The following is a 114,561-nucleotide window of genomic DNA, read 5'->3' as shown; positions in this document are numbered from 1 at the left end:
GCACAAAAATTCCTGCCCCCCCAAACTGAAATGGTCCCGTACGCCTATGTATATATATATATATATATATATATATACATATACATATATATATATATATATATATATATATATATATGCATTCATGTATATATTGTATAATTTTGTGTATTTATGACTGTTTGGCACAATGAAATTGAAACTAAAGAAAATTAATACTTTTAGAGTTATTTTTCTAGCAGACGTTTTGGTATAGGTGAAAGGACTTGTTGGCTCCTGCTAATCGTGTTAATCGTGCTATAAGGTTCAAGGCACTTTTTTGCAACACGCATTGAGGTTTCGATGACTTTATTGCACTAGACTTCTGCTTGTTAACCAGAAATAGCTGTTACAATGGATATGGCCGAACCACCATTTTGATAAAATTTACACCATGGCATGATAAACACACTACTGTACGTGGCAATAGACACCGTCACCAAAAAAGAAAATTTCCGTTTGTGTTCCTATTTGGAGTGCATTATTAAAGTGTTATTTATATAGAAAGACGGCAAATGATCCACCAACGGTTATCTTTAGTAATTTTCAAATTAATTTTCTCTCTAGGTGTTAGTTTTATATCGATTCATTTGCCTAACATGTTCTTTTGTGTGTTAAAATGACATGGAAATTGAGAGGAATAACATTTGCCTCCAGATAACGAAAGATAATATTTTGATATATTTTTTTGATATCAATGATAAGTGTTCCAATGTATCACAACAGGTTGACCAACGCTATTGTAAACCTATTTGCGTGGATCCATACAGGTAGTGGGGTGTACATCCCTTTAATTCTCCTACCAAAACTTCAAAAGTAGTAATTAGCACAAGATTGCCCTAAGATCGATTTATAAACCAATTTAAAGTATACATATGCCTCAGTATGCACCCATTGACACGACGGTCCAAATTAGTATTTCTTTTTTCTGAAGAGAACCCGCCTCATCCCCTACATTTCAACGACCCAGAGCTACACCCCCCCCCCTCCGTTGGAAAACAAGAGCCCAAGGCACTGTGGTTCCTTGCTTGGGGTATATGACAATACACATAATATTATCAAGCAAGATTGGGCTCAAATAGTCCAAGTAATTGTGGTCCTACATGTTCCCATAAAGTAACCAACACTATAGCCAACACTTTTGTGATCACAAAATGTGATCGGATTTTTGATCAAAAGGCACTTTTGAGATCTAAATATGGCGTCGAAAATGTAAGAAATATAAGGTCACCTACAAGTGGGTCAACAGATATGATAACATTGGTGACCTCAGATGACATGACCTTTAAGTTTGAAAATGTTCCACCACCCCATTCACAACTTGTCCCAAATTATCAACCGTGTCACACCTTGGCATTGGGATTTAATTGCATTAAATGTCTAAAAATTAACTTTGAACTTGTATACATAACTTCACACACAAAGGTCACCCGTAGGTCAACCAATTGACATTTTTGATCGGTGAGACCTAAATAGAGCATCAAAACTGTAAAAATTCAAACATTTTTTCTTTGCCCATTTTCTCCCCCCAAAATACTAGTTTTTTAACATTAGCTGACCTTTGGTGAACTTGGATCACATGACCGCTAAGTTTGAAAATATTTCCCTATACCATTCGCAACTTGTCCAAAAAAATCAACCTTGTCACACCTTGGCACTGGGAGTTATTGCATTAAATGTCTGAAAATTAACTTTGACCTCCTATAACTTCACACACAAAGCTCATCCAGGGGTCAACCTATTGACATTTATGATCAGAAGGTACCTTTAACATCTGAAAATAGCATCAAAACTGTAAAAATCCCCAAAACACGAAAAGGTCACCAGAGGTCAAATTGAGGTCAAGGGTCACCCAGATGTGGGTGGACAATTGGATTACATAGAAGCAACTCCCAACCCTAACTGACAAGTCGTTCTCAAGTTATCGCAAAAATACTAGTTTTTTATCATTAATTGACCTTTGGTGACCTTGGATCACATGACCGTTAAGTTTGAAAATATTCCCCTATACCATTTGCAACTACTCCAAAAATATCAACCGTGTCACACCTTGGAACTGGGAGTTATTGCATTAAATGTCTAAAAATTAACTTTGACCTCGTATAACTTCGCACACAAAGGTCACACGGGGGTCAACCCATTGACATTTATGATCAGAAGGTACCTTTAACATCTGAAAATAGCATCGAAACTGTAAAAATCCACAAAACACAAAAAGGTCACCAGAGGTCACCAGAGGTCAAATTGAGGTCAAGGGTCACCCAGATGCGGGTCGACAATTGGATTACATTGAAGCAACTCCCAACCCTAACGGACAATTTGTTCTCAAGTTATCGCAAAAATACTAGTTTTTTATCATTAATTGACCTTTGTTGACCTTCGATCACATTACCGTTATGTTTGGAAACGATGCCTTACCCCATTCACAACTACTCCCAAAATATCAACCATGTCGGACCCTGTCAATGGGAGTTATTGCTGTTTTTAATATATTGGTTTTTGGCATCTAACTGACCTTTGGTGACCTTTGCGGGCACCAAAAACAATAGGGATCTTCCTCTTACTATGGGCTATCCACCCAACAAGTTTCATCATGATACATCATTTCCTTATTGAGATATCGTGTACACAAGCCAAGCGTCACATACACACACGCATACATGTAAATGCCCTCAATCGGGGACCATATGTTGATACTATGCAAGTGTGGACGTCTTCATATCAAGTTATTGTTTACAGGTTACAAGCGTACTTCCTTGATTGTTAATAAAACATTATGTAAATACCTGATTTGTTTATTTTTGTCATCATTTACGATCAATTATCATTATGTGATTTTCCACATGCAACTGTGGACATAATGAAAATATATTATCCAATCGTGGACACACAATAATGTGTGTACTTTCCACATACCAACTGTGGATGCGAAGGTAATTCTATCCAATTGTGGACACATTAGCGTAGAGTTTTCCCAACTCTAACTGGGGACATGTGTGCATAGCATCTGTATATGCCAGGTACTTGCAACACATGACAGCTCAAACCACCACCCTATAATTTCCGAACACAAACATTAGGAATAGTCATTATTTATTATCAAATACCAATATGTGATATTCCACAATTCAACTGTGGACATCATGGGAATACCGGACTATCCAATCGTGGACAGGGTATAGTGTGAATTAGCACATTGCAACTGTGGACACAACGGGAAGGCAATCCAATGCTGGAAACACCGTAGTAGTTTTCCCAATTCTAACCAGGGACATGTTTGCATATCCTCCATATGCAAGATATTTTTAACACGTGACAGCTCAAACCACCACCCTACTGTTAAAGGCATATTTTCTGTACATGTAAATAGCACAAGTGCCACGTTAACATCATAATTAGTCATCACTGGCGATCAACGTGATTTTCCATATCTCAACTGTTGAAATATTGACACTGAATACCGTACTATCCAACCGAGGACACGGTAGCTTATAGTACGATGTTTTCCCATATCAACTGTGGATATGAATGAATACTATCCAACTGCGGACATGCTGTGTCTTTAGTGTGGAGTTTCCATATATTAACTGTGGATTTGAATGAATACTATCCAATTGTGGACACAGCGTTTATAATGCGGAAGTTCCCAATGTCAACTATGAACTTAATGAATACCATCCAATTGTGGATGTGCACACTTAAGCAGAGGGTTTTCCAAAATCTAAGCGGGGACGTGTTTGCACAACCTCTGGATATTACAGCTATTTGTAACATATGGCTGCCTAAAGCATCCTACAAACATGGAAGTATTACATTGCTGAAAGGTTTTATTTCTGTACATATATGTAACAGATAACCATTTGTTTGTCTAAACTATATTGAGCTGTAAACTTTTGTGTAGTTTAGAAAGACATATAAAACAGCTAACCAGTGAAGCCTCAGAAATTAATCTGACATTCTCATGACACAATCAGTGGCGGGGTCCAAGTCTACAAAATGTTAAAGCTCAGTAGGAAATAAAACATCTCTCCAGAATTAGGTTTGAGCTCCAATGTTGACCTTTACCGATGCAAAGAATCATGAAATGTACAGCATAGACAAAAAACAATGTACAAATAGACAATAAACAATGTACAAATTGTTGTTCCAGTTCACATGTATTGTCATGTAATGCAGCTCCTTTAGAGTATTTACCATATCTATAGAGACTTGACACATGGTAACGTCACATCTCACTTGTTCTTTGCATGTATGCACTGTGAACAATGCAGAGGCTTCTTAAAGAGTAAACTACAATGAATCATACATGAAAACACTATATTTGGGCCAATACAGCAGATCTACAAGTTGCAGAAAGTGACTTGTGGCGCTACATGCCTTCATCATTGTCGTATGACCTGTTGCTATTCTATGTGAATAATTCATTATAGACCACAACAAGTATAGGCCTACCAACAGCAATAAAGTAGTAAGAGACATTATATGATATGCCAACTATGCAAGCAAACACATGAACAAGCTCAGGTACAATGTCCCTTTAATATCTCACAAAAGTGAATCCTTGCTCAGGTTGGCAATCCATCAGCACAAGTCCTACTTGTATTTAATATTGAAGTAATGAGATAAACTACCACTTGTTGTCATGTTAAAGAGCAGGGTATGGTAACCACATACTAGGGCTAAAAGCCACTTAATGAAACAAAATTAAAGTTTTTAAACAGAAAAGTTTAAACTTTGATAACTACAAATCATCCACATGCTTTCACTGATTGGTAGTTCATTCAAACACTCTTCACTGGTAAAACTTAAAAAGGAACTCACTTGGTGAACTTTATAACATTAAACTTCACTTTAAAGGAACAAATCTGCAATCCTGTCAACTTCAATTAGAGTAACGCACCCACCCCTCTCACTTTTCCACACCCCCCTCTAGAAAGTGACTGGTAAAATAAGTAAATAAAACAACTTGCTAAACTTTAAAACACTTTATCTTCAACTTTTGAAACATGTTATCTTTAACTTTAAAACACTAAAACTTTAAAACTATATAAACAACTATATAATCTTTAATTACAGTTAAGCACCCACCTCTCTTACTTCTCCACCACCCCCCCCCCTCCTCACACACTCCTTGCTTCACCCACCATATTGAAGGGATGATGCTATCACTTACAGATGAAACCATATCGTATGCTTATTTCACAAACTATTTGTTCTTGTATTGATAACAATTTCACTGTAAAATTAAAAGGATATCTAGAAAGGTGACTGGTAAAATGTGTAAATAAAACAACTTGCTAAACTTTAAAACACTTTATCTTCAACTTTAAAACATGTTATCTTTAACTTTAAAACACTTTAACTTTAAAACTATATAAACAACTATATAATCTTTAATTACAGTTAAGCACCGACCTCTCTTACTTCTCCACCACCCCCTCCCCCCTCACACCCTCCTTGGTTCACCCATCATACTGAAGGGTTGAAGCTATCACTTACATATGAAACCATATTGTATGATTATTTCACAAACTATTTGTTTTTGTATTGATAACAATGTGACTGTAAAATTAAAAGGATATCTAGAAAGGTGACTGGTAAAATGTGTAAATAAAACAGCTTGCTAAACTTTAAAACACTTTATCTTTAACGTAAAACATGTTTTCTAAACACTTTAACTTTAAAACTATACTAAACAACAACATTTACTTTAATTAGAGTTAAGTACCCACCTCTCTTACTTCTCCACCATCCCCCCCTCCTTCACACCCTTCTTGGTTCACTTACCATATTGAAGGGATGATGCTACCATCTACAAATGAAACCATATCATAGGATTATTTCACAAACTATTTGTTCTTGTATTGATAACAATGTCACTGTAAAATTAAAAGGATATCTAGAAAGGTGACTGGTAAAATGTGTAAATAAAACAACTTGCTAAACTTTAAACACTTTATCTTTAACGTAAAACATGTTATCTAAACACTTTTACTTTAAAACTATATAAACAACAACATTTACTTTAATTAGAGTTAAGCACCCACCTCTCTCACTTCTCCACCACCCCCCCCCCCCTTCACACCTTTCTTGGTTCACCCACCATATTGAAGGGATGATGCTACCATCTACAGATGAAACCATATCATATGATTATTTCACAAACTATTTGTTTTTTTGTTGATAACAATTTCACTGTAAAATTAAAAGGATATCTAGAAAGGTGACTGGTAAAATGTGTAGATAACACACCTTGCTAAACTTTAAACACTTTATCTTTAACGTAAAACATGTTATCTTAACACTTTAACTTTAAAACTATATAAACAACATCTACTTTAATTAGAGTTAAGCACCCACCTCTCTTACTTCTCCACCATCCCCCCCCTCCTTCACACCCTTCTTGGTTCACCCACCATATTGAAGGGAAGGGATGATGCTACCATCTACAGATGAAACCATATCATAGGATTATTTCACAAACTATTTGTTCTTGTATTGATTACAATGTCACTGTAAATTTAAAAGGATATCTAGGGCAAGTTGACTGTTAAAATGTTACTGGTAAAATACTCCACCCATCATTTTACTTATACATAACTACCAATACTATAATTGGTAAACTAATCATAGTGTATTACAAAATCACCATTGTCACCAACGCAACTGATAAACCTTTAATGCATAAAACAACGTAAAAGGTACTCATCAATATAGACCTCAATGAATGCATCAAAGACTTGACTATTTGCATGTTAAGTTTTGGAAGGTCTTTCACAATCTTTTTCTCTGGGATTGAGCAGGAACAAGAAGGCTTTATTTGAAAGAAAGTATAAGTGTAGTATATAGTAACAGTAATGCAAAGACCATGATCAAAGGTACTATAGTGTCACAAAACTCAATGGATCGCTTTTTCTATTTTGGTTTCGAATGAAGTCTTTGATGTTCCTCCACGTCCTAGATTGTAGTGTTGGCTCAGCATGTATAGCTGTCATGATCTTGTCTTTTCCAGGAAGATTGTTCTTTAAAAAGCAGCTCTTGAATATTCTTGCTACAACTTGCTTTTCTTCTGTGGTCCATGGCTTCTTCGTTGTGTTTTGTTTTGTCTTCTTTACACCTGATCAATTTAATAACATGTATATATAATAAGATTTATAAAAGATTGTGTGAAAGTTTTTTCATGATCTTGTTGCAAATTGAAGTTCTCACACATTACAAAAGACAACTTGTAATAACCTTTAAAATTCACAATTGATAGCATTTGCATACCTTCACTTGCTTTGACCTTGGAGTCTGTGTAATCGGATGCAGTGGATGACACCGCAATAGTACTGTAATCATCTTCAACGTCTTCATCACGTGGGACCTCTGGAAAGTGGATAATTGTTACCAATTAGCACATCATCATTAGTACTGTTTGGCAAAAAGTTTAGTTCAAATTATTTACAGTTACTTGCAATGCATGTGAGATCACTTCATAAAAGAAATTTAATGAAGTTCTTACTACCATGGCTGTTCGTTAGACAAAGGTGCAGCTTAAAGCTGAAGTGTTTCAATATCATGTTTAAAGGTCATCATTGAAATGACTGAACGCCGAGTTCTCATGTTCCAAGGCTAGACATTACAGTCACAAACTAACAGATACCTGATAAGCATTAATGCAGGTAGATAAATATGTGTTCAGGTCAATTACACCTCTCTAATGTACTGATGAATAATGTAATGAAGGGTGTAATGATGGATTCTTGTAACATACAGGACAAATCATCGCTCTTCCCATTACTACTTCGAGTACACAATTTAATATAATAAAACAGTCTGCTGCTTTTTCCAACTAAAAACAAGAAAGTATTATCACCTTCATCAGGCTGTATTTGGATTTCATCCAAGCTCTTTCCAACTACATTTTGGAGGTTGCCATTTTCTATGTTGAACAAGACTTTAGACACTTTTGCCACTTGCAACGTCTGATCAGGTAATCTGTAGTATTCTCTGTGTGTCCTAATGTCGTGTCCCATGAAACGAGCAATGATGTCAAGTTCATTGTCTTTTAAGTTCATTATTTGGCAAACTGTCGCAATGTGCTTGCGAAGGCTTGTCGATGTTACATACTCAGGATGGATCGCCCCACAATTCCTGGCATGTGTTCTAATCACATCAGGTCCTCTGATATGACCTTCACTGTGCAATGTTGCAAAAATGTACGGATTTGTCTCCAAAACACCAGCCTCTCTTCTTCTCTGGTAGAGTAGATCCAATGCTTCCTTCAACTCGTTTGTCATTAACACTGGAACAGTTCTAGTTTTCTTTCCGATTATCTCTACTCGCCACAGTACTTTGCATAGCTCCTGTTCCAATTTTGATAATCCTTCCACCGCAACTCCATTACCACCCTTTGTGCATTTGGTTAGGTCTGATGTCGTCATTTTTGCAACTTCACCTGATCGCTTTCGGTTGAACACTATCAAGGAGGCGAGGGTCACTTCAGCTAGGTCTTTCCAGGTATGTTTTGCGTCATTTGGTTTACTTGTTGACTCATTCTTCAGTACATTCACTCCACATGCAACTTTGTCTTTGAGGTACTTGGTTAGTTTGACAATATCACTTGTGACTGGGAGGTACTTTGGTTCATTTCTCTTGTTCTCATTTAGAGTTCTCAAAGCATGCGTTGAAACAAGCTCTTCCCACTTCATGTTATACAGCTCAATAAAGGCTTTGCTTCGCTTTTCAAGGTCAAAATCACCTTTCATTAGAGCATCACCTTTTAAGATTTCTGCAGACTTCTTCAGGCTGTGACCAATTTTTAGTGCTAGACTTGGTGTCTCATAAAGGTGGCTATCAGCATCAAAGCCTGATGTCTGGCGTGTGGCGTTTACAACAGCTACAAACTTCTTTGGATCGATCAAGTCGGTTAATGATGCATTACTTTCACCAGTCAATTGTCTGTATTCAACTACCATGCGGCCAACTTCTCTTAATTTCGTTCTAATATATGTATACTGGTCTTTATCATGACCAAGTTTCAAGGCAAGCTTTTCTGCCAGCTGTCTGGTTAACGTGTCTGCTTTAATGAAACGTGCAACGCCTTCCTCATCACATCTAAGACTCGAAAAGATTTCTGAAGTTATCTTGGTTAGGCCAAATTCAGGCAACATCATTTTCCCTTCTTTAATGTAATTCCTCCTCTTTGCTGGTTTTGCATTTTGTGCGCCTACATGCTTTCTAAATGGACAACGGTGTTTCCACAGATCACTTTTGGCATAATAGCCAAAGCAATCACTGCATGGTAAGTAATCATCTGGGTCTGCCGTGAAATTTGGCCGGTAAACTGGAATCAAAACTCCTTGGTTTTCTTTCCTTACTTTTGCATTGTGTACAAAGTTTCCATAATTTCTCATTTTTGTAAGTCTTTTAGCCTTCAGCTCTGGATCTTTAGTTGCCAGCCATTGAATAACTTCTGGCTCATCCTTATGTTCCTTAAATTCAGAGAGATGTCGAGGCAATTTTGCTTGGCTTGTTTGGCAAAATGGGCAATATGCACTCTTATCATATTTCCTTTTTCTACCATTATTTGTTTGCAACACCTGAATCCCACATGATCTGCTTGATGATGCTGAGTTACAACTGGTTTTTTCCTGAGAGCATTGGTTGATAATGTCTGATGAGCTGGATACACAATCAGTTTCTTCTTCACAGTTCTGTTTTGTATTGTGAGATGAACATTTTCTGCTTGAAGAGCTAGATACACAACCACTCCTCTGTGTGAATCGAGGTAAGGGTATGACATAACTTTCTCCATCCTCAGAATAATCAGATTCAGGCACATAGTCATCACTATGAGAAGACTCAGATTCTGACTCACTGGTTGAGGCATCACTTTCAGAGACTTCATTGTCCATGACTAAGGAACATGTTTCAGGCCCTTTAGCAGGTATGTCCTGAGTCATGAGTTGAGAATCAATGGTTGAGGCATTGCATTCCAAGGAGTCCTCAGTGTCCATGATCAGGGAACGTATTTCAGATCCTATGTCTGACATATACTTTTCCAAAGAAAGTGGACTCTTTTCATTGAGTAATTGAGATGCATCTTTTAAAACGTTTTCAGTTTCCAAGTTCAGGACCAAAGAGCTTACTTCAGTATGCTTCATTGGAGTCTCTTTCATCAAAATCTGTGGTGCAAACTTCATATCATCAGCAGTCATGGGTTGTGAATCAGATGTTAAAGCAGAGCTGTCTGAGGGGTCTTCAGGGTCCATGAGTAATGAACATATTTCAGGTCCTTCAACTGTTATGTCCTTGTCTGGAGATGATGATCCCTTTTTATTTCGTTCCGAAACAGTCATGGGTTGTGGGTCAGAGTTTAAGGCATTGCTGTTTGAGGGGTCCTCAGTGTGCATTACCGATGAACTTATTTTAGTTCCTATAGTTGATATGTCCTTTTCCTGAGATGATGATCTCTCTTCGTTTTGTTCATTAGCATTCATGGGTTGTGAGTCACTAGTTGAGACATCGCCATATGAGGGTTCTTTAGTGTCCATCACCAACGAAAATGTTTCAAGTCCTTCAGCTGATATCTTTGTGGGAGATGATGATTCCTTCTCATTTTGTTCACTCTCAGTCATTGGTGTGGGGTCACTGGTTAATGCATTGCTCTCTGGTGAGTCTTCTGTGTCTATGACTGACGAAATTAACTCAGAGTGTTGATCTGAAACTCTCTTTTCCAGCGATGACAAAATATCCTTTTTGAGAGATGCTGATATCCCCGTTGCCACAGATGATGTTGATCCATTTTCATTATGTGCCTGTAATATTCAGCAAAGTTAGAATACATCCTTAAGTCTGAGTAATGTGAGTTCGTTCGGTGATGATCATAGTTTCAACAGAGTTTCACCTGACTGAATTATTGTCTGAGTTGATAAATCAGTCAGAACTACTTAATGCTGATGAATAAAGTCAATAACTTAAGAAACAAAACTCAAGTAGGTTGTTTCTTTACTGTCTGTCTACATTACCTGAGCACATTTTATATTATATTGACACATTCAGCATACATACACAGCAAATATTATAGATTATTCTCAAAGTGATGCAACTAAATGAGATGTCTTTGAATATCCTAGAAATTCAATTAAAAGTGAAAGACGAGTTGCAACGTTGATTGGTTCCATATATTTGCTCCACTACTTTGCTGTATGAATGTGCTAAACACAAAGCCAGATAGCATATATACTATGGCAAACTACAAAGTTATAACTTTGGTGAGAACTATGTACAAAGTTACCTATCTTACAGTTGAGCTGAGAATAGCTTCTTCATAATAATTAACATTTTAATGAATACAATAAACAAAGCAAACTGACATGAAAGTAAACTTCATATGTTACTTCAAGCAACAACAAGAATATTAAAGAATAGCAAACGTTTTGAAACATTCACTTTCATGAAGTAGAAGACTACTTATACTGGGTTGCATTTTATTCATAGAAAAGCAAAGGAATTTCTCACAAAGGTATTCTAGATTTAAAGTTGCAATGTGAAGTGTTGAACACTTGTTTCATTCTCATGATTCCCAGTAACAGAAGTCTTCCTTATGGTATAACCTCAATTTTTACCTTAGCTTGCTGCTTCCAGGGTAGATTAGACACACCGTAATCGTATAGCAGCTCCTCACCTTCTGCTATGTCAGTGAGGGCAAAAAGGCATATTACTGGTGTGCCTTCAAAATCAAGAATAGATGGCTTCACGTTTACTTCATTTTTCTCTCCGTGGTTTACCAACCGTCCCAATATAGGCCCTGTCTCTCTTTCTTCTGTTGCATCAATACTATTTAAGAAAATAAGGTCCATATTATGAAATATCATCAAGTCTACTCTTGATTAATCCTGTCACTTTAAGGATTAATAGTTTGATTAGAAGATGAGTGATTGTTGACATGTCACTTACTACAGACACAAATGTAAAACGTTAATGAAAACTCAACAATTTCAGGATTACAATTTACTTCAGAGATTGGAGTTTGGGTTTCATTGCTTTGACTACTGTATAAATATGGAACAGCTAATATGTCTTCAGGCTTATGCATGTGAATTATTTACCCATATTTGAACTGTTTAAACCACAAATTACATATGTTTAGTGCTATTATTTCTGTATTTGACCATGTTGACTCGACTGTAGTACTAGAAGTATGCAGCAAACAATTTTGCATGCAAACAGTGTTTCAAATATATAGCACGCTGTTCAAGATGAATTGGCGAACTCCTTTACATTTGCACTCAGGCAGACAATTTAACAATTTGTTAAAGAGTAGAATAGTACATGTTCTCACAAAAGAATCATTTGGTATTCAACTCACCAGAACTCCTTTCCTTTACATGAAATGAAAAATCTAAAGCCTGATGACCCTTCTTCCTCTTCAAGCTTATCTCCTTCATTAACTGACAGAAGTGACCCAGCATACTGCAGTAGAAACTCTCCTTTGGTAAATTTGACCTTCGCAAACACTCCTCTGCCTAGAACAGAGAAGAAAATCCAAGTTATTTTTACAAAGTTCACTGCTCATTCTATCAAGATCACTAGCTGCACCTTCCCAACATTCAACAAAATGAACCCAAATTGGGAAAGAGTTTCAAAACCACACAATTTCAAAACGCAGCTGTAAATTTTAATAGCCACTCATTCTGTGCCTCAGTCGAAAGGGTGTGCAATAATATGCCTTCACACCACATCCATACTACTTGAACATCCAAGAAGAACATCTTTTCCTTAATTCTCCAATGATCCTTTCCCCTCCTCGCCCCATTCTTCACTTAGGTTCATTGTCACTCTCCTGTTGTTTTCACTCACTATTTATGCCATTGCTAAATAGTCCTATGTTAAATGTGAATATGTCACTACACAAACTTGTGGGTACTTCTGTCAAGGTATTCTTACTTTATTACAGCACAAGAAGTATAAAACTGAATTTGATACCTTTTTGTGGTATTTCTTTTACATAAAATCCATCTCTATCAGTTTTTCGTTTAACCATGGAAATGGCAACATCTTCTGGTTTCTCTCTTCTTTTCCTCCTCATTTTGTGTGTCAACCTGAAAAAAATAATTCATTTAATTGCAGCATTTTCAAATTTACTTTTCACAGAAGTCATAATGTATTTTAGATTAGATTGAGGTACAGTAGTTTAAAGGTAATCCATATTTCTTCTTTTCCTGTAGAAAATGGTAGCTCATTCAAACACTCACTGCAGAACATGATGATAAAATGATGATAGAAGTGGGGAAAGTTAACAATATACTTGGATATTACTGTTACTTAATAAAAAAAAAAACTAGAGAAATCAAACTTTCGGAGGTAGTTTCAGCATCATCCCTAAATAAATTTCCTTCCTACTTATACAAACACAAGTGTACACAAGTGATGGGATACTATTTTCTTACCAGGTTTGATGGCAACTTCAATGTATATTATCATCAAGTAGACTATGATGATTATCAGACTGATGAGTAAGGCGGCTAAACTGATGTACAATGTCCATTCACCAGCACATTTCATTCCTTGCATTGCAGAGAAAAAGAAGAAGAAATGGAAAACTCAAACAAAATCTAGTCAAACTGTACTACTATTAGGTCCAATTCATGTTAATACTAATATTATCTGAATAGAAACATCATTGCTAAATTAAGCTTGCCATGCAGTATTGTTCTATGCAAATACACATCCATTGAATTTTAGTCATTACAAATTTACCATTTGTCTATAAAGGGAACAAGCAATCTGAAGGGTAAAATCATTTTACATGACAACCCCAGCACTTTCCATTTTGGCTGTATATTAAGTGTCAATACTCAATGTGTGATAGTGTTCTCACTGTATAGGACTTTAATATGCTAACTACAGGTGCTTGTTACTATCCATCTGACCAAAGACCTACTGCTGGGTACAAATCTGTATTTCAGAAAATTAAAGGTATTTTTTACTCATTGCAAAGTGACATGTATAATGCTTAAAGGTGAATGAATAGGTTCTTGAATTGAATGTTTTAATACAGGTAACTACGTAGTTTGCTTTACTATGACAATGTCAGTTATCTCGCTTATTATAATACTTTTTGTGATTACTTTATTCATCTGACATGGTGGTGAAATGACCTAGAGCTGTCTAAAATATAACTGACAATACATCTTTATTCCTATGAATACATGAACACTGTTATATGAACACTGTCAGTACAGTAGAAATGTATTCTTGAACCAGCGGTTGAGAGTGGTATTAACCAGCAAAATCAGTGAACTGTGTTAGTTTGAACATACACATACCAAAGGCACACATCACACAGAAAGTTCATGCAGCAGATGGGAAAACATTCCTAGTTTAGACCTATGTACTGTAGTGTAGCCATGAAATTATTACATAATGAAAAGGTGAATATAGCTTAAACATTTAAAATACAATAGTTAAGTGTTCCAATTTCCAATGAAACATCAACACTGTCAAGATTGACTATCTAATAGGGGACATATATCTACAATAATGTACCATAGCAACACAACACACAGAGAGGTGAAACAGCAAAAGGGAAAACTGTGCTAGTTTAGACTTACTGCACTGTATCCCATGTAATTATTTGCTAATGAAACAGATTAATTGACTTACCATTTAACATAAAATAGTTAAGCATTCCTGTAAACATTCCACAAAGTGAAAGATTGACTATCTAATAGGGGACATATATCTATAATAATGTACCATAGCAACACAACACACAGAGAGGTGAAACAGCAAAAGGGAAAACTGTGCTAGTTTAGACTTACTGTACTGTATCCCAGGTAATTATTTGCTAATGAAACAGATTAATTGACTTACCATTAAACATAAAATAGTTAAGCATTCCTGTAAACATTCCACAAAGTGAAAGATTGACTATCTAATAGGGGACATATATCTACAATAATGTACCATAGCAACACAACACACAGAGAGGTGAAACAGCAAAAGGGAAAACTGTGCTAGTTTAGACCTACTGCACTGTATCCCATGTAATTATTTGATATTGAAACAGATTAATTGACTAACCATTTAACATAAAATAGTTAAGCATTCCTGTAAACATTCCACAAAGTGAAAGATTGACTATCTAATAGGGGACATATATCTACAATAATGTACCATAGCAACACAACACACAGAGAGGTGAAACAGCAAAAGGGAAAACTGTGCTAGTTTAGACCTACTGCACTGTATCCCATGTAATTATTTGATATTGAAACAGATTAATTGACTAACCATTTAACATAAAATAGTTAAGCATTCCTGTAAACATTCCACAAAGTGAAAGATTGACTATCTAATAGGGGACATATATCTACAATAATGTACCATAGCAACACAACACACAGAGAGGTGAAACAGCAAAAGGGAAAACTGTGCTAGTTTAGACCTACTGCACTGTATCCCAGGTAATTATTTGCTAATGAAACAGATTAATTGACTAACCATTTAACATAAAATAGTTAAGCATTCCTGTAAACATTCCACAAAGTGAAAGATTGACTATCTAATAGGGGACATATATCTACAATAATGTACCATAGCAACACAACACACAGAGAGGTGAAACAGCAAAAGGGAAAACTGTGCTAGTTTAGACTTACTGTACTGTATCCCAGGTAATTATTTGATATTGAAACAGATTAATTGACTAACCATTTAACATAAAATAGTTAAGCATTCCTGTAAACATTCCACAAAGTGAAAGATTGACTATCTAATAGGGGACATATATCTACAATAATGTACCATAGCAACACAACACACAGAGAGGTGAAACAGCAAAAGGGAAAACTGTGCTAGTTTAGACCTACTGTACTGTATCCCATGTAATTATTTGATATTGAAACAGATTAATTGACTAACCATTTAACATAAAATAGTTAAGCATTCCTGTAAACATTCCACAAAGTGAAAGATTGACTATCTAATAGGGGACATATATCTATAATAATGTACCATAGCAACACAACACACAGAGAGGTGAAACAGCAAAGGGAAAACTGTGCTAGTTTAGACCTACTGCACTGTATCCCAGGTAATTATTTGCTAATGAAACAGATTAATTGACTTACCATTTAACATAAAATAGTTAAGCATTCCTGTAAACATTCCACAAAGTGAAAGATTGACTATCTAATAGGGGACATATATCTACAATAATGTACCATAGCAACACAACACACAGAGAGGTGAAACAGCAAAAGGGAAAACTGTGCTAGTTTAGACCTACTGCACTGTATCCCAGGTAATTATTTGATATTGAAACAGATTAATTGACTAACCATTTAACATAAAATAGTTAAGTATTCCTGTAAACATTCCACAAAGTGAAAGATTGACTATCTAATAGGGGACATATATCTATAATAATGTACCATAGCAACACAACACACAGAGAGGTGAAACAGCAAAAGGGAAAACTGTGCTAGTTTAGACTTACTGTACTGTATCCCAGGTAATTATTTGCTAATGAAACAGATTAATTGACTTACCATTTAACATAAAATAGTTAAGCATTCCTGTAAACATTCCACAAAGTGAAAGATTGACTATCTAATAGGGGACATATATCTACAATAATGTACCATAGCAACACAACACACAGAGAGGTGAAACAGCAAAAGGGAAAACTGTGCTAGTTTAGACCTACTGTACTGTATCCCATGTAATTATTTGATATTGAAACAGATTAATTGACTAACCATTTAACATAAAATAGTTAAGCATTCCTGTAAACATTCCACAAAGTGAAAGATTGACTATCTAATAGGGGACATATATCTATAATAATGTACCATAGCAACACAACACACAGAGAGGTGAAACAGCAAAAGGGAAAACTGTGCTAGTTTAGACTTACTGTACTGTATCCCAGGTAATTATTTGATATTGAAACAGATTAATTGACTAACCATTTAACATAAAATAGTTAAGCATTCCTGTAAACATTCCACAAAGTGAAAGATTGACTATCTAATAGGGGACATATATCTATAATAATGTACCATAGCAACACAACACACAGAGAGATGAAACAGCAAAAGGGAAAACTGTGCTAGTTTAGACTTACTGTACTGTATCCCAGGTAATTATTTGCTAATGAAACAGATTAATTGACTTACCATTTAACATAAAATAGTTAAGCATTCCTGTAAACATTCCACAAAGTGAAAGATTGACTATCTAATAGGGGACATATATCTACAATAATGTACCATAGCAACACAACACACAGAGAGGTGAAACAGCAAAAGGGAAAACTGTGCTAGTTTAGACCTACTGTACTGTATCCCATGTAATTATTTGATATTGAAACAGATTAATTGACTAACCATTTAACATAAAATAGTTAAGCATTCCTGTAAACATTCCACAAAGTGAAAGATTGACTATCTAATAGGGGACATATATCTATAATAATGTACCATAGCAACACAACACACAGAGAGGTGAAGCAGCAAAAGGGAAAACTGTGCTAGTTTAGACCTACTGTACTATTCCATGTTTTTATTTGCTAATGAAACAGATTAATTGACTTACCATTTAACATAAAATAGTTAAGCATTCCTGTAAACATTCCACAAAGTGAAAGATTGACTATCTAATAGGGGACATATATTTACAATAATGTACCATAGCAACACAACACACAGAGAGGTGAAACAGCAAAAGGGAAAACTGTGCTAGTTTAGACCTACTGTACTGTATCCCATGTTATTATTTGCTAATGAAACAGATGAATATTACTTACCATTTAGCGTAAATAAGTTACACATTCCTATGAAACGTCAACACAGTAAAAGATTGACTATCTGATAGGGGACATATATCTACAATACAGCATCACAGGCACTGAACACACAGGAAGCAGTTCTAGTTTACATCTACTGTAGAAATGCAATTATTTGATAATTTAACAGATGAATATGAATTGCCATTTAGTGTAAAATATCATCACAGGCACACACAGAAGTGAACCAGCAGTTGGGAAAACTGTGCTAGCCTTTTAAACCTACTGTATTAATGCCATGCAATTATTTAATAATGAGACAGTTGAATATAACTTAAACATTTAACATAAAATAGTTGGTCATTCCTATGAATATCAACATAGTAAAGATTGACTATCTAATAGGGGACATATCTTCCATACAGTATCGTAGGAAAACAGCAAACAGAGGTGAACCATCAGGAGGGAAAATTGTGCTTGTTTAGACCTACTGTACTATAGCCCATGTAATTATTTAATGAGACAGGTGAAAATGACTTAACAATTACCATAAACTAGGACATATATCTCCAATACATTACTATAGCAACACAGTACACAGAGAGGTGAACCAACAGAAAGGAAAATTGTGCAAGTTTAGACTTATACAAGTTACTGTACTGTATCCTTTGTAATTATGTGATAGAGAGCAGATAAATACAACTTAATTACCATTTGGCATTGAATAGTTAAGCATTCCTCTACACATTCCACCAATTAAAAGATTGATTATCTAATAGGGGAGATACACATCCATTAATGTACCATAGGAACACAGAACATAGAGAGGTGAACCCACAGAAGGGTTCAGTGCTAGGCTAGTTTAGACCTACTGTACTGTAGCCATGTAATTATTTGATAAAGAAACGAGTGAAACAAACTACACTATGAATTCAACTTGCTGAAAAATACTAGGCCTACACCTAGCTTCTTCAGTCTTATCTTTTCTAATCGCATTTAGAAAGTCCTACTTGATATATTTGAAATTCGAGGCCTAAAGCCTCGGCCAAGAATAGTCAATCAATGATAGCCTCAATTAGACTAGAGTTAGACTATGCCTAACAGTGATACTGATAGAGGCCGGCCACGGAAGTAGTAATAGTACTAATAGTAATACTATTACTAGGCCTAGCCTTCAATGAAACTTAAAATACTAAGTTCTTACAATTAGAGTTAGGTAGCACTGTTATTTTCGGCTGACAGTGCTGCACATCGGAATCATATCAAACCGAGACACTCAGAAAAAAAAAACATTCTGTTCATTACTCACCGAATAACTGATGAGGCAAGCGTCTATAGACTCGTAACTTGTGTAGTGCAGTGCACGGAACGGGTACGTAACTTGTAACATACAATCTTTGCTTGTAACAAAAACGCGCGCAAACACGCAGCTTGCTTGGACCAACATACTGTGGAAGTGTATGAGGGCGCTGTTGATACACAATGTACTATTGACAGACATAACATACACACTGGATACACTGCAACATACGCTGTACGGTTCAATCGTGGACCAGCATTACAGGCACGAAATAATTAAATAGCGCCACTATTAGGTCCAAAATATACTGTTCCCATTGTAATAACAATCGGGGACCGTCCGCGTTTCCCGAGGCGTCCGCGATTGACGGGTGTGTATTCACATTTTCGTCCGCGGTTGAGGGTAATTGCTAACGCACACACACACCCACGCACACACACGCCAAGTTGAACGCATAGGTTCCTTGCTTTGCAAAAAGCAAGGAACCAAAAATCCTGGATCAACGTCCTGGTAAATATCTACAAGATAATTTTACTTTTTACATATAAACAACATATCAGTAAAGTATTGCCGTTCTGCGAACTTTCAACCTTACAGTCGCTTTGATTCTGGATGTTTTTTAGAAACTTCATATAGAAAAAAAAATAAATAAATAAATAAAAAAATAACGCCATCAGCTAGCTACAAAACCGATGAGTTAACTTTATGCTGCAATCAGTCGTAAAAAAAAGCAAGCCACGCCTTCCCGACCACAATCGTCAATAATGTGACATCAACGATACTGGTTTTACATGATCGGATAAAACCAAGAACTGGGAATCATTCAAGACATTCATTAATCGCGAATTGAAGATCCGACAACTACTACCCAAGATGTATCGCACTGTTTTTCTGCTCGTTGTCACTTGCATGTTGTTTGTGCATTCCAGCAGCTGTACTTTGACGGCATGTCCATCAAAATGGACTGGCTTCAATGGAAAGTGTTACAGGTAATCATGTTTATTTATTTCTGATCTATTCGTGTTTCTCTGCAAACTTGATTATATTGGTATGTTACTGCAATCTGGCAACACGTCGTACTACCAAACTGGGATATATTTGTAACTATAGCATATTATAAGGCCTGCATGTGAGATGTAATCTATTTATGATGCGTTGCCGTGTTGAGAAGCTGAAGTGAGAGTAGCCAGTCTGCTAAGAAAAAATGCCACCAATAATATTCTGTTGATTATGATCCAAATCTGCTAAGAAATTGCACATTCAATTCCTTTCTGACTCCTGAAAATTGGCTTTATATAACGAGAAGGCCTATTGTTAGATAATCTGTCACAATGATGCCAATGATTATGTCATCTTAATTAACTAACCAGTAACCACGATACTGCTCATGTGTGGGGAAGCTACTCACTGAATGCATTAATTATAGGCTATGACGAAGGTAAAACATTTCAAGATAGGCGATTGATATTTACTATACAGTATTTTGATAACTTTCATGGTCAAACTCACTGCAAATCTCATTATCTGAAGGTTTTCAAACCTTTGTGTCTGCAACATTTTCTGCTCTCGCACATGTCTTTGCGTTAGGCTGTGGTCAACTTGTTCATGTTTAACTTGAGATGAAAACAACATGGTTGATTTTATGGTACCCTCTGATATACGGTTGATGAACTTCAGCTACGTCAATAAATTAAAAATTCCTCATTAAAGGGGTTATATAGGGTGTCTCTTCAATTTAACCGTAATTTTCCGATTCTTCCCCCTCCCCCCTCCCTTAAAGTCCAAAACTGAAATGTACCTGCTACTCTTCAGTACTTTTCAAATCACTCGGCGATCCAAATGGAACATTATAATCACAAACATATCTACATTCCAATTCGTTACAGATTGTTTGCTGCTGCACCCAAACAATTTGATGCCGCGGAGACAGCCTGTCAAGGAGCGAAACTCGTTGACTGCCGAGGTAATATTCTTGCCAGTGGTCATCTGGCATCTGTTCAGAGCCAAGAAGAACAAAACTTTCTCTTAGAAATGGTTAGGTCAACTTTACATGTGAGTATTGACAACATTCTATACGGAGAAGCAATAATAACTGATTTTGAACTGTAACTGAAAACAAGCGCGTGATATATTCAACCCGCGTCTATAAGCGGTAATGGTTCTTACGGCGGTCATAACTGAACGGTCTTTCGGCACAGTGGTGTGACCAAAGAGGTGGAGGAGGGGTGCCATGGCTGACACCTCCACGTCAGTTGGGTGGGGGGGGGGGCTTTCTTTTACAATTCAAGTTTATTTGTAACCACAAGCTTGCGTCTATACCGAATTATAGACCTAACTTATAGTCTAAATATACCTCAAAAAGCACCATTTGACGTATACCCAGTGGCGGCGGAACCGGGGTGGGGGGCTTGGGGGGGGGGGCTCAGCCCCCAATGAAAAAGTTGAGGGGGCAAATGCATGATAAGCCCCCCCAATATTTACCATGCTCCAAAACGTGCATCTGCCCATTTTTCAATGCATACTTGTCGATCTGTCCGATGCACACGTATACTATATAGGTGTAATAATTTTAGTAATTGCTGGGGGACCCTCGGCCCGTCCCCTGGCTATAGACCACATTGTCACCCCAACCGCGTCTTCACACCCAGTGAAAAGTGGAAGCAGTGAGTGTGAATACCGGTAAGCGTAACACAACTTCGTCTTAGGCCAATGACTTGCCTCATTTCAGCCAGTTCTCCAACATCCCCTTACTTAGTGGCGGAGCGTCCATATATACAGTCAGGGGCGGATGCCCCCCCCCCCCTGACGGACTCAAATGGACTGCTGGCGCCCTTTTCAGCTTTTCACTACTTTTTACTTATTCGCGATTATTGACTATTTTATTGCGCTCTCATATACCTATTGACATTTGTCATATTCTGTTGGTGTAATTTTCCGACAAAATGGCGACGACACCTATTTATTCTCCGTTTATCTGCAAATTAGCAAGGCCCGGAAAGGGTCATTTCCTGCAATCTAGGGAGTATCTTTACTCAAAAATTTTCTGTACGCTCCGCGCCAACCTGTGGTGGCGCTCTGCTTAGATAGTGTCGAAAGCGCCCCTACAGACCATTCTTGCCCCCCCCCCCGATCAAAACCCCTAGCTCCGCCACTGCCCTTACTACACTCAAAAACGTCTTTGCGAGTACACTACGAGTAATAGCTACTCTCTTAAAACACCATCGAATATACAAATTACAATGTTTTTACAGACTTTTACGTGCAATCTGAGAAATTGCAGGCTTGAGACCCATATTTTAGGGCTAGGTATTCGCAGCATAAAACACTCGGGAAGTGCCGTTTCTGGCCATCTGGGGGTTTGAAAAACCCAAAATTTTCTTGTACGCTCCGGGCCAACCGATGGTGGCGCTCCGCTTAGATAGTCTCCACACATTAGCCCCCCCCCCCCCAATAATTTTTCCGTTCCGCCGCGCCTGCGTATACCCTTTTATGGTTGCGGACAAAACCCAGATTCCCTTCAATGGGAGCCCAATTTACCTACTCCAGGGTCTCACTCCCTCTTGTCCTTCCATTCAGGCCCTTACTTCTACCTAAATCAGTCGGAGAAAGAAATTAAAATCTGCCACCACACTTCTGAACATGCATGCGCATGTCACTGGTTCGGGGTTAACACAGTCACTCAAAACATTGACGATGTTGCACAACAATGTTAGTTTGACATGTGTTATTTCAAAACAAAATTTCGTAAAAATGTTTGAAATCTCTCTATTTGTTTATAAGGGATGTGATTAGTACTAATATGAAAACGAACTGGACGAACAAATGTCGAGAATTGAACATATTCTTGAAATGCTCGCACGGTTTCCTTATACCATGCCCCCCTCCCCCTTTGGATTTTTTTTTTTGCATTTTCAGGTGGCCTCAGGTGCAATTTGGTGCAATATAGCACACTTCAACCCACCCACTACAATCTGTAAAAGAATTTGCATTTTCACCTGGCCTTAGATGCAATTTGCTGCTCCAATTGAGATTTTTTTCTCATTTGGAAATGAAAAAAGGGTTTTCTGACTTGCGAAGCGGGGGTGGGGGCGGAATGATACTTCCGCCCCTCCATATTTTTCACTGGGGGGGCATAATAATATTTTGTAGGACATCTCTCCCAATTTCCCGTCCCCTTGAATGCGTCATAATCAGTTGTGCATTTAACTCTATCGTAATACCGAGAAGAGAAAAAAATAGGAAACTATTAAAGAATATATATGCCATAATGACTGAATTCATATAAATAACAACGCACAAAATATCTACAACTGACAAATATAGACTTATGTAGGATAGTCAGTTACTGAGAATAATCCGACTATAATTTTGGGAGAACAAAAGTTTTGCCAAAAAATGTAATAATGTGACAATTGTTACCTTGACGATATATGGCTCCAGGCAAATCACTGTTGCCCGGTTCACAAAGAACAGAACAAAAACGGATCCGTGTATTTTCTTCCTATGTATAAAATCACAATATATATGCATATCAGCACTGTATATGAACATCAGCACAGTATATGTACATCAGCACTATATATATATATATATATATATATATATATATATGTATGTATATATATACAGAAGCTTGTTCACAACCCTACTGGGGGCAGTCATATCCCAGTACATGAGCATAGGCATGATCACAACCCCACTGGGGGCCGTCATATCACATTATATGTACATAGGTAATTTCACAACCTGCACTGAGGGTCATCATATCATTTTCACAAGTACAGAACCAATGGGGGACCGCATGGCCCCAATTAGTGATGAAGAGAATGCTTGTATATATTTATATTCATATTTATGCCAAACATAATCGCAACCGGTAATTCTGGACTTGAGGAAGAGGAAAGGGGAAGTGGGAGGGGGAGGGGGAGGGGGAGGGCAGAAAGCAAATAGTTTACCGTATTATTCATACAATATACGTGATTATGGTGTTATAACCTACGCAGCTAGAAGTTTCATACATATATACTGTGAAAGAAAGTGAAGGTAAGGGGGATAAAGAAAGAAAAGAAATCATCATTCTGTAGATGAATATTCATTACTAATACATTGAATAATTTATTCAAGGCCTTTCACGTTTTTTTTATTGTCATTTGGATGTTTCATACTCGGAACACACGGCAATAGCTAAATCATATGCTCTTTATGTCAGAGGAAAACAAACAAAGAAACGCAAACAAACAAGAAACATACACACACACACATGCAAATAATCTTTCTTCACTTGTTACCTAGATATCTTACAAAGTAATAAGCCAATGTATTAAAACGTATGTAATCTATTTTGAATTCCTGAATGTCCTGTTTTGAAGAAGAGGCAGGCATGACCTATTTTCTCCATCAAAAAGTATGATTTGTTTTGGTGGGGAGGGGGCGGGGGAATCACATATACTACCCTTCTCGCTGGTTTCCGTTGTAATTTCAACCTCATCTATTTCTTACCAATCCACCATCAACATGGAATAATACTTTCCCTGTTTCTCCATTTCGATAAGGTCTTTAGCGTGTCCTAAAAGGAAACTGAACAATTTGAAAAAATATGAATACAATGTATATTAATTAGATATTTTTTTTTAAATAAAATTCATTTTATCCGAATATGAATATTAACGGTCATTTGAGAACAACGTTCATCAAGAAACATCTCGAATTAGCATTTGGTATTTAATCCCTACAGTTTTATGTCCAAACACCACTTTAAGCCTCTCTGTTTGTATTGCAATCAGATACGGTTATATTTTTCAAATGTATATGACGTATCCGCTGGTTTAACTCTAACGAACACGCAAAACAAAACACATGAGAACGGGCTATATATATATATATATATATATATATATATATATATTTATGTATATATATACGTCTTTATTCTAAACGAGTAAATGCCGAACTGAATCTGAGTTAATACATATTATCGCTATGTAAAATTCTACTATGTGTTTGTGCATTGAGAAGTCCTATATGTAAAAACAAGATATATATAGTGAGGACATGAGAAGTCTCGCGCGTATATGACCAAGGATGGGGTGTTGGGTGTGGGGGGGGGGGGGTATACACAAGGGTGGGATCAAATGCTAGTACAAATCATTTACATAAGGCGCGGTAGAATAATTTAATGGGTTCTCGCCATCTTGTACGCCCCTTTGGTAATTTAAAACTGCAAAAAATACTAAGAATTAAATAAATAAAATTAAAATAAGAAAGAAAGAAACCCTTTAGACCTACAACATGATCTTCGACACTACGTCTATACCCAAGCATTATTTTTTTTTTGGTTGCAAATTTGGTTTCGTTTTTACATAATGTTATAAGTTCGTCATATCTAGCAAAACCAAGAAGAATCTAGACTAAAAAGAGCCCCCGCAACTTTTTTTTTAAAATCGTAACAATATTTATAACATAAATAAAGCCTACCTTTTGACTTTCGGGCTCGGTATGTGTCTGTATATCCATCTTAACAGCAGTACTTGACCAAACGTGTATACAAAAGGTGCAGCAAGCAGCAAAAGGAGAAGCATGATGGCCAGAAATAATAATTTCAGGAAAACCATGATTTATCTCTTTACGTAGTAACTGAAAAAAGGATATATATATATATATATATATATATATATATATATATATATATATATATATATATAAGCACCAAATCATATATATATATATATATATATATATATATATATATATATATATATATATATATATATATATATATATAGAAGCACCAAATCAAAAATATTACGACGGTTGGAAACATATAGGGATTAAGGGAGTTGATGATATGTGTAAAGTTAATAGAAAGAACCCTTAATTTACACAAAGTTGACTTATATATGTAAAAAAAAAAATACAAAACCTGTTATTAGAGAACAATTCCTACATTTGAACTCGACAATTTAGAAATTTAACAAATGTACATTTTTACTCTTCAATTGGCTACTCCGATGTTTATGTACAGATAAGTTTAGATATTGTTATCTTTACCACTTCATTAACAGATTTAAGATGCATGTTTCGATACTCTTGCCTGCTATTTTACCGAACGGATGCACTTAACACCAACAGCTTATTTTATGCTTAGGATATGTGAGAGACGAAGATATAACTTACCTTACTACCCTTTAGAAAACTATATTCCGTCGGGTTGATTGTCAATGTCAGCTGCAATACTTTGTAGTTGGGTTGCTTTTGCTATGCTTTCGTTTTAACGACACAATGTACATTAGTATAGGTACCTGGATGATTTGATATCTTGTGGATTGCTCCTCCTAAATGTACAGATCAGTTTAGATATTGTTATCTTAAACACTTCATTAACAGATTTAAGATGCATGCAACTTATTTTATGCTTAGGATTTGTGAGGGACGAAGATATAACTTACCTCACTACCTTTAGAAAACTATATTCCGTCGGGTTGATTGTCAATGTTGATTGTGGATTGCTCCTCCTAAATCATTCAGTTTTTAAGTGTCTCGTGACTCTGAACGCTTGCAAAACAAAATGATCAGCTATATTCATATGAATAATTCATACGTCATGCCGTTTTTGGTTCCCTGGAACCAATGTAGTCGCTCATCTGTTGACCCCGTTTTGACCCCTACGTGACCCAGACAGAGGTTCGTGAATCGTTGTTGTTCGAAGTACAACTCTGTCACAGGCTTGGACCGAGTAAACATTGTTGTGCGATTGATCAAAGGATTGTCAAGTAGTTGCTTAAGCCGAACTCATCCTTCCCACGACAAGTCGGCGCATGTTTTGCCTGTGTGGAAAAAATTAATGTATAACGTTCGTGGTAGAGTAACTTAGGTCTAGGTTAGTTCCTGAATTGAAGAGTAGAACGACAATAGCATTAAAGTTGTAATCTGTAATGGAGTCAAGTACGGAAGCTAGTTCTTCTTTCATAATTGACATATGGATGCACTATGCTTGGTAAATGTGCTCTATTGCTTTTAGTAGAGGTAATTTGAGATTAGCAGACGTGAAATCCAAGAAAACTGTGAAACATTTGAACACATCATCTGTATTCTGTGTGAAAGTCACATGTGAATTGGGTTCAGCTGAGGTCCATATAGGCCTATGTGAAAAGTATTTAACCAAGATATCTCAAGAAGGGAAGCTTGAATACACCTCAGATTAGGTTTGCAGGTGAACCAAAATTAGTGCCAGAAGACTATCGTTTTTGTTGAAGGTCAAAAAGTCAGTTAGAGTCAACAATGATCAAATAGTGACAACCTCGTAAATATATCTCAAGATGGTGAACTTGGACAGATCTAATGTTTAGTATATATGCACATGTATAACATTGAGTACAAGAAGCATATTACTGGAGGTTGGTGGTCAACATCTATCACTTTGATTACATTCATGTCACCTTTAGTTGCTGTACTTCCTTCATCAAATATGTTCAAACCATCAATGTACAGCTTGTCTGACTCATTACAACATAGTGACTGTATAGTATCATCACAACCAGTATGAATATTTGCATTCTGCTACAAAGAGGAACTTGTTGTTCATGTTCTTTGCACACCCTGCAACCCAGTTAATGGCCTGGAACCATTCAGTGGTGGCGCTTTGATTGAAACTCATTTTGAAACAATCATGTTTATTGGTTCGAAATTTCTATGTGAGATTTTATGACTAGTATTAAAAATATGAAGGGGTTCTTGTCATAGATAATAGTTTGAAGGGTTTTCTTGCGATGAAGGATTTGATGAAGTGTTTGCTCTTATGACGGTTAACTTGAAATATGTCCTATGGAACTACTAACAACCATGTCTCTTATGACACGAGTAAAACGCATTGTGAAAAACACAGTGTTTAGTTCAAATTTCGATGTGAGATTTTATGACAAGTGTTAACATATTAGGAGGTACTTGTCATGGATTAAAGTTTGAAGGCTTGCGAAGAAGGATTTGATAGAAAATATTGTGATAAACATAGTTAAGTACATATGCGTAATGTAAAGGTCGAAGATATGTGAGGCTTTACACAAGTTATCGATAGAGTACAATCTGTTTTCTTGGGTAAATTACATGTATGGACAAGATACGAAAAGTTAAAAGCAAAGAGGAGTTGGGGAGGGGGTGGGGGAGAATAAGAAACATAAGTATACATATTTGCTCAATGTTGGCAACATAAGTAGTACATAATTTAACATTGAGTTTATTTATTTTTTATTTTATAGAATTTTTATAGCGCGTTATTCAATATAAAATCGCTCTAAGGCGCTTTACAATAAAACATACAAATCAAAATAATAAACAATATTAAGTTATGCCTTGGAGCAAAGAAACCAGAAATAAAGAAAACGCAAACAAACATAGCTCTTGTTAAAGATGACTTTTGGAATCGTTTTGTTTATTTCAAGCATACCACACAGGAGCGTTCTAAACGCTGCCCTCTTTTGAATAGTAAATTATAAAGAAGTATTTAAAATGATAAAGAAGTTTTTAATATGATCTAGTTTTTTGAACTCATGGAATTACGAGTTCCTCTGAACGTAAAGGTGCCGTCAAAATATTAACATATTGCTGTAAAAATTGTAGCAATTTTCAAGAAAGTATTTTGAATTGTTCAGCTAATGTATTAACAATTTGCAACAAAATGACTAATTCCTTAAATCTAACATGTGAAGAATTAATTCAACACCTTGCTTGGAAGCAAACTGAAAGCGTATCACTTAATATATTTCACCAATTACACAGTTTGCAAAGAAATGATGAATTAAGCTTACATCAGAATGTCAATCATTTCAACATTTTGCAGGGCCAAATTGCATAGAAAGGTTTTATAATTTTGACGGCGCCTTAAACATTCCATATCTGACTTCTTCAATTTACTCTTTAGTTACATGTTGTTTCCTCTACCGCTAAAGTATTCAAAACCTGTTCTTTATTCCAAAAGTGCATAATCAAGATCAAGTTGTTATTTAACTAATGAGCGCAAGGTATAACAAAGGATGAAGTAAAAGAGATAGAAGAGAAAATGGTGGTAAAACTTGATCATACTTAGGAGTGTTAGATCAGTGGTTAACACCGGTGCCTTTCAATCATAAGGTCACGAGTTCGAGTCACTCCAAGATTAATGTATGTCGTCCAGTTACAGATTTGTTGACAATTGACAATTCATAATCATGGACGTTAAATATGAATCTAAGAGACTGACTACTGACTACATGAGAGTTCCTTCGCGAGTTCCTGCTTGCAGGAGGATCTAAAATACATACATACTGTCGATCTGAACTCTGAGATCAGAACTTACATATGAATTTGACTTTAGAATGATGGAACGACGCTCGGTTGAAAATAAATACAACCAAATTCTTTCCCTTTCAAAATAGGCTATACGTCTGCCACTTTAAGCTTAATTCGACAAATTTTATAATGAAATTGGCGGGAAAATGACGAATCATTTGAAAACAGACAGCTAAAACACAGTGAGGATTGAGTATAGACTGCATATGTTGAAACCTATGAAAAGCATTGAAGTGATTGCAAATGTTAACGCTGTTAAGTTGTAATACAAAATGTTCATTCGATGGAAGTTATGATCCTCTCGAGTGATAACAAGTGTTTTAAGAGCTGCGGACGTTTTCTCTTCGTACGTTAAGATATAAAGGAGTCTTATGCACCGGTTTCAGAGTACCAGCTATGTATGTCTTCAGTTGGACATTGGGAACCAAAGTGAACTTATATAGCTGCAGGAATTTGGCAAGAACCACCTTTGCCTCGAGCTGAGGAGGAAAAGAATATTACAAGTACAAATCATGCTATTAGCTGTCCTCAAAGGCGCGGGGGGGGGTGGGGTTGGGGTGGTCGGAGCAGTGGGTGGGAGGGTCTGGGGTAAAGCCCGGGCCATGGGTTAAATTGAGTGCCAGGGGAATATAGAGGGCTGGTAAAGTGTAGGATATATGAACATTGCAAAATCGGGGCCTTCAGGCATAATTGACCGAGGGGCTCTCGACGCCCCTGAATATGACTACCAACAATCTTGTGACGTATTTTTAGTAACTTAAATTGCGGAAATGAATTTTGGGGATAGTACCAAATTTACCATTTGGTTATAGAATTTCTCTTAAAGTTTGAAATATTCAAGTTCTCGTGAATATAACACATCAGTCGATATAAGAGAACAAATTAATTTTTTAACCTCAAATAATATGTCTGCAAGTTCGCATTGTACTGCATCCTAATGTCCGAATAATAAGATATTGTAAGAAATGTATTGTAGTAAAGGAGTTCGTTATAAAACATTTTCATTCACATAAAATAAAACGGAAAAGTTAAGTAAATAATAAAACGATGAAAGCTTCAAGATTAAATTGATGAAATCTGATGGGCCTCAGTTAACATGTTTATTGTTCCATGTTTATTCAATACACTTGGTACTGCAACTTTAATCTTTTAAATAGACCAAAAAGAAAAACGAAACGAAACAAAACTAAACGAAACAAACAACACACAAAGCAAAATTGGCACACTCCAATAATGTACACAAATATTTCCGTGTACAATTATTTTGAGAAACTATTTGCTATTTCAAAACTGTTTGGGATTTCCTAACTTTTCTTAATTCTTACCAATGCGAATTGTTGTCCAATGCATACCCTCGGTCCCAAGCTAAACGGAAAGTAGGCGTACATATGTCTATTATTTGAAGAAAAGGCAAAAGACCGCAGCATAAATATGGGCAAAAAGTAAATCGGATTATAAAGACAATATTTTGTGAAAGTTTATAATAAAGTGATATGCAAAAGATCCAAAATTAAGACGTTTATTCGACATTCTAAACTTGTGATTTTCATCAAATAGATGAAGTGATACTACAAAGTGAATTGTTATCAATTGCAAATACCATAAACGTAGTAATCTGTTCAACAAAACCGGAGTTTCAGTTGCTTAGCATGTTATCTCAGATGTAAGTGTCGCAGTATTGCACTTTTTAAATATTATTCTGGATTTTTCCAACTCATAGAGAAGGACATGTGCTATTTCTACCGTAAAGCATGCAATTTTCCTCTCAGGAAAGATAATTTAAAAGAAAAATGAATTGAAAAAAATGTATTTTTCGTCCGTCCGTCCGTCCGTCCGTCCGTCCGTCCGTCCGTCCGTCCGTCCGTCCGTCCGTCCGTCCGTCCGTCCGTCCGTGAATTCATTAAAATTGATTCATTGATTCACTCACTCGTGTCTTCCTTTATTCACTAATTCACTCACTTATTCATTCATTCATTCATACCTGCTATTTTTTTCTCTGAATCTTTCTGGATTGAATACTTCTGGCTCGTCCCAGAATCTCTCATCTCGTCCCAGTGCATAAGTGTTCAGCTGACAAATTAAAAACGTAGTCAGTTTTATATCCTAAAATCACCAACTTTCGGCACATGATTAAGTTAAACCAAGATTAATTGGATGCATTTGTTCATGCAATATTCAGTTAAAGCAACCTTTTTGCATTGGGATTGCCCAATTTTCGATATTAAAAATCCTTAATAATGATTTTGGTATTAACTGAGTTAGTCTGGGGGCTTTTGTCTTTATTTGTAGTTTCTATTATAACGGACTAGAACCTCTGTTTTTGACACTTTTTTATAAAGAAAAAGAATATGTTTTTTCCCCATTACATGCAACCCCTCTTTTCGTTATGCACGGTAATTCGGATATTCGCAAAGTTGAGAAACATTCACAAATCTCCGAACAATTTGTATTCGTCGGAATCACCTTATTTACGTCATAATGAAGTCATAGTTATCAAGATCCTCTTCCTAAGTAGAAAAGTTATACACAAAGAGTAACTAAATACAGAAGCAGGCAGCCTATACAGAGTATTGTAACATGTATACTCACTGATATGTTACTTCCTGCTGGGATTTTCAATCCATTTACAATTATGTCCTCTTCGTTAGTTCGCTGCACTCCCGTCACTGGTGGGGCAATTCTCAATACCTCCTTCAAGACCTACGCATATGAATACAACAAGTACACTTTCACTAAGCTGGTACAATATTAATATATAACGACGTCACAACATTTATATTTGCATTTAGTCTTACACGTACGATGCGGTTTCCTGTCAAAAGATTTGTTTTTGTAATATAATGCTTCCACGACGATATGAAACTTAAACCATAACTTGAAATCTATTCTTGTAATTCCATAGAGTCTAGTAAGAAATGCCATTTCTTGTGGAAAGACAAGGTGTTCACAATTGAATAGTCTATCCAATTAAGCGTTCACGAGTTAAAGATACCATTTACCACACCATTTATTTGTGAAGGAAGCATATAGGAAGCATAGCAGCTCATGTGTGGGCTCCAAGCTATAGAAGGGAATTATTGTGTTGTTCTTCAATGATAAATACGCTCTCATTCAGGTCTTCGAGTATTCATACTTTCCCTAAAAATTATGCAAACGATCATAGCCTAGACAAATTGGATGTTTTAAGAAATGTTTTGGCGATCGCCGTCCTAATGGCAATTTGATCACAGGGAGGAGGTGTTCCAACCATTATTGAAACATATAACAAGGTAAACGTATGTAATCATGATCACATCAAAAACCATATTTATCTCGTATGTATTCTTAAAATAACGATATGACTTCCAAGCAAGACTTTACTTCGAGATGAAACCATATCTCACTCAATTTTTTTTCTAATTTGCACTCATAGCGCAGTTACACATATATACATATACAAATACACACAAGCGCGCATACACACATTCTTCTGAGGACGTGGTGAGATTGCTTGGACACACATTAACTGCAATAACACTAATATTCATGTACAGCAAGTTGACCTTTATCATGTTCACGATTTGTAATGACCGATGAATATTTATAATATTTACTGCATGGGTCCAATACGTGATATCCCTAGATAACGTATGTTCGCCATATTTTACGTGTAAAGCACCCGATACTCATAGCTGATACTGCAACTACTATGTCCTGTAACACACGTTACCGTGTTACAAACACAAATTATTGGTACACGGTTGTAGAACATGAACAGTTATTGTTCCACCATTTAGCGGTCATAAATACGCGATTATTAAATGAAGTCGTATCTAGTCATTTTATGCTTTAAGAAGGCTTATGGATATGCCCAAACTTTGCCTTTCTTCGCTCTCGGCATGACGAATTTGGCGTGATTTGAAGAGTGGTGTAAACTGGAATCAAGCGGTACCGTACCTACTATACTTCATCTAGTAGGCATTCTCATCTTCATAGACTCCTTGTCCAGTCGCGCATGCAGTTCTTTGTCTTACATGGGAACAAGGTAACGGCTTTGTAGTTGTTACAGTGCCACCTGTAACACATGTTACCGTGCGAACACAAAGTAGTACCTACTGATGCACGATTGTGGGATATGAACATAGTTGTTGTACCAGCTATGAGTATCGTCTATGTAAAGTAATAAGACACTACTGCAGCAGTGAATCTCGGTTCACCTATCGAAGAAGAATCGATTTTATAGTTGTATTCAATTTTACAGCCAACCACGTATTTATCTTTTACTTACGGTATGAGTACGTACTAAGTTCAAATATGTGTGTAAATCACTCTTTATGGCTTCATTGTTTGGATATGGTATGATAAATATTTACTGCAATTTTTTATGTGTTTATCGTGTGGTTTTCGTTGACTTCGTACACATTATAAACTTTTGCAAAAGCTTATTGTGGGTGTTTGTTTTCCAGATCCATATACTGATGTCGAGAAAAATCAAGTCATACACTGGTATATTTTAGGTTTTCAAAATAACAACTTTAACCTTATCACACTATGTCCAACTATGTACTCCAGACAACGGTAGATTTACCAGATTCATGTACTTCAGTTGACAAGTATCTTCATACGAGATAAATGTTTTGCTCCCAATGACTTCATCTGTCTCCTCTTTAAGTCTTTGAAAAACAAAGAAAGAAACGGAATTATCTTTTCGATTTAACATATAAATCGAGTAATCTGAGCTAAATAAATGAGGCTTAGAACACACGGGATAACGCGGTTGGCATCAGATCATGGCCAAATGACGAGAACGCTGTGCGTCAGATGACGACGAAAAATGCATATTAATGCTCTTGTGGTCTAATAAGGTGTTTACGTTCTGTCTTCTAATCATGCATGGTATGCTACAAATGTATCTCTGGATGAGAATCTTACAATGTAGCATACGGCACTGTGTAAACTGTATATGTACAACCGCAGTGTGGGGTAATTATAGGCGGTACTATATACTATTTTATTTGGGACAAACACTACACATATGCAGATTTTAGGAAATTCCCAATGTCATCGGTCTTGACTTATGCGATAATAACAAAAGTTTTCTGGACGAGTATATATATATATATATATATATATATATATATATATATATAATCCGGGTTTATACTGCATAGTGTGGCCTTCACGCTTAGTTTCTTAAACATGCAGCGGTCTGTCATTTAGTTTGGTTCTTGGATCAAGCTAGACCGGTTTCTTATCCCGTGCTTTTATCAAGCTGGGGTAATATGAGAGGTTGATTGTTAAATTCATCATATAGTGCATAACAAAGTCTTACCGATTCTTTCGTTGGTGAGTAGTAAAGATTGTATAGTACCACCGTTTGGGCGCCGTATATTTTGTAACTATCCATACATTTTTGTTTCTCCCACTATAATGGTAAATATTTGTCATTAAATTTGACCAATAAGAACTGATGGAATGAATAAGAGACCATCAAAATTTTTGTTTTCAAGTTTAAGTCTTGAATCTTTGCAACATAAACAACAGATTCGACGGATTTCTAGTTCATTGTATTATCCCATGGGATACTAAGCCTACTTGAATTACGAAATAAGTCATACTTTTGATACACCTGAGGGTGTCTCCCAACGTATTCACAGGTGAATGACATTAGTTGAGCGGTTGTTTCCTGGCCTGTATAGAAATAAAATGATGTTGATAAATTAGTTTTGTTCTTCATACTTACTATAATTATACAGAACATTGAGATCGGCCAATTCCCTTACACTAGTGGTCTCCAGAGTAAGGACTGCTACATACGGCGACAGACAATTTAACTTTGCTGCTAGCAAGCTATGGAACGCATTGCCAAATAATATCCGTGATGCCTAAACATTAGCCACTTTTAAGAAATTACTTAAAACTCACTTTTTTCTTTTGAGGAATTTCACGTAAATCTATACTGTTTTTGAAATGTTTCCTTACTATATATTCATATATATTTTTATATTAATATTCAAGCTGCGTCACTTTTATTTTTCACATTCATATTTTAAGGGTTTTGTCATTTTGTTGTCATTGTAAAGCGCTCTTGAACATGCTTAAGCATGAAAAGAGCGCTATATAAATCTGGTAAATAATAATAATAGTAATAATAATAATAATAATAATAATGATGATAATAATAATAATAATAATAATAATAATAATAATAATAATAATCATCATAAATGAGAACAAAACAGCACAACTTTAAGAAGCACAAGGAGTGTATAATCAAACCTGCTACGAAGAATGTCGCAAACTCATCAATCATGTGACTGATGTTATATTCGGTAATACTGTCTTGGTCTTGGTAGGTGGACAAGATATGAGTCAAAATGTCATGGGGGTAGTCTCTTCCATCTTTCATAGCCTGGATTCTCCTCATAATGCATTTCCTTCCGAAATTCCGGACAACCGCGCATGAACATTTTATCTTATTCCTCCTGTCACGTGCTTCTTTTCTTGGGTCAATCTAAGAAAAAAATATAATGGCGTCTGATATACTTTTCTACAGCTAAAAATAAGGATCGAATGAACTTTTATTTAAGTGATTTCTTCGTTGGAACTTGGAAAGTATTTATCTTAGACTTCATAATGATAACACGTTTTTTTTTTAAACGTGTTCATTCGTAGTTGCTTACTTCTTTACATCCTCAGATGTTTTCATATATGCTAGAGTTATCCTTGCAACGTAACTTGAAAAAGAAAGATACTTACACGGCTGAAAAAAGACAACTTAAGTTGCATCCCGATGCCGTCAAACGTATCTTCGATAGCTGTATTGAGGAACATGGCGTCATCTGATATAACATTCAAATTGTATTCTCCAAAAGCGACCTGTTTCAAGTTCAGCGAAACATGGTTAAAACGAGAATTGCTTCTAATTTAGTAACTTTGAATGGTGTAAATATCATATACAAATTGAATGAACACTGTCACTGGTGACCTGACTGCATTCTTGATACCCATGCGTAAGGCTGTAATTATGATTTGAATTTATAGCTGTAAAATCTTTAATCGTCAGGTTCCTGATCCAAATTTGAATGTGATTAGACTTCTTATATGCTTTAGGTAATTTAAAATGTTTTCTTTGTTAGTTTAAGCTAAGAAATTCTCTCTAATAAAAGATTTTAACAAATAACGATACAAATGAGGAAGAGAAATAAGAAGATGTCAATAAATGTTTAATTAAGTTAAATGGTTGACAATTGGATCTTGTAACGGGAAACTATATGCTGAACATTGAATATAGTCATTTAAAGTGATTATGCGCAACTGACAATGGTGTCAATATTACGAACCTTGGCTATGATGTCTAACGACACTTTGTTGAATTGTTGTGCCATGAGGATTTCTGTCTTTCCGTCTGCTTTTTGTTTGAGATAGGTCATTAGTTCATCTACACTATCATTGTATTGACCCATCAGCTCTTTGAGATACCTGAATACATTGAGAAGAAAAGGGAAAGAAACATGTTGCTGACAAGAAAGTATATCTCAAAAATGTACCAAAAATGTACAGTTCTTTCTGAACGACGTACATATTGAAGCCAATTGATATTTTGTTTATTGTAGCTAAATAACTGTCGTTTTCAGCGTAATTTGTGAGCGACCATTTTTTTGATGGTTTCAAACATCGTAGGCCTTTACCGCTCATGACTTTTCTTGAGAAAAAAATATCTGATATAGATAAGAACAACCTGGAGCTATGCTTGTTTCTCCTGGATGTGATTAAAACGAAGACGAATGGGTTTACATGAAATAGTAATATCTCACCCTCTTCTGAAAGCTGGATTCATCATCTTTCTTTGTTTCGCCCATTGGATATTGTTTAGTTGGGTCAAAATGCCACCACCAAGAAATCGCTGACCAAACAAGTATTTAGCAGTTTCGTAAAATTGTTTTGGTTTCTTGCTGTTAGATGTTATCATCACTTCCTATAGTAAAATAAAAGTTGACAAAAGGTTTGTTTTCGAACGTTACATAATAAAAAAAAAACTTTCACTAAAAATTTATCAATTATAATTATAATCAATTATAATCATAATTACAATCAGTTCAATGTATTGAAGTAGTAGGCCAATTTGCACTTACTTATGTCAGTAAATATATTTAGTTTACATGTAAGCAAAAGATAAAGATGTAACTTGAAAAGGAAAGTTACATTTCATCGGCGATATTATAGAGAAGGTGCGTAGACCGGAGTTGATTAATACTGTCATACTGTCAAACAGTCAGTTTACCCGTCACCATTGTACTGTGAACTCACAAGAAGCAACAACACTATAAAGTATTTATTAAAACAAATAATGGGATACAGGTTTCATTCTATAAAATGTCGTGAGCTTATTACTTGCCTTGACAAAAGCTGGCTCGAGACACAACACTATTTCTCTGTTTACTATGAAGACAACAAATACAGATCCGAGGAGCTTTTGCCTTAAATAAGAAGTAAATGAGATCAAAACAATTATTATTATTGGTAGTTAATTACAAAGAAACATGAAATAAAAGCAATATATATGTAGTACTCATGATTCTAAATCAAAGATCAACGATATTGAATTTAATAGTGTGATTGATTATTTCCATTGGTCAGATAATTAATCGAATAATTCCATCCATACCTGATCTTTCGCCACTATTCTTGCATGCCAGACATGTCCAGCCTTGTAACGTCTGTTTTATGAAATATTATAGTATTATATATGTTTTGATATTAACACAAGACTTATAACATACTACATATATGCATGTTATTTTGGTTGCGTGAAATCCTCTGACGTCAATTAGAATTGATTTGCACCGTAGTTAAAGGGATCATCTAGTGCTTACCATTCTACATAAAGCATCGATAAATGGCCTCCTCGTTTTCCCACTTCTCTCATGTCAACAGCATGCCCCAGGAACAAACTTGAAGAGTGAAATGAAATAGAATCATCAATTTCCTAATCTCTTATGTTCGATTCTTTCTATACAAGCTGTCTAACATCTTATGCTCGTATGTATGCGATGTAAATACTAACCAACTGTTGCAAACTATTACGTTTTCATTAAATTAAAACAAAAGCACATCTGCAGCCAAACTGTTTAATTATAGCACAATTTCCCGTATTTATTCTCAGCAATGATCAATATATCAATAACCGTTTTGGAAGATTTGAAATCAATAAAGATTTGAAATCAATAAAGTTAGTTATTAAAAGCAAAAGGCTTGCAGTGATGTTGAAGGATGACTGAACTCAAAATGGGAGTTCTGAACTGTCTGCAAAATGGAAACTGTCACTGCAAGTTATAGTTTTTATTATTTACTTGAGGTTATATCATTCACGTTATAAGAATGTTAAATGTCTGAATACTTTGAAGCAACTTTTTTCATTTTCATTCATTTTATTTAGTTCTTTAACAAAAGGTATATTTTCCCCTTACCAACAAGCCTGATCCAAAACTAATTCAAAAGACTAATGATTAACCCGTTGACATTTCTGTTCCTTCAGAGGACTCATTTAACGTTTTTTTTTATTATGATATACGCCACATTCAGTCATTTACGTACGATGCACACGATATATACATATTTATATATATATACATATATATATGTTTATATATATTTATATGTATGTATATATATATATAATCTCAAACAAAATATTTTGAATACGTTATCCATAACATTATCAAGCTTCTTTTTTTTTTTACCAAAATTATTATTTTTATGATATTCAACTTAACTAAGTCTGATTTGTTCATCTAGATTGTTTCTAAAATAGATGATCGAGTAACGTTCTATTGAATAGTTCGCTATAATTGATTTTCCGATCTTCTTAATCAAATGAATCATATTAAATCTGCATATTATGTTTGTTAAGTTTGAAAAAAAGTTATCATCCGCAAACAAGTTTGACAAAAGTTCTCCGTACACTCTAAACAATTCTTACATAGGATGTGTGAAATTCTACAAAACCGTTGTGTAACTAGTGCACTAATCAACCTTGTGTAGAAACTACACAACTGTTGTGTAAGTTTTCATTAACACATCAGTTGTGTAAAATTTACACACTATTGTGTATACTCCAGTACACAACAATTGTGTAAATTGTACACCATTTTGCAATTTTAGGACACCTTGTGTAAAAAAGTACACAACAGTTGTGTTAATACTACACACCCTGCTTACAATTGATTAGTGTAATGTACACAACTATGAGTACATATTACGCCGACTTTGGGCAGTTGTAACAAATTCTGTATCAATATAGTTCATAGCATAAGTATCAATTGAATATCCAGTATAGACAATAGACAGCCTCAATGTTTTGGTATGTATCAACCATGTCCATGAATCTCGGTATCACTTCTCCCATAAATAGTTGCCTACTAATTGTGTGAATGCTACAATGAGACCTATGTTAAATTGCTTAACTATAGATGTACAGTAGGACACTATTCACGATACCAAAAAAGGATATACGTTTTCTTGGAATATATATTTTTGTATTTGAGGAATCAAAGCAAATGCTCTCCATTACAATGAATATAACATAGCGCGTATGATAAATAGAAGAAAAATGGATGGAATTCAGCGACTCACGCCACATAACAAGAAATAAAACAGAAATATGTACTTTAATAATATAAAATATAAATCATGAGTTTTTGTCGAAATATGTTGGCTTAAACTTGGCGGCAAGGCAGAAATCAAATATCTCGATTGTGTTGAAGGCTCTGCATGGAAAACAGTTGGTACTATCATTACATAATTAGAATTAAAACAGTAATTAATTGTCCTTTAATAAAGTAGAACATCTTATGTATGTTCATTACATCATAAGAATTAAAATAATAAAATGTCCTTTAATTAACCAGAACAAAAAGAAGAAGGCAGTCCACGGAAATGAGTTAATATGAACATCACATTCTAAATAACTATTGCAACAATGAGGATGTAAACTATAGAAAAATACCTCAGCTCTATGATCACTTGTCAGAAATGATGGAATCTAGATCTAGATTTCCCCCTAAAATCCGTGAACTTTCCAGAATTATTGTATCACGAAAGTGTTTAAATCATTGCCAAATTTGAGAACACATAACTGGTAGGAAATACTCTGCATTAAAAATGCTCAATTACAGCCAATTAGACAATCCCACTTTAAAGAATTTGCCCATCACCTTTCTGTAACAAATATAAGGAATTCGCTTGTATGGCAGGCTTGTATGACTAGTACTAGGGATATTTGCACCTCCATTCCACCGAAGTCGATACACATCAAACGAAAGGTTGATTTCAGTCTGCTTCTGATAACAGTGTCTATAGTCTGCAATATGACCATAGCCTTAGGTTACCAAATCCAAAATCAAAATAATCTGTCTCTATGTCATAAAACGGTTTTTGACAAAGTACAAACTTCGAAAGAGTTCAGTGGCGGGCTCACTGTTAGAACCAACATTCTGGCTAGGCAAAAATGATTTTGTTTGTTCTATTTTATTTCCAACAAGATCACCAAACAGTTGTCACACATCTTGAACCATAGTTTACACTGAACTTTGAGACACACCTATTGAAAGATTGAAGTTCACAAATTAGCATAGAGCTCGTTCCTTTACAACATCATCACTATCTTCGTTGTTGTCCACGTCATTAATGCAAATGTCATCTTGCTCAAACCGCTGTATGTTCCTAACCATAGGCAAATCATCATCTTGCTCTTGGATCTGTTCTCCATTACAAATATTAGGTTCGTGTGCTGCTTAACGGTGTGCCTTTTGAAGCTGTAACTGTTCCGGGAGCTTTGATGACATCCATTTGGTTTACAAACTGCAATAGATCTGAAACACTTCCTGTTTATAAGAAATCATATATTTATTTGTAGTGTTTACTTGTTTTGCGAACTGTCCTACAGTAACAGCAGCTTCCTCATCAAAATTTGGGAGATCAGTTAGAGCATTGTTTGCCTTGCCCTACTGCACTTCCACTTAACAGAAAATCATCACCATTTCTTTTTCTTCATTCTTCAGAGCCTCCAAGTTCCTCATAAACTTGATTCTTGGTCCAACTTTAGGGAACAGTTTCTTTGTTCTTCCTTCCTAGCAACAGAGAATTGCCTCTGTCAATCTTATGTTCTAAAATTAAAAGAAAAAGATGATTTGGATGCATCAACCAGTTTAGTGCTGTGCTTTTAGGCTAGATGTACAGCTGAACAATGCAACCTTGGTACATAGTTGGTTTGAATTTTTATTGAATTAGCATATTAACCAATGTGATCTGATCACTGCATTTGTGATTGCGTAGCCCATACTAAAAAATTTAGGCAAATTAATATTCATAAATGCCACATAGGCTTATTGTGCAAGGCTATCAAAATTAAGATAGCATTAACGATATGGATAGTCATGATGAATATTATGATCACTGGAGCAAAAAGGACCTGCTTCCTCGACAGGCACTCATAACATTATCTTTGTATATAAACATAGGAGTAGTAAATCACAGAGATAACTTTACAACTATACAAGTGTCTGTGCTCCCTCTAGCATCTAGCCTAGGCCTATAATTGATAATAATATTATTATAAGTTACGGTTGGCCTAAATATGTTACACTTACAGCTACTTTAGTACTTAGGCTATAACCGATATGTAAAATTGAATAATGGCAACGTTAATGTAATATCGACTTTACATCGAGTTTTAAGTCCTGCCTAGGCCTAACAAGCTTAGGCTACTACCTAAGCTGTATTTACAGGCTTATTTTAACACACAATTACTCGCGTGCCTGTAACTGTAACGTTAGCCCTAACATTATTCATGATTGTACCTGTACTTGGTCTAGGCTATACTAGTCTATAGTTTATATCAATATATGTACGACAACGTACGAGCCCCTGCGATTAGCACAAAGTTGCGTTGGCAAAACCAAATTAATTTCAATAAATATTTTCAACTAACTTTCAACTATTTCCTGCATATGAGAAAAGCCCCATTTCTTTTCTCTTGGACAAAATTCATCGTTGAGGTCAAAAGTAGTTAATATTAACAGCAGACGGTTACCAGTGTAAGTATTCGTGACGGTATAGCGGCGTCAGTGATAAAATTCCGCGCGTCAAGTTATTACCATACATGGTACGAAATCGTTAAAAAATATACAATTAAATGAAAAATCCAGGAAACATTAAACATGCAGTGCAAAGATACAACAAATGAAATGATAAACTAATATTAATTTTATAATCTGCTTGCAATACTGAATAAATTTTTACATTGGGATCAAAGCTTGAAAGCGGTTGTGTAACAGACGAACATATCCCGAATTACACAACCGTGAACTAGTTTCAATCACAGTAAAATGACATTCACACAGGGCTTGTGTAGGAATGTTTTAACAACTGTCTCAAATTAAGCGTGTAGTGACGCTAAAATCATAATTTACAGAAAAGTAGTGTTTTCTTAATAAATATAATATTATGTGAGCTTTATGAATCATGTTCTTCTCGTTTATTATGATCAATATGTAAACTTAATGGCAAAGGTTTGAAACGTTTATGAGCTTTTCTTTCTCAACTTGCGAAGATTTAGGGGGGGGGGAGAGAAATGGTAAGAGCATACTGTACCTCTTTGTTTTGGGACTAGGAAGATGCCTGTATCTCCATCTCAGATATAATATCTGGCTGAAAAGGTAGAGGAAGGATGCCACGAAGAGCAGAGTAATAAGAACGCAGGCGAGAAACAGGAACTTGAAAAACATGACGAGGAGTCTGAAAATGAATCGTTATGGTATATTGCTTATACGTTTTGTTGTTTAAGCAGTCTACATGAATGCATAGGCATACATTTTGAAGTGTACAATCTCGTTGTGGATCGATGTTTGGAAACATTAAAGGAAAACAAATTTAACCAGCTTTGTAAAAATAGATAAACTTGACAAACAATTAAAGGAAATATAAAATACTTATCCAGTTTAACCTCGAAAAGTTACAGCACGAGGAGGAAAACAAATGTGAGATAAAAGATTAACACCTAATAATTGTATATCACAAACTTATCTGGTAGAAATGGCTATGGTGAAAGCTCCTCATAGCCAACCAGCCCCCCCCCCCCAAAAAAACAACAACAACAAATGTTTATACCCTCTTTTGAAGATGTGTTTTCTTCTTTCTTCATATACTTCAACAAAAATAAAAGTTGCATAATAGAGCCACCATTTCTTCACTTGCTAATGTTTTTTTTCCCATATTTTTTGTACTTAATTTTCTTTCACAGAGATAGTAGTTTTGAAAAATGTTACCATCCCATCGCTGGTACTGATTTCAAGAAAAGAAATTTTCATGATGAAAATATAAGAACCAAGCATGTAAATCTAATTCTGAGCCAAACACTTTCACCTTCTGTTGACTTTAGTTGTTATTAACCGTAACATAAGAGACTACTTCAGCAGTGAAATTTGTTTCCAACGTAACTAACCTGCAGTAGAGAGATGGAAATGTGAAGCAACGAAAAGCCAATCATGTACTTAGGCTTTATAACGAATATGACTAATTCTATTCGCTTTGGGTTCGTCATATAAATAGCTACTGTATAGACTTTGCGTAATATTATGACTCAGTTAAAAAAAAATTATTACAGTTCAATGATAGTTCAGCTAATAAACCGCGGTGTAGATTACTTAACACTGAATCATGCCGTTATTTAGCCATGAACTTTACTTCAAGATAACAATATTGTAGCGCTTGTAAAAAAAAAAAAACTAGATAAGATTTATACTAGAGAGCAAACAGGGATAGCTTGAACAATATGCAAGTGAGGAGAATCAGCAACTATGTTCATGTCCCACAATCGTACATCATTACTACTTTGTTTTCGTGACACGGTAACAAATGTTACAGGTGGCACTGTAACAACTGCAAAGCTGTTAAGTTGTTCCCATGTAAGACAAAGAACTACGCGACTAGACGAGGAGTTCTCTGAAGATGGGAATGCTTACGAGATGAAGTAAAGCCATGTTCGGGTATATCCATAGGCATATACTTATAGCAAAAAATGACTAGATACGACATTTTAGAATCGCGTATCATAGAATTCGCACTAAATGGTTGATACAGCAACTACTGTTCATTTCCCACAACCATGCATCAGTAAATACTTCTTTGTGTTCTTGCAATTGTTTTAATTACTTTTTTTTATAGAACATGAACAGTAGTTCCGGTTCCAGCTATGACTATCGCGTGGAGCAAGAAACCCATTAAAGTAATCTGTTAATTCGTTACGTCAAACTTATGATCACTGTAACGGTCGTGGCAAACTTAAATTCAATATAATCAAAACCCAGCTCTAGCAACCTTTTACTTACAACACCTTGATTTATTTCCTTTAATGCAGCTAACAATTCGTTATTTGCCCCTACGAAATTAGTGCCCTGATCACAACGCAATTGTCTTACAGGGCCACGTATAGCTTGAAAGCGTCGTAGTGCATTCAAAAAATAGTCGATGGTTAATGAATTAGCTACTTCTAGGTGTACCGCCCCTGAGGCCATACACGTAAATTACACGCCATACCTCTTTAACTCCTTACGACCTTCCTTTACAAGCCAGGGACCAAAACAATCTACATCACAATATGTAAAGGGTGGACTAGACTCCACTCGATCAACCGGTAAGTCTGACATTTTCTGTTGACCCAAACTACCACGAAGCCGTCTACAAGTAACACATTTGTATATCACTTTACCAATTAAAAAACTACCACCAATGATCCAATAACCATTTGCCCTAATTTCGTTTGAAGTTAAAACTCTACCTCGGTGGGCAACTAACTCATGAAAATGTCTCACAAGGAGCTCTGCAACATGGCATAACTTAGGAATAATTACAGAATGCTTCACTTTAAATTCGAAGCTAGATTTAGATATACGACCACCAACCCGAATAACACCATTTTCATCCAAAAAAGGATCTAGAGCATAGAGTGGACTGCCTTTCTTTAAGCATTGTACTGGATCACTACTCAATGTCCGAAGGATTTGAAGCTCTTCCTGAAATGCAAAGGACTGAACTATTCGCAGTATTTCAATCTCGGCTTCAAACAAAGAATCTACATTAAGCTCCCTAACCGGAAGGAGGGCTTTACTAGCCTTAGCCTAAAGCATAGCCTTTAGCCAAAGGCATAATGCAATAGCTTTCCTTGCTTTAAAACAAATCGAAAGGGAGCTTAAACGATCTGCTTCCAGATGATTAGAGCATTTGACACTGGAAAATGCTACCTGGCAACATTTAACCTCTGGGTCATGGTCAAAGACCTCAAGGCTTGTAACGTGCTTAACCAGTGGGAGTTGACTTTCCCATAACATCTCTGGCCCTCTAAACCAGCTTGATGTCCTTAATTGACATCATTATTGATATACCCAAGGACTCCCTGACTATCAGACCAGAAATATTCATTGATAAAATTGTACTCCAACTCTTGTTTCAACAAGGCACTGATCTTTACCGACAATACAGCTGCAGTCAGCTCTAGGCGTGGTACTGTAACAGGCCTACGGGGAACAACCCTAGACTTTCCAAAAACGAATCTACAATGAACTTTACCTTCACGATTAATCATGCGCGGGTAAGAACAGTAACCATACCCAATGGTGCTAGCATCACAGAAATGATGCAGTTCGCTTTGTAACGGTGCCAAGTTCAACAGGCTTAAAACACTTATCAATTCTGATGGTTTCTAACTCAGATAAACCCATCCTCCACTTTTCCCACTTACTGTGTAGCTCATCTGGCAAGGTTCTATCCTAATGTAAATGATCATAACATAATTGCTGTAAGATTTGCTTTCCTGGAAGCACAACTGGAGTTATAAACCCAAACGGGTCATACACCGAAGCAATCGTAGAAAGGATACCACGCCGTGTCAAAGGGCTATCACTAAGTGTTATCTTAAATTGAAATCTATCTGATTCAATACACCATTGTACTCCAAGAACCCGATCCAAATGAGTTGCATTTGAGGAGAGATCTAAATGCCCAGAAGCAACCGCAAGATCTTCCTCAGGAATTGATCGCAACACAGAATTGGAATTACACTTAATTTTGGTGAAGTTAACGCCGCCCTTTATGTAGCATTTGTTTCGTTCGAGAAATGAGGTCTACAGCTCTATTAACTGTATCAACAGATTGGAGACCATCATCCACATAAAAGCTTCGATTCACAAAACCTGCTACATCACAGTGTGTGCATGGAAACAGAAAGTGTTTCCAAAGACTTGCCAACATTTCTGATGGAAAACTTCCACAAGGTCTTGGTGTCTCAGCAGCAATAGCATCATCTGTTCTCAATAACTGTTCACACCGTAATCTTTTTCCTGAGTTACATAATCACCAATTTCACACCACAGTAAATGATAATCATGTACACTCTCTCGTAAAGCTTGTATCATCATGCTACTCTAAAATCAAGCTGTTCCATTTAGGGAAGCAGATGACAGCCTCTGTTGCACGACCCAAAATGCGGAAGCGAATGTCAAAACTTATTTAATTTGTTCATCCATCAGTAAACTACAGAAACATAATTGACAGACCACATTTTCCAAGATAAATATCTCGGTGTTCAACATAAACTGAGATGTGCTGTAAAAATATCTCCGTTTTCTGTATCTTGACATATCTTGTTTCAACAATACGGTATGATGTAAACTTATCATGGTTACAGTCACAAACCTATCTTCAGGCCTGGAATTTCATCTTCGAGAGGGCAAGGCCGTTTTCAATTTGCAAAGGGCACTTTCATAGCAAAATGTCAAAATCAATGGGATTTTTTTAAGGGGCACCAAGGCCAAGACCAGGGCAACAGAGGCCGTGGCCTCCGTGAAATTCCAGGCCTGTATCTTGGTAACATGGAAACATGCAGATTTTATTAAGCTTCCGTAGTGAACTAGTGTTTCATGAGAACTGACAAATCTGCTTAAATTTAACTGTTATTCAAAGCAAATTGTTCAGACGTTGTTAAAATGACATAGATTGATCGTCAGAGTTCTCCGCAGCCACTTTCAGCAGGGTGGCCCTTTTAAATGTTGATTTTCAATCAGAATTTGTGGTGTAGAAATCTATATCACGTTCATATTGCACAAAATTCCACTAACATTCAAACACAGTACTAAAGCTGTACAGTGTGCCCTGTTAATGTTGGCCCGTGGAGAACACTGTCAATTAAGTATTAAATGTTATAGGGCCATCAAATGTATCTTTGCATATTTATTAAAATTAGTATTCTAAAAAGACTCCGCAAGTTTTTATTTCATTTTTAAACCAGTAGAAAATGTATTTTTCCGTTGCTGAAATTTCCCTGCTGTATATTACTACATGTATGTACTAGGGCATTACTTACATGTATGTCACTGTGGGAACCAACCTGTAAAAAGCTGAGGATCCTCAGCTTATATTCGAATATAAAGATTTTAACTGGAAATTGTTGAGAACTGCTAAATAAATTGCTGTTGCAGCAAAGATATAACAGACTGTGCATATGAACTATAAAGAGTTGTTTGTCTGCATTTACTTTAAAAAAATTAATACATGTACAAAAATAATGACCCGTAGATGATTGTGTTAATTCCATATCCCCAAATTGGACACTAAGGTTTTCTGAAAGGAATTCCACTTCTGGACACTGCCTTAAGACCCCAGCCTCATGCACAAACCCTATACGACAAGGTTTTCCTGAGAACACATGGAATTTTTCCCTCCTAATTTTTTTTATTTATCATGGAACTTCCATTTTTAGTTTCTAGATGGAAATAAACTAAATTTTTGTAACCCTGCGAGCTACCTAAAAATTTAATATTTGCCCTTCCCAATACTAGATACCGGTAGCCTACATATAGTTTGTGCATGGATGGTGTAGCCTCGTCCAGTTATGAAATTCTTTCCCCCAATTTGAAGTGAATTTAGAAGAAATACTTAACATTTTTCTTGAAATTAAAAGTCCCTAACCATTGAGGAAGGGATGCCTCTCAAGTTCCTAGTCCGACGTATCCCATAGACTTTGTATTGCATTCAACTTGCAGCGTCTGTCTCTGTACAGACGACCCATTCCATATCTTTTCCTGCACGGAAAATAGGCATATTTGACATTTTAGTCTGGCATAACAAATATTCCTCTAGAGTTCAAATGTTCAACTTCACTTCCTTGAAAAATAAGGATTGTTTCTGCGACATTCACTTTCCTTCCTTGGCCTCTCTTTGCATCACCTTCTCGGCCACCGACCGACATAGCAACGTATGCACTGTATGTGCGCGGTGATGTTTTGAATATCCCAACATGGCCGCTGAGTCACGTCCGGCCGCTTCACACACGGAGCCGCGCGGCCTATCTAGTTAGTGTAGATCAGTGGTAGTATCTAACAACAGTACACCGGTGTGAAGTTAGATACTTATTCCCCGTTCCTCGTTCGACATTCGCGAATGAGTAACTGAGTTATCTATTCAGTTACGTATTCGACAATGGTATCGACGTAACACCTCTGGCAAGACAAAAGCTTTCTAACAAGATGTTCAACATTTGGTCGTGGAAAGAGGTTTATCTATGGCCCATGGGTCATATGAACTCTAATGACTATGAAGAAGGGTACCATAATGCATCTTGCAAGGTCCAACTAGTTCTTGACCAACTAAAATGACCACTACTTCATCAGTTCTTAAATTAATGTAACGGGACCTGAAAAAATCACTTGAGGCCCTAATCAAGACTTTGGACCGGGCAAGACGCATTATGGTACCCTTCTACAATGTCCTTTGACTTCCTATGACCAATTGGTTAGGTGGTCCAAGGCGTGCTGGTCTTGGGGTGGTCCAAGGCGTGCTGGTCTTGACTGAGGCCTAAAGACTTTTGCAGGTCCATTTACATGCATTAACGTAGTGATGGTTTAGTGGTCAGTTTAATTGGTCAAGCACTCTTTGGACCGGGCAAGACGCATTGTGGTACCCTTCTACAACGTCCTTGGAATTCCTATGACCCATTGGTTGGGTGGTCCAAGGCGTGCTGGTCTTGGGGTGGTCCAAGGCGTGCTGGTCTTGACTGGGGCCTAAAGATTTTTGCAGGTCCATTTACATACATTAACGCAGTGATGATTTAGTGGTCATTTAAATTGGTCAAGCACTCTTTGGACCGGGCAAGACACATTATGGAACCCTTCTACATTGTCAGTAGCGTTCATATGACCCATTGGTTGGGTGGTCCAAGGCGTGCTGCATGGATGAGGTCCCAAAGCTTTTTCGTGGTCCCATTTCAGTCACTGAAGAAGTAATTATTTTGTGGTCATTTAAATTGGTCAAGCACTCTTTGGACCGGGCAAGACGCATTATGGTACCCTTCTACAACGTCCTTGGAATTCCTATGACCCATTGGTTAGGTGGTCCAAGGCGTGCTGGTCTTGACTGGGGCCTAAAGATTTTTGCAGGTCCATTTACATACATTAAGGTAGTGTTGATTTAGTGGTCAGTTTAATTGCTCAAGCACTCTTTGGAACGGGCAAAGCGCATTATGGAACCCTTCTACAATGTCATTAGCGTTCATATGACCTATTGGTTGGATGGTCCAAGGCGTGCTGCATGGATTAGGGCCCAAAGCTTTTTCGTGGTCCCGTTTCAGCCATAGAAGAAGTAATGATTTAGTGGTCATTTTAATTGCTCAAACACTCTTTGGACCGGACAAGACGCATCATGGTACCCTTCTACAATGTCCTTGGACTTCCTATGACCCATTGGTTGGGTGGTCCAAGGCGTGGTGGGGCCTGTTTCACAAAGCACTAAGTCGCGTCTTAGTGGTCTTAAGACGCATCTTAGTGAATAGGACTTAGTGCCGGTTTCACAAAGATCACTAAGTCGCGTACAAGACTTAGTCCACTCTTCACTAAGTAGCATAACGGGACTTAGTCTACGTCTCGTATGGACGAGACTTAGGAACTGATCTCAGTGTATTTCTAGTCATGTGATCGCATTGGCGCCAATTTTAACCTGCTAATGTATTTATTTGTTTTATCACAAAATTCAGGTAATGATAATAATAAAAACAAATACAAAGAGTTGTGAAAGGAAGTGTTCTAAAAAAAACCTTTATGGCTTAACGAGTAGTGCACTCCCTGCTTAACTTTGAAAATATACATAAAGATATGTCTCCACATTCAAAACCACCTGCCCCTTGCCACAATTTTCCAACCTTTCCCTACCCATAACTCCCAGCTATAAGCCCACCCTCCACTCAAAACCTCCCATCCCTACCCTCACCCAACACCTGCTGAAACTTATGCCTGAAAAAGAAATTTGGGATTACTATGGGTATCAAACAATTTGTTTGATTTTCTTTTTTAAATGCTAAAGTAAAAATGAAACAAAACTGTTAGCAAACTGCTTATCAACTGAAGAGCCTGTGTAATAGAATGTGTAAAAGTAAGTTGGTCTGATGCTTCGTTCCAGCAGGATCTTCTTCAGAGGCTCTCCGTCTACTTGACGTCAACCTATTAATAGTACATAAGTCTTGGCCAAAAATTGTGATTATAAAAGGCATTTTACTTGGTATTTACCTTTCCCATTCTCGCAACTGTAAAGTTCGTTCGTGCAATGAACTGTTAAAACTTTTCGCGGTCAAAGGTCACAGCCTCGTTCATGTCAACAAAAATAAAATGTTAGCATGTTAAGACGCGTCTTAGTGGAGAACAGTTTTGTGAAACCGAGATCCAAACAGTACTTTACTAAGACGCATCTTAGTGTAAGTCGAGTTCGCACAGCACTAAGTCCTGTGTGCGTAAGTCGAGTTTAGTGAAACAGGCCCCTGGTCTTGACTGGTGCCTAAAGATTTTTGCAGGTCCATTTACATGCATTAAGGTAGTGATGATTTAGTGGTCATTTTAATTGGTCAAGCACTCTTTGGACCGGGCAAGGCGCATTATGGAACCCTTCTACAATGTCATTAGCTTTCATATGACCCATTGGTTGGGTGGTCCAAGGCGTGCTGCATGGATTAGGGCCCAAAGCTTTTTCGTGGTCCTGTTACACTCATGAAAAAAGTAATGATTTAGTGGTCATTTAAATTGGTCAAGCACTCTTTGGACCTGGCAAGACGCATTATGGTACCCTTCTACAATGACTTAAGAGTTCATACGACCTATTGGTTGGGTGGTCCAAGGCGTGCTGGTTTTGATTAGGGCCCAAATGTTTTTATTTAAGTTCCTGTTACATTTATTTAAAAAATTGTTGATTTAGTGGTCATTTTAATTGGTCAAGCACGCTTTGGACCGGGCAAGCCGCATTATGGTATCCTTCTACAATGTGTTAAGAATTCCTATGACCCATTGGTTAGGTGGTCCAAGGCGTGCTAGTCTTGAGTAGGGCCTAGAGTGATTTTTTCAGGTCCCGTTACAATAATTTAGAAACTGATGAAGTGGTGGTCATTTTAGTTGGTCAAGAGCTATTCGGGCCGGAAAAGATGCATTATGGTACCCTTCTAAATATTCATTAGAGTATATGACCCATAGATAAACCTCTTACCACGACCAAATGTTGAACATCTTGTAAGAAAGCTTTCGTCATGCCAGAGGTGATACGTCGACCATTGTCGAATACGTAACTGAATAGGTAGCAGTTACTCATTCGCGAATGTCGAACGAGGAACGGGGAATAAGTATCTAACTTCACACCGGTCAACAGTACAGAAAATTGGTCGCGAGGGTAGCCATTTTCGTATATCCAACATGTAGCTGCCATGAGTCATAGCCAATCTGCTACAAACCAGACTTGGAGGCGGGGCTTAATCATCAAAAACGGACCTTTTTACTAAAAGTAGGGGCGGCAGCTCAGTGTTGTTTTAAGAAAGAAAAATCATTTGAATATCAAATAAAGCAAATAAAAGCAATAAAATATATGGCTTGTAAAATTCTTATTTATACCTACCTGTAAACAACAAATGAAAGTTTAAAATGTAAAAAATATGTAAAATACATAGGAACCTATCTTAGACCATACTACTGTTGAAAGACAATTCCATTCTCTATCAAATGACGTATATATGTTGGGGATGGGATTAAGTCTTTGACTGCCGCCGATCGAACGAAAAGAAAATGGCAACCCGGAAGTTATGACCAAAAATCATATCGCTGTATGCACGTACATACAAATTTACATTGTTCTTCACAGTAAGGGGCACACTTTCATTTATGGATTTGCCAATGATTTCGAGGCGGTTTGCAAAGATACTTTTATTTGACGTTGGGTAAATGTGTTCTTATGATTTTAAAACCAAAAATATTACATTTAATATAACATTGGTAAGTTCGACAAATAATGATATTTAAAAAAAAAAAATCTCCAGCGGGCGCTGGGCGGCAAATGGAGAAAAATACGCTAGTGCGTGCGACAATGCTAGAGATTATGCCTCTAAATGTTTGCTCCTTTTGACCTAACTGAAACTGAAAACCTTTCTCAGTCAAAATCCTTTGACGAGTATTAAACCCAGACGTCTGGTCTCCAGAAACCGTGCCCTCATTATCGGCAGAGTCCATCATAATACTGAATTGTTAAGGTTCAACTCAAAGTACCATATATAATGATGATAGGCCCGAACACACAGTCACTCATAACACAGTTATAAAATCAAGGCTACCAAACCGAACACTATTTTTACTAATGTACAACAATATCAACAAACAGTTCTACATAGACTAGACTGTCACGACACAAAACTAACAGTATGAAACAGATAGAAAGATATAAAACGGATATCAAATATATATATATATATATATTTCAATACTAAGCCTTTACATTGCAACCATTATACCTTATATTTCTGAAAAGTTCAGAGAGTAACGACACCGGTCTTGCGGTAATACGAACGAAGGGTTACAGATACAGGCCTGGAACCTCGCAGAGTTGGCTGCATATTGCTAGTCGATGGTCGACGATACGAAGATAGCAACCTACTTCAACAGTTCCGCAAAATACCAAATACCTGTTTTATGGTATAGCCAGAACGTCGTTCAAACCGGTATATTTAATTATATTGATGGTTGAATATGGAGGCCGTGACACATCTGCCGTTTCATGGCTGCAAATAATGTGGAGCTAATCGAAGCTGGTGGTAGAATGAAGTTCCCGAAGATTTCCACGCCGGTAAAATGTATACGAAGAAAGACTCCCAATTAACAGACGCACGGAAGTCCTATCTAGAGTTTTACTGTAACGGTCGCGGCAAGACGAAAAATTAGGACGGTTTCGTACAAAAGGTGTGAAGTCACCGCAATTTATTTACTCCGCAGTCGCACATAGACTCCATGACTCCATCACTTCGTAAAACAATCGAAATATAAAAATAGAAAACTTACAGTACTAAATACAACAATTTTATAGTTTGTTTTTGGCACAAAAAAAACTACACAAATTTCACTATTGCACAAACATGAACCAGCAAACACACACGAAGAAAGCATTTAACTTATAAAATATATAAACACCAAAATACGTCTTTAACGTTGCTGCTCTACTGAATGCGTTGAATAACTAAATCCAGAGAAACGATTTACGAAAGCCAGATTTTTGGGTATATCAATAGTTAAATTCAATACACTGACACATGACACCCCCCCCCCCCTTGTCATTCAACAATATGCAATGGCAATGCCGATGTAATTTCTTTACTGTTCGTAATCCTGGAATGATGCATGTAAATCGAATAATGTAAATTACAAATTGGCACTAACACAGTAACACATTAAATCCATTGTTACAGTATACAACACTCGGCAGTTTCGGTAGGGCCGATAAAATAATGTGTGGCTTTGAGTTACGTTTTCGGATCTATTCTCGCTGATGAATGAAACACTTACGCTTGGTTTTGCATAAAAAGTAATTTCTTGCACACGATTGCTTTCCTGAGAAACTTTTATTGTTACCAGAGGTGTCATTTTTGCTGATCTTGGATTTCCTTTTTGCTTGAATTTCGACGCGCCGCGCCAACTGATGGTGGTACACCGCCTAAATAGTGACGTATAAGCTTCAGTTGTACATCACCATATAAGTTCTTCTATCCGTCCTCCCTAAATTTACATGTTCATTAATTGTTAAGATGCAATTTAAAGCCTATATGGGTGTTAATTTGACCGATCTAAGGGTACCTTTCATCAAAAATTTCGACGCTCCTTGCCAACCGATGATGGCACTCCACTTAGATAGTGACGTATAACAAAAGTTGTACATCACCATCTGACCATATATTCTACTATCTATCCTCTTCAAATTTTTAAACGATAATTAACTCTCTAGATACAATTGCAGACATGAGATCCATATTTCAAGGATGGGTACATGCAGCTTAGAGCACTCGGGAAGTGCCGTTTCCGGCCATCTGGAGGGTTTGTAAAGCCAACAAATTTATTGTACGCTCCGCGCCAACTGATGGTGGCGCTCCGCTTATATAGACTTGCTGGCAGGGTTGCCCCCACTTTCACAACTCAAATCCCGCCCCTGATGAAGGTTATTGTTCACAGCAGTTAGGTGTCTATCTAGTTCTACATAGTATTAATTTAATGTTACAAAACAAAGGGGAATCGGTCTCCATAAAAATCTATCAAACCTATCCCCTAAAACACTGATCAATCCTACCGACTAACAATTCCCGAACGTTTTCTTATTAAATTGAAAAAAAAAAGGGAAATATAAAACCCGTCCGCAACAGGGGCGTATCCAGGATGAATGATCGCCATCCTGGGGGATGGGTCTAAGGGGAGGGGTGTACAATTTTTGCTTTCAAAGAAGGGCTGAAATGCAAAATGGTGTCATATGCATGGGCGGCGATCCGTACTTCCGAGTGGGGGGGGGGGGATATTACCTTGTTGACTATCTAAGCGTAGCGCCACCTTTTGGCGCGAAGCGTACAAGAAATTTTGGGATTAACAAACCCTCTAGATGGCCGGAAACGGCACTTCCCGAGGTTTCCAAGCGGCATATACCCAACTTTAAAATAGGGATGTCATGTCCGAAATATCTCATAATCAGGATCCAAAATACATTTTTTTTTTAATTTCGGGTGTTATTTTGGGAAAATTGCCCCTGTCAATCTTGTTTCAGGCGCAACGTTAGAATGTTCGAGAGCTCTGTTATATTATTCGATGAAGAAAATGGCCTCATGCAGGCTATTATAGGCCTATACACATGCAATACACAATTACACATAGTTACATTCCTAGGTACCGATTGCTAGGGCATCCAGGTGAAACGTGTATTAAGCATTACCCTGGTTACATGAGATTCTCAGCTGTTCGAGGGAACATGTACGTGTGTAGGCTACTATAGGGCCTATGAATACTATGAGGGTGCATATATGTACTATATCAATACCGTGGGCGCAATAATACATTTTGTTGTTATAGGGCCAATGAAGCCTACAGTCAACTATTTTTGCTTTATAAAGACGCTTTATTTGAAAAGATCGCACTGCGTTTATGGTAGGCGAGAAATGAAGCTAAAAAAGAGCCGTACATTAACGAAGATGCATAAATGTAGGCATGAAAATATTCTTATCCCTGGCATTTGGTGGGGGGGGGATATGGTGCATTACATCCCCTCCACCCATTTTCATGGGGGGGATATATCCCCCCTCCACCCAGGATCGCCGCCCATGGCCATATGTGATCCATTTTTCGACCTTAATAATGAGCAACATTTCCAGTAAATATGGACACATAATGCACAATTTAGTATGGCTGGCATGTCATTTAGTGTTTATAGTGATAATACAAACACAATTACCATCTATGTTTCTAAAACTATAATGCCGCCGAACTTCGCCAGAACCTTTTTTTGGCAAACAAAAAGTTAAGCATATGGGAGGGGGGGGGGGGGGTTGAGCGATCACCGACATCTCACATAAAGGTCGTCATCAATTTTTTTTTTTTTTTTTTGCTAAACTTTTTTTTTTTTTGGTGACGGCCAATAGGGGGGGGGCGCGCGCCTGTTGCGCCCCCCTGGATACGCCCCTGCGCAATATTGAAGTATTATAGTTAATCAATGTAACCATTGTATCAATGTAACCACGAATTCAACTTTCCTTAATATTCGGTTCGTATTCCGTAACGTTAACAATTCCCGAACGTTTCCTATCAAACCTATCAAACATAACCCTAAAACACTGATCCATCCTAAGGTTGCCTTAATATTCGGTTCAGCGTATCCAGTAACGTTAACAATTCCCGAACGTTTCCTTACTAAAGTTATACAAACTAAAGGACTTCAAGTTTCCTTAATATTCGGTTCGTATCCTGTAACGTTAGCAATTCCCGAACGTTTCCCTGTTGAAGTATGATATTTAAATAAGGTTGGGCGAAATGACCAGGCTGGTTGGGCGAAATGACCAGGCTGGTTAGGCGAAATGACCAGGCTGGTTGGGCGAAATGGTTGTTGGGCGAAGTGACCAGCTTCCATCTATTTATGGTTTTGATTTGTAGATAAGATTCTACTGTTAATTCTGTACTGGAACCAAACATACTTGAATTCCAAAGATAGTGAAAACGGAAGTTTATATATACGTTCCCAGTTAAGGTCTGCTATGGAAAGTTCGTTTGCCCAATGAACTTGAGACGTCTGTGTAAACTCGGTATTTTTAACATCTTATAATAGAAATCCGATCCCCTTAACACTTTTAAAGAAGATAGCATACATTTCAGGAATAAATGGCATATCAATTTTAATGCAACCCTGGTCATTGTAGTAAAGTTTAAGTGCCCTTAAAACTACTTGATACTGCAAATAGTTTGACTTAATCGTATCTAGGGAAACAAATTTATCATATTGTTATGAAATAGTGATACCATCTCTTTGATGTTACCGAAACACTCCATCGAGACACCTTACAGGCCTCTTATGTATTTATCTAGGTCATGGATTCAGTTTTCCCACGAGAAGTTTTTTAACTATCTTATTGAATCTTGGTACAGGGCCTTTTCCCAAAATAGATCCCATTATGTCTGTGGAACATTCGAGAAGGTTCTCTCACGTGGTATGGAAGTTTCCATAGAAAGGGGATGGACTTCCAAACTCCCAACCAATCAGGGCAGATCAGTGCCAGCGCACTTATCTTTATATCGTTAAGTTAATACAGGATGGTCAGGTTATTGGCTGCCTACTGATTATGCGCAGAGGGATTTTATAGAAGTAACGTATAAAAGGGCATGGGGCCGAAAGTTTATCACTTGGTCAGCAAATTTATCACTCCGTCAGCGCTCCGTGATCAGTTCGTCGCTTCGTCATTGCTTCGTCACCATTTCATCACTCCTTCTAATTGCTTAATTGACGGAGTCAAGTCAAGTCAAGTCAAATCATTGTAATTTAGTTTTATTTGTAAAGAGAATCGACAGAGAAGAAATTATACCGAATCATTAAATCAAATCCTATCTCGTCAAATTGTTTTTCTGTGAACTCATTGTTTTCTTCCGTTCGAGACATCTCCTGAAGAAGCATAAATACGGCATCAAGATATCCCAGTACCTTTCTATCGCGAGTCCCGATATAGTTTTACTATCGGAGGAGCCGGGCTCGTCACAATATTACAATATGAGAGAAAAATATTATCAATATCTAAGAAATCATCAATTATGTATATACCGATATTTCACCCAATAACTTAAATGAAATGGTTTTTTATCAACTTGTATAATGTCATTTTTCCATAAAAGTGATTGGAACTGGGATATTCAACAAGATAAGGTTTTAAGGAATCTGTTAGTCTGATGAGAGCTTTCAACATGTCCCTCTAGAAAAAAAATCTTACTATACTACAATTTTTTCCACTTTCATACAGAGAAGCTACTTTGCTATTTAAACAAATAATAAAAACACACATACATAGGAGACATAGACGATGTTTTTAAAAATCTCCTTAACCAAGTTAGTTTAAGTGAATGGATAAAGCTATGTAAGTCAATCATTTTTAGACCCCCAATCTTATAGGGTAAGAAAAGTTGCTTATGCTGTATCCGGTCACACCCATTCAATATAAAGGAGTAGAATGCTTTTCCATATTTTCAGGGTGACAACATGAAAGGGTGGATTGGGAATGGTGAGCAAAAGGTGAATAAAGTTCGGTAATGCAAAGGTTTTAATAGAAGTAATCTTTCCAAGGACTATAAGTCTCCGTTTAGACCAATATAGCCAACAATCTCATGAATTAACTCAATCACTCTAGAATAGTTTAAATCAACCATTTCATTCAAGTCAAGTGAATAAATCAAGAGAACTTTCCTCCGAGATCCCAGGTGAGAAACTAAAATTCATCATTTCCTACCTTCTCGGAACTATTTGACCCGATAGAAAATACGGACGTCTTATCATAATTGATCTTAACTCTTGATAAGAGGTTGAAAAGTTTTAAGGAGTTCAAAATATTGGCCATAGAAGAACATCTCCCATTTGTAATGAATGCAGTGTCATCTGCATACTGAATTAGCTTAAAGTGACAATTATTAATTGTTATTCCTTTGATATGAGAGTTATTACGAATATGAATAACAGCAATTCCTACACAAACAATGTATAGGTAGGGTAAAAGAGGGTCCCCTTGTCGGCAACCCCTACGAACAGTAAAGAAAGGTGAACGATGACCGATTAAAATTAAGCTTGAATAAGCATTGTTATACAAAAGTTTACACCATTTGATAACATTATTACCTCGCCCGATATGATTAAGTACTTTCCAGATGAAATTATGTTAAAATACAATCAAAGGCTTTTTCAAATCAACTAAAATCAAGTGACCAGGGATATGTTCTATATCCGTATACAGTAGAAAATCCTAAAATAATGGAATATGCTCCCCTATAAATCTCCCATATAAGAATCGTTTTTGATTTTCATGAATTATCGTACAAAAAACATTCTTCAACCTCTTTGCAATACAGTTTGAAAGTAATTTATCAAAAATACCTAGTAGATAAATTGGACGCCACTTTCCTGTGTTTTTCTTTCTTGAGGAGGAAGATTAAGAACCCCTGTCGAAAGGTTGAAAGAGTACCCTTTTCTTAATTCCTGAAATCTTAACATGTTTTCAAAATTTCTGCATTCTTATCTTGATTTCTTTCCATACAGAATGAGACGATTTCGACCTTCCTTTTATTTCTGTTTTTTAATTTCGAGTATTTTTGTTGAACGTTATTCGACTTTTCTTTCTGCAATCTTCCAGAATAGTATTGCCCAATTTTAACTCGTTCCTTAATAAAAATTACCACTATTTATATTATAATTCTGACTCTTTCGTCTCAAGGTTTTGGTTTCTTACCTCACAATTTCACCTTAATTATCACATAACATCCAGTTTATCCTGCAGAATTATGCTATGAATATGTCGACATATTCCTTGATATTGCTAGTCATTTTATCTTATAACTTTTTCTATATCGGAGTGATCGACGTTGTAAATTCTAAGCTTCGCCAGCCCAATCCTTGATCAATCCCAGAGCAAAGTGATCCGTGATATGTGTCCTCTACTCGAAGCTACCGCGAATCCAATCCCGCAAATTTCTCAAAAGTTTCATGAAAACAGTGTTAAATCCTCATTGTTTTGCTTGGTTAACAATTAGTTAGGAATTGTGCTGTAACTAACCAACTAACAAGAGAACTTTTGATGAGAAGTAATGACGCTACTTTAAAACAATACACTATAATAAAGAAAATACCAGTTTGACACTTAAGAACAACCTTGTATTTAATATTAGGAGAAGAGCGCCTCATCAGGTCATGTTTAGCCCGCAAAGAGTGGTTAGATCCCTTAAACACGACGAGGAATATCTTACCTTGACGAATTTTAATACAAATTACAGCGGTTGTTTGCTGTTCTTTGATTAATTTCAGACTATGGTATCGAAAGGGTGTCTACTATTTTGTCAATTTGCTAACTTTTCTACTTTAACAAGGCCTTTTATTTCAGTGATCATTCTTTCAACTCCGTCATCATGCCAAGTTACTGGTTGAAGAGATCTGAGAATTCTTTACGTCCTTTCAACTCTTCGTTATTACACCGCACTATTCTAATTAAAATGTGACAAAAATAGGTGCATATTTAGCATTCCAGTATTGCTAAAGTACTATTAAAAACATAAGATTAGCGGTGGTATGAGATGAAAATTGGGTGGGGATGTGGACACGTACAGCCAACAAATGTCAGTTGATTACATACCTTCATTGTCGAATGTTAATTGATTGTTAAAAATCAGTTAAATATATCTTCAGTAATTCGTGCAGGTAGACAGCAGGATATAATGATGTCGGTTGGATAATCTTTCCAAAGATATCAAACAAACAAACAAGTAATAAAGTAAAGCGACATAAACGTCGTACTATTTCGAATTGCAGAGAATACGTCTTTATCCAAAAATGATAAAAGATATTCAATGACGATTTAATTTAGTTTGTTGTAATCATTGAACTGCTCCCTTTATAAAATTTACTTTTGAGTTATACTTTGTTTCTTCTACTTTTTAAAACTGTAATTATTCAGAATGTACGCTCATAATAAATATATAAGAGCAATGATAAGATCTGCTGATTTTGTTTCTTAATCACAATGCCAGCCAAGTACCCTTTTCAGGCCTTGTACTGTAATGATATGATGCTACCTTACTAAAAACATCATCAATCTTAGTCTACTCCAACTGGCTCACAGTAGCAGTTATGTGATGTCATCTTGACAAATGCTATGAAAACGCTTCACTTGGGCTATTACAACCAGCTTGTTGATTTAGCCTTGAAAATGTGATACTTGTGGGATTTTTTGGTGTGAGAGGTGGTAGTTGGAGGGGAGGGGGCTGATGGTCAGGTCGAATGGATAAAAACTGATAATACTATACAGTTATACTGTTCATTTAACTGTCAGAAATACGTTAACTACGCGATCATGAAACTTTTCAGTGGTGACAGAAACATCCCAGTTGTCTCAATCTGTCTATATAGTTGCAACGTACTTATTCTGAACCAAAAAATAATAATAATTACTCATTTAATATAATTATGTCTTAAAAAGGAATCATTGAAAAGTACATTTCATACTTGATTTGCATTAATAGTTTCTTTTCTACAGGTCAGTTCTACAGGTCTTATTCGTGACACATGCGTTACTGTATTGTCTTCTCCTGTTCCTATAGGTTTTTCTTTAATGTTGCTTTACGTAACTCTTTTCTTTGTTATTCTTTTCTTCTATACTATGTATACTATATAAGTTATGTTTGTGGTATTTTATAAACATAAGTCTGATTTTCTTTGAGCTGATCTAAGCAAAAACTACATAATAACATCATCCAGCTGAAACTGAAGGTTCTCAGAAGCAACACAAAACTGAACGTATGAAAATAATAACACATTTTACCGCAATAAAAACATGCATTAGAAATGATCCATGCATACGTGTGTGGCTTCTGATATCATTAATCGGTACCGTAGATCTGGTGTATAATAATGTGAAGTTATAAATTATCTTGAAAACTGGAATAACTGTAGAAACATTAGTTGTATTAAACATAACCTTGCGGAATGGACAATACAATATCAACACTATAGTTTTAGCTAAAGTAAAACTGCCAGACTATTGACAATAATTAGTTTCTTTCTTACAGTAGTGGAGGTATATAGATTAACAGACATATTGCTTATATTTATATTTGAAAAGAAAAAGAACTTCACGACAAAAAACAGGAAAAAAAACAAAAAAACAATTACACCTGGAGCATATACGAACAGAAAGTAAATTCAGTTGATCATTTTATGACAAAATGCTGAGTTTTAATTATTCTTTACTTTGCACTTCTATTTATAGATTTTTTATAAATATAATGAACAGTCAAGATTTTGCTCTTTAAAATAATTTTACCAATACGTCACTTCTCTTTGCTTTGAAAAAGAAATACTCCAGACAAAAAAGGGGTACTCGTTAAAAAAAAATAATTACCCGTCTTAGTGAGTTCACAAGTTTAAGCCCTGTTACATTAGACAATCAAGAAAAACAAAAAAGTTTCACGTATTCGGTTTCATAAGTTTAATTTTCCCCGCGACATAAGAAGGACATTGAAAGTAGAGATATTGAAAGTGTAAAACCAAAATTTAACTATTACTTACTTACTTGGTATCGATGTAACTATTATTATATGATACTGTGATACTCACGACTTGAAAACCTTTACAATTAAATCCCACTATGACTAAACTATAAGTGGGGTCTTATTTAACTTACATTCACACAAATACATAGCTTGTACCTGTTCAGAAAAGTTTTAATAGTAAATGTCCAAACAGTTTGTTTTTATCGCAGCAGTAACAATTTTGAATCGACAGCTTTAGTATTAACTGTATGGATTCCCACATTATGTTCTTATTTCGACAGAATTGTTCAACTTTTAGAAGGAAGGGATTCATCTTCATGATTTTAAAAAGATATTTCTCGATTATATTTATCATTAAGAATTTTACTATAATGCGAATATTCAAAATTTAACCATTGCATGAAATATATTTGGTATCGATGTCTACGACAAAACTATAAGGGGGTCATTTTTAAATAACTTTCACAAAACAATGCAGTTTGTATATGTTTTAAAGAAGCTAAAGTGTCCAAACAGTTCGTACTTATCACAGCAGTGATCATTTGAGTCGACAGCTTTAGTGTCAACTATAAATATTCCCATTTTATGTTTTTATTTCGACAGAATTGTTCAACTTTGAGAAGGAGGGAAGTCATCTTGATGATTTTAAGAAGATATTTCTTTTTTATATTTACTATTAAGGATTTAACTATCAGACTCCCAAAAATTGTAATCACAAGAACAAGAATAATTATAATAATAATAAAGGGAGAGAGAAAGTGATCTATGCAGAATCATTTCATGGATTTGAATTTCAAAGCAATAACTGCACAATACATTTCCGTAAGTCATAACAATCGTAGCGTTGAATTCCTCATTTGTTTACGACCATATACAGTTGAATGGCAGTACAACATGGTTCTATGTTGTCGCTTAAACACTTAAATTGAACGAGGACGAAGCTTCATGTCAGCCAAAGGAATTTGGTCATTATCACCAGGCAGATAGCGCCAGTAAATACTGGGTTCTCCACTGTAACCGTAGTACTGACCGTTTAAATTAGAATAAGTACAGACTTTATACCACCACGCTCCTCTTCCTTCTGATGAATAACTCGCACAGTTGCCGGAATAAGCTTCATTGTCATTATCGTACGTGGAAAACCTCATTGTGTTGTGGTAAGCGAGAGAATCACCTGAATGTATTCATTCTGAAAGAGAATCAATCAATCAAGTTATATTTTTCCATTTCTGCCTGTTCTTTGAAAAATTATTAAGTAAAACAATGATTACAAACGAAATAATGTCCTTAACAGTTATTCACATCAATCCTCAGCTCACAGTCTAACTGAAAGATAGTTTCCTGAGAGCAAACACTTGTCCTTTTATAGGAAAACTGTTTTAATTTGAGTAGGTAGCTTTGTATATTTAATGGAATAGGCTTCTTATAAATGCAAATTGGACTTTAACAGCTTGAAAGTTTCAATATTTCAAGAACACATCGCTTTTCTTGAACAACAGAAAACTATCGTCTGCCTATACCACCCTGAATTATATTTTTTACATTGGAAACTACGACGCTACAGCAACTTTATCTCGATTTACGTCAAGCATTATGCCATGGTGCATGATTATTGTATCCCTGTATATACTGAACCGTCATGAAATGCGAAGTTATCAAATATACATCACACATTGAATACGTGTGTTAATATTTTACCTGCTGTACCCAAGTACGCTCCAAGTACTAAAAGGTACTCGGAGTATGAGTCGCCAATTCTGAATTTGCTGTACTTGGCGTAGTAATGGTTCCCTAAAGTGTTGTTCATATCGACCCTCAGCTCGTAGTCTCCCTGGGAAGTAAGGTAGTGAATGTTGTCATTCCCAAGCCAGAACTCTGTATTTAGGTTCCCAAACCCAGTTTGATAGTAGGACCACGGACGATAGAAGTTAATGGTACCGTCTATTCGTCTCTGGAAGACCTGTTATATAACAAGGGAACATATATGATTAACCATCAGTTGTTATTGGTAACACACATTCCTTCTATCTCTTATAGCTCATCTGTATTTTTACAGTCAGGCTTAACTTCTCATCAAACGAAGCCAATAAAGTGTTGCTTCCAGTAGGAACATTAATATCTAAAATAAAGTACACCGTCCTTCTCTCTCTCTTTGAGAAAATATTTGCAGATATAAATAAAGATATTTATTTTCATGTTGCTGATAGGTAATTAAGTGATAATTCCAAAATATGTAATAGAATAAATTAACTACGTGTGGCTTGAACGAGATGATATTATGAGTGTTATTCAATGTGTGAATTATTCACTTTAGATATTCATTTAAACTTTGCCAAGTGACCTGAACTTTACGTCAGTTACCATCGTATATACATATTTTAATATTCCTGTTATATTCATTTAGTAACTTCAATGTTTCTGATTTTTATTACTTTTAAACAGAAAAGGATTTGTTAAGGAGTTAAACTTTCCAATGATCTGACTCCATCCACATTCAAAGTCTGCTGACGGCCGAACTTTCAAGGGAAAAACTCATCTGTGCCGTTTCCCAGTACAAGATAGTAAAACTCGACTTCCTTGTAAAGGATTTGGACAGATAAAGAAGCTAACAATCAGAAAAACGTTTTAAATGCTTCTAAATAGTTGAGATTTGCCACCCAACAAAATGTTGGCAACTGAGGTGTTTTTGTTTGGATTTGCCTCAAGTAAATCATTCCAAATCACATCATTATAGCAGATTTATAACACTATAACAAGTAATTTATGTATGTACGTTGTACTCCACAGGTTTTACACGCACCAACCATGCGTCATCAATGAAACTAATAACTGTTACACTTTGGATGACTTAAAAGGACACAAACCAAGTCATCATCTTCACTTGAGACACCCCCCCCCACCCCCAACATCTAAGAAAACTGTTGTTCCGTTTGCGAGATATCCTATAGTTTAACAGTCGTGTCCGGTAGCTGTCATTTTGTAGATATGTGATGTCACGTTGCTACGACTATCTAAAACCTTACTACTTGCCTTTTGTTTCTCATTTCATATTTTCAAAGCAGAATGACAGCAGTGTTGAAACCACTGAAACCAATGACATCATTACGTTTTGCTTCAATGCTGTAGATTCAGCACTTGCAAAACTCGTCTGCTATTGATACAGATAAGCAGGAAGAACCAATGCACATCTAGCTCTATGACTTCAGATTTAGACTCGTTCAAGCATTCAGCCGTTTATATGAAGAGAAATTAATTACAATTTTAATTATATTTGCGTTTCATTTAAGTGCAACAAGGACTTGCTATATCACACACAGCGTTTTCAGGAGTCGGTCATTGGCAATAGTTTCCGAATGATATGTTTGTTTTAACATATATGATTTTTCTGCCCCAGTTAACAACATAATTCAAATTCCTGTTGAAAAATATAAGTCCTCACTGAAAGAAGAGCTAAGTGTAGTTAGGTCACTACGCCAGAACTACATTTATTTCCGACTGAACTGTTACAAAAGTTTAGTGTTGAAATATGTACAAATAATGAAAATTAATAACAACGTTACAACAAGGAGTGCAATATAATTTTATCTTACCGTCAATCCTCCCTCGTCAGTTTCCATATCACAGTAGACCTTGATTAAATTACCACCGTCTGGTTGAATGTAGTACTGACCACTTGGTGGAGACTGTCCGGAACAAGATTGCAGAATATCATAGCAGTCACGTGGGTACTCAGGAGAATGGGAAATCCCCTTGGGACACGAAAGACCTTTTTGAGAAAGATCCAATTGAAGTCTTGTTTCTTCGTTGATAAAAATTTATGTAGGTGTTAAGACGATTTATATGTTCTAAAATCGTTGTGTTGTGTTACATACGCATTTCATTTATACAAATATTAAGAAAAATATGCTGCTCAGGACGGAAGAAATGAATAAAAGTATATTGTTACTGTTATAAAAATACGATTCATCGGTATTGGCACAGAGATTCTTTACATCCACTTCCGTACCCTGTTTATGCTTAGGACACACGAATTATGCAATAGACAAAAATTTTGATGGTATAGACACGAATATTTCTAGTTATATTTTGTACTTTTAGACTAATTTTTTGTATGTATGCAAACTTAAAGCAGATCTTATAGATTAAAAGAGAAAGAAAACATGTGACAAAAGCATTTATTGAAGCTCTAACTATTCAGTTGGTTATACTGAAGGTCTGAGTTGGAATAGGCTTACAGTGAGACTGTGCTATATTGTCCTATGCACGGATATATAAATTATGTAATGAAGTTTGAAATCCGTGTCATATACATAAACAATTCATTATTTACCTGACTGCCGCTTTTGTCTCCCAGCCGGATCTGCTAAAAACCGTTCCTCGCGTTCGAACTAAAAAACAAAACAAACAACAGTCAGATTAGACCTTTTACATACCATTAATGATTTTCGGTGTGTATGTTAAAAAATGATTTACTACAATATTTACGATAAGAACTTAATTCATAAGATGCTTTTCAGCGACCAGTTCACACATCAAACCAAAAACACAATCATATCTTTACGAATTAGCAACGTTTAGACATCTATCTCATTAAAATGTAATGATAACATACTATCAGTGCTAGCTAAGCCATATGTTTTATAAATGTAAAGTTTACGTTTCTAATTCAGTGGCGTTTTCATATTTGTAAACTTTCAATGACCATGCAGATCACCTTCCTTACTTCCAATATTGGGCTTACGTACAACCATAAACATATATATTTCTGTTTATTTCTGTCGAGTCTTATATCAACGTCGCGTCGTGCGATTGTGCGATTGTGCGATTTCGCATTATTGTGTTTATGTAGATAGAATTTACACATTATGCCTTAAATTTTTTAAAGATATTTGTACAGACAATTATCCTTCAAAAATCATGCAAATTTCTTTTGTATGGAACATGGTTAAGTTTAAGTGTAATATCTGCACTAAAGAAATGGGGTCCAAGGGTTCATAGGTCCATTGTACTTTGTAACTCTTGAGACTTCTGTGAAGTCTAAACCAAAGACTTATTTCTACACCTTACTTAATAGGAACCCTATAGATTCTTTACTGGAAAAACAACATGTATTCCCCCGTAATCAATAATTTCATCTATATTTCTTATGAATGCTGTACAGTATAGTTGCAGGTATTTATATACTCTGTTTTGAAAACTAGTGATTTTCATAAACGAGGGAATCTACGATCTTGTATCTTAACGTTTGTAGAAGACTTATCGTAATAAACCATGATACAGGAATGAAAATCACTTTGAATTTGTATCTGTCTTTATATGTGAAAGTAACAGAAGTGTTACTTGTTGACAATCCCTCTTTGATTCTTTGTACTTCAATATAATTCTGAGACTATTTATCCTCATTTAGCATCATGCAGAAATTTCTACATTATAAAGTAAAGATGAAGGTGCTTAACGTTTCATCTCAGATGTCTTTGTTGATGGCATAAGTGCTTTATTCAAAAATAATATATGTACTATCTTTTATATGCAATAATAAAATTCACGATGTATGATAAGATTTTACAAATTCCGACGTATCCTCGATTTTCATCATAATTGGTATGTTATTCTCCAAATATTATTCTCATCATCTTAAATCTTCTGTATTCTATTTAAATGATGATTCCGGTGAAATCATCCAAAAGTGACTGATTACTCATCGACGAATTTTGGTAGAAACCTTCAATATAGAAAAGACGTGATAAGATAATGATATTCTAAACATACAACTTGCATTGTCATTGAGCTACTGCTGTTAAGAGATGTTATAAGTGGTATTTAGATATATATTTCAATATGATATTCACAATAACATTATTGCAAACTAGTAACTTCAACTAAAGGTGAACGACATCAGCACTTTGTTAAAAAAATTCTTAACCTCCACAAATGAAGTGAATGCAATACATGTTTCAGATACGAAAGTCAAAAGCTGTGTTTTACATGAAAAACATATTAAAAAATATAAGAGACTATTTTAAAGTTTTCTTACAGTATTTTCACTTTCAGTCAAAGGTTCAGAGCTGATGCAGAACGAAATACATCCAACCAGGATCAATAGAATAGCAGCATTCATGATGGAAGCGAACATGCAAATTTGTCTTCAGAACTTATTGTGGTGATCTAGCAACTTCGTTGACTTGACATGAATTGAATTGAGAAAAAGATAGTTGCAATGTTTTATGCTATTTAGAATCCATTTTTTTTTCATCCTCGTGTTTCTTGAAAGCTCATCAGAGGTAACGAAACTTTGTAAACAGTCATTAATTACGTAGCAATACCCCTGAAGATTGTCACTGCAAGTGGTGGTATTTGTTAATGATTTGTAAGCCATAACCAGTTTGATTAGTCGTGCTTATACTTGTTATACAAACACGTGCATTGCGAGTGAAAGATTAACGAACGTTATACGCAGAATTTCAAAGAGTTAGTTTATTCTTGTATAAATGATTTTACTCTGCGATCCCACCGCATCCAATATTGAATAAGCCCTTCGCTTGAATACTGAACAGGATGGAAGAGAATTCATTGAAAGTTGATTTGGTATAGGCTACGTTGTGCTAGATGTTATTATTAGCTGCATTCACCGAAAATATTGACATTATAAGCCAAATGGGGCGGGAAGGCAAGGGAGTTGTGAATTGAATACTAAGTGAACTGTGAAGAAAAAACAACCTTCACAAAATGGTAAAATTTCTCTAGCGTAAAACTTGCAAAACTAGATGGTTGGTTAAGTTTTTCCGATGATTGACAAGGTGAGACTTGTTGCTTTTTGTTTTGCTTTGCATGCAGTGTCAACAATAAGGCGCACTCGCATGAACCGTCATCAACCATTGCGCATTTGTTACTGAATCTGTTACTGATATTACGTTCTCTGTAACCGAAGTTTGCTCAAAGTTGATTGTACCGTACAACATGTTTATAATACCGTGCATAAACACTATAGGCACATGTCATACAGAACACAAGTGGGTTGAATTAGTGTCATATTAGCCAATTTTTCTTAACTGAATCCCCATTTGTATCACAGTTGATACTAGTCATCGATCCTAACGTTAAATATATTGACAATGGGTTTATCTTAGACTAGACTAGAGATGGGGTTGAGATTAGACTGAATAAAAAAGACGTTCTGTCCAGTTCTGAAATATGTGTGGTTAGTTACCAGGATGTCTCATACCAGCTCTTATAATTGTTCTACGGTATTCGAAAAGAACTGGTGGAATGGCATTAGTAGACAATAGCTTGAGCTATTTAAACCTACCCAAACCATTTATAGAAATATTCCTAGTACGTTGGTTTAATTACTATCAACAATGAACACACTGTTAGGATGAACTGTTTACCAAACTTTGTTGACAAAGGGATGTACAAACCCTTTGATACACAATATGCCTCACTAGTAGTTCAATGCGCTATGCCATAAAGTCACTGGCGAAACACACCTAATGCTCGTGCTGAAGTTTGAAGAACATCATAGACGGCACACAAAAGTAGAAACGGTTCGGTTTAGTTATCTGTATTCAATCTTTCTTCAACTTTTATACCCTGTGGTCTCTCTGTACGTCCTTCCTCTTGCCCTCTTCCAGTACAAGAAACCACCCTCTATTTCTTCTTATACTTAGGTTTCCCGACAAATGCTTCGGTTTGCCCACTTGTCAACTTGTTTTGTGACTTTCCCAGCCATGGGGAGGGTTTATAATTGTGGAGACAATGTAAACTTCGAGACGTAGCTATTGGGCTGGTTACTCCTTACTGGAAGTATGTTTTTTAACATGACCCCTTTGGCCTTCCATTCGTTAGTCTTGTCGCTACAAAATGCAGACAGTAATGAAACGTGATACCTTGTTATCATTTATCTAGACCTGAGATGTCCATCGCTGCTTTGTACACTGTGTTGTGGGTATTGAACGTAGCTGTATGTATTGACTGTACACTAGTGTCTAATTACCGACGGTAGCAAGCTGTGTGTGTATTTTCTGGGATCGATGGTGGTGTCTAACACTTCTGTTACACCTCATTCGAAACTAGGTCAGATTACCGGCATGAGACCTCTCTTTGTACGCGAGTCTTCACATCCTTTAACGTTATCTGCATGCATAGATTGTTCACATGGGGATGTTCACAAGTGCAGCATAAACAGTACAGTAACGACTTTAAGTCATAAGAGAGGGGACGATTAAAAGGATATTATGTTTTTGTTATTCATGCAACTGTAATCCAGCACTCGTTCATTTTCTTTATATGATATATCATCATCGTTTAATCCGCCATTTGTTGTAAGGTTCAGTACATTCCAAATTTATTCGTCGATAATTATATGTTAAAGAGGTCTAGTGTATAGTCATAGTTGCTTTGTATTAATAGTTTTCGTTTCATGGATCCTCCTGCCTTAATGTTGGTAATTTGACTCTTTTCGTTTGATAAATGGCACATAGTTTTCTATATTATGTAACTTATATCAGTTATGTTTATAAAATTTAATATATTGAAGTCTGTTTTGAGCTGATCTAAAGCAATTAAAGCAAAAACAGCTGAAACTGAAGGTTCTCAGAAAAACTAAACGATCTCCGCATAAATAACATGCATTACAAATGATCCATGGATACATATATGACGTATGATATCATTAATCGGTAGGTAACCAATATTTTTTTTTACACTATCTCAAGGTATATAGATTAACAGAAGTATTGCCAATATTTCTATTTGAAAAGAAACTTCACGACCCCAAAACAGTATCGTGGAACTGTTGTGCTTCCTGCATGTTCTGTAAGCTCACCCCTATAGCATCAACAGACAGAGAGAAAATTAAAATATTATCATGATAAAACATAGTGAGGATTTGTTTTACTCGTTAATTAATTTACAGTTGCTTTTATTCTTATTTACTTTTTTTGTATTAATATTGGATTATTTAAGGTTTAATTTATGTTCTTAACATAATTTACTGATTGGTTATTATCTATGCTTTGAAAAACGAATCCTCAAGACAAAATATTATTAATCGTTAAAAATTAAACATTCGTTATACACAGGTCTTAGTGAGTTAACAAACAGACGATAAAGAAATACAAAAATGGTTCGCGTATTCGGTTTCATCAGTATATTTCCCCGTGACATTCGAAATAGATATATTGAGAATTTACTATCAAAATTTAACCATTGCTCCGAATATATTTGGTATCGGTGTCTACAACAAAACTAAAAGAGGGGTCATATTTAAGTTACTTTCACAAAACAATGCAGGGTGTATATGTTTTTGAGAAGCTAAAGTGTCCAAACAGTTCGTACTCATCACAGCAGTGATCATTTTGAGTCGACAGCTTTAGTGTTAACTATAAATATTCCCATTTTATGTTCTTATTTCGATGATTTGATGATTTTAAGATGATATTTGTTTAATATATTTACCATGAAGGATTTAACTATCAGACCCCAAAAATTGTAATCACAAGAACAACAACACTTACATTAATCATAATAAAGGGAGATAGAAAGTGATCTATGCAGATACATTTCATGGATTTGATTTTCAAAGCAATAACTGCTCAATACATTTGTCATAACAATCGTAAAGTTGATTTCCTCATTTTCTACGACCATATACAGTTGAATGGCAGTGCATTATGATTCTACGTTCTGGCTTAAAGCCTTAAATTGAACGAGGACGAAGCTTCATCTCGGCAAAAGGAATTTGGTCAGCATCACCAGGCAGATTGCGCCAGTAAATACTGGGATTTCCACTATAACCGTAGTACTGACCGTTTAGATTAGAATGGTGACAATATCCATACCACCACGCTCCTCTGCCGTATGATGAATGACTCGCACAGTTGCCGGAATAAGCGTCATTGTCATTATCGTACGTAGAAAACCGCCTGGTGTTATGGTAACCTAGGGAATCACCTGTATGTATTCATTCGGAAAGAAAATCAAATTAATTGTTTTTTCGATCAATTAATATACTTCCATTTTGCCTGTTGGTTAAAAAATATTTAGTTCTCAAGTAAAGCAATGATTCCAACAACAAAAAAACATGTCCTTAGGAGTTGTTCAAATGAATCCTCAGCTCATAGTCTACCTGAAAAATAGTTCCGTGGAAGCAAACACTTGTTCTTTAATCGGAAAACGCTTTAAATAGAGTAGGTTGCTTTGTATATTTATGGGAATAAGCTTGTTATAATTGCGCATTAGACTATCACAGCTCGAAAATTTCACTATTTTAACGAACACAACGTTTTCCTTGACTTTGAACAACAGGACTCTATCGTCTCCCTATACCACACTGACTTATATTTCTAATATGGAGACAATATGTCGTATCTAACGGAATAGCGACGTGATAGATTTACATTCAGAAGTTAAGTATCTAGTGGAAAGGTCCTTGAACAGTTATTTGTTTGCAATTGTATCGACGCAACAAGCGCAGTAACCTACGTCGATTGATCAATCGAATGTGTGCTTATCGAGCGTGTATGTTTCTAGGCGCCTTTTTCTGTACCTGTGTAAATGTATAATCAAATAATTTAATTTATGCAATTTCATTATCACCATAATTCTGATCAATAAATTTCATCCTAAAATGTGTATAGTTAGTCTCAGTACTTAGACAATGAACGATCGGTTGTAAAACGCGATAGCGAGGATGTGAAACTACCTGACTTAGATCATCCCAACTCCATCACGATTTAGTCCATGCACGGTGCATGTTTATTTTGTCCCTGTGTATACTGAACCGTCATATGCAATGTGAAGTAATCAAATATACAGACACACCTTAAATACGTATGTTTATATTGTACCTGCTGTACCCGAGTACGCTCCAAGTACTAAAAGGTACTCGGAGAATGAGTCGCCAATTCTGAATTTGTTGTATTTGGCGTAGTAATGGTTCCCTAAGGTGTTGTTCATATCAACCCTCAGCTCGTAGTCTCCCTGGGAAGTAAGGTAGTGAATGTTGTCATTGCCAAGCCAGAACTCTGTATTTAGGTTCCCAAACCCAGTTTGATAGTAGGACCACGGACGATAGAAGTTAATGGTACCGTCTATTCGTCTCTGAAAGACCTGTATCATAACAAGGGAACAAATATGATCAATATAACCATGAGTTGTTATTGGTAACACACATTCCTTCTATCTCTTATATCTAATATAAATCTGTATTTTTACAGTCAGGCTTAACATCTTATCAAACGAAGTATATGAAGTGTTGCTTCCAGTAGGAACATTAATATCTGACCTACGTACACAGCCCTTCTCTCTTTGAGAAAATATATGCAGATATAAATAAAGCTATTTATTTTCATGTTGCTGATAGGTAATACAGTGATAGTTCCAAAATATGTAATAGAATAAATTAACTACGTGTGGCTTGAACGAGATGAAATTATGAGTGTTATTCAATGTGTGAATTATTCACTTTAAACCCCTGAATTTTACGTCAGTTACCATCGTAAATACATATTTGGATATTCCTGTTATACTCATTTAGTTACTTAAATGTTTCCGATTTTTATGAGCTTTAAACAGTAAAGGATTTGTTAAGGATTTAAACTTTCCAATGATCTGACCCTATCCACATTCAAAGACTGCTGACGGCCGAACTTCGTGTTTCAAGGGAAAAACTCATCTGTGCCGTTTCCCAGTACAAAATAGTGAAACTCGACTTCCCTTGTAAAGGATTTGGACAGATAAAGGAGCTAACATTCAGAAAAACGTTTTCAATGCTTCTAAATTGTTGAGATTTGCCACCGAACAAAATGTTGGCAACTGAGGTGTTTTTGTTTGGATTTGCCTCAAGTAAATCGTTCCACATCATTATAGCGGATTAGTAACACTATAACAAGTATGTTATGTGTATTCGTTGTACTCCACAGGTTTTACATGCACCAACCATGCGTCATCAATGAAACTGATAACTGTTACACTTTGGATGACTTAAAGGGACACAAACCAAGTCATCATCTTAATTTGAGACACCCCCCCCCCCCAACGAAAATTGTTTTTACGTTTGCGAGATATCCTATAGTTTAACAGTCGTGTCTGGTAGTTGCCATTTTGCCACGTTGTCACGATGTCACGTTGCTACTACTATCTAAAACCTTCTACTTGCTTTTTTTTCATTTCATATTTTCAAAGCAGAATGATACCAATGTTGACATTGAAACCGATGACATCATTACGTTTTACTTCAATGCTTTAGATTCAATACTTGCAAAACTCGTCTGCTATTGATACAGATAAGCAGGAAGAACCGATGCACATCTAGCTCTATGACTTCAGATTTAGACTCGTTCAAGCATTCAGCCGTTTGTGTGAAGGAAAATTAATAACAATTTTAATTATATTTGCGTTTCATTTAAGTGCAACAAGGACTTGCTATGTCACACACGGCGTTTTCAGGAGTCGGTCATTGGCAATAGTTTCCGAATGACATGTTTGTTGTTGCATATAGGATTTTTCTGCCCCAGTTGACAACATAACCCAAATTCCTGTTGAAAAAAATAAATCCTCACTGAAAGAAGAGCTAAGTGTAGTTAGGTCACTACGCCAGAACTACATTTATTTCCGACTGAACTGTTACAAAAGTTTAGCGTTGAAATATGTACAAATAATGAAAATTAATAACAACGTTACAACAAAGAGTGTAATATAATTTCATCTTACCGTCCATCCTCCCTCGTCAGTTTCCATATCACAGTAGACCTTGATGACATTTCCACCATCTGGTTGAATGTAGTACTGACCACTTGGTGGAGACTGACCGGAACAAGATTGCAGAATATCATAGCAGTCACGTGGGTACTCAGGAGAATGAGAAATCCCCTTGGGACACGAAAGACCTGTTTGAGAAGGATCCAATTGAAGTCTTGTTTCTTCGTTGATCAAAATTTATGTAAGTGTTAAGACGATTTATATGCTCTAAGATCTTTATGTTGTATTACATACGTATTTCATTTATACAAATATTAAGAAAGAAGTGCTGCACATGACGGAGATTCTTTACATCCACTTCTGTACCATTGAAGATAAAATGTAATTATATTATTATAATTAGGGTTACATTCAACAGAAACATTCTTAGGACACACGAATTGTTTCATTGGAAACAAATTTATGATAGTATAGACACGAATATTTCTAGTTATAGTTTGTACTTTTAGACTATATTTGTGTTAAGTTTGAGTCGATGAGTTTAATGTATGCAAACAAACAGCAGATCTTATAGATTAAAAGAGAAAGAAAACATGTCACGAAAGCATTTATTGTAACTCTAACTATTCAGTTGGTTAGAATGCAGGTGTGAGTTTGAATAAGCTTACAGTGAGACTGTGCTACATTGTCCTATGTACGAACATATAAATTATTGTAATGAAGTTTGAACTCCGTGTGATAAACATAAAACAATTCATTAGTCACCTGACTGCCGCTTTTGTCTCCCAGCCGGATCTGCTAAAGACCGTTCCTCGCGTTCGAACTAAAAAAATAAAAAAAAATAAAAAAAAAACAGTCAGATTGGACCTTTTACATTCGGTGTGCATGTTAAAATATGATTTACTACAATATTTACGATAATTCCTTAATTCATAAGATGCTTTCCAGCGACCAGTTCATACATCGAACCAAAAACACAATCATATCTTTACGAATGAGCAAAATTTAGACATCTATCTCTTTAAAATGTGACGATATGTAACATGCAATTGGTGCTAGCTAAGCCATATGTTTTATAATGTAAAGTTTACGTTTCTATTTCAGTGACGTTTTCATATTTGTAAACTCTCAATGACGATGCAGATCACCTTCCCTACTTCCAATATTGGGTTAACGTACAACCATAAACATATATATTTCTGTTTATTTCTGTCGAGTCTTATATCAACGTCGCGTCGTGCGACTGTGCGATTTCGCATGATTGTGTGTCTGCAGATAGAGTTTACACATAATGTTTTAAATTTGTAAAAGATATTTGTGCAGACATTATCCTTCAAAGTCCATGCAAATGTGTAAGTGTAGGGAACATGGTTAAGTTCAAGTGTAATATCTGCATTAAAGGCATGGTGTCCAAGGGTTGATAGGTCCATTGAACTTCTTTGTAACCCTTGGGACTCATATGAAGTAAACCACAGACTTATTTCTACACCTTACCCCCTCTTTCACTATTACGATTACTAGGAACTCTATAGATTCTTTACTGGAAAAACAACATTCATCCCCCCGTAATCAATAATTTCATCTTTATTTCATTTGACTTGCTGTACATTAGTTGCAGGTATCGATGTACTTTGCTTTGAAAACAAGTGATTTTCATACACCTGGGTATCTAAGAATTTTTATCTGATACCTTCCAGCATACCTCGTTATATGATACGGGAATTTTAATCACTTTGTATTCGTATCCTTTTTTATATGTGAAAGTAACAGAAGTGTAACATGTTGACAATTAAACTTTGCTCTACTTCCGTACCCCATTGTGATTCTGAGACTATTTCTCCTTATTAACCATAATGCATAAATTTCTAAATTAGTTAAACTAGAAAGATGAAGTTGTAGATGTTTTCATCTCAGATGTCTGTGTTGATGGCATTAGTGTTTTATTCAAAAGCTCATATGATTTATGTTTGATTAAAATAATACGATTCATGATTTATATTATTTTTTACGAATTTTGACGTATATTCGATTTTCATCATTAATTTACACACACACGCACACCATACACACACACATATATATATATATGTATATATATATATATATATATATATATATAGTATAAGTATTAAGTATTCTTAACCTCCACAAATGAACTGAATACAATACATGTTTCACATACGAAATGAAAAGCCTTGTTTAACATGAAAAACATATTACAAAATATAAATGAATATTTTAAAGTTTTCTTACAGTACTTTCACTTTCTTTCAAAGGTTCAGAGCTGATGCAGAACGAAATGCATCCAACCAGGATCAACAGAATACCAGCTTTCATGATGAAAATTTGTCTTCAGTACGTACTTAGGTGATCTGGCAACTTTGTTGACTTGACATGAATTGAATTGAGAAAAAGATAGTTGCAATGTTTTATGCTACTTGGAATCCAATATTGTTATCAACGTGTTTGTTGAAAAGCTCATTAGAGGTAACGAAACTTTGTAAACAGTCATTAATTACGTAGCAATATCCCTGAACATTGTCCCTGCAAGTGGTGGTATTTGTTAATGATTTGTAAACCATAACTAGTTTGATTAGTCGCGCTAATACTTGTCAAACAAGACACGTGCATTGCGAGTGAAAGATTAACGAACGTTATACGCAGCTTTTTAATAGTTAGTTCATTCTTGTATGAATGATTTTACTCAGCGATCCCACCTTATTTAATATTGACTAACAACTTTGCTTGAATTCTGAACAGGATAGAATTGTTTTGGATCGTCTTTTATTGATGATATTATTCTTAGTTTGATCTGTATCCAGATAATGTGATAGTTCATGTCATGATTTTTCTTTACGGAGATAAGATAATTCATTGAAAGTTGATTTGGTATAGACTACGTTTTGCTTGTTGTTATTGTAAGATTCCTTGAACTGAGAATATTGACATTATAAGCCAATTGTGGCGGGAAGGCAAGGGAGTTGTGAATTGGATACTAAATGAACTGTAAAGGAAATGCAAAAAAAAAATATGGTAAATTTTCATTAACGTAAAACTTTCAAAACTAGATGGTTGTTTAAGTTTTTCCGATAATTGGCAAATTGAGACTTGTTGATTTTGTTTTTTACTTTGCATACAGTGTCAACAATAAGGCCCGCTCGCATGAACAGTCATCAACCGTTGCGCATTTGTTACTGAATCTGTTACTGATATAACGTTCTCTGTAACCGAAGTTTGCTCAAAGTTGATTGTACCATAAAACATGTTTATAGTTCCGTGCATAAACACTATAGGAACATGTCATGCAGATCAACACACTAGTGGGTTGAATTAGTGTCATACTATCCAATTGTTCTTAACTGAATCCCCGTTTGTATCACAATTGATACTTGTCATCGATCCTAACGTTAAATATGTTGGCAATGGGTTTATCTTAGACTAGACTAGAGATGGGGTTGAGATTAGACTGAATAAAAAAGACTATCGGTCCAGTTCTGAAATATGTGTGGTTAGTTACCAGGATGTCTCAATACCAGCTTTAATAATTGTTCTACGGTGTTCGAAAAGAACTGGTGGAATGGCATTAGACAGTAGCCCGAGCTCTGTAATCCCTAAAATATTTATAGAAATATTTTTAGTACGTTAGTTTATTTACTATTAATAATGAACACACTGTTAGGATGAACTGTTTACCAAACTCTGTTGACAAAGGGATGTACAAACCCTTTGAAACACAATATGCCTCATTAATAGTTCAATACGCTATGCCATATAGTCACTGGCGAAACACACTTAATGCTCGTGCTGAAGTTTGAAGTACATCATAGACGGAACACAGAAGTAGAAACGGTTCGTTTAGTTAATTGTATTTAATCTTCCTTCAACTTTTATACCATGTAATCTCTCTGTAAGTCCTTTCTCTTTTCCAATTGCAAATCAACAGACCACCCTCTAAATCCTCTTATACTTCATGTAGATTTCCTAACAAATGATTCGGTTTGTCCACGTGTCTAATTGGTTTGTGCTTTTCACTATTTCCCGGTCATGCAGAGGGTGTGGATTTGTGAAGACAATGTCAACTTCGAGGAGCTATTGGGCTGGTTCTTCAGTACTGGAAGTATAGTCTTTTAAACCTCCCCATTGGCATTCCATACGTTAGCTGTCTCGAACAATTGAATCATCTTCCTGTTTCCAGCAAGAACGTTCTCCTCTTCTGGAACACATTTGTGAACCAATAAATTACGACACTAGATGGAGATAGTTTGGTTTAATTTGTAGACTTGACGTCTCCGTAGAAATCCCGTGATTCAAGTCGTCACGTCAGAGAACCGAAAATCTTGATTTAGTACATATAATAACACAAGTAATTTACTCAACAATGTGATTCTAATCGCATTGGAATCGATGCATAAAAAATTAAGATACAGTGACCTCCAGATTAATTAATGTAACGACGACAATGTCTATATGTTATTTTCGCAGGTATCGTTCTCACTGTAATGTTTCCTGTGTCGATGCATATCTGGTACATCTAAAAAGACTAGGAACTGCATCAAAATACCATCTGGTAGTTCTCTGATGCTAACTATATCATAATTATTATTTTGCCAAGCGCAAAACAGCTGTTACGAAAACATTCTAGAATCAAGTTTCTACGCAAGACTTTAAGTGCTGACAATACACAAAGACACAAAGATATGTACCCGCTTTATGTATGTTGATTACTAAATGTTGCAATTTCCCCAAGCATGTACTTTCTATCTTGATTCTTTCCTATCTATATTGTTATTAACATATAAATTGAGATGTACAGTATATATATATTGGAAAACTGCATACCTGTTATAGGAATGTAATGGATTGACAGACATTAATGCACTGAACTATTGTAAGACCCTAAAATTAATGTAATGAGAGACGCAGCATTTAAGGTTTTATGGTGCAGCATCGCGGTAAAACAAACAAACCAAGTTCAAAATGAAATAAAAAGAAAACAGCAGATGGAGGAATGTCTACAATATGGGGCAATGTTTTTAAAACGGTCTCATTTAAGTAACATCAGTTGAGAAGGAGTATGACCTACATATTAGATCAATCGTTCTATGCATGCATAGATTGTTCACATGAGGATGTTCACAAGTGCAAACTAAACAGTACAGTGACGACTTTAGGGCATAATAATACAGAGATGCTAGTTGCTTTGTATTAATAGTTTCGATTCTAAATGTGTTCAGCTCTTTTTCGTATATACCTTTTGCCTTAATGTTGGTAATTTGACTCTTTGCTTTTGAGTAATGGCACATAGTTTTCTATATTATGTATCCTATATCTGTTATGTTTATAGCATTATGTATATTGAAGTCTGTTTTGAGCTGATCTAAAGCAATTAAAGCAAAAACAGCTGAAAATGATGGGTCTCATAAGAAATAAATGATCTCCGCATGAATAACATGCATAACAAATGATCCATGGATACATATATGACGTATGATATCATTAATCGGTAGATCTGGTGTATGTTGTGAAGTTCAAAATTATCTTGAAATCTGTAGAAACATGAATCGTACGAAAACACGTTTTTGCACTGGACAATCAAATGTACCACTAAAGTTCTTACAAAGAAAAGTTTCCAAACTGTAGGTAACCAATAGTTTTGTTTACACTATCTCAAGGTATATAGATTAACAAAAGTATTGCCAATATTTCAATTTGAAAAGAAACTTCACGACCCCAAAACAGTATCGTGGAACTGTTGTGCTTCCTGCATGTTCTTTAAGCTCACCCCTATAGCATCAACAGACAGAGATATAACTAATATATTACCATGATAAACATAGTGTTGATTTTTTTACTCGTTAATTAATTTACAGTTGCTTTTATTCTTATTGATTTTTTTTATTAATATTGGATTACTAAAGGTTTAATTTATGTTCCTAATATAATTTAATTATCAGTTATTATCTATGCTTTGAAAAACGAATCCTCAATACAAAATATTATCATTCGATAAAAATTAAACATTCGTTATATATATACAGGTCTTAGTGAGTTTACAAACAGACGATAAAGAAATAAAAACATGGTTCGCGTATTCGGTTTCATCGGTATATTTCCCAGTGACATTGGAAATATTTATTTTGAGAATTTACTTTCAAAAGTTAACCATTGCTCAATATATATTTGGTATCGATGTCTTCAACAAAACTATAAGAGTGGTCATATTTAAGTTACTTCCACAAAACAATGCAGTTTGTATATGTTTTCGAGAAGCTAATGTGTCCAAACAGTTCGTACTAATCACAGCAGTGATCATTTTGCGTCGACAGCTTTAGTATTAACTATAAATATTCCCATTTTATGTTCTTATTTCGACAGAATGTTTCAAATTTGAGAAGGGAGGAACTCATCTACATGATTTTAAGAAGATATTTCTTGATTATACTCACTATTAAGGATTTGACTATCCAGACCCCAAAATTGTAATCACAAGAACAAGAACATTTATAATAATCATAATAAAGGGAGAGAGAAAGTGATGTGTGCAGAATCATTTCATGGATTTGATTTTCAAAGCAATAACTGCACAATACATTTCCGTAAGTCATAACAATCGTAAAGTTGATTTCCTTATTTGTTTACGACCATATACAGTTGAATGTTGCAACATGGTTCTATGTTCTCGCTTAAACACTTAAATTGAACGAGGACGAAGCTTCATCTCAGCGAAGGGAATTTGGTCATCATCACCAGGCAGATAGCGCCAGTAAATACTGGGATTTCCACTGTAACCGTAGTACTGACCGTTTAAATTAGAAACAAGACAGTATTTATACCACCATGCTCCTCTTCCTTGTGATGAATGACTCGCACAGTTGGTCGAAATAACGTCATTGTCATTATCGTACGTAGAAAACATCATGGTCTCGTGGGCAGTTAGGGAATCACCTGTATGTATTTCATTCGGAAAGAGAATCAAATTAATTGTTTTTTTCGATCAATTAATATACTTCCATTTTGCCTGTTGATTGCAAAAATATTTAGTTTTCCGAGTAAAGCAATGATTCCAAAAATCATGTCCTTAGGAGTTGTTCAAATCAATCCTCAGCTCATAGTCTAACTGCAAGAGAGGTTCGTGGAAGCAAACACTTGTTTCTGTTACTGTTTCTGTTTCTGTTAGGTACTCTAAAAAACCCCTCTCGGGTATCACAACGAGGATGTTGGTGCGCAGCGCAACAGTGCTAATAACAATGCGTGGGCAATCTTGTCTTAAACACCTCAAGACTGGGGTTCTTTAATCAGAAAACGTTTTAAATAGAGTAGGTCCCTTTGTATATGTATGGGAATAAGCTTTTTATAAATGCTGATATTCCTGTTATACTCGTCATTAGTTACTTCAATGTTTCCGATTTTTATTAGTTTTGAACAGAAAGGGATTTGTTAAAGAGTTAAACTTTCCAATGATCTGACTCCATCCACATTCAAAGACTACTGACGACCGAACTCCGTCTTTAAAGGGAAAAACTCATATGTGCCGATTCCCAGTATAAATAGTGAAACTCGATTTCCTTGTTAAGGATTTAGACATATAAAGAAACTAACTTTCAGAAAAACGTTTTCAATGATTCTAAATGGTTGAGATTTGCCACCGAACAAAATGTTGGCAACTGAGGTGATGTTGTTTGGATTTGCCTCAAGTAAATCATTCCAAATCACATCATTTTGGCGGATTTATAACACTATAACAAGTAATTTATGTGTGTTCGTTGTACTCCACAGTTTTTACATGCAACAACCATGATTCATCAAAAAAACTGGTAACTGTTACATTTTGGAAGGTTTAAAAGGGACACAAACCAAGTCATCATCTTCACCTGAGACAACCCCCCCCCCCCTCCCCCAGCAACATCTACGAAAACTGTGGTTCCATTTGCGAGATATCCTACAGTTTATCAGTCGTGTCTGGTAGTTGCCATGTTGTAGATATGTGATGTCACGTTGCAACTACTATCTAACACCTTCAACTTGCTTTTTTTCAAAGCAGAATGACAGCAGTGTTGAAACCACCGAAACCAATGACATCGTTACGTTTTGCTTTAATGCTGTAGATTCAGCACTTGCAAAACTCGTCTGCTATTGATACAGATAAGTAGGAAAAACTGATGCACATCTAGCTCTATGACTTCATATTTAGACTCGTTCAAGCATTCAACCTTTTGTGTGAAGAGAAATTAATAACAATATATATTTTGGTTTGCGTCTCATTTTAGTACAACAAGGAATTGCTATGTCACACACAGCGTTTTCAGGAATCGGTCATTGGCAATAATTTCAGAATGACAACATGTACATGTTTTTTAAATATAGTATTTTTCTCCCCAGTTGGCAACATAACCCACTTTCCTGTGAAAAAATAATTTATCACTTGAAAGAAGAGCTAAGTGTAAGGTCACTACTCCAGAACTACACTAATTTCCGACTGAACTGTAATCAAAGTTTAGCGTTGATATATGTACAAATAATGAATATTAATAACAACGTTACAACAAAGAGTGTAATATAATTTCATCTTACCGTCCATCCACCCTCGTCAGTTTCCATATCACAGTAGACCTTGATGACATTACCACCATCTGGTTGAATATAGTACTGACCACTTGGGGGAGACTGACCGGAACAAGATTGCAGAATATCATAGCAGTCACGTGGGTACTCAGGAGAATGGGAAATCCCCTTGGGACACGAAAGACCTGTTTGAGAAGGATCCAATTGAAGTCTTGTTTCTTCGTTGATCTAAATTTATGTAAGTGCTAAGGCGATTTATATGTTCTAAATCTTTGTGTTGTATTACATACGTATTTCATTTATACAAATATTAAGAAAAAGTGCTGCTCATGGCGGAGATTCTTTACATCCACTCTTGTTCCCTTGAAGATATAATTTACTTCAAATTCGGGTTACATTCAACAGAAACATGCTTAGAACACACGAATTGTTTCAATAGAAACAAATTTATGATGGTATAGACACGAATATTTCTAGTTATATTTTGTACTTTTAGACAATATTTGTGTTGAGTTTGAATCGATGAGTTTAATCTATGCAAACTTATAGCAGATCTTTTAGATTAAGAGAGAGAAAAAACATGTGACGAAAGCATTTATCGAAGCTCTAACTATTCAGTTGGTTAGACTGAAGGTCTGAGTTGGAATAAGCTTACAGTGAGACTGTGCTATATTGTCCTATGTACGGACATATAAATGATTTTAATGAAGTTTGAAACATAGAACAATTCATTATTTACCTGACTGCCGCTTTTGTCTCCCAGCAGGATCTGCTAAAGACCGTTCCTTGTGTTCGAACTAAAAAGAAAAATACCCACTCAGATTGGATCTTTTTCGTACCATTAATGATGTTCGGTGTGTACCTTAAAATATGATTTATTACAATATTTACGAGAACTTAATTTATAAGATGCATTCCAGCGACCAGTTCATACATCGAACCAAAACACAATCATATCTTGACAAAATTTAGACATCTATCTCTTTAAAATGTGACGATATGTGACATGCTATTTGTGTTAACTAAACCATATGTTTTATGATGTAAAGTTTACATTTCTAATTCAATGGCGTTTCCATATTTTTAAACTCTCAAAGGCGATTCAGATCGCCTTCCCTACTTCCAATATTGGGTTAACGTACAACCATAAACATATGTATTTGTTTATTTCTGTCGAGTCTTATATCAACGACGAGTCGTGCGGTTGTGCGATTTCGCATGATTGTGTGTCGGTAGATAGAGTTTACACATAATGTTGTAATTTTGTAAAAGATATTCGTGCAGACATTATCCTTCAAAGTCCATGCAACTGTCTAAGTGTATGGAACATGGTTAAGTTTAAGTGTAATATCTGCACTAAAGACATGGTGTCCAAGGGTTGATAGGTCCATTGAACCTCTTTGTAACCCTCGGGACTCCTGTGAAATAAAACACAGACTTACTCTACACATTTCTCCCTCTTTTGCTATTACGGAAAAGCCCGTTAGATAATCAATAATTTCCTATTTACTTCATTTTACTTGCTGTTTAGAAGTAGCAGGTATGATGTACTTTGCTTGGAAAACAAGTTATGTTCATACACCTGGGAATCTACGAGTTTGCATCTGTTACCTTCCAGCAGACCTTCTCAGATGACTTTGTTGATCGCATTAGTGTTTTATTCAAAAGTAATATATGAATTATGTTCGATCAAAATAATACGATTCATGATTTATGTTTATTTTTTTATACGAATTCTGACGTATTTTCGAATTCATCATAATGTAACTTGGGATGTTCTTGTTAAAGATTAACTTAAATCTGATTCGAAAGATAATTCCGGTTAAAATCATCTAAAAGTGACTGGGTACTCATCGAAAGAATTTTGGTTGGAAACTCCAATGAAGAAAAAACGTTAAAGGGGAAAAGAAATTCTAAAAAAAACAGTTTAATTTGTTACTGAGGTCCTACTGTTAAGAGATGTACACACATACATATTTATATCCACACACACACACACACCCACACACACACACATATATATATATATATATATATATATATGTATATGTATATATACATAAATATATATATATATATATATATGCATATACATATATATATATTGTATTACAAAATGGTTACTTCTAATAAAAGTGAACGACATCAAAATACCGTCTGTTAGATCTCTTCGTCAAGCGCAAAACAGCTGTTACGAAAATATTCGAGAATCAAGTTTTTACGGCAAGACTTTAAGTGCTGACAATACACCAAGATATGTACCCGTTCTGTGCATGTTGATAACTAAATGTTGCTATTTCCCCAAGCGTGTACTTTCTATCTTGGTTCTTTCCTATCTATATTGTTATTAACATATAAATCGGGATGTACAGTATATATATATATTGGAAAACCTGTTATAAGAATGCAATAAGAATGCAATTCTTATAACATACCTGTTATAAGAATGCAATAGATTGACAGACTTTAAGCAACATTAATGCACTGAACTAATGTAAGTCCCTAAAATTAATGTAATAAGAGACGCAGCATTTAAGGTTTAATGGTGCAACATCGCGGTAAAAAACCACACCAAGTTCACAATGAAATAAAAAGAAAACAGAAGATGGAGGAATGTCTAAAATATGGGGCAATGTTTGTAAAACGGTCTCATTTAAGTATGACAGCAGTTGAGAAGGAGTATGATCTACAGATTAGATCAATCGTTACGTTTTACGTTATCTGCATCCATAGATTGTTCACATGAGGATGTTCACAAGTGCAGACTTAACAGTACAGTGACGACTTTAAGTCATAATAATACAGAGATGCTAGTTGCTTCGTATTAATAGTTTCGATTCTTAATGTGTCCAGCTCCTTTTTAGTGACACAGGCGTTAGTGTATTTCTTCTTCTGTTTCTGGATCCTTTTGCCTTAATGTTGGTAATTTGACTCTTTTCGTTTGATTAATGGCACATAGTTTTCTATATTATGTATCCTATATCAGTTATGGTTATAACATGATATATATTGAAGTTTATTTTGAGCTGATCTTAAGCAATTAAAGCAAAAACAGCTGAAAGTGAAGGTTCTCAGAAGAAATAAATGTTCTCCGCAAAAATAACATGCATTACAAATGATCCATGGATACATATATGACGTATGATATCATTAATCGATAGTTCTGGTGTATGTTGTGAAAGTTATAAATGATCTTGAAATCTGTAGAAACATGAGTCGTACGAAAACATATTTTTGCACTGGACAATAAAATGCACCACTATAGTTCATGCAAAGTAAAATTTCCAAACTGTAGGTAACCAATAGTTTTTTTTTTACACTATCTCAAGGTATATAGATTAACAAAAGTATTGCCAATATTTCTATTAGAAAAGAGAAAGAACTTCACGACCCCATAACAGTATCGTAGAACTGTTGTGCTTCCTGCATGTTCTGTAAGCTCTCCCAATAGCATCAACAGACAGAGAGAAAATAAATATATATTAGCATGATAAAACATACTGATGAATTTTTGTCCTCGTTAATTAATTTACAGTTGAGTTTATTTTTATTGACTTTTTTTGTATAAATATTAAATTATTTAAGGTTTAATTTATGTTCCTATAAATAATAAACAAAAATTTACTGATTCAGTTATTATCTATGCTATAAAAAACAAATCCTCATTACAAAATAATATTAATCGTTAAAATATAAACATTCGTTATATACAGGTCTTAGTGAGTTTACAAACAGGCGATAAAGAAATACAACAAGGGTTCGCGTATTCGGTTTCATCAGTATATTTTCCCGTGACATTGTAAATAGACATATTGAGAATTTACTTTCAAAATTCAACCATTGCTCCGAATATATTTGGTATCGATGTCTACAACAAAACTATAAGAAGGGACATATTTAAGTTACTTTCACAAAACAATGCAGTTTGTATTATAATTTCGAGAAGCTTAAGTGTCCAAACAGTTCGTACTTATCACAGCAGTGATCATTTTGAGTCGACAGCTTTAGCGTCAACTATAAATATACCCATTTTATGTTCTTATATCGACAGAATTGTTCAACTTTGAGAAGGAAGGGGCTCATCTTGATGATTTTAAGAAGATATTTCTTGATTATATTTACTATTAAGGATTTGACTATCCAGACCCCAAAATTGTAATCACAAGAACAAGAACAATTGTAATAATCATAATAAAGGGAGAGAGAAAGTGATCTATGCAGAATCATTTCATGGATTTGATTTTCAAAGCAATAATTGCACAATACATTTCCGTAAGTCATAACAATCGTAAAGTTGATTTCCTCATCCATTTTGTACGACCATATACAGTTGGATCCCAGTATATAATGATTCAATGTTCTCGCTTAAAATCTTAAATTGAACGAGGACGAAGCTTCATCTCAGCAAAAGGAATTTGTTCATTATTACCAGGCAGTTGGTGCCAGTAAATACTGGAGAATGTACTGTAACCGTAGTACTGACCGTTTAGATTAGATAAGTGACAATCCTTATACCACCACGCTCCACTTCCGTATAATGAATGACTCGCACAGTTGCTGGAATAAACGTCATTGTCATTATCGTACGTGGAAAACCTCATCGTGTCCTGGAAAGTGAGAGCATCACCTGTATGTAATCATTCGAAAAGACACTCGATCAATTTATAAACTTCCATTTTGCCTGTTCGTTGAAATATTATGTAGTAAACAATGATTACAAAAGATATCATGTCCTTAGGAGATATTCACATCAATCCTCAGCTAACAATGTAGCTGAAAGATAGCTTCGTGGAAACAAACACATGTTCTATAATCGGTTCGTATATTTATGGGAATAAGCTTCTTATAAATGCGCATTTAACATAACAGCTCGAAAGTATCACTTTTTTAACAACACATCGCTTTCCTTAAACAACAGGAACTCCATCATGAGTTACGCCATGCATGATACTATGGGCATGGTTATTGTTTCCCTGTATATACTGAACCGTGATGCAATCAAATATACAGAAAAACCTTAACTATATGTGTGTTTATAGTTTACCTGCTGTACCCGAATACGCTCCAAGTACTAAACGGTACTCGGAGAATGAGTCGCCAATTCTGAATTTGTTGTACTTGGCAAAGTAATGGTTTCCTAAAGTGTTGTTCATATCAACCCTCAGCTCGTAGTCTCTCTGGGAAGTAAGATAGTGTATGTTGTCATTTCCAAGCCAGAATTCTGTATTTAGGTTCCCGAACCCACTTTGATAGTAGGACCACGAACGATAGAAGTTAATGGTACCGTCTAAACGTCTCTGGAAGACCTGTAACATAACAAGGGAACAAATATGAGGAAACAAATATGATTTACCATCAGTTGTTATTGGTAACACACATTCCTTCTATCTCTTATATCTAGTCTAATCTGTATGTCTACAGTGAGACTAAAATTCTTATCGATCGAAGACCATGAGGTGTTGCTCCCAGCAAGAATATTTAAAAATAACCCCCCCCCCCCCCTCTATCTCTTGTGAAAAATGGACGTATAACAAAATATTCATGTGCATGTTGTTTACAGGCTAATTCAGTGATTATTCCAAACTATGTAATAGAGTAGATTAAATAAGTGTGGCTTGAACAAGAATAAAGTATGTCTCCTTATGCATGCTTCCATTTATTACATAGAAATGTATATAGGACTTTGATATAAAGTACACAAGAGGACAATCCATGGAGTTGTGTAGCTCATAGCAAACACCCTTCGTGAATAGACACAAGTTTCCACCATGCACGGGTAAACTTCTAAACAAGATTAAGCAAAATTGGTCAATCCGTTTTGGAAAACTTTTTGACACTTTGTTTGCACTATAATTATACATGCCACGTGACCTGAATTTACCTCAGTTACCATGTTAAAAGCATACTGGGATATTGCTAGACCTACCTGTTATACCCATTTAGTTACTTCAATGTTTCCGACTTTTATAAGTTTGAAACGGAAAAGGATTTGTTATGGAGTTAACCTTCTATCAACTGACTCCATCCACATTCAAAACATGTTGACCACCAAACTTGTTGTTTAAAGGACAAGACTCATCTGTGCCGTTTCCCAGTACATAATACTGAAAATCGATTTACTGGTAAAGGATTGGGATAGATAAAGAAGCTAACTTTCAGAAAAGCGTTTACAATGATTCGAAATGGTTAATCTGTGATGTCACGGTGCTAATACGATCTGAAACCTTGTTCTTGCTTTTTGTTTGACAATTCAGCATAAAGCAGAATGATACCAGTGTTGACACTGAAACCAATAACATCATTGCGTCATGCTTCAATAGTTTAATTACTTTAACATTACAGAAAATATACCCGCTATTAATAAAGATAAGTATGAGTAATTGATGCATATCTAGCTCCATGACTTCATATTTAGACTCGATCAAGCATTCAGCTTTTTGTGTGAAGGAACATTTATCCGAAGATCTCCCAAATATTTTTTTTTGTGTGTCTCATTTAAATGCAACAAGGAATTGGTATGGCACACAGTTTATTTAGGGAGTCGGTCATTGGCAATAGTTTCCGAAAGACAATCATTCATTTTTGTCTTTACATATATGATTTAGCCCCCTCAGTTGGCAACATAACCCAATTTAATTCTTCATTTGAAAGAAGAGCTAAGTGTAAGGTCACGACTCCAGAACGACACTTATTTTCAACTGAACTCTATTTAAAGTTTAGCGTTGTAAGATGCAACAATAATGAAATTTTATAACAATGTCACAACAAAGAGTGTAATATCATTTCATCTTACCGTCCATCCTCCCTCGTCAGTTTCCATATCACAGTAGACCTTGATGACGTTACCACCATCTGGTTGAATGTAGTACTGACCACTTGGTGGAGAATGACCGGAAGAAGATTGCAGAATATCATAGCAGTCACGTGGGTACTCAGGAGAATGGTAAATCCTATTGGGACCCGAAAGACCTGTTTGAGAAGGATCCAATTGAAGTCTTATTTCTTGATCAAAATTTATGTAGGTGTTAAGACGATTTATATCTTCTAAATCTTTGTGTTGTTTTACATACTTATTTCATTTTATCAATATTAAGAAAAAGTGCTACTCAGGACGGAAAGAAAAAAATACAACTATATTTTTACTGTTATAAAAAAAAACGATTCATCGGTATTTGCACAGAGATTCTTTACATCCACTTTTGTACCCTGTATATGCTTAGGACACACAAATTGTTACAATAGAAAAAAATTATGATTGTATAGACAAGAATATTTCTAGTTATATTTTGTACTTTTAGACTACATTTTTGTTAAGCTTGAATCGATGAGTTTGATGTATGCAAACTTATTGCAAATCTTATAGATCTTATATATGACGAAAGCATTTATTGAAACTCTAACTATTCAGTTGGCTAGACTGAAGGTCTGAGTTGGAATAAGCTTACAGTGAGACTGTGCTATATTGACCTATGTACGGACATATAAATTATTGTAATGAAATTTGAAACATAGAACAATTCATTATTTACCTGACTGCCGCTTTTTTCTCTTAGCCGGATCTGCTAAAGACCGTTCGAACTAAGAAAAGAAAGAAAACAAGATTGAACCTTTATCGTACCATCAATGATGTTCGGTGTGTTTGTTAAAATATAATTTACTACAATATTTATGATAATAACTTAATTCATAAGATGCTTTCCAGCGACCAGTTTGCACATCGAACCAAAAACACAAACATATCTTTACGAATAAGCAACATTGAGTTATCTATCTCATTAACATATGATGAAACATACTATCAGTGCTAGCTAAATCATATGTTTTATGATGTAAAGTTTAAGTTTCTAATTCAGTGGCGTTTCCATATTTGTAAACTCTCAATGATGATGCAGATCACCTTCCCTACTTCCAATATTGGGTTGAAGTACAACCATAAACATATATATTTCTGTTTATTTCTGTCGAGTCTTATATCAACGTCGCGTCGTGCGTTTGTGCATTATTGTGTTTCTGTAGATAGAATTTACACATAATGTCTTAAATTTGTAAAAGATATTTGTACAGACAATTATCCTTCAAAAATCATGCAAATTTCTATTGTATGGAACATGGTTAAGTTTAAGTGTAATATCTGCACTAAAGACATGTGGTCCAAGGGTTGATAGGTCGATTGTACTTTGTAACTCTTGAGACTCCTTTGAAGTCTAAACCAAAGACTTATTTCTACACCTTACCCCCCCCCCCCTTTTTCACTATTACGATTACTAGGAACCCTATAGATTCTTTACTGGAAAAACAACATGTATTCCCCCGTAATCAATAATTTCATCTATGTTTCTTATGAATGCTGTACAGTAGTTGCAGGTATCTATATACTTTGTTTTGAAAACTAGTGATTTTCATAAACGAGGGAATCTACGATCTGTATCTTAACGTTTGTAGAAGACTTATCGTAATAAACCATGATACAGGAATTACAATCACTTTGAATTTGTATCTTTCTTTATATGTGAAAGTAACAGAAGTGTAACTTGTTGATAATCCCTCTTGGATTCTCTCGTGTACTTCAATGTAATTCTGAGACTGTTTTTCCTCACTTAGCATCATGCAGAAATTTCTACATTATAAAGTTAAGATGAAGGTGCACAACTTTTCATCTCAGATGTCTGTATTGATGGCATAAGTGTTTTATTCAAAATATTATTACCTTTTATATGCAATAATAAAATTCATGATGTATGATAAGATTTTACAAATTCCGACGTATCCTCGATTTTCATCATAATTGGTATGTTATTCTTCAAATATTATTCTCATCATCTTAAATCTTCTATATTCTATTAAAAGATGATTCCGGTGAAATCATCTAAAAGTGACTGATTACTCCTCGATGAATTTTGGTAGAAAACTTCAATATAGAAAAGACGTGATCAGATGATGATATTCTAAACATACAACTTACATTGTCATTGAGCTACTGCTGTTAAGAGATGTTATAAGTGGTATTTAGATATATATATATATATATATTTCAATATGATATTCACGATAACATTATTGCAAACTAGTAACATCAACTAAATGAGAACGACATCACCATTTTGTTAAAAAAATCTAAACCTCCACAAATGAACTGAATATAATACTTGTTTCAGATACGAAAGGCAAAAGCTGTGTTTTACATGAAAAACATATTAAAAAATATAAGAGAATATTTTAAAGTTTTCTTACAGTATTTTCACTTTCAGTCAAAGGTTCAGAGCTGATGCAGAACGAAATACATCCAACCAGGATCAATAGAATAGCAGCCTTCATGATGGAAGAGATCATGCCAATTTTTCTTCAGTGTGTATTGTGGTCATCTAGCAACGTCGTTGACTTGACTTGAATTGAATTGAGACAAAGATAGTTGCGATGTTTTATGCTATTTGGAATCCAATATTGTTATCAACGTGTTTCTTGAAAGCTCATCTGAGGTAACGAAACTTTGTAAACAGTCGTTAATAACGTAGAAATATCCCTGAACATTGTCCCTGCAAGTGGTGGTATTTGTTAATGATTTGTAAACCATAACCAGTTTGATAAGTCGTGCTAATACTTGTCAAACAAGACACCTGCATTGCGAGTGAAAGATTAACGAACGTTACACGCAGGATTTTAGGTAGTTCATTCTTGTATGCATTATTTTACTCAGCCATCCCACCTAATTCAATATTGACTTACACCTTTGCTTGAATTGGAAAAGAAATTGTGAATAGGATACTTAATGAAATGTGAAGAAAATGCAAACCTTAACAAAGGGTTCATTTTCTTTAGGGTAAAACTTCCAAAACTAGATTATTGGTTAAGTTTTCCGATGATCGGCCAAAAAAAGACACTTGTTGATTTTTACAATGCATACAGTGTCAACAATAAGTCCCACTTGCATGAATAGTCATCTACGGTTAGTATTTGTTACGGAATCTGTTACTGATTATTACGTACTATATAACCAAAGTTTGCACAAAGTTGATTGCACCATGCACCTTTAAATCGTTTGTAGTACCTTGCATAAACACTATAGTAACATGTTATGCAGAACTGACTAGCTCTTCAATTATCTTCATATTAAACTCTCTTTTTTTAAATTCAATACCCGTTAGTATCACAGTTGTTGCGTGTCATCGATCCTAAAGTTATATATATTGGCAATGGGTCTACCTTAGACAAGACTAGACATGTTGTTGTGATTAGTTTGACTGAACACACACACAAAACAGATGTTCGGTCCAGTTCTAGAATATGTTTAGTTAATTACAAGGATATATCAATACCAATTTTATTAATTGTTCTATGGTGTTCGCAAAGAACTGATGGAACGGCATAAGATCATAGCTCGAGCTATATTAACCTACCCAAACTATTTATAGAAATATTTCTAGTACGTTGGTTTTATTACTATTAACAATGATTACATTGTTAGGATGAACTGTTTACCAAACTCTGTTGACAATTGGATGTACAAACCCTTTGGAACACAATATGCATAACTAATAATTTAATACGCTATGCCATAAAGTCAGTGGCGAAACACACTTAATGCTCGTGCTGAAGTTTGAAGTACATCACAGACGGAACACAGAAGTAGATACGGTTCGTTTAGTTAATTGTATTTAATTTTCCTTCAACTTTTATACCATGTAATCTCTCTGTAAGTCCTTCCTCTTTTCCAATTGCAAATCAACAGACCACCCTCTAAATCCTCTTATACTTCATGTAAATTTCCTAACAAATGATTCGGTTTGTCCACGTGTCTAATTGTTTTGTGCTTTTCACTATTTCCCGGCCATGCAGACGGTGTGGATTTGTGAAGACAATGTCAACTTCGAGGGAAGCTATTGGGCTTGTTCTTCCGTAATGGAAGTATAGTCTTTTAAACCTCCCCTTTTGCCTTCCATACGTTAGCTGTCTCGAACAATTGAATCATCTTCCTGTTTCCAGCAAGAACGTTTTCCTCTTCTGGAATACATTTGTGAACCAATAAATTACAACACTAGATGGAGATAGTTTGGTTTTGTAGACTTGACGTCTCCGTAGAAATCCCGTGATTCAAGTCTTCGCGTCAGAGAACTGAAAATCTTGATTTAGTACATCTAATGTCACAAGTAGTTTTACTTAACAATGTGAATATAACCGCATTGGAATCAATGTTTAAAATAATGAAGATACAGTGACCTCCAGGATATTTAATGTAAAGACGACAGAGTCTATTTGTTATTTTCGCACGTATCGTTCCCACTGTAATGTTCTGCAAGATCACCCCTATACTATATACAGACAGAGAGAAGTTTCATATATTATCGTTATACAACATAGTGATGATATTTTGTGGTATTTATATAATGGTATAAATTGGTATTGATATTGAAATATGAAAGGTTTAATTTATGTTCCTTACAATGATTTACTAATTAATTATTATCGTCGATTTGAAAACAAATCCCCAAGACAAAATATGAATAATCGTTAAAAATCAAAGTCTTTATTTACTGGTCTTAGTGGGTTTACAAACAGACGATTAAGAAAAACAAAACTGAGTCTCGTATTCGGTTTCATCAGTTTATTTTTCCTCCGTGATATTGGAAAAAGATATATTGAGAATGTAATTTCAAAATGTAAACATTGCTTAAAATATATTTGGTATCGATGTCGCTATTTTTATATCATACTGTTATACTCACTGTAACCCCCCACTACAACTAAACATAAGAGGGGTCATATTTAACATACTTTCACAAAGCGATACAGTTTGTAATTAGAGTATTTTAGAGAAGCTAAAGTGTCCAAGCAGTTCGTACTTAGTGTATACTATGAATAACCCCATTTTATGTTCTTATTTCTACAGAGTTGTTCAACTTTTAAAAGATAGGGACTCATCTTGGTGATTTTGAGAAGATATTTCTTGATTATATATACCATTAAGGATTTTACTATCAGACCCCAACAATTATAATAACAAGAGCAACAACTGTTATCATAATCATAATAAAGGTAGAGAGAAAATAATATAGACGGAATCGTTGGATTTGATTTCAAAGTAATAACTGCGTGATACATTTCCGTAAGTCATTTTTTCTACGACCATGTGCAGTTGGATGGCATTGCGTGATGATTCGATGTTCTCGCTTAAAAACTTAAATTGAACGAGGACGAAGCTTCATCTCAGCAAAAGGAATTTGGTCATTATCACCAGGCAGATGGAGCCAGTAAATACTGGGGGCTCCACTGTAACCGTAGTACTGACCGTTTAAATTAGAATAAGTACAGGTTCTATACCACCACGCTCCTCTTCCATGTGATGAATGACTCGCACAGTTGATCGAATAAACGTCATTGTCATTATCGTACGTAGAAAACCTCATGGTGTTGTGGTAAGCGAGAGAATCACCTGTTTGTATTCATTCGGAAAGAGAATCAAATGAAATTTTTGCGATCAATTAATATACTTTCAAGTTTGCCTGTTCGTTGAAAATACATTTAGTTTTCAAGTAAAGCAATGATTGCAGGAAAAAATAATGGAGCTTTTCACATCAATCCTCAGCTTACAGTCTAACTGATATAATTTCGAGGAAGCAAACAATTGTTATTTATCGGAAAATGTCTGAATATAGTAGGTACCTTTGTATATTTATGGGAATAAGCTTCTTATAAATGCGAATAAGACTAGGACACCTAGAAAGTTTCAATATTTTAAGACAACAGCGCTTTTCTTGAACAACAGGAAACTATCGTCTGCCTATATCATCGTGAAATATATTTCTAATATGAGAAAACTATTACGCAACAGTAACTCCATCAGGATTTACGCCATGCACGATGCCATGGTGTATGATTATTGTATCCCTGTATATACTGAACCGTCATGAAATGCGAAGTAATCTAATATACATCACACATTAAATACGTGTGTTTATATTTTACCTGCTGTACCCGAGTACGCTCCAAGCACTAATAGGTACTCGGAGAATGAGTCGCCAATTCTGAATTTGTTGTACTTGGCGTAGTAATGGTTTCCTAAAGTGTTGTTCATATCAACCCTCAGCTCGTAGTCTCCCTGGGAAGTAAGGTAGTGAATGTTGTCATTTCCAAGCCAGAACTCTGTATTTAGGTTCCCAAACCCAGTTTGATATTGGGACCACGAACGATAGAAGTTAATGGTACCGTCTATACGTCTCTGAAAGACCTGTAACATAACAAGGGTAACAAACACGATCAATATAACCATCAGTTGTTATTGGTAACACAAATTCCTTCTATCTCTTATATCTAATATAAATCTGTATTTTTACGTCAGGCTAAACTTCTTATCAAACGAAGCATATGAAGTGTTGCTTCCAGTAGGAACATTAATATCTGACCTACGTACACCGCCCTTCTCTCTCTCTTTGAGAAAATATATGCAGATATAAATAAAGATAATTATTTTTATGTTGCTGATAGGTAATACAGTGATTATTCCAAAATATGTATTAGAATAAATTAACTACGTGTGGCTTGAACGAGATAATATTATGAGTGTTTATAAATGTGTGATTTTTTCACTTTAAATATTCATTTAAACTTTGCCAAGTGACCTAAACTTTACGTCAGTTACAATCGTAAATACATATTTTGTTATTCTTGTTATATTCATTTAGTAACTTCAGTGTTTCCGATTTTTAAGAGTTTTAAACAGAAAAGGATTTGTTAAGGAGTTAAACTTTCGAATAATCTGACTCCATCCACATTAAGAGACTGCTGACGGCCGAACTTTCAAGGAAAAACTCATCTGTGCCGTTTTCCAGTACAAAATAGTAAAACTCGACTTCATGTAAAGAATTTGGACAGATAAAGAAGCTTACTATCAGAAAAAAAACCGTTTTAATTGCTCCAAATAGTTGAGATTTGCCACTGAACAATATGTTGGCAACTGAGGTGTTTTTGTTTGGATTTGCCTCAAGTAAATCATTCCAAATCACATCATTATAACGGATTTATAACACTATAACAAGTAATTAATGTGTGTTCGTTGTACTCCAAAGGTTTTACACGCACCAACCATGCGTCATCAATGAAACTGATAACTGTTACATTTTTGGATGTCTTCACTTGAGACACCCCCCCCCCCCAACATTTACGAAAACTGTTGTTACGTTTGCGATATATTCTATAGTTTAACAGTCGTGTCTGGTTGTTGCCATTTTGCCACGTTGTCACGATGTCACGTTGCAACTACTATCTAAAACCTTCTACTTGCTTTTTCTTTTTTATTTCATATTTTCATAGCAGAATGATAGCTGTGTTGACACTGAAAACGATGACATCATTACGTTTTGCTTCAATGCTTTAGATTCAGCACTTGCAAAACTCGTCTGCTATTGATACAGATAAGCAGGAAGAACCGATGCACATCTAGCTCTATGACTTCAAATTAAGACTCGTTCAAGCATTCGACCCTTTTGTGTGAAGGAAAATTAATAACAATTTTAATTATATTTGCGTTTCATTTAAGTGCAACAAGGACTTGCTATGTCACACACGGCGTTTTCAGGAGTCGGTCATTGGCAATAGTTTCCGAATGACATGATTGTTTTTACATATAGGATTTTTCTGCCCCAGTTAACAACATAACTCAAATTCCTGTTGAAAAAAATAAATCCTCACTGAAAGAAAAGCTAAGTGTAGTTAGGTCACTACGCCAAAACTACATTTATTTCCGACTGAACTGTATCAAAAGTTTAGCGTTGAAATATGTAAAAAATAATGAAAATGAATAACAACGTTACAACAAAGGGTGCAATTTAATTTCATCTTACCGTCCATCCTCCCTCTTCAGTTTCCATATCACAGTAGACCTTGATGACATCACCACCGTCTGGTTGAATGTAGTACTGACCACTTGGTGGAGACTGACCGGAACAAGATTGCAGAATATCATAGCAGTCACGTGGGTACTCCGGAGAATGGGAAATCCCCTTGGGACACGAAAGACCTGTTTGAGAAGGATCCAATTGAAGTTTTGTTTCTTCGTTGATCAAAATTTATGTAAGTGTTAAGACGATTTATATGCTCTAAGATCTTTATATTGTATTACATACGTACTTCATTTATACAAATATTAAGAAAGAAGTGCTGCACATGACGGAGATTCTTTACATCCACTTCTGTACCATTGAAGATAAAATTTAATTATATTATTATAATTAGGGTTACATTCAACAGAAACATTCTTAGGACACACGAATTGTTTCATTGGAAACAAATTTATGATAGTATAGACACGAAAATTTCTAGTTATATTTTGTACTTTTAGACTATATTTGTGTTAAGTTTGAGTCGATGAGTTTAATGTATGCAAACAAACAGCAGATCTTATAGATTAAAAGAGAAAGAAAACATGTCACGAAAGCATCTATCGAAGCTCTAACTATTCAGTTGGTTAGAATTAAGGTGTGAGTTTGAATAAGCTTGAGACTGTGCTACATTGTCCTATGTACGGACATATAAATTATTGTAATGAAGTTTGAACTCCGTGTTATAAACATAAAACAATTCATTATTCACCTGACTGCCGCTTTTGTCTCCCAGCCGGATCTGCTAAAGACCGTTCCTCGCGTTCGAACTAAAAACAAAAAACAAAAACAAAAACAGTCAGATTGGACCTTTTACATACCATTAATAATTTTCGGTGTGTATGTTAAAATATGATTTACTACAATATTTACGATAATTCCTTAATTCATAAGATACTTTCCAGCGACCAGTTCATACATCGAACCAAAAACACAATCATATCTTTACGAATGAGCAAAATTTAGACAACTATCTCTTTAAAATGTGACGATATGTAACATGTTATTGGTGCTAGCTAAGCCATATGTTTTATGATGTAAAGTTTACGTTTCTAATTCAGTGGCGTTTCCATATTTGTAAACTCTCAATGACGATGCAGATCGCCTTCCCTACTTCCAATATTGGGTTTACGTACAACCATAAACAAATATATTTATGTTTATTTCTGTCGAGTCTTATATCAACGACGAGTCGTGCGATTGTGCGATTTCGCATTATTGTGATTCTGTAGATAAAGTTTACACATAATGTCTTATTTTTGTAAATTTGTGAAGAAATTATCCTTCAAAGTTCATGCAACTGTCTAAGTGTATGGAACATTGTTAAGTTTAAGTGTAATATCTGCACTAATGACATGGTGTCCAAGGATTGATAGGTCCATTGAACTTCTTTGTAACCCTCGGGACTCCTGTTAAGTAAACCACAGACTTACTCTACACATTTCTCCCCATTTGCTATTACGGAAAAGCCCGTTAGATAATCAATTATTTCATCTCTACTTCATTTTACTTGCTGTTTAGTAGTAGCAGGTATAATGTACTTTGCTTGGAAAACAAGTTATGTTCATATATACACCTGGGAATCTACGAGTTTGCATCTGATACCTTCCAGCATACCTATCGTAATAGGCTATGATACGGGAATTCAAATCACTTTGAATTCGTATCTTTCTTTATTTGTGGAAGTAACAGAAGTGTAACATGTTGACAATCAATCTTTGCTATTCTTCCGTACCCCAGTGTGATTCTGAGACTATTTTTCCTTATTTAGCATAATGCATAAATTTCTAAATTAGTTAGATTAGAAATATGAAGGTGTAGAGCTTTTCATCTCATATGACTTTGTTGATCGCATTAGTGTTTTATTCAAAAGCAATAAATGAATTATGTTTGATCAAAATAATACGATTCATGATTTATGTATATTTTTTTATAGGAATTCTGACGTATTTTCGAATTCATCATAATGTAACTTGGGATGTTTTTCTTTAATGATTAACTTAAATCTGATTCGAAAGATAATTCCGGTTAAAATCATCTAAATGTGACAGAGTACTTATCGAAAGAATTTTGGTTGGAAACTTCAATGAAGAAAAACGTGAAAAAAAAATGATATTCTAAAAAAATAAACAGTTGAATTTGTTACTGAGGTCCTGCTGTTATATATATATATATATATATATATATATATATATATATATATATATATATATATTCACCCTTACATAGTATTACAAAATAGTTACTTCTAATAAAAGTGAACGACATCAGCACTTTGTTAAAAAATTATTCCTTAACCTCCACAAATGAAGTGAATACAATACATGTTCAGATACAAAAGTAAAAAGCTGTGTTTAACATGAAAAACAAATTAAAAATGTAAGAGAAAATTTCAAGTTTTCTTACAGTATTCTCACTTTCATTCAAAGGTTCAGAGCTGATGCAGAACGAAATACATCCAACCAGGATCAACAGAATAGCAGCTTTCATGACGAAAGAGAACATGAAAACTTGTCTTCAGTACGTATTGAGGTAATCTGGCAACTTCGTTGACTTGACATGAATTGAATTGAGAAAAAGATAGCAGCAATGTTTTATGCTGCTTGGAATCCAATATATCCAATATTTTATCAACGTGTTTGTTGAAAAGTTCATTAGAGGTAACGAAATTTTGAAAACAGTCATTAATAACGTAGCAATATCCCTGAACATTGTCCCTGCAAGTGGTGGTATGAGTTAATGATTTGTTAACCATAACCGGTTTGTTTAGTCGTGCTAAAACTTGTCAAACAAAACACGTGCATTGCGAGTGAAACATTAACGAATGTACTACGCAGTATTTCAAGAGTTAGTTCATTCTTGTATAAATTATTTTACTGTCAACAATCGGGCCCTTTCGCATGAGCAGTCACCAACCGTTGCGCTTTTGTTACTGAATCTGTCACTGATATTACCTACTCTGTAACCGAAGTTTGCTCAAAGTTGATTGTACCATGCAGCATGTTTATAGCACCGTGCATAAACACTATAAAACATGTCATGCAGAACACACAATTGGGTTGACGTTAGTGTCATATTAGGCAACTTTTCTTAACTGAATCCCCGTTTGTATCACAGTTGATACTTGTCATCGATCCTAACGTTAAATATATTGGCAATGGGTTTATCTTAGACAAGACTAGAGATGAGATTGTGACTGAATAAAAAAGACTATCGGTCCAGTTCTGGAATATGTGTGATTAGTTACCAGGATGCCTCAATACTAGCGTTAGTAGTTGTTCTACGGTGTTCGAAAAGAACTGGTGGAATGGCGTAAGACCAAAGCTCGAGCTATATAAACCTACCCAAACCATTATAGAAATATTTCTAGTACGTTGGTTTAATTACTGTACAGTGACCTCCGGATTATTTAATGTAAAGACGACAATGTCTATTTGTTATTTAGCACGTATCGTTTCCACTGTAATATTTTCTGTGTTGATGCATATTTGGTACATCTAAAAAGAATAGAAACTGCATCAAAATATCATCTGATAGATCTCTGATGCTAATTATATCATAATTATTATTTTTGTCAAGCGCAAAACAGCTGTTACGAAAACATTCGAGAATCAAGTTTCTACGGCATGACTTTAAGTGCTGACAATACACAAAGATATGTACCCGTTTTATGCATGTTGATAACTAAATGTTGCAATTTCCCCAAGCATGTACTTTCTATCTTGATTCTTTCCTATCTATATTGTTATTAACATATAAATTGAGATGTACAGTATATATTTACGGACAGTTATCTTGGAAAACTGCATACCTGTTATAAGAATGTAATAGATTGACAGATTTTAAGCAACATTAATTAATATATCATCATGATAAAACATAGTGATGAATTTTTGTACTCGTTGATTAATTTACAGTTGCTTTTATTCTTATGGAGTTTTTGAAAGACGAATCCTCAAGACAAAATATTATTAATCGTTAACATATAAACATTCGTTATATAAAGGTCTTAATGAGTTTACAAACAGACGATAAAGAAATACAACATTTGTTCGCGTATTCGATTTGATTAGTATATTTCCCCGTGACATTGGAAATAGATATATTGAGAATTTACTTTCAAAATTTAACCATTGCTCAGAATAAATTTGTAACGATGTCTACAACAAAACTATAAAAGGGGTCATATTTAAGTTACTTTCACAAAACAATGCAGTTTGTATTATAATATTTCGAGAAGCTAAAGTGTCCAACCAGTTCGTACTTATCACAGCAGTGATCATTTTGAGGCGACAGCTTTAGTGTTAACTATAAATATTCCCATTTTATGCTCTTATTTCGACAGAATTGTTCAACTTTGAGAAGGAAGGAACTCATCTTGAGGAATTTAAGAAGATATTTCTTTATAATATTTATCATTAAGGATTTTAATTTCAGACCCCCAAAATTGTAATCACAAGTACAAGAACACTTATAATAATCATAATAAAGGGAGAGAGAAATTGATTTATGCAGATTCATTTCATGGATTTGATTTTCAAAGCAATAACTGCACAATACATTTCCGTAAGTCATAACAATCGTAAAGTTGATTTCCTCATTTGTTTACGACCATATACAGTTGAATGGTAGTACAACATGGTTCTATGTTCTCGCTTAAACACTTATGTTGAACGAGGACGAAGCTTCATCTCGGCAAAAGGAATTTGGTCAGTATCACCAGGCAGATGGCTCCAGTAAATACTGGGGCGTCCACTGTAGCCGTAGTACTGACCGTTCAAATTTGAATAAACACAGCTTTTATACCACCACGCTCCTCTTCCATGTGATGAATGACTCGCACAGTTGCCGGAATAAGCGTCATTGTCATTATCGTACGTAGAAAACCTCATGGTGTTGTGGTCAGCGAGAGAATCACCTGGATGTATTCATTCGGAAAGAGAATCAATCAATCAACTTATATACTTCCATTTCTGCCTGTTGTTTGAAACATTATTTAGTAAAACAATGATTAAAAACGAAATAATGTCCTGAAGAGTTATTCACATCAATCCTCAGCTCACAGTCTAACTGAAAGATAGTTTCCTGAGAGCAAACACTTGTTCTATAATCGGAAAACTGTTTTAATTTGAGTAGGTAGCTTTGTATATTTAATGGAATAGGCTTCTTCTAAATGCAAATTAGACTTTAACAGTTTGAAAGTTCCAATAATTCAAGAACACAACGCTTTTCTTGAACAACAGAAAACTATCGTCTGCCTATACCACCCTGAATTATATTTCCAACATTGGAAACTACGACGGAGCAGCAACTCTATCTCGATTTACGTCAAGCATTATGCCATGGTGCATGTTTATTGTATCCCTGTATATACTGAACCGTCATGAAATGTGAAGTAATCAAATATACAGCACACCTTACATACGTGTGTTTATATTTTACCTGTTGTACCCGAGTACGCTCCAAGCACTAAAAGGTACTCGGAGAATGAGTCGCCAATTCTGAATTTGTTGTACTTGGCGTAGTAATGGTTCCCTAAAGTGTTGTTCATATCAACCCTCAGCTCGTAGTCTCTCGGGGAAGTAAGATAGTGAATGTTGTCGTTTCCAAGCCAGAACTCTGTATTTAGGTTCCCAAACCCAGTTTGATATTGGGACCACGAACGATAGAAGTTAATGGTGCCGTCTATACGTCTCTGGAAGACCTGTAATATAACAAGGGAACAAACATGATTAACCTTCAGTTGTTATTGGTAACACACATTCATTCTATCTCTTTTATCTTATCTAATCTGTATTTCTACAGTCAGGCTAAACTTCTTATAAAACGAAGACCATGAACTGTTGCTTCCAGTAGGAACATTAATATCTGACCTACGTACACCGCCCCTTCTCTCTTTCTTTGTGAAAATATGCAGGTATAACTAAAGATAGTTATCTCCATGTTGCTAGTAGGTAATACAGTGACTATTCCAAAATATGTAATAGAACAGATAACGAAGCATGGCTTGAACGAGATGAAATTATGAGAACTATTCAATGTATGAATGAACCACTTTATATGGCTTCAATATGTATGACTCTTTGTACACTCTGCCATGCAATGCATAGGAATTTATATAGGTCTTTGATATATATATTTCACAAAAGGACCATATATGGAGCTGAAAAGCTCATAGCAAATACCCTTTATGAACAGACACAAGTTTCCACCAAGCATGGAAATTCTTCCCATTAAGATTGAAAAAAAGTGGTCTATCCGTTTTGGAGAAGTTGTTGACACGTTGTTTACACTTTAGATGACACTTTACCACGTGACCTGAATATTACTTCAGTTACCATCGTAAAAATACATATTTGGATATTGCTTGACATACCTGTTATACCCATTTAGGTACTTCAATGTTTCCGATTTTTTATTAGTTTGGAACAGAAAATGATTTGTGAAGGAGTTAAACTTTCCAATGATCTGACTCATCCACATCCACATTCAAAGACTGCTGACGAACGAACTTGGTGTTTAAAGTGGAAAACTCATCTGTGCCCTTACCCAGTAAATTATATTAAAATATTATTTCCTTTTAAAGGATCTGGATAAAAAGAGAAACTAACTTTCACAAAAACGTTTACAAATGCTCTGTAACTGGTTGGGACCGAAGGAAAATGTTGGCAACTGAAGTTTTTTTGTTGTTGGTAGATTTGCCTCGAGTAAATCACTCCAAATCACATCATTGTAACACTATAACAGGTAATGTGTGTCGACCTACTTCACAGGTTTTACATGCACCAATAATGCGCCATCCATGAAACTGATAACTTTAAAATTTTGGATAACTTAGAGGGGACACAAACCAGTGGCGGACTAACACACTGGCATTTGGGCCAAGCCCGGTGGGCTGGGGAGCCTAGTAAAATTACAGCCCATTTTCATAGTAGTTAATAGAATACAGACGGGCTGTTTAGAAATATGTTTTTATGAAATTTTTCCATGAAATCACCATGTTAGTTAGTCTGTTAGTTCGTAACAACGTGCTATTTACAACCCGTCCGTTAGTGGATTTTATTTAGGTTTTTTCCATTTTTGTCAAGCATGTTGTCACAAAATGCTTGAAAAACTAAATAAAATCCAGTCTTAAACATATATTTTTGTCTACTTTTGTTTACGTTTATAACTTTTCTCAGTTTCATCAAGTGTTGCTTCTGGAAAATTATTTTTGGGTCTTTGTTAAAGGATTATTGTAGCCGTATACAAAGTTGAGAAATATAGCACCATTTTGCATCTAGGCATTCCTTAACTTAATAAAAATCTCAATGGAGGAGAGGGACACCCCTCCCCTTAGAAATATCCCCCAGGACGGCGATCACTATTTCAGTAACATATCAATGAATAATGGGCCTGTCTAAGTGAAAATGCCCCGGGCCGGTTTTAAGACCCAGTCCGCCCTGACACACACCCAGTCGTCTTCACTTGAGCCCCCCCCCCCAAAACATCTACGAAGGCTGTTGTTACGTTTGCGAGATATCCTATAATTGAACAGTCATGTGTGAGAGTTGCCATTTTGTGAACCTGTCATGTCACGGTGCTACTAAAATCTGAAACCCTGTACTTGATAGTGTTGACACTGAAACATATGAAATTATTACGTCATGCTTCAATACTGTACAATCAGCAATTGCAAAACTCAAAACGTCTGCATTTCAGAAAATAGACCAGCTATTAATAAAGATAACTGTCATAAAATTGAATATGATTGGCTATAGTTTCCGAATGACAACATATCCATTTTTCGTCTGTACATATAGGATTGTTCTCACCAAGTTGCTACTTAAATGAAATCTGAACATAACATACTTTCCTATTAAGAAAAGCTTCATTTTCCACTTCAAAGAAGAGCTAATTATAAGGTCACTACTTCGGAAATTTCATTATTGCCGACTTAACTGTTTTCAGTTCAGTTTAGCGTTGTGAGATGCACAAATAATGAACTTTTATAAACATTTTACAACAAAGAGTGTAATATCATTTCATCTTACCGTCCATCCTCCCTCGTCAGTTTCCATATCACAGTAGACCTTGATGACATTACCACCATCTGGTTGAATGTAGTACTGACCACTTGGTGGAGACTGACCGGAACAAGATTGCAGAATATCATAGCAGTCACGTGGGTACTCCCCTTGGGAAATCCCCTTGGGACACGAAAGACCTGTTTGAGAAGGATCCAATTGAAGAAATTTATGTAAGTGTTAGAGACGATTAATATGATCTAAACTCTTTCTATTATGTTTCAGACGTGGGTCATTGTAACAAATATCATTTTTAGGACGGAGCAGATGAAAAATACAAAATATGATTCATGGATATGGCACAGAGATTATTAACATTCAATTGTGGCTGAGAATCAGTTGTCCCATAAAAATATAATTTACTTCAAATGTGGGTTACATTGAACACAAACAGGCTTAGGACACACAAATGTTTCACTTGAAACAAATTTTCAATGGCATAGAAACGAGTTCTACTTGTTAATATATTTTCTACTTTAGACTACAGTTTAGTTCAGTTTGAGTTGATGATTATTCATAACTATATACAACATTATATAGCATATTGGTGCAGATCATACTAAAAGGAAAACATGGGACGAAGCGATTACTGATTGTTAGGACTGCATTCAGTTGTATAGGCTGATGGTCTGAATCTGTTGAAATAAGCCTTTGGTGAAACTGTGTTATATCGTCCAGTCCTATATGCACGGACATATATTTTATAAAGTTTGACATCTACATCAACAGTTCCAATTATTTACCTGACTGCCGCTTTTGTCTCGCAGCCGGATCTGCTAATGACCTTTCCTCAAGTTCGACCTTAAACAAAAGTGAAACATTCAAGTTAAACCTTTTAATACCACCAGTGGTGTTCTGTATGTATGTTGAAATATGATTTAATAAAACATTTACAATAAGAACTTAATTCATAAAGAAATGCCTGTATTTGCTCTCCAGCCAGTGGCGGAGCGTCCATACAGTCAGGGGAGGATGCCCCCCCCCCCCCTGACGGACTCAAGTGGACTGCTGGCGCCCTTTTCAGCTCTTTACCACTTTTTACTTATTCGCGATTATTGACTTTTTTATTGCGCTCTCATCTACCTATTGACATTTGTCACAGTTTGTTGGTGTAATTTGGCGATGACACCTATTTATTCTTCGTTTATCCGCAAATTAGCCAGGCCCGGAAAGGGTCATTTCCGGCGATCTAGGGAGTATCTTTACTCAAAGAGATTCTGTACGCTACGCGCCAAGCTGTTGTGGCGCTCCGCTTAGATAATGTCGAAAGCGCCCCTACAGACCATTCTCGCCCCTCCTGACCAATACCCCTAGCTCCACCACTGTTTCCAGCGACCAGTCCATGAATCGAATCACAAACACAATCATATCTTTACGACTTAGCAATATTTAGACAACTATTTATTTATATAATAACATGGGTGCATACTATAAGTGTTAGCCAAGAACTTAATCCATTAGATGCATGTTATTGCTTTCCAGAGACCAGCCAATGCATTGAATAACAAACACGATCACATTTTTTACGAATTAGCAATGTTTGACAATGTTTAGACAACTATCTGATTAATAATGTAATATACTATCGGTGTTAGGTAAGCGATATTATATTATATAATGTAAAGCTTTTCTATTTTAATTCAGTCACGTTTCCATATTTTTAAACTCCTCTCATTGAAGATGCAGATCGCCTCCCCTATTTCAAATAAGGGTCTATAAATCACTACCAACATAGCCTTTATATTTCTGAATATTTCCATCGACCCGGTCTTATATTCACGACGCGTTGTGCGATTGTGCGACATTTCCCATTATTATGTTTCTGTAGATAGAGTTAACATATATAAGTCGTATTTCTTTAATGATATCTTGCAGAGACCCCCCCCCCCTACAAAGTTCATGTAACTTTCTAGGTGCATGGAATATGGTAAAGTAGAACCATGGAGTCCAAGGGTTGATAGATCGATTTCAATTTGTAGCACTTGCGTTTCCTGTGGCGTTTACCCCGAAGACTTATTTAACAGAGATCTTTGTGAAGAACACTCACCACCCAGCTCCCTGCCCCCCCCCCCCCAAAAAATACCTTAAAAAATGTTTTCCGGGAGTTTTCAGCCCTATAGGTTCTGAAAACTGTTCGTGAATACAACATATATTCCCCGGTAATCAATAGTTTTTCTTCAACTTCATTTTTACTTGGTTTACAAACTTGATGCTGGTATCGATTTTCTGGTCTTGTAAACATTGTTTTCCTATCTACGATTTTGGTATCTTACAGATTTTAGTAGACTTATCATAATAAGCTATGATACAGAAATTTATTGAATAGCTTTCTTTAGACGTGAAAATAACCAATTTAGTGTTACATGGTGCCAATCTCTTTTTGGTCTTCTTGTGTACATCAGGGTAAAGCGGTGACTTTTATTCCTCATTTAGCATCATGGATATTTTTTTTACTTTAGAGAGTAATTACGTCTAGGTATATATTCGTTTATCAGTTAGATGTCATTGCTGATGGCACAATTACTTTATGCCAAAATAATATATAACAATTATCTATGGTTACAATAATACAAATCATGATTTAAATGATGTTTTACGAATTCCGACCAATATTCGATTTTCATTATAATGTATCGTGATTTTGGGACGATTCTTCAAATATGATCCTGATTTATTTAAATCTCCTTTCTTATATCCCAGTAAAAGATCAAAAGGGACCGATTACTCATCGAAGGAATTTTGCTTGGAAAATTCCATGAAAACAAAACGTGCAAAGAGACATGGTATATATGCTAAACATACTACTTAAGTTCATGCTGTTAAGAGATGTTATTTTTCAGATATATATTTGAATATATTAATATCACACTTATGATGATTACAAAACAAAAAAGTAAATAAAACTAAAGTGAACGATGACAGCATTTTTCTTAACCTCCACCTACGAATTGAATATACAACACATGTTTATGTTACTAAATTTAAAAAATGGATTTCACAGGAAAAACATATTAAAATATATAAGTGAATATTTAACTTACATTTCCATAGCTGAAGCAGAATGAAATAGATCCAAGTAGGATCAACAAAATAAAAGCTTTCATGGTCTAAAAGCGAATATCAAAACGTGTCTTCAAAACACCGATTAATTTCGTGGTCTAACAATGTCGTTGATTTGATATGAATTGAAGTGAGAAAATACAGTTCCGAAGTTTTATGCTATTTAAAATAGAATATAGCATGGTTGCTGAAAAGCTCTTTAGAAGCTAAAGATATGAAACCTTCCAATCAGTCATCAATCACTGGCAACATCCTTTAAGACTGTCTTTATTAGTGGTAGCATTAGCCAATGATTTGCACAACTATACATTTTTATTGCTCGTGTTATAACTTTGTTAGGAAACCGAACTTACCCAGCATTTCAACAGTTTGTTTGCTGTGACCCAACCCAAAACCACGTTCTCTAAAGGCTCCACTCGAATTCCTCCTATGATAGAAAATATTGACGTCGTCTTTAGAAGTATAATTTATTATATCCACTTTTTGTTTTCTTTTTTCAGAGAACGCGAAACTTCATTTTATGGTTTATTTGCGGAGTGGAGAGAATGCAATCACATTTGATAAAGCATAGGCTGTACGTATACGTGGCGTAAGTGACTTCCTTCATTATGAGCTATGGCGTCACCAAGGGTTCCATCGGGATGAGGGTGAAGACAGATTTGCAAAGACCGCACAGACTGACATGTTTCATATATCAGGTACAGCTGGCCACGCCCCTGGAGCACAGCTTTAACCCTCCCCTCCCTCATAGCCCCCTTGCAGCATGCATGAAGTCAGATACTACACACTACAATCATATATTCTGTTTCAATTGGACAAACTGTTTCGGCGTCCGAGGTTTACCATTTTCGAGAGGGATTTGGTGATTTACTGACGGAGCTGAACACATTCACCTGCACAAGCGTACCTTGGCCCTTAGTTGCATAAAATATCCTTCCCATGTATTACTTTCTCGACGTAACTTTCCCCGGTCCGACAGTCCGTATCTTCCACAAATCGAGCAGAAACCAACGAAAACATGGTACGTATGTGATGTACCGTTAATATCGTTTTTTGTGCATAAATTATGAGATCTGCAGAAATTAATCTAAACGCTTGATCATGTTCAACAAAGTTAAGAAAATTTCAATAGGTCTACGGACGAATTGAAATTCCTCGAAAAGAAGATGTTCCTTATAAGTTGCAAAAAGAACGCACCATGTTGCATTTAAACAGCCTTAATTACTAATATACAAACAATTCACAGAGGGTAAAGGGAACCCCGTTCCCCTTAGATCCTCCCTTTGGACGCCAGTCCATAACTTTAAATTAACACCCCTCCCCCCCCCCCGCCTCTAAAATAATCACTTGTACGGGCATGAGCTGGTACTGTATTCCGATGTCGTGAGAAAAAGAAACCGTAGAGACACAACATGAAATAAACTGATCATATTTAGTGGAATGTGTTCTGTTAAGTTAACATTTAAGGGCTATATCGAGGAGCCGACGTGATCATCAATTTAGACTTATAGGTGCTTAAAGGTGCTTTTCAGACGCAAGCAAATTTTAAGACCAATATCTTGAGCAGAAAGGCTGACAGTTGTAAAAACATCACTCATTTTGTTGACTTTTCTTATAATTATATATCAGCTTGAGTGTTTTCCTTGTGCCTCCCTTTAAATCTCGACCAGCTTGTCCGTTCACTGAAAAGTTAGCGTCCTTTTATGAAGATTATCCACTTTCCCTGTTCTGGGTTATTTAGTGTTGCAGCCATTATTGATTTTAGTTTCTCGGGCTTTCTGACATAAAATCTGTTATTACCTGCAACGGTAATTCTAGTTATTTTGAAGAAAAAAATAATAATAGTAATCTGTGTTTTCTAAGGCAATTAGCTGTAACTCAGGTTTTAAGTTTTGAACTGTCGTCGCACAATGCACTTATGGAAATAACGGCGGCATTGCTGTTATATACCTAATTTAGCATTGAAAGAACGTCTGAATTATGTGGCTTTATCAAAAAACCTCCAAGCGGCAAATTTTACTCATATCGAACTTGAATTCCTCTCGATATTTTGAACAACACTCGTGGTTCATGTGTTAAATATTACACAGTTAGTTATACCTATATCTATAGAAAAAAACAAACAGTTTCCATCATAGAAGACTCTTCTTAACCTTGGAATTACTCTTTACCATACATGACGGTAGTTAACTAAATTAAATAAATGTTTCAAAACTTCAACTCATGCTGTTCCCAGGACTAGGCAACTTTTAAGGACAGTTCGTTGATATGCATGATTACCTTCGAGGCGTTTAGGCTAGTCTGCAACCATAGCACTGTGTACAAATATCTTAAAAGAAGTATTTTGGGAAACATTTCATATTAGTTCTTAAAATTGGGGGTATAGACCGTACTGTGTTGACTGCTAGTAATAATTAATTAATAACTATTGTCTTCACTTATAGAACTTATATATATATATATATATATTATATATATAAAACGGTGATTTATATAATGCCTTATAAGGTTGTCATACGAGACCATAAACAGAGACTATGGCTTACGTCATAATTATAAATTATGCTTTCACCCTGTTGAAAGAATCTCATTTGCATATATGAGCGTGCGTACTGAACCAGCGGTAATATATATCATTTATAACTTATTTTGAGCATCTGGATTATTTTGAGTTGCTGACAAAAGAGGCGATATTGCAATATAAATTGTTTGGCAAATATTCGATACACTGGTAAATAGAAACATCTGTCTACTTCTTTCCAAGACGAAATGCCCTTTCACTTGGATGTAATTAATTACCCTGTCGTATTTGGGTATACTGTTTACTGAACCTGATAAACCAGTCGACAGAAGACAAATCGTTCTGACATCTAGCCTACTCCCGCTTCCTTTCTCCTCAGACCCACAATGAGAACCATTAATATCCACGGGGCAAGGGAGAGAGGTCTCCCCTCCCCCTCCCTCCCCACCCTCTCTCTTCAAAGTAGTCAAAGCAAATTCTTCACCTTTTTTCTTGTCAAACTAATTCACTCCTAACTGAATATGGCAAGCTAAATATTCAATTATTGCATGGATGATTGGTCGGTTAATTGGTTAACTCTTTGGACGGATAACCGTTCATTAACCCGGACGTCCATGAGAAGAACGTAACGTCAGGTATGTCGTATACTACATTGTTTCAGCCTCCTAGAGTTGAACAAAGGTTTATTTGTGGCTCTATTTTGTTGGGGTTTTTATCGAGATATTTTACTGTGTTTTGAAATAGCAAAAAAAAGAAGTTAAAAGTCTTAAGTATTTGACTGACTACTTCTACCAACTCTGCTTATCAAGTTGTATCTTCCTTCATGGTGTCGGTGGAGAAGGAACACCATCCCTATAAAGGACTGCATGGTACGGATTTCATATTGTCCAGCTTTATAATCCAACATACTTTGATTTATACGAATGGAATGACATAATTAGTCGTTTGGATAAAGGTTGTTTGGGGAGGGGAATGTGGGAACTTGACTGCTATCCGGTTTGACAAGGATTTCGATATTTTCAGTTTTAACAGGAGAGAGTTGATGCGCTTCTCGACCACCTTTGCTACATTTATTAGTGGCTTATAGGAAGCTATCAAAAGGTGATTGTTCAGAAAGCTTGTGGCGGGGTCTGGAATTTTAGTACTCTTTTTGTTCAAATTTTCAAGAAAGAAAGTTTCACGTTTCATGAGGTATATATGAAACGCAAATTTAATCATGTGTTTGCCTGGCACTTTTGCTACTTTTTAAAGGATCCAGTTGCTATAGGTTTAACACTGATGTGTGGCCATTTTGGTGCCCCCCCCGCCCTTCCCTCTCATCTATACCTAAACACTTATTACAACTCTGTCCTCGAAAGGAAGATGTTATCACAAACGTTTCTATTGTAAAACAATAAATGACTACATGTATCATGGCATTACTATAAATTATTGTTTCAGAACATCTTATCGCCAAAGAAGTATAGTTTAATAAATTACCTTTGAACTAGCTAATTTGTCGATATGACGTTTGATTTTGCAATTAATATAAAAAATATAATTAAACTGTAAAGGTACACGTGTGATATTAAAATCGTACAAAAATTCACCTTAGCAACGTCCCTTTTAAATTAGACTTAGAAAGATTGGACACCATATGGATTTGCTTTAGCGGATTATTTGTACTCGACAAGGTTATTAATGGATAGCAGTTTCTTTTCTTCTCTTCCCGCACCCTTTTCTTATCGTATTTTATAACCAAGCTCAAACAATTAATTTTAGACTCGTTGGGGCAAACTGTCAAGATATGTATTTAATGGATATATGTATACCATCGTAAGTTGGGTTTATAACCTTACTTTTCTTTTAAAATTTTATTTTTTATGTAAACACACTATATATAACGACGATTTTCAATAACAATCAAACCACGCAAACAACAGGTGCAATTAATGATAACAATATTTTAATTACATAGGAGTAGATATTTTTCATTCTTTCTTTTCTTTTCCCCAATGAACCACATTTGGTTCATTTCAGCAAAATCTTGTTACAGACGTGTAGCGCCCTCAGATAATTCGTCACAGAATAGGAAACCTTCGTAAAGCATGTATAGCGAATAAAAATTAATTGCCATTAACAAGTCTCCTATCTTGCTATTCTCGAAACTAACCTTTTTATTTTTAGCTTTCGTATCTACAATTTAGGGCAAGTATAGTGATCATCAGTTTGTAATTGTGTTATAGG

At 35.5% G+C, this 114,561-nt stretch overlaps 8 protein-coding genes and 1 long non-coding RNA gene across 17 annotated transcripts; 1 reads left to right on the top strand and 8 right to left on the bottom strand.

The window, feature by feature from the left end:
- Window positions 1-4,156: 4,156 nt before the first annotated feature.
- On the bottom strand, window positions 4,157-14,571 carry LOC139971046 (uncharacterized). Of its 2 annotated transcripts, XM_071977206.1 has the most exons (7): window positions 13,455-14,571; window positions 12,991-13,106; window positions 12,374-12,530; window positions 11,631-11,841; window positions 7,877-10,820; window positions 7,288-7,386; window positions 4,157-7,135 (listed from the first exon to the last, which is right to left on the bottom strand). In XM_071977206.1, the coding sequence occupies exons 2-7, from the start codon at window positions 13,091-13,093 to the stop codon at window positions 6,900-6,902; spliced, it is 3,750 nt and encodes a 1,249-aa protein (XP_071833307.1). In that variant the 5' UTR covers window positions 13,094-13,106; window positions 13,455-14,571; the 3' UTR covers window positions 4,157-6,899. The 2 variants fall into 2 exon arrangements, with proteins under 2 accessions (XP_071833307.1, XP_071833308.1); XM_071977207.1 differs by lacking the exons at window positions 12,374-12,530; window positions 12,991-13,106; window positions 13,455-14,571 and having other exon boundaries at window positions 11,690-11,828.
- Window positions 14,572-20,094: 5,523 nt separating this feature from the next.
- On the bottom strand, window positions 20,095-27,234 carry LOC139970775 (uncharacterized). 4 transcript variants are annotated; one of them, XR_011794209.1, is made up of 6 exons: window positions 26,543-27,218; window positions 26,271-26,428; window positions 25,572-25,730; window positions 24,550-24,674; window positions 23,517-23,598; window positions 20,095-21,090 (listed from the first exon to the last, which is right to left on the bottom strand). XR_011794209.1 is itself a non-coding variant. In XM_071976755.1 (6 exons), the coding sequence occupies exons 3-6, from the start codon at window positions 25,706-25,708 to the stop codon at window positions 20,899-20,901; spliced, it is 489 nt and encodes a 162-aa protein (XP_071832856.1). In that variant the 5' UTR covers window positions 25,709-25,730; window positions 26,271-26,468; window positions 26,543-27,228; the 3' UTR covers window positions 20,095-20,898. The 4 variants fall into 4 exon arrangements, 3 of the variants coding, with proteins under 3 accessions (XP_071832856.1, XP_071832855.1, XP_071832857.1); XM_071976755.1 differs by having other exon boundaries at window positions 24,597-24,674; window positions 26,271-26,468; window positions 26,543-27,228; XM_071976754.1 differs by having other exon boundaries at window positions 24,597-24,674; window positions 26,543-27,228.
- A 1,254-nt stretch (window positions 27,235-28,488) lies between these two features.
- Window positions 28,489-53,420, bottom strand: LOC139970774 (cholesterol 24-hydroxylase-like). 5 transcript variants are annotated; one of them, XM_071976751.1, is made up of 15 exons: window positions 53,260-53,408; window positions 48,420-48,532; window positions 43,050-43,193; window positions 38,273-38,350; window positions 37,791-37,876; window positions 37,214-37,370; window positions 36,740-36,878; window positions 36,156-36,275; window positions 35,676-35,910; window positions 35,015-35,087; window positions 33,985-34,069; window positions 32,007-32,117; window positions 31,399-31,487; window positions 30,743-30,809; window positions 28,489-29,896 (listed from the first exon to the last, which is right to left on the bottom strand). In XM_071976751.1, the coding sequence occupies exons 3-15, from the start codon at window positions 43,181-43,183 to the stop codon at window positions 29,738-29,740; spliced, it is 1,533 nt and encodes a 510-aa protein (XP_071832852.1). In that variant the 5' UTR covers window positions 43,184-43,193; window positions 48,420-48,532; window positions 53,260-53,408; the 3' UTR covers window positions 28,489-29,737. The 5 variants fall into 5 exon arrangements, with proteins under 5 accessions (XP_071832852.1, XP_071832851.1, XP_071832853.1 ...); XM_071976750.1 differs by lacking the exon at window positions 48,420-48,532 and having other exon boundaries at window positions 53,260-53,420; XM_071976752.1 differs by lacking the exons at window positions 48,420-48,532; window positions 53,260-53,408 and adding an exon at window positions 43,900-45,855.
- A 4,370-nt stretch (window positions 53,421-57,790) lies between these two features.
- On the bottom strand, window positions 57,791-68,718 carry LOC139970882 (fibrinogen-like protein A). Its single transcript, XM_071976941.1, has 5 exons — window positions 68,592-68,718; window positions 66,888-66,945; window positions 66,148-66,323; window positions 64,256-64,517; window positions 57,791-63,731 (listed from the first exon to the last, which is right to left on the bottom strand). Exons 1-5 carry the CDS (start codon window positions 68,688-68,690, stop codon window positions 63,478-63,480), a joined length of 849 nt encoding a protein of 282 aa, XP_071833042.1. The 5' UTR covers window positions 68,691-68,718; the 3' UTR covers window positions 57,791-63,477.
- Window positions 68,719-71,690: 2,972 nt separating this feature from the next.
- On the bottom strand, window positions 71,691-77,650 carry LOC139970884 (fibrinogen-like protein A). Its single transcript, XM_071976944.1, has 5 exons — window positions 77,510-77,650; window positions 76,022-76,079; window positions 75,269-75,444; window positions 73,405-73,666; window positions 71,691-72,508 (listed from the first exon to the last, which is right to left on the bottom strand). Exons 1-5 carry the CDS (start codon window positions 77,591-77,593, stop codon window positions 72,255-72,257), a joined length of 834 nt encoding a protein of 277 aa, XP_071833045.1. The 5' UTR covers window positions 77,594-77,650; the 3' UTR covers window positions 71,691-72,254.
- A 9,934-nt stretch (window positions 77,651-87,584) lies between these two features.
- On the bottom strand, window positions 87,585-93,277 carry LOC139970883 (fibrinogen-like protein A). The gene is made up of 5 exons (XM_071976942.1): window positions 93,050-93,277; window positions 91,348-91,396; window positions 90,612-90,787; window positions 88,863-89,124; window positions 87,585-88,445 (listed from the first exon to the last, which is right to left on the bottom strand). Exons 1-5 carry the CDS (start codon window positions 93,146-93,148, stop codon window positions 88,192-88,194), a joined length of 840 nt encoding a protein of 279 aa, XP_071833043.1. The 5' UTR covers window positions 93,149-93,277; the 3' UTR covers window positions 87,585-88,191.
- A 2,663-nt stretch (window positions 93,278-95,940) lies between these two features.
- Window positions 95,941-101,293, bottom strand: LOC139970881 (fibrinogen-like protein A). The gene is made up of 5 exons (XM_071976940.1): window positions 101,095-101,293; window positions 99,401-99,458; window positions 98,653-98,828; window positions 96,779-97,040; window positions 95,941-96,245 (listed from the first exon to the last, which is right to left on the bottom strand). Exons 1-5 carry the CDS (start codon window positions 101,191-101,193, stop codon window positions 95,992-95,994), a joined length of 849 nt encoding a protein of 282 aa, XP_071833041.1. The 5' UTR covers window positions 101,194-101,293; the 3' UTR covers window positions 95,941-95,991.
- A 1,436-nt stretch (window positions 101,294-102,729) lies between these two features.
- Window positions 102,730-110,042, bottom strand: LOC139970885 (fibrinogen-like protein A). The gene is made up of 5 exons (XM_071976945.1): window positions 109,796-110,042; window positions 107,498-107,555; window positions 106,722-106,894; window positions 104,131-104,392; window positions 102,730-103,606 (listed from the first exon to the last, which is right to left on the bottom strand). The coding sequence occupies exons 1-5, from the start codon at window positions 109,856-109,858 to the stop codon at window positions 103,353-103,355; spliced, it is 810 nt and encodes a 269-aa protein (XP_071833046.1). The 5' UTR covers window positions 109,859-110,042; the 3' UTR covers window positions 102,730-103,352.
- On the top strand, window positions 106,798-110,978 carry LOC139970886 (uncharacterized). The gene is made up of 3 exons (XR_011794243.1): window positions 106,798-106,927; window positions 109,455-109,537; window positions 110,315-110,978. It is a non-coding gene; the product is annotated as an uncharacterized lncRNA (long non-coding RNA).
- The last annotated feature ends 3,583 nt before the right edge of the window (window positions 110,979-114,561 follow it).

Source organism: Apostichopus japonicus, chromosome 8 (assembly GCF_037975245.1).
Source record: "Apostichopus japonicus isolate 1M-3 chromosome 8, ASM3797524v1, whole genome shotgun sequence".
NCBI classification, from domain to species: Eukaryota; Metazoa; Echinodermata; class Holothuroidea; order Aspidochirotida; family Stichopodidae; genus Apostichopus; species Apostichopus japonicus.
Note: the sequence above shows the minus strand (reverse complement) of the source record. Positions and strands in the feature narration are given on the sequence as shown.

Bases quoted from the DNA above. Each gene is read 5' to 3' on its own strand.
- LOC139971046 (XM_071977206.1), bottom strand. From the start codon at position 13,093: ATGAGGAGGAAAAGAAGAGAGAAACCAGAAGATGTTGCCATTTCCATG. The intron at 10,821-11,630 runs GTAAAAATTGAG...TGAATATTACAG, and splicing joins CCTGGAAGCAGCAAGCTAAG to GCACATAATGAAAATGGATC. The intron at 7,387-7,876 runs GTGATAATACTT...TCCACTTTCCAG, and splicing joins CCAAATACAGCCTGATGAAG to AGGTCCCACGTGATGAAGAC.
- LOC139970775 (XM_071976756.1), bottom strand. From the start codon at position 25,708: ATGGTTTTCCTGAAATTATTATTTCTGGCCATCATGCTTCTCCTTTTG. The intron at 24,675-25,571 runs GTAGGCTTTATT...CAAATTGTTCAG, and splicing joins CCGAGCCCGAAAGTCAAAAG to TTTCCTTTTAGGACACGCTA. The intron at 23,599-24,596 runs GTAAGAAATAGA...TTTTATACATAG, and splicing joins TCCATGTTGATGGTGGATTG to GAAGAAAATACACGGATCCG.
- LOC139970774 (XM_071976749.1), bottom strand. From the start codon at position 40,773: ATGGTCATATTGCAGACTATAGACACTGTTATCAGAAGCAGACTGAAA. The intron at 32,118-33,984 runs GTAAATCTACCG...TCATATGCGTAG, and splicing joins AACTGAAGTACATGAATCTG to GTCTTGAAGGAGGTATTGAG. The intron at 31,488-32,006 runs GTGAGTATACAT...TTAATTTGTCAG, and splicing joins CAGCAGGAAGTAACATATCA to CTGAACACTTATGCACTGGG.
- LOC139970882 (XM_071976941.1), bottom strand. From the start codon at position 68,690: ATGTTCGCTTCCATCATGAATGCTGCTATTCTATTGATCCTGGTTGGA. The intron at 66,946-68,591 runs GTAAGAAAACTT...TTTGTTTTTTAG, and splicing joins TGACTGAAAGTGAAAATACT to TTCGAACGCGAGGAACGGTT. The intron at 63,732-64,255 runs GTAAAATATTAA...GAATACATTCAG, and splicing joins AGCGTACTTGGGTACAGCAG to GTGATTCTCTCGCTTACCAC.
- LOC139970884 (XM_071976944.1), bottom strand. From the start codon at position 77,593: ATGAAAGCTGGTATTCTGTTGATCCTGGTTGGATGCATTTCGTTCTGC. The intron at 75,445-76,021 runs GTGACTAATGAA...CTTCTCAAACAG, and splicing joins GAGACAAAAGCGGCAGTCAG to GTCTTTCGTGTCCCAAGGGG. The intron at 73,667-75,268 runs GTAAGATGAAAT...GTTATGATACAG, and splicing joins CTGACGAGGGAGGATGGACG to GTCTTTCAGAGACGAATAGA.
- LOC139970883 (XM_071976942.1), bottom strand. From the start codon at position 93,148: ATGATCTCTTCCATCATGAAGGCTGCTATTCTATTGATCCTGGTTGGA. The intron at 91,397-93,049 runs GTAAGAAAACTT...TTCTTTTCTTAG, and splicing joins TGACTGAAAGTGAAAATACT to TTCGAACGGTCTTTAGCAGA. The intron at 89,125-90,611 runs GTAAGATGAAAT...GTTATGTTACAG, and splicing joins CTGACGAGGGAGGATGGACG to GTCTTCCAGAGACGTTTAGA.
- LOC139970881 (XM_071976940.1), bottom strand. From the start codon at position 101,193: ATGTTCTCTTTCGTCATGAAAGCTGCTATTCTGTTGATCCTGGTTGGA. The intron at 98,829-99,400 runs GTGAATAATGAA...CTTCTCAAACAG, and splicing joins GAGACAAAAGCGGCAGTCAG to GTCTTTCGTGTCCCAAGGGG. The intron at 96,246-96,778 runs GTAAAATATAAA...GAATACAAACAG, and splicing joins AGCGTACTCGGGTACAGCAG to GTGATTCTCTCGCTTACCAC.
- LOC139970885 (XM_071976945.1), bottom strand. From the start codon at position 109,858: ATGAAAGCTTTTATTTTGTTGATCCTACTTGGATCTATTTCATTCTGC. The intron at 104,393-106,721 runs GTAAGATGAAAT...GTTATATTACAG, and splicing joins CTGACGAGGGAGGATGGACG to GTCTTCCAGAGACGTATAGA. The intron at 103,607-104,130 runs GTAAAATATAAA...GAATACATCCAG, and splicing joins AGCGTACTCGGGTACAACAG to GTGATTCTCTCGCTGACCAC.